Source organism: Nerophis lumbriciformis, linkage group LG07 (assembly GCF_033978685.3).
Source record: "Nerophis lumbriciformis linkage group LG07, RoL_Nlum_v2.1, whole genome shotgun sequence".
Classification (NCBI taxonomy): domain Eukaryota; kingdom Metazoa; phylum Chordata; class Actinopteri; order Syngnathiformes; family Syngnathidae; genus Nerophis; species Nerophis lumbriciformis.
The window spans coordinates 47,428,195-47,572,373 of NC_084554.2; the positions used below are offsets into that span (position 1 = coordinate 47,428,195).

Below are 144,179 nucleotides of genomic sequence, written 5' to 3' on the forward strand. Positions count from 1 at the left end.
AAATGATTGGAAACTCAAGACAGCCATGACATTATGTTCTCTTGTGATTTTCACACATACAGGAAAATATTGATGAACGTATAGTTAAGAAAATGTATTTTTTTCCAGCTGCCATCTTTGTACAGCAGACCCCAGGAGCACTGGCAGCGTGTGGAGCCAGAGCAGGAGGCGGCGGTGGCGGGCCCTTTGGAGCAGAGCGTGGCATCACTGAGGGAATGGGCACAGCCGTACGCAGACCAGTGTCAGGTGTGTTGCTTGGTGCTCATTTCAACATGAATTCAACATGACTATGAGTGACCATCCTTTCGTAATGTGTTGTTTTTGTAGCGAGCACGCCGCACCGCAACTGGCAAAGCTGAGGTTTGTGTCCATTGTGTTGCTTATCATTTTCAAGTATTGCTGGCTGGCTGGAAACATGTCCTTCTGCTGCTCACTCAGTGTCAACATCAGGCTTTTGTGGTTCACACTTGCTGCAAAGAAGGGATTGTTTCTTCTGTGTAGGAACTTCCTTGTGCTTTTTGTATGAAGAAAAAGAACAACCGCGAGAGGGACAAGCGGTAAAAATTGGATGGATATGTAAAATGTTATTGTATATGCACAAACCTCACTTGGTGCAGCCACGATTGGATCATTAGGTGTAAAGAAAAAACAAAGTGAAGTAGGGCTGCAAAGGTAAAATCCATTTATTCGATTAGAAAGAAGCTTCGATTTATATTCTGTTGCTTCGATGGGTTAATGAGTGCAACTAATAAAAGTTTATGAAATCCAGATCCCCACAAAAGAAGGTAAAACAAGTTAGTTGAATAGAGGTTTTAGAAGTGAATTAAAGGTGAAATACAGTAGGGGTAGATGGAAAGTTAAAAAAAAAAGGTCAAAGAAGGAACAAAAAAGCAATAGAAGTCTAAAGGTAAATAGAAGGTAAAGGTAGTAAATAAAAGGTGAAAGGACAATAGAAGGTAAAAGTTAAGTTAAAGTACCATTGATAGTCACACACACACACTAGGTGTGGTGAAATTACCCACAGCATTTGACCCATCCCCTTGTTCCGCCCCCTGGGAGGTGAGGGAAGAGTACCGTAAATAAAAGGTACCGTAAACTGTTCAATGAAGGTAAAAGTATATAAATAAAAGGTAAAATAAGGTAAACAAAAGGTAAAAGTACAATAGAAGGTCAAATAAAATGTAAAAAGTTCTGTAAAAGGTACAAGTATATCAATAAGAGGTACAATAAGGTAAATAAAAGGTCATATTGATTGATTGATTGATTGAAACTTTTATTAGAGATTGCACAGTACAGTACATATTCCGTACAATTGACCACTAAATGGTAACACTCCAATACGTTTTTCAACTTGTTTAAGTCAGGAACCACGTTAATCAATTCATGGTAATAGAAGGTAAAGGATAAATAAAAGGTTAATGGTCAATAGAAGGTAAACGTATGTAAATAAATGGTAAAAGAAAGAATTAAGAAGTTAAAATAAAAGGTAAAAGAAGGTAAATAAAAAAATAAGTTAAATAAAAGGTAAAGTTATATAAAGAAAGGAAACTAAAAGGAATATATAACATAAAATAAGGTATATAGAAGGTGCGATGAGTTAAATAGAAGGTATTTAAAGGTAAAAGATAAAGTAAAAGACAGTCAAAGATGGTAAATAAAAGGTTAAATAGAGGGTAAATAAAAGGTAAAAGAAGATATAGGTTAAAAGGCAAACTAAATATGAAAGGTAAAAGATGGGCAAAGAAGGTGAATAGAAGCTAAAATAAGTTTGAATAGAAGCTAAAACAAGTTTGAATACAAGGTAAATAAAAGATAAAATAAGTTAAATAGAAGGTCAATAAATGTAAAAGAAGGTAAATAAAAAGGTGAAAGAAGTTAAAAAATGAAGGTACACAAAAGTAAAACAAGGTAAAAGACAGTCAAACAAGGTAAATGGATGGTAAAAGAAGTGAAAAGGTAAAATATCAAACAAGGTCCAAGACAAGTCAAAGAAGGTAAATAAAAGGTCAAATACGTTTAATAGAGGGTAAATGAAAGATAAACAAAATATAGAAGGCAAAAGATGGGCAAAGAAGGTAAAAGACCAAACCAGATAGTAGACAGCCAAAGAAGGTCAATAAAATCTTAAAGAATGTAAATCAAAGGCAAAATAAGTTAAATAGAAGGTGAAAAGGGAATATAGAAGTTAAAGAAGGTAAATAGAAGATAAAAGACAGTCAAAGAAGGTAAATAGAAGATAAAAGACAGTCAAAGAAGGTAAATAAAATGGCAAATAAGTTTAAATAGAAGGTAAAAAGGAATATAGAAGTTGAAGAAGGTAAATAGAAGATAAGACAGTCAAAGAAGGTAAATAAAAGGTCAAATAAGTTTAAACAGAAGGTAATGAATGTCATGGCAGGTACAAACATATTTGTTTATTTGAACTATTTTCTCAAAAAATGCACATTGAGGCTATAAAGTATGTTTTATCCAATAATGGAACAAACTATTGGATAGATGACTAAAATCTGCAGCAATCAACTAAAGTCTCCATGTTGCTTTCTAAAGTGTCCTTCTTAATGTGGCACAACATGATTGTCCTTCTTAATGTGGCACAACATGATTGTCCTTCTTATTGTGGCACAACATGATTGTCCTTCTTATTGTGGCACAACATGATTGTCCTTCTTATTGTGGCACAACATGATTGTCCTTCTTAATGTGGCACAACATGATTGTCCTTCTTAATGTGGCACAACATGATTGTCCTTCTTAATGTGGCACAACATGATCCATCCATCCATCCATCTTCTTCCGCTTATCCGAGGTCGGGTCGCGGGGGCAGCAGCCTAAGCAGGGAAGCCCAGACTTCCCTCTCCCCAGCCACTTCGTCCAGCTCCTCCCGGTGGATCCCGAGGCGTTCCCAGGCCAGCCGGGAGACATAGTCTTCCCAACGTGTCCTGGGTCTTCCCCGTGGCCTCCTACCGGTCGGACGTACCCGAAACACCTCCCGAGGGAGGCGTTCGGGTGGCATCCTGACCAGATGCCCGAACCACCTCATCTGGCTCCTCTCGATATGGAGGAGCAGCGGCTTTACTTTGAGCTCCCCCCGGATGGCAGAGCTTCTCACCCTATCTCTAAGGGAGAGCCCCGCCACCCGGCGGAGGAAACTCATTTCGGCCGCTTGTACCCGTGATCTTGTCCTTTCGGTCATGACCCAAAGCTCATGACCATAGGTGAGGATGGGAACGTAGATCGACCGGTAAATCGAGAGCTTTGCCTTCTGGCTCAGCTCCTTCTTTACCACAACGGATCGATACAGCGTCCGCATTACTGAAGATGCCGCACCGATCCGCCTGTCGATCTCACGATCCACTCTTCCCTCACTCGTGAACAAGACTCCGAGGTACTTGAACTCCTCCACAACATGATTGTCCTTCTTAATGTGGCACAACATGATTGTCCTTCTTAATGTGGCACAACATGAATGTCCTTCTTAATGTGGCACAACATGAATGTCCTTCTTAATGTGGCACAACATGATTGTCCTTCTTAATGTGGCACAACATGATTGTCCTTCTTAATGTGGCACAACATGATTGTCCTTCTTAATGTGGCACAACATGATTGTCCTTCTTATTGTGGCACAACATGATTGTCCTTCTTAATGTGGCACAACAGGAAGTGTACAGAAGCGTGGAGCCCACCATCGACACCACCGTCACCACAGTCAGCGGTAAAACATTCCATCAAACCAAACCAAGGTGTTGTCTCGCTGTGAACATTTGCGTTGTTGATGTCAACCGTCTGGCGTCCTTCAGACGTGTATCACTTCCTCACTGCTCCTCCCCCGGACCTCTATCCCAGCATGGCGGCGGTGGGCTTCTCGGGCTTGCTGGGTCTCTACTTGGCCAAAGGTAACCCCCGAATAGTCGTCACAACAACATCATTCTTCTTCCCAATGGCAACGACACAATAAGATAAGCCTGTGTTTTGTCTGGAGGCCGCTCAGGTGACTGCTTGGCTTTGCACGTGTCTCCTCAGGGTCAAAGGTGAGGCGTGTGGCGTTTCCAGTGGGCCTCATGGCCGTGTGCGCCTCCATGTTCTACCCTCAGCAAGCGGCCTCCCTTTTCAAGGTGGGCACATCTGTCATAATGTGGAAGAATTGTCATCTGATCTGCAAAATTAGCTTAAAAAGTTAGCATGCTAACACGTAGCATCGGTCCAGTACCAACTTATGACTGAGGTGTACGGCTGGAAAATTAGCTTAAAAAGTTAGCATGCTAACATTTAGTGTGTGTCAAGTGCCAAGTTATGACTGAGGTGTACGACTGAAAAACTAGCTAAAAAAGTTAGAATGCTAACATTTAGCGTGGATCAAGTGCCAAGTTACTGGAAAATTAGCTTAAAAAATATAGCTTGCTAACATTTAGCGTGGGTCAAGTGCCAAGTTATGACTGAGGTGTACGACTGAAAAACTAGCTAAAAAAGTTAGCATGCTAACATTTAGCATGGATCAAGTACCAAGTTATATGATTGAGGTGTACGGCTGGAAAATTAGCTTTAAAAGTTAGCATGCTAACATTTAGCGTGGGTCAAGTGCCAAGTTATGACTGAGGTATACGACTGAAAAACTAGCTAAAAAAGTTAGAATGCTAACATTTAGCGTGGATCAAGTGCCAAGTTACTGGAAAATTAGCTTAAAAAAGTTAGCATGCTAACATTTAGCGTGGGTCAAGTGCCAAGTTATGACTGAGGTGTACGACTGGAAAATTAGCTTAAAAAGTTAGCATGCTAACATTTAGCGTGGGTCAAGTACCAACTTATGACTGAGGTGTACGACTGGAAAATTAGCTTAAAAAAGATAGCATACTAACATTTAGCGTGTGTCAAGTGCCAAGTTATGACTGAGGTGTATGACTGGAAAACTAGTTAAAAAAGTTAGCATGCTAACATTTAGCATCGGTCCAGTACCAACTTATAACTGAGGTGTACGACTGGAAAATTAGCTTAAAAAAGTTAGCATACTAACATTTAGCGTGGGTCAAGTGCCAAGTTATGACTGAGGTGTATGACTGGAAAACTAGTTTAAAAAGTTAGCATGCTAACATTTAGCATCGGTCCAGTACCAACTTATAACTGAGGTGTACGACTGGAAAGTTAGCTTAAAAAAGTTAGCATGCTAAAATTTAGCGTGGGTCAAGTGCCAAGTTATGACTGAGGTGTACAACTGAAAAACTAGCTAAAAAAGTTAGCATGCTAACATTTAGCGTGGGTCAAGTGCCAAGTTATGACTGAGGTGTACGACTGGAAAATTAGCTTAAAAAGTTATCATGCTAACATTTAGCGTGGGTCAACTACCAAGTTATGACTGAGGTGTACGACTGGAAAACTAGCTAAAAAAGTTAGCATGCTAACATTTAGCGTGGGTGAAGTGCCAAGTTATGACTGAGGTGTACGACTGGAAAATTAGCTTAAAAAGTTAGCATGCTATCATTTAGCGTGGGTCAACTACTAAGTTATGACTGAGGTGTACGACTGGAAAATTAGCTTAAAAAGTTAGCAGGCTAACATTTAGCGTGGGTCAAGTGCCAAGTTATGACTGAGGTGTACGACTGAAAAACTAGCTAAAAAAGTTAGCTTGCTAACATTTAGCATCGGTCCAGTACCAACTTATGACTGAGGTGTACGACTGAAAATCTAGCTAAAAAAGTTAGCATGCTAACATTTAGCATCGGTCCAGTACCAACTTATGACTGAGGTGTACGACTGGTAAATTAGCTTAAAAAGTTAGCATGCCATCATTTAGCATGGATCAGGTACCAAGTTATATGATTAAGGTGTACGGCTGAAAATTAGCTTAAAAAGTTAGCATTTAGCGTGGGTCAAGACAAGTACCAAGTTATATGACTCTGTGGTGTACGGCTGGAAAATTAGGTATCCAGGTATACACGTCAGCGTCAAATATTATGTTACTTGACACGTTATCATTAGCATGCTAGTTTTTTCCCCGCTACTTTTACATGTATACTTTAGACTTAGACAAACTTTAAGGGTAATTGTTCCACACAGTAGCTCAGTTTCAAAGGATGGAAAGGGTAAGGAATGAAAGGATAATGCAGGTATTAAGTAGACTAAAAATGTGCCATACATTTTGGTACTTGACTCATGTTACATTTAGCTTATGAGCATGTTAACATTAGAATGCTATATTTTTATTAAGCTAATAAATAGGTAGGTATTGTTGCGTCTGACCAGTCTTCCTCTCAGGGAATTAAAGTCACTGGTCAATCCCAAATTCTTTCAGATGACATGTATGTTGAGTAAGAAGGACCATCAAGACAGAATAGGAATATCATCAAGTTTTACTAAAGCTTTAGGAGACCACCCTTACAATGCGGTAATACCAGCATCCAGAAGCGGTCTGAAAGCCAAACGGGAAGAGACAACTTATTGAATACGAAAACAGCCCCCACCCTGCCCAGAAAGGAATACAGCCTCATTGTTCTAATACTGACAAGATAAAAAGGGAGTATGTCATACTACCACATTCCAACGTCTTCAGGGTAAAGCACAGAGTTTACTTGCGGACATAAGATACAAGCATAAAGAGTACACATGGGAAAATATAAGCTGCTTTAAACATGACTATGAATAAAGAAAGAACTCTTAAAAATATATGCATTATACACCTCATTGTCATATAATTTGGTATTTCACTAATGCTAACTGTAAGCATGCTAATCTTTTTAGCTCATATTTTTTGTTACTTAATGCTATCTGTTAGCATTTCAGTTCGGCTTTGGCTTTTCAGAATTCACATGAAAATTCTACCAAAAGTTATTTGAAAAACAACTTTATATTGTACTGGTTTTTAAGGTGGGCTTCACGGTGGCTGAGGGGTTAGTGCATCTGCCTCACAATGCGAAGGTCCTGAGTAGTCTTGGGTTCAATCCCGGGCTCGGGATCTTTCTGTGTGGAGTTTGCATGTCCTCCCCGTGACTGCGTGGGTTCCCTCCGGGTACTCCGGCTTCCTCCCACCTCCAAAGACATGCACCTGGGGATAAGTTGATTGGCAACACTAAATTGGCCCTAGTGTGTGGATGTTGTCTGTCTATCTGTGTTGGCCCTGCGATAAGGTGGCGACTTGTCCAGAGTGTACCCCGCCTTCCGCCCGATTGTAGCTGAGATAGGCTCCAGCGCCCCCCGCGACCCCAAAAGGGAATAAGCGGTAGAAAATGGATGGATGGATGGATGGTTTTTAAGGTGAAAGCTACCAAAATGGCCCCCACATCTTTTGATTTGTCAGTCTGGGGCCCTCAGTGGAAAGTCTGCTATAAATCTTTATATTCAAAGTGTGATGATAAATTAGTGTAAAAAAAAACATATTTTTTTATTCTTACTGGTTATGTATCTTATTATATAAAAAAGTTCAATAATCTGACAAGTATGGGTTTTGGTATGGACGATACCAAGCTCAGTGTGGTATCGCTCATCACTAGCAGACAACACAAACTGCTTTGAAGTCAATTTGAAAGTCATTGTGGTGTGTTGCTGCAGGTAAGCCGAGACTCCGCGTACTCCTGGGTTCAGCGGGGTCGCGTCGCCGTGGAGACGCTTTGGAAAGACCCGCCCTCCGGCAAAAAGAAGGTGAGCGCTCGTAGTTTACGGTTAGCGGTGTCTCGCATGCAAACTCACCCATGGCTTTTTGCGTGAAGCCCGACAAGACGGAGCGGCGGGAGAGCGGAAGCAGTTGAAGGCGGACAGGAAAAAAATCATCTTCATGCTGCGTGGAAGGAAAGGTCTGCAAGGTTTTTTTTGTGTATCTGAGCACCTATTTGGCTATGCTAAACACACACACACACACTCACTCATCACTTTACTGATGTTTCTCATTGGGCCACTCTTGAAAAAGTCAATCTTTGCTCACTTTGAATATTCTATTGTGTGGTTTGGATGTGAGTAACACATGAGCAAACACACACACACACACACACACACACACACAGCTTAATTCTTTCTTCTCACGCACATTCCCACACAGCCCTTCTAAATGGCTTCTATGTGTTAGAAGGATTTCTGCTCTCAAATGCTATGTTTTATTTAATAAAAGACCGCTCATTGTTCATTCGGTGAACATGCTCAAAACATTTGACTATTTGTTCCATAGTGGACACACTAACACAGGTCTTCAACTTCCCCTAAAATACAATTATTGTATTTTACTTTAAACTGGTCCTTAAGTTACCTTGTTGTTGTCGTGCAATACTAACTTTTTAATTTTCCTGAGGGAACTCTCCTGAAGGAATCAATAAAATACTATCTATCTATCATTATGTCTACATATACTTTTCAAATCATCTTGTAATCAGACAATATTTTTCGGTATATTAGGTGGAATTTTTACTTGACCACTGTGTTCTTATAGGCGTGGCGTGGTCAAAGCCTAAAATAAAAATCCGAATAGGAAATCATGCAAAAAAAATCATACATGGGAGAAACAGGAAAGACATTCAACACCAGGAAGAAAGAACATCAGAAAGAATGTGAAAAAGAGACAACTGGAAGGTTTACAAAAAGCCTAAAATAAAAATCTGAATAGGAAATATTACAATGATCAGATCGTAAAATAACCACATCATGGACTGAGACAACGGCAAAATAATCGGTACAGAAAGTAACAACTTCAAACGGAGTAAAGAGGCAATCGATCTAGGGAAGCGGCCCAAGGAAAACCATCAATCGGGATGAGGGAGTATTACCTGGGACTCCCTTCTCCAATATTTTTCGGTGTATTAAATGGAATTTTTACTTGACAACTGTGTTTTTATAGGTGTGGCGTGGTCATTTTACAAAATCCTGTGTAAATCATGCAACAAAAAAAAACCAAACATGGGAGAAACAGGGAGGACATTCAACACCAGGAACAAAGAACATCAGAAAGAATGTGAAAAAGACAACTAGAAGGTTTACAAAAAGCCTAAAAAAAAAAAACGTATATATATGTAAATGTATTCAGTAGTGATGGGTCCGGCAACACTGATGCATCGGCGCATGCGTCGAGCTCATAGAGCGAAACCCTGTGTCGGTGCGCGTACCGCTTTTAGAAAGTCACGTGACCGATCATGAGCTGTTTTGGTCACGTGACCGATACGCGAACTGTGTCGCACTGACGCCTCCTCTGTGCCCTGAGAGCGGGTCTTTTCTACAGCCGGAGAAATAATAACTAAGAAGAGAAAGGGTCTAAAATTGAATACGTTGGAAAAACTGTTTTTTTTTTTTTTTTATAAAAATGTGTAAAAATAAATAAATAATAATTTCCAGGTCCACAAGCATCCTCATTCACAACACGTTCTCTTAGATTTCCATGTTATGATACATGTTCACATTATTTATTGACTGTATCTAAAAAAGACAAAAAATATATTTTTATTTAAATGAAGTTATGAAATAATCCTAAATGAAATACAATGACTTGGTTTATTTTATTGTATATACTAGGTCAGTGGTTCTCAACCTTTTTTCAGCAATGTACACCCTGTGATTTTTTTTTTTAATTCAAGTACCCCCTAATCATAGCTAAGCATTTTTGGTTGAAAAAAAAAAAAAAGATAAAGAAGTAAAATACAGCACTATGTCATCAGTTTCTGATTTATTAAATTGTATAACAGTACAAAATATTGCTCATTTGTAGTGGTCTTTCTTGAACTATTTGGAAAAAAAGATATAAAAATAACTAAAAACTTGTTGAAAAATAAACAAGTGATTCAATTATAAATAAAGATTTCTACACATAGAAGTAATCATCAACTTAAAGTGCCCTCTTTGGGGATTGTATTAGAGATCCATCTGGATTCATGAACTTAACTCTAAACATTTCTTCAAAAAAAAAAAATCTTTAACATCAATATTTATGGAACATGTCCACAAAAAAATCTAGCTGTCAACACTGAATATTGCATTGTTACATTTCTTTTCACACTTCTTTTTGACAGACATTTTAGTGACAAACCTGAGCTTCACTGAGTTTATGAACCTACATTCATATTTTGTTGAAGTATTCAATAAATATATTTATAAAGGATTTTTGAATTGTTGCTATTTTTAGAATATTTTTAAAAAATCTCACGTACCCCTTGGCATACCTTCAAGTACCCCCAGGGGTTCACGTACCCCCATTTGAGAACCACTGTACTAGGTCATAAAATCAGTGTCAGATGAGTCGGTCCATAGGTTGCCTGTAGGGATTTTTAATGTCCAGCAGATGTCAGTATTTAGTGACACAGTATCAATACAGTTTTGCAATGTGTCGAAACGCTTCATGACGCCTCATCAACCCATCACTAGTATTCAGTTATAAACATTCATTCACTTTCTTCTTTCCTTCATGGATCTAAACTTTACCGCTGCTGGCAGGGTTTTCTATGTTTTTATTTAATAAGTTGTAGGTGTATTTATTTCAGTACAAAAGTGTAAAAAGTGTTTTGCTTCGGTCATGAAATGATAATGGTGTGCCAGGACATACATACATTTTGTATTTAACGCTTAAATCTCTGGAGTCTACATCAACTTCAGATCTATCCCTCATTTCAAATTTTTTTTTTAATGTTTTGTTTGTTTTCCGCCCTTTTTTGTCAAACAAAACTGTTTTAATGGCAAATACACAAAATATGCAAAATCTTCCACCAAAAATATTTTTCTAAATGGAATATTTGATGTGAAGTAATCGGAACCTTGAATAGGTCAATAATTCATAATAACATTGATTTTGATTCAATATTATGTTTTGAGCAATGACAGTTTGAAAGAAGTCAACATTGCAACTTTTTCTAAATTACATTTCACCTTTAAGCTTTTTTATTTCACTTTTGTTATATTTTTTGTTTATTTTAATAGTATTTTTAGAATGTGCCGTGGGCCTTTAAAACATTAGCTGTGGGCCGCAAATAGCCTCCGGGGCACACTTTTGACACCACTGCTATAGATAATAAAAAATTAAATCTGATAAATCTATGGATAAAAACAGAGCCTGGCAAAGCATGCGTGTTTATCATAACTCTCTCGCTCTCTGTCTCTGCCCCTCCCTCACGAATGCTGCTGCGTGCTCACACCTTCACAATTTGTTTTGTTTTTAACCCCTTCTTAACCCTGAACGTACATTGAAAATACACGCAATCCTAACTCAAAATGCCGGACATTTGAGGCATTTAAGAAACTCCGCCCGGACAGCCTCGCAAAAGCGGACATGTCCGGGGAAAAGAGGACATATAGTCAGTCTATCTTTGATGAGTATAAACAATATTAGTTTACATTTGTGATTACATGACTTGATTTGTCAGCCATCAGTTGAGTGGAATGTTCTATTGTGAAGTCTAGTAATAAATACAACAGCATGTTTGATGATGTATTTATTGTGGTATGAGCTCAGGTCAACATGTGACCATCAGAAAAACAAAGTAGTTTGCTGGCCTTTTTAAAAACAAATTCTAAGTGGAAACCTTAGTCTCCTTCCCGCATTTTCACTCCTCGGTGGGCGTGGCCATCTTGACCAGGCTGCTCTTGTCAAACCTGTACAGCCTCCAGCCTTCCTCCTGCGAGAGGTCCTCGGCGCCGCGCCGCTTGTAGTACTGGATGGAGAGCTCGTTGTTCTCGGCCACCACGAACATCATGCCCGTGCAGCGGGTCTTCACCGCCAGCTGCGGGACAAAGGGGGTTAGGAAAGTCCACACGGGTGACTTGGCATGATGTCACTACTTACGTCACTGAGCTGCCGGAGCATTTCTGAGCCAATGCCGAGTCCTGGAAAGTCCAGAAATATTAGACTGGACTTCTACGCACGTTCATTTGGGTCTTTAGCATGAAAGCTTTTTTTACAATAAATTTTTTGCGTTTGAATTTTGTGAACTGTTTTTTTTAACATTAAATTACATTAACTATTTAATTCAATAAAAATCTGTGAGAAACAGGTTTAAAAATTCAGTACTGAAATATTTGTTGCGTCAAAACTCTTAATCAGCCAATGAGGCATCAAATGTACAATTTACAGGAAGTGGTTCTTAAGTTTTGAAGCAACAAATATATCTGCACTGATTTTTTTACATTACATTTTTCTTACATTTAATTTTTTAAACAGGAATTTTTCTGCATGTATTTTTTTTAATACACTGAATGGTTGAATTTTTCGGCACCCATTTTTAGACTGATTTTTTTTACACTTAAATATTTTTCATACACTCAATTTTTCTTTATATTGAATTTTTTGCACAAATTTCTTTAATACACTGAATTGGGTTTTTTTTTTACATTGAATTGTTCAACAAGAATTTTTCTGCACCCTTTTTTTTATATACGCTGAATTTTTCAGACTTTTACGCTTAAATATATTTTTCATACACTGAATTTTTGCACACCCAATTTTTCTCACAATGTTTTTTTTTTTTTAAAACAAGAATTTTTCTGCACACGTTTTAATATACTGAATTGTTTTTTTACATTGAATTTTTCAACAGGAGGTTTTCTGCACCCATTTTTTTTTATATACGCTGAATTTTTCAGACTGATTTTTTACACTTAAATATATTTTTCATACACTGAATTTTTGCACACCCAATTTTTCTTGGTGTTTTTTTTTTTTTTTAAACAAATTTTTCTGCACACGTTTTAATATACTGAATTGTTTTTTTTACATTGAATTTCTCAACATTTTCCTGCACTGAATGTTTTTTTTACATTGAATTTTTCAACAGGAAATTTTCTGCACCCATTTTTTTTTATATACGGTACGCTGAATCTTTCAGACTGATTTTTTACACTTAAATATATTTTTCATACACTGAATTTTTGCACACCAAATTTTTCTTACAATGTTTGGTTGTTGTTTTTTTAAAACAGAAATTTTTCTGCATGTTTTAATATACTGAATTTTTTTTACATTGAATTTCTCAACATTTTCCTGCAATGAATGTTTTTCATACATTGAATTTTTCAAACAGATTTTTTTTACGCTTAAATTTATTTTTCATACACTGAATTAAAATGTTTGAGTTTTTTTTGTTGTTTTTTTTATAAACAGGAATTTTTCTGCACGCATTTTTTTAATACACTGATTTTTTTTTTTTTTTTACATTAAATTTCTCAACATTTTCCTGCACTGAAAGTTTTTTTTTAAACTTAGTATTTTTACATTTCATTTTTCAACACAGGATTTTTCTGCACCCATTTTTTTTTATACACTGAAATTTTCAGACTGATTTTTTTATGCTTAAATATTTTTCATAAATTGAATTTTTCTGCTCCCAATTATTTTTTACATTTCATTTTTCAACACTTAATTTTTCTGTTTTGAATTTTTTAACACTGATTTTTTTTTACATTTCATTTTTCACTGCTTACATTTTCTGTATCCAATTTTTATGTATTTTTTAATACACATAATTTCAAAATAAATTCTATTTTTAAACACATTTTTGCTCAAATTTTTATTCAATAAAATTGTCAGCATAATTTGACGTTGAAATTCAGTTCACAAAATTCAAACGCAAGTGTCATAACCTAAAAAGCTTTCAAAATAAAAGACAAAGATTTCTTACCTCTGTACTCATTCATCACATAGAACTCCTCCAAGTAGAGCTGCTTGCCCACCCAGGGGTCATAGGTGAAGTAGTACATGGCGAAGCCAACCACTTTAGAATCTGGGGGACAGACCACATTCTTTTAAAAAACTAAAATCAGACACCTTTGACGTCACACTGTTCAGCTTTTTGTTCGCTGCGCAGACAGGAAACAGTCTTCATGGGGTCAGGAGTTCCCACAGCTAGAGTCCATTCCACATTCCATCATGTGATGCATTCACTGACCTTGGCTGCCGCCCCCTCCCGGGATTTCAGCGATGATGCAGTGGTAGAATGGCGTTTCGCCGAATCCATCCTCAAGGAGCTCTGTAAGTAAACATCTCCCAAACTTGAGTAAACACACACCTTTTTTCCCCCCCCTAACACTTTCAGCTTACCTTCTTCGGTCAACGTCACCTGGTGCTCCATTTCCTCATATTTAGCCAGTTCCTAAAAGCAACACAAATGACACTTTTACACCCATTTGAATACATTTGTAACAGTAGATGCTTAAAGTGGGTCAGCCTTCACGCTGACCATATGGTGTTTACACAAGGGGAAGCTAAAGCGGAAGTGAGTCAGCGGGACCCGAACAAAGAAGGCAGGTCGTGACGTCACACTCGGACATCCTCGGGCTCGTTTTTTTTTTATTGATGTGTGGCTTTTTTACGTCACCACCCAGCTCGATTGTCGTCGATGTTCGGTGTGGGTTCAACAACAGGTCAATGCTAACCACGTTAGCTAAAGTTGACCCAATCCGAACACGATGTCCGAGCGGATATTAAGCAGAGTATTTTTTTATTATTATTATTATTACTGTGTACCTTCACCAGTCGTAATATATCAGGCACGTCCTTTGGCTCAGCCTTTCGTAATTTGTACTCCATTTTCTCCGTTTACTCTTTTTTCCTTTCGCGCGAAGTCCTCTGTATGTGAAGTGAAAGATTAGGAGTTTCTTCATTCGCTTTCGAGTGGCTTTTCCCCCGCAGTCAGCCTCTGGTCCGGTCGTGTTTGTCTCGACAAGGACATCCAGTTAGCGTCGCCCTTGGCCGGGTCGTTGCCGTCTGTTCACTGCCTCTTTGTTTACGTCCTCTTTATATAGCAGGCTGCTCCCGCTCTCTGATTGGTCGCCTGCTCGACGTCTCCGCTTTCGACGACGCCCCCTTTGATCGGTTTACCCAATTAGAGGCAAGTATGTGTCCACGTGACCATTATGTGTTTATTTTTTCATTTTTAATCCGCCACAACGCTTTTCTCAAATTACAAATACAGTATCTGGGCTATTCAGTATCACAAAATTAGACAGGTAGCAACAACGAAACAAAAATTAAAAAAATAGTATTTTCTACTAAGCTTTTTAATCGCCAGTCACTCTGCTTCCATCAATTCACACAAATGGAATTTTCCATTACTCAGGGAGCTGTTACAGTTTCCTTTCTGAATTTAAGCCATAATATCACCTTATATGGACACTCCATCAGACTGATGGGAATTTATCTCCCTTATCAGCTATTTATTCAAACGAGCCTCTGTCTACATAACCCATTTACTCACCTTTTATTCCACTCTTTTCTGTGTGGTTAGACTGAAGAAACCTATCTTGACAAAACCATATGTTATGATCGTTTGGCACAATAAGGCAACCTTTGTTGTCTCCTTTTTAGAAACAATACGTTTACTTGTGCACGGCATTATTTTTGACCGACGTAAGCTGCTTAAACAAAACACCTCAGTGTTTGAGACAAGCTATTTCTCAAGAAGGGGTCAATTTCATTCAGAATTTGAATGTTGACGTTTGGCGCCCCCTGCCGGGTTATATATGTACAACGTGGTGAAGTGGGGAAATAACTACAAATTCTTCATTTCATTTCATTTCTTTATTTATCTCCTTCATTGATGTGCATCTTTGATTGATAGACAATTAAACCGCAGAAACTAAGCACATATTTACACACCAATGCCTGAGAAGGAGCAGGATGAAGAAAAATCTTATATTTTCCTGCCCCCTTCAACATAATACGTAGTCTTATTTAATGGATATCATACAAACCAAACAAATATATCCAAATATAATGAAAACAAACAAAAAACACAACAAGTGCAAAACTTCATGAAGTACAAACCGAACAAAAAAAAAGTAATATACACCTCACGGGATGATACAAAACAAATACAAAACCAGACAAAAAAACAAGTAAAATAATCAATATACCGGTAAAGCAAAATGTAAACACTTATGATTGTCCATATGATCTTATTGTTCTGTCTTTATATATATTTTTTCAATTGGAATATATTTTTACAGTCTTTTATCTCATTGTAAAGAAAATTCCATAGTTCAACCCCCACCACTGATATACACATTTGTTTTAAAGTTGTCCTTGAATACTGATGTTTGAAATGACCTTTTCTTCTATGCTCTTCATTCTCAGAAGTGATGACAAACATTTTTTGTAAATTTGCTGGTAATGTTTTACTTTTAGCTTTAAACATAACACATAATGTCTGTAACTTTACTAGCTCCTGTAGTTTCAATAAACCGGAATTAATAAATATTATGTTAGTGTGTTGTAAGTAATCTACTTTATGAATAATCCTTATAGCTCTTTTCTGTAGTTGATACAATGCCTTTATGTTACTCTTATATGTGTTCCCCCACACTTCCACATAGTAGCTGATATATGGCAATATAAGTGCACAATACAATATACGCATTGCCCTGTAATGTTAACTCGTTAACCATGTTACAAAAAAGATCAATTAGACTGATACATAATGTTGGATACAGAGAACATACAAACCCTTTATTTATTGAGTCAAAAATATTAAAGTTCGATGATTTGGTAAAATTGCAAACAGCTAAAATGATGTACAAAGCAAACTATAACCTGTTACCAAAGAATGTACAACAATTATTCTCAACTAAAGAGGAGAAAATATAACCTTAGAGGAAAATCTAATTCAAAACATGTACGACACTTAGAACCTTTAGCATATCAGTATGTGGAATTAAATTATGGAATGGATTAAGTAATGAAGTTAAATAGGGATGTCCGATAATGGCTTTTTTTCCCCCCCGATATCCGATATTGTCCAACTCTTGATTACCGATACCGATATCAACCGATACCGATATATACAGTCGTGTAATTTACACATTGTTATGCCTTATTTGGACAACCAGGCAGGGCCGGCCCGTGGCATAGGCCGTATAGGCAAATGCTAAGGGCGCCGTCCATCAGGGGGCGCCACGCAAGTGCCACAAATGTTGGAGAGAAAAAAAAAAAAAGAGAAAAAAAGTTGGTACTATTATTTCTAAATACAAAAAATAATCCCACGTTAATTAAAATGCAAAGTAAAGCCTATTTAATAGAAATATTATTTGTTACAACCCCCCCCCCCGCACGGTGCGCCCCCTCCCTTCCCGTATCATGACTCTTTTTGGACGTCACCACATCAAAAAAATCAACACAAGATGTCAAAACGGCCAAAACTGTCAGGTGCCCAGGGAAGAAAAAAGTGAAAAGAAGAGGAGGAGAAACGAGAAAAGACAGGGGTAGCAAGTAGGTAACGTTAGCCTACATGAAATTATTTGTCTGTTACAGAATGTGATAGTAACCTGGCTTTTTAGCATTAAGCTAATGTTACATGAGTCGGCAATTGCTAATCAATAAATAGCTAGTTCTGTTTTAACGTCGGGTTAATATTGTGGAGGGGGCTAAATTGTTATGGAAAATAATAATGTAACGTTAGGTAATTACAGTACTCCCACCTACATTCCTCTGGGACATTTGTATTATATATTTTAAGCAGGTGTTTTTTGTTTACATTGTTATTGCCTTCTGGTTAGCTAATGTTTGCCCTGCAGGTAATAGTCACTTTTCCACCCCTTTATATATTAGGTATAGTTGTAAGTAAAAAAAAAAAAAAAGGTCAAAGACAAAGCTATTCGGTTTCTTGTGAGTATATACACTTCACTGCCGATGTGGGGGGGCGCCACCTAAAATCTTGCCTAGGGCGCCAGATTGGTTAGGGCCGGGCCTGCAACCAGGTATGGTGAAGATAAGGTCCTTTTTAAAAATAATAATAAAATAAAATAAGATAAATAAATTAAAAACATTTTCTTGAATAAAAAAGAAAGTAAAACAATATAAAAACAGTTACATTGAAACGAGTAATTAATGAAAATGAGTAAAATTAACTGTTAAAGGTTAGTACTATTAGTGGACCAGCAGCACGCACAATCATGTGTGCTTACGGACTGTATCCCTTGCAGACTGTATTGATATATATTGATATATAATGTAGGAACCAGAATATTAATAACAGAAAGAAACAACCCTTTTGTGTGAATGAGTGTAAATGGGGGAGGAAGGTTTTTTGGATTGGTACACTAATTGTAAGTGTATCTTGTGTTTTTTATGTTGATTTAAAAAAAAAAATTAAAATAAAAACCGATACCAATAAAAAAAACACTATACCGATAATTTCCGATATTACATTTTAAAGCATTTATCGACCTGCCGATATTATCAGACATGTCTAGTAAATAAGTTAAACATTGTACTGATATGATCCAGGTTGTTCAAATTAATAGTGCTTACTAAGTACAAAGAAGAAGAATTATGAGAAATACTTTCAACCTTATTGAAAATAAGATATTCTTCATCTCAGTATGTTAATAATGACTGACTTAATGAATTACATATTACAAAACGTTTGTATTACTCATTCACGGATGTCATTTTACTGTAAAAAAAAAAAAAGGTCAGTAAATGAATGTATATATTTGTAAACGCTCTTAAGTGGGAAAGGGGTCGGATTAAATAAGCTTTGCTCCTTCCTACTCCTTTTCGGACATGATGTAAAGAGAAATGATATGAAATTGTGTGATGTATTATGTTGTAAGTGTGTTCATGTTCGAAATAAACTAAAAGAAAGAAGTGCCTGTCAGTCTAAAATCAGGAATCGAGAATTCCGCGTTTTAACTCATACGTCATGAACTAGGAGGCGTGGCTATTCACCAACACGGAAGTGCCTGCCTCACTGTGGGCATCGCTGTGTCGGACTGAGGAGGACTTCTTCACTACTTTTGTTTGGACTCTATTTTTATTTAAACTCTTTAACGTCGTCGCCTTCTCCACGCAATGTTTACACCGAGGTTTGTCTCGTCACTTTTCCTGCTTTAACCGAAATTAATGATGGAAGCTAGCTTAGCGTTTAGCCTCTCGCGGGGTTGTTTTTGGCCCTGTGCCTCAAAGGGGTGGAAAGAATGAAACAGGGTGGAGGAGTGCACACACACACACACACACACACACACACACACACACACACACACACTGTCTGTAATGTGCATCACTCAGGAAAATCATTGGGTAGAACTCCAAAAAGTGTTTCATTATGATGTGTGTATATATATATATATATATATATATATATATATATATATATCTCCATCTTCTTCCGCTTATCCGAGGTTGGGTCGCGGGGGCAGCAGCCTAAGCAGGGAAGCCCAGACTTCCCTCTCCCCAGCCACTTCGTCCAGATCCTCCCGGGGGATCCCGAGGCGTTCCCAGGCCAGCCGGGAGATATAGTCTTCCCAACGTGTCCTGGGTCTTCCCCGTGGCCTCCTACCGGTCGGACGTGCCCTAAACACCTCCCTAGGGAGGCGTTCGGGTGGCATCCTGACCAGATGCCCGAACCACCTAATCTGGCTCCTCTCAATGTGGAGGAGCAGCAGCTTCACTTTGAGCTCACCCCGGATGACAGAGCTTCTCACCCTATCTCTAAGGGAGAGCCCCGCCACACGGCGGAGGAAACTCATTTTGGCCGCTTGTACCCGTGATCTTGTCCTTTCAGTCATAACCCAAAGCTCATGACCATAGGTGAGGATGGGAACATAGATCGACCAGTAAATTGAGAGCTTTGCCTTCCGGCTCAGCTCCTTCTTCACCACAACGGATCGATACAGCGTCCGCATTACTGAATACGCCGCACCAATCCGCCTATCGATCTCACGATCCACTCTTCCCTCACTCGTGAACAAGACTCTGAGGTACTTGAACTCCTCCACTTGGGGCACGGTCTATATATATATATACATATATATGTGTGTGTGTGTATGTATGTATATATGTATGTACATGCATATGTGTATATAGCGATGGGGTCGCTCGACAAGTTAAAGTTAAAGTAGGCATCCATGTGTCCTCTCCCATGTGTCCCCCCCCTCTCTCTCCACAAGGGAGAGGGGGGCAGAGGAGAAAAGAAAAGAAACGGCAGATCAACTGGTCTAAAAAGGGGGTCTATTTAAAGCAGGGGTGCTCACACTTTTTCTGCAGGTGAGCTACTTTTCAATTGATCAAGTCGTGGGGATCTACCTCATTCATATATATAATTTATATTTACTTATTTATGAAATATATGTTTTTGTTAATAAGTTAAAGGTGTTTAATGATAATGCAAGCATGTTTAACACATATAGTTCAGTGTTTCCCACAGGACAGGCATCTATTTGCGGTGGTGTGGCCGGCCGGGGGGGTTTGGGGGGGGCTGGGTGTTTGGGCGGCGATGACCAAGAAGAACGCGGAGTTGGAATATAATTACAACACTTTATGTACATTTTTATATACAGATTTGAACAATTAGTTATTCACTGAAATATATTAATTGTGGTTCTTACAAAAAATATATCTTATAAAATATAAAAGCTAAAATGTCTCTTAAAGCTCTGCCCCTTTAATTAGTGCATACTAAATAATTTAACTTTAGCCTACTACTACAACCATATTATTTACCAGCAACAAAGTGAAACTATACTCCAATATTTTACAAAAGTAACAAATAAACAGATAATACCTCCTGTGGTCCGGACTGTAGGCCTACCTCCTCTCCAAGTCGAGCCCTTTTCGGCCGTTGGAAATATTTTTCTATATTCGTCTGTGTGAAGGAGTGAACATCCAACATTAGAATTTATTACTAACAACAGAACCGCTCTATGTACAGTGCCGTCTAACCTTAAGCGGCAGCAGCTCAACACATGCAGGAGCCAGTGCTCATGGCTTATATCTTACTAAAATCCTTCCCGTTGACTATTTACAACACTACACAGTATTTATTATTATTATTATTATCTATAATTACATTTAAATGGCATTGCATACATGTAAAATTAAATGCTATTTCACATTATTTGACCAGTAGCAGTTACACTCATCTGAACAGGTCAGCCACCTGTTTAAAGCCTAATCACAGTTGACATCTTGAAATGAAGGGCCTTTAATGGCCAAAACATTAACCTGGACAGCTTTTTAAGAGCTGCTTGGCTCAGATTTTATTCTTTTCATTGCATTCACATGCTGCAGTGGACAGTGGACAATTTAGCTCCAGTATTAATGCAATATCTGAAGCACCGTCTCCACGTGTGTATATTGACAACAGGGTTATAACCTGGACACGTTAGCTCGTCGAATGAAAACACCTGACTGTTACTACGTGCGTCTGCCCTGCCCCCCGAGCAAACAGCGGCGATGTTAATAAAGCAGCGTCAGGCTGCTCACGTCGGTGAAACGCCAAGACGTCTTACCCTCGTATTTTCATCCGGTTGGTCCGTTCCTCCTTCTTCTTCTTCTTCTTCTTCTTCTTCTTCTTCTTCTTCTTCTTCTTCTTCTTCTTCTTCTTCTTCTTCTTCTTCTTCTTCTTCTTCTTCTTCTTCTTCTTCTTCTTCTTCTTCTTCTTCTTCTTCTTCTTCTTCTTCTTCTTCTTCTTCTTCTTCTTCTTCTTCTTCTTCTTCTTCTTCTTCTTCTTCTTCTTCTTCTTCTTCTTCTTCTTCTTCCTCTTCCTCTTCCTCTTCCTCTTCCTCTTCCTCTTCCTCTTCCTCTTCCTCTTCGTCTTCGTCTTCGTCTTCGTCTTCGTCTTCGTCTTCGTCTTCGTCTTCGTCTTCGTCTTCGTCTTCGTCTTCGTCTTCGTCTTCTTCTTCTTCTTCTTCTTCTTCTTGCGCACCAGGTGAATTAATTGCTATTGGCGAGTTACATCACAGACAGAGTCTCATTGCTTTTATGAGCGGTAGAGCGAATCAAAAGCCGAAAAATCCATTTGTGGCGGACGTAATTCTATCGTGGCGGGCCGCCACAAATAAATGAATGTGTGGGAAACCCTGTAGTTAATATTGTTAATAAATTAAAGGTGTTTAATGATAATACAAGAATCAGGGGTGCTCACACTTTTTCAGCATGCAAGCTACTTATAAAATGAACAAGTCAAAATGATGTACCTCCTACAAAAATGCAATACATATATTTATTTCTAAATATATTGAAGATTCTTTATATCGAAGATAATATTTCTGCCTTATTTTTAAAGTCTCGGAACAATGAGTCAGCTGCTTCAACGAATGCCTCCTTTACCATCTCTCCGTCTTGGAAGGACTTATTGTTATTAACGATGATGTGACTCACCCGGAATGATGCTTCGGTGGCGATTTTCGCTTTTGAAGTTTGTTGTGTGAAAAATGACTGCTGTCCGGACAACTGGGATTTCAGTTCCTTCACCTTTCTCTTTCTCAGCTCGCTTTTCAGCGGGAAGTCGGTGTCATATTTTTCATGAATAGTCCGAAAATGCCGCTCCACATTTCCCTTTTTTGGTATTGCGATGGCAGATTGGCAGATGAGGCAAACGCACTTCGAAAATGTCATCGTGAAAAAAAAGTCCTCCTCCCATTCCGTATGAAAGTGATAAGTTTTTGTCTTCTTACTTGGTCCAGCTCCCCCACTCATTTTTATACCCTTAAGAGAAAAAACCGAGGGCTGAAAATTGGCGGTAACTCGCTGACAAGCTTGTTAGCTTTGCTGCACTGAGCGCCGTTGTTTGCGCATGCGCAGTGACCTAAGTGTCAGAAAAACGAAGATGTCATCTGACTGGCTGCCCTGTTTATCAATCAAAAGACGGGATGGATGATAGGCTGGCGTCAATTTTTTTTATTTTTTTAATGTAATGCAAATTTTTATTTTTTATTTTTTATTTTTTTATGTAATGCGATCTACCAACACTACCTTTGCGATCGACTGGTAGATCGCGATCGACGTATTGAGCATCCCTGATTTAAAGGCTAGAGTATACAAATGAGTTTTAAGATGGGACTTAAATGCTTCTACTGAAGTAGCATCTCTAACTGTTACCGGGAGGGCATTCCATAGTACTGGAGCCCCAATAGAAAACGCTCTATAGCCCGCAGACTTTTTTGGGGCTCTGGGAATCACTAATAAGCCGGAGTTCTTTGAACGCAGATTTCTTGCCGGGACATATGGTACAATACAATCGGCAAGATAGGATGGAGCTAGACAGTGTAGTATTTTATACGTTTATAAACGTTTATCGGCCTCTTGACTACTAACAATCAGTGTCGGCCCTGAAAAAAACACATCAATCGATGTCTAGAATAAATGTTATCCTGTCCAAGCCTACGCGTACGAAACAGGAGCCACTAAAAGTCTTTGTCATGTCTCCAGGATGTTGTTGCTGCGGTCTCCGGCGTCCTTGACGACCAGACATCTGTGCATTGGTGCGAGGAAGGGAAAGGCGCCCGACATGGCGGAAGGTCAGACGGCCTTTTTTTTTGTTTTTTAACGCTCCTTCCAACAACATAAATATCCTGCATGGAGTCTTAGAATACATTATGTGATTGTCACACACACACACACACACACACACACACACACACACACACACACACACACACACACATACAAGGCTAAAGAGTCAGCTACTGCAAAATGGAAGATTTCTTTGTGTGTCTCCACAGGAAATCCACTCTTGCACGTGTCAAACGGTGTGTTGGTAATCCCACAGCAATCTAGAAGCACAGTAACGTCATGATAATTAGCGCTAATTGCACGTTAATTTTCTGCGGCATGTCTCCTGGATGGCTGGCGGATCTTTTTAGCTGCGGCTTCTTCTTTCAGGTCTTTTGTCCAAAACAGTCCCACTGCACCTGACCTGTTCGGGTGGTCATGCCTGATAACCTTTTGACTACCTTTCCATGCTCCCCCTTGTTCATTTTCTCTGTCGAGTCTCCATGTCCACGCCTCTCTGAGGAAACTATAGTAAGTTGTAAGTCCAAGTATTACCTTCAGAGATGCAAATTCTGCTGGTTTCCTTAGAGATGCGCTGACAGAGACCATATAAAACCTTTCTTTTCTGCTGTTCACACACACACACACACACACACACATAAAATAAGGAATTCTGGTGTGCCTTTCAGTGCGAAACAGACTGAGAGAAATCGTTGGCGCTTCCACCAACTGGAGGTATGGAACTATCATGAGATACAATGTCAATGTCATCTCAACTCCGATGTTTTCCTTTTGTGCAAATTAGCCTGTTTATGAGAAAATCTTGAGGTGTACAGCTCCACTAATGGACATTGGAGTGTTACTTTCAAAGGCAAAATTAAAGTATTGCTAGAAACATAATTTTATATGGGACTTTATTGTATTATATGTATAGTACATGTTCCAAAAAGAAAAAAAGCATAAAACACAGTATATTTAAATATACTAAATGTAAAAAAGGGAATAAATATTCAAAATAATCTAGTTTGGTTACGCCATCATGAGCGCAACACAAGGTTGTAAAAGTTTCAACTACAATTCTAAATAAGATGTCAAAAGCAAACTGAAATCAAATACACACAGCTTAAAGATTGATCAATACCTATTTATGATGATTTATCAAAATATAAAAGAAATATACCTGAACAGAACGCTCATGATGGTTACACCAAAAAGTAACGCTATGAATCGCGTTTTTCCAAGTTTTGGGGGCATTTTTATGCTATTTCCAAGCATCTCCTTTTTATTATCGTTGATTTTAAATGGTCAAACTAATGCATATTATATATGCATGCCCTACTGAACAAAAAAAAGTCATATTTATTTTGATTGTTACATTTTGAAGTACATTTGTGCAGGTGGGTGCGAATGTACCCATTACCAGAGCTGTACACTGAGGGAATAGTCTGCCCAGATCCTTTTATTCTAAGGCTGTCTAAAACAGGGGTGTCAAACTTGTTTTCATTGAGGGCCATACTGCAGTCATGGCTGCCATGAGAGGGCCGCTTGTAATAGTAAATAATTAATGAATTTGCCTATGAATTTAAATAGTTTACTTTTTTATTTACGTAAAGAGTAAAATAAATATGTGGATTTTACCACTGTTTTTTTTAGAGAAAAAAATTGTCAGCTTAGTTGCCAGACTTTTACTGTAAAATATATATATATATATATATATGTTTTTATTATTTTTACAACATATTACTGTGAATAGAAATACAGTACAGCTGTTTAATTTTATTTTTGCAACTCAGCTGCCAGTTTTTTAACATAATAAAATGTGGTACCATAAAATCATCAACAATGGATTTTACAGTAAAAAAAAACTTGACAGCTCAGTCGACAGAATTTTACTGTAAAAAAACAAACATTGGTGTTTTTTTTTTTTTTTCAACTTACAGCAATATGATTTAAAAAAATAAAACTCCCTAAATTTTACAGTGAAATCTATTGGTCATTTTTATAGTGTACAATTTGATGGATCATTTTCTTCGAAATCATAAGTTAAGCAGATATTTAACTATTTATTTGGATTTTGACCAAAAAAGTGGGATATATAATATTTGTTGCAATATTGGACACTATTTTTCCCCCTGTCAAACTACAAAAACCCTAATACCTTTAGTAAGAAAGTAAAGAAAGCAAACATAAGGTATTTTATTGACACATATTATTTCCAGGCTTTTGCGGGCCATGTTCACGCCACTCTGTTGGGAAACAAAGGCTTCACTACACATCTTGAAATAAAGCCAAGAGCTCAGTCAGCTACAGATTTGGGTGCTGTCAGTTTGATCCTTTATTTTTTTCCGCCAGTGAATAGGCTAAGCTAACATAATGGACTGACAACATGTGAGTGCAATGTTAGCATGTAGCGCATTTTGCTATGCTAATGTTGCTAACGTTTGTGTTGTCCTATCCCACACCTGAATGTTACTTTGTTATATGTGATATATGGCAGGGGTTCTTAACCTTTTTGACTTCGGGGCCTAACTTTTCCACTACTCAAATATTAACACTGAATTCGTAATCTTTAATCATATTAAATAATTACTGTATATTTAACCTATTTACAGTTTACAACCTTTTCAGATGATCTGAAACAATGTGTTTCATATCATTTGACAAGATTATTTATTTAACAAATAAACCTGAGGCTTAGGTCAGGCTGATTACAAAAATAAGTACACATTTACTGCATAAGAAATAACTGATGGAAAATGAATTTACATGCAATAATGCTGTGCTAAAGTAAATCAACTAAATTAATAATGAATACGTTTCTTAATTAAACTGTCATAAAATTTAGCTGCAAATGAAAACACAGAATCACCATTTTAGTTATAATTTTTTGCGCTAAAGAAACGTTTCTATGACTTCAGCTCCAGACCTCTTCTGTTTGATATTGTCATTACTGCCACAAGTGGTGGAAAAGTGTATTACAACTGAGTACCGCTTCGGCCCATGCAGACCAGCAATGGAATCACTGATATTTGGCACGTTGGAAAAGAGTTCCAGTGTCATGTAAAAAGTAGACGCAGCTCATTAGCATTAAAGCTACAGACACACAAATGAGTGTGTTCGTAAGTAAAGCATGAGGAAATGGCGCCGTCAGCTGGTGACCGCTCAGAAGCGCACTTAACGTATTTCGCCATATGTGCAGCGACCACCAGCAGGCCATGGCGGAGCGAGTCTCCCTCTCCTCCATGTTGGCCAAGTCCCAAAGCGAGCTTCCCGCCAAACGCATGAAGGACAGCCTCCTGGAAGTCCACCTGCCTCTGGGCTCCGAGCCGCAGCTCAGAGAGAAGTACCTGACCTTCCACAACAGCGTCAGGTACGGCCGGAAGCAGCCAGCAAGCCCTTTTTCATAAGTCCTAACATCTTCTCTCCCTCGTCTTCGCCAGGTTTGGACGCATCCTGGAGGATTTGGACAGTTTAGCAGGTAGCATTTTCTTACACAAACCAGGAGGGCTCCAGCTGGACGCTGACAAATGTTGTCGTCTTCTTCCTCCTCAGTGCTCATCTCCTACTCCCACACTTACAATCCAGCCCTGAAGAGGTCGCCGTTGTCTATTGTCACCGCCCTGGTGGACAAAATAGGTGAGAGTCCCTCCCACTCAAGTCTGCTTTACATCAGGAGTGCCCAAACTTTGTCCACTGAGGGCCACACACTGTAAAATCAAGGACGTGGGGGCTGTTTTAGTATTGGAAATTCTTTCAAAAGGCCCATCAAATGTACACTGCAAATTGTTAGCAAGATAAAACAAAATATATTTCTAGAAATGTCCCTAGTTTTACGAGCTATTTGCTTATTTTTAGTCTTTGACTTTACATCATAACCTTAATTTTAGCATGAATAACTATATTCTGTCTATCTTAGTTTAAAAATGTAAAAAACTGAGAAATTAACTACCGTATTTTCCGGACTATAAGGCGCACTTAAAGGGGAACATTATCACCAGACCTATGTAAGCGTCAATATATACCTTGATGTTGCAGAAAAAAGACCATATTTTTTTTTTACCGATTTCCGAACTCTAAATGGGTGAATTTTGGCGAATTAAACGCCTTTCTAATATTCGCTCTCGGAGCGATGACGTCACAACGTGGCGTCACATCGGGAAGCAATCCGCCATTTTCTCAAACACCGAGTCAAATCAGCTCTGTTATTTTCCGTTTTTTCGACTGTTTTCCGTACCTTGGAGACGTCATGCCTCGTCGGTGTGTTGTTGGAGGGTGTAACAACACGAACAGGTACGGATTCAAGTTGCACCAGTGGCCCAAAGATGCGAAAGTGGCAAGAAATTGGACGTTTGTTCCGCACACTTTACCGACGAAAGCTATGCTACGACAGAGATGGCAAGAATGTGTGGATATCCTGCGACACTCAAAGCAGATGCATTTCCAACGATAAAGTCAACGAAATCTGCCGCCAGACCCCCATTGAATCTGCCGGAGTGTGTGAGCAATTCAGGGACAAAGGACCTCGCTAGCACGGCAAGCAATGGCGGCAGTTTGTTCCCGCAGACGAGCGAGCTAAACCCCCTATCGACCCTAGCTTCCCTGGCCTGCTGACATCAACTCCAAAACTGGACAGATCAGCTTACAGGAAAAGAGAGCGGATGAGGGTATGTCTACAGAATATATTAATTGATGAAAATTGGGCTATCTGCACTCTCAAAGTGCATGTTGTTGCCAAATGTATTTCATATGCTGTAAACCTAGTTCATAGTTGTTAGTTTCCTTTAATGCCAAACAAACACATACCAATCGTTGGTTAGAAGGCGATCGCCGAATTCGTCCTCGCTTTCTCCCGTGTCGCTGGCTGTCGTGTTGTTTTCGTCGGTTTCGCTTGCATACGGTTCAAACCGATATGGCTCAATAGCTTCAATTTCGTTTTCGCTACCTGCCTCCACACTACAACCATCCGTTTCAATACATTCGTAATCTGTTGAATCGCTTAAGCCGCTGAAATCCGAGTCTGAATCCGAGCTAATGTCGCTATAGCTTGCTGTTCTTTCCGCCATATTTGTTTGTGTTGGCTTCACTATGTGACGTCACAGGAAAATGGATGGGTGGTTAAAATCAGGCACTTTGAAGCTTTTTTTAGGGATATTGCGTGATGGGTAAAATTTTGAAAAAAACTTCGAAAAATATAATAAGCCACTGGGAACTGATTTTTAATGGTTTTAACCATTCTGACATTGTTATAATGTTCCCCTTTAAAATCTTTTTTTTCCCTCAATACTCGACAGTGCGCCTTATAACCCGGTGCGCGTAATGGACGGATTAATTCTGGTTTTGCTTACCAACCTCGAAGCAATTTTATTTGGTACATGGTGTAATGATACGTGTGACCAGCAGATGGCAGTCAAACATAAGAGATATGTGTAGACTGCAATATGATGGCAATATGACTCAATTAAACAACACCAACATTTTGTATGTTCCATTGAAAATATAGAACATTACACACGGCACTTAAAAATCAATCAAAATGTTTTAAAGAAAAAAAAATATCAAAATGGCCCCTGCATACGCTCGTTATGTGGCCCTCAGTGAAAAAAGTATGGACACCCCAGGATTAAAGATTGTGGCCGCAGATGAGCAAGGTGTGGTTGCCATGGTAACAAATCCTTTTTTTTAAATCAATGTGTTCTTTGAAGACATGAGGCAGCAGAGCATCTATCCCGACTGCGACATCAAGTTCACCGGTCATGTGACGTGGGTGGGAAACACCTCCATCGAAGCCAAGATGCACGTGGCGCAGGTAGGCCCGCCTCCAAGTCGCCTTGATTGACAGGTTCAACTCTGATTGTAGAGTCTCCTTGGTGTCATTAGGAAGTGAACTTTCTGTGAAAGTAGTACGGTAAAACAAGTTTTGGGACACAGATCTGATTGGTAATTGGATGAGTTTGGTGTGGAAGAACGACAGCGCTAGCAAGTGGATTTGGGAAGTTCTCAATATCTTGTCAAAAGTCTTCCCAGTAGAGTGGAAGTAGCTGCTCACTTCCTGTGTCCCAATACTTTTGTTCATATACAGTTGAACCCGTATACTTTTACTTTTACTGTATACCAAACAAACATTACAAGGAAGTGAATCAATTGTCTCTTTATAAACAAGCCAAAACAACAACAACAAGCTAAACTGTGCCGTATGCGCTGCTCTGCCAACGAGCGCACACACACAGAAGTCCCTTTGGTGCCCTCACAAGCGATCAGAAATCACAAAAATCCTTATCTTTACCATATTGATACATTAATAAACATCTGAAAAAGTAAAATCTACTTAAGTGAAAGAAGGAGCTTAAGAGAAAGAAGCAAACAGAGGCGGAGAAGGAAGGAGGCGAGGGGCGTAGGGAGGCACCGCTGAACGAGAGTAAGCTCTTCACCTCCTCTGTCAAATAAGTCTGCTTTGGCACATTTTCCGGAAAAGTCTGGTTTAAACACAGTTAATACTTGCTGTGTTTACTCCTCGCAAATAGTCTCCTTCTTTTCACGCTGGTCTGTTGTCTTTTTGGGACTCATATTGAGTTGGCAAAAAAGAAAAACTGGACAAGAGGAGAAAAAACACAGAAAAGGCACACATGCTGAAGTGCTGAGAAATAACTTGGGGGGGCTCGGCCTCCTCAAAAATGCTGCGCCCTGCTTTTTGCCTGCAGGCGGGAAATGAAATGAATGACTGAGTGTTCGTACTAGGGCTGGGCGATACGGCCTTTTTTTAATATCTCGATATTTTTAGGCCATGTCACGATACACGATATATATCTCCATATTTTGCCTTAGCCTTGAATGAACACTTGATGCATTTAATCACAGCAGTATGATGATTCTATGTGTCTACATTAAAACATTCTTGTTCATACATCATTAATATATGCTCATTTTAAACTTTCATGCAGAGAGGGAAATCACAACTACAGTTTATTAAAGAGTTATTAAGCAGTGGCACAAACATTCATGTCATTTCTAAAACAGAAAGTGCAAGATTGTCAGAGACATTTTAAAACAAGCTATTAGTGCACTTTTGTGCATGATGTCACTAAGATGACAAATCAAAACAACACTAAATTAAAGTGCACTTTTTGTACAGAACGCCACTACAATAGTTTAAAACAAATAAAGTGCACTTTTGTGCATGATGTCACACAAGATATTTCAATAACTGTCAAATAAAAATGAGCTGCATAATAGGAAATCAAATAGTGCATGTCCTTCGCTATGTGGTAGGTTCCTGCGGACGTTATCTCCTTCTGTTGTTGACCTTTTTTTCATACGGTGTTGATGTGGAAATGGTTGCCTCTGCATTTTGTTGGTGTGGCACCGAACGGAGATGTTGACATGCAGAGTTTCAAACACTCTTCATTCTCTAGCGAGTGACTTTTCAAATGATGCTACATATTAGCAGTAATGCAACGCTTTTGCCCCACACTTGACAAATTACGGTTGTCTGTTCGACATATTCCCACTTGAAGCCAAACCACCGCCAGACGATGGACCCCTGCTGTTTTTCTTGGGAATTAATTCTTCCTTCATTTGTTACCAGATTCGCACCTTCTTTCTCTCGTATTACCACTCGCACCACAGCTAACGTTACCCATGCTGCTACCTCTCTGCTCCGCGAGGGCGTATACTAGAGATGCGCGGTTTGCGGACACAACCGCGGAGTCCGCGGATTATCCGCGGGTCGGGCGGTTGAAATAAAAAAAAAATTAGATTTTATCCGGGGGTCGGGTCGGGCGGTTGAAATTAAAAAAAATTTGATTTTAAATAGATTCAGGCGGATGGCAGTTAAACCAATTCGGAAATATATATACATAGTTAAATGTTGTTACCCACATACGAAAAACGAGCAGGCACCTGCAGCACGCCACAACAGAAGAAGAAAAAAAAAAAGAGATGGCAACGCCGGCAGCAAACGTGGTACGCGACAAACTAAAAAAGGGAATACTAAAGACCAGGGGAAAAAAAGGCCAGAAAAGTTCAGTGTGGACTCATTTTTATGAGGTTGTAAATCAGGATGATAGTAATGCTGGCTATGTGATTTGCAAGAGCTGCGACGCTGTTTATGTCTACGACAGTCACAAAACCGGGACATCTAACATGGTGCATCACATTTGTGCAAAACCCCGAACCTCCACAAACACCCTGAGCATGAGCAGTTTCGTCCGCCGTGATCCCAGAAGAGTGCCACAGGATGTTAAAACAAGGCTTACAGATGCATGTGTAAACGCAGCTGCCTGCAGCAGTTTGAGTGGCGCGAGCGCGCTTGGAGGTGCGCTCAGCGCGGCTCCCAGATGATTGCGCACTGGTGTGCGTCTGGGCCGTGACAGCGTGGCACGCATTGAATGTCTCTGCTGCATTGGATCAGTCTCCTTTCTTTAACAGGCAAAAGCTTTATAACCTCACTAATGCCTTGCATCGTCTATATTAGATATATAACAACGGGCGGATGGCGGTCGGGTGCGGTTTTGATTAAATGTTAGTTCAGGTGGATGGCGGATGGTTGACGACTTTTGTGATGCGGTTGCGGATTAAATAAATGCCTATCCGCGCATCTCTAGCGTATACGTATGTGACGTATGTAAGAAGGTGCGCTTGTTTTATGCCTCTGTGAGGAGAGACAACAAAGAGTGAGGAACGCCTGTAGTGTAATGCCTGCAGCTAAAAGCAACTGCGTGAGAACGTATACTGGAATATCACGATATAGTCATTTTCTACATCGCACAGAGACAAACCCGCGATATATCGAGTATACCGATATATCGCCCAGCCCTAGTTCATACACAGGCGTATTTGGCTAAATCGAAAAGTTTGTACAACAAAAAGTTTGCAAATAGAGGAGTTGGTAAATCGAGGTTCCACTGTAGTATAAATTCAAGTGGCGAAATTGACGTAGTGTTTTTTGTTTCTTCCAGTATCGAGACGGAGCTTATTCTCCAGTGTTGGATGCAACTTTTGTCATGGTGGCTCGAGACCCAGAGAACAAGAGGTTAGGTATATAATATGTGTTTAGGAGGACGGGAAGCCAAAAAGGCTGACTTTTGTGTACTTTCACTTCCTTCCAGAGCGGCCTTTGTCAATCCACTGAAACCGGAGGGTCCCGAAGAAGAGGAACTCTTCCAGCAGGGAGAAGGTAAGGGAGGACACGACTCGCCGAAGATAAAAGTCTCTGAGATTTCGTGGTGTGTTGCACAGCGAACAAGACCCGCCGCGTGGAGCTGAGCACCGCGTCCCTCCTGAAGGTGGCGCCGACGGCCGAGGAGAGGAAAATAGTCCACGGCCTTTTCCTCAACACCCTGGACACCAAGTAGGAACATGCTAGTAGGGTTGTACGGTATACTGGTATTAGCGATACTAATGAATCATATTCGGTACTATACAGCCTCTAAAAAGTACCGGCCCCCCCACCCGTCGTGTCATGCAGAACGCCCTCAGGAAGAGGTGCTTTAAGACATGGCTAGCTAGCTCGCGGCTAATGTCTGTCCGCAGTGTTGTAACTACTTCAATATCACTAATCCTTGTCTCCATGGAGTCAAATCAAATACGTTTTTTTAGAGGGCTGTGATAGGACATGTGGTAGCTATACATGCTTCATTTTTTAGAGGGCTGTCATAGCTATACATGTTTCACATCACACCGCAGCATGTCAGATACCATGATAATGGATAACTAAGCTCTTGTCTAAAGTTGACTAGGTCAAGACAAGATAGCATTATGTCCAATCATTAACCATTTAGGCAAACATCTTAACCTTCAACACACTGATCACATTTGAATGAAGACATACTTAATCAACAGCCATACAGGTCACACTAAGGGTGGCCGTATGAACAACGCCAACACTTTCATAAACATGTGCCATATAATGAAACCACACTAAACAACAATGACAAACACATTTTGGGAGAATATTTTTGCACCGTAACACAACATAAACACTACAGAACAAACTCCCAGAATTCCCTGCAGCATTCCAACTCTTCCAGGTCGCTACAATATAAACAAACGCCATTGGTGGATCTACACCTAACATCCACTGTGATGATACCAAGTACTGGAGCGTATCTGGTCGATACTACCGTATTTTCCGCACTATAAGGCGCACCGGATTATTAGCCGCACCTTCTATGAATTACATATTTCATAATTTTGTCCACCAATAAGCCGCCCCGGACTAAAAGCCGCGCCTACGCTGCGCTAAAGTGAATGTCAAAAAAACGCTGCGCTAAAGTGAATGTCAAAAAAACAGTCAGATAGTTCAGTCAAACTTTAATAATATATTGAAAACCAGCGTTCTAACAACTCTGTCCCAAAATGTACAAATGTGCAATCACAAACATAGTAAAATTCAAAATGGTGTAGAGCAATAGCAACATACCGGTAATGTTGCTCGAACGTTAATGTCACAACACACAACACACAAAATAAACATAGCGCTCACTTTCTGAAGTTATTCTTCATTCGTACCGGTAAATCCTTCGAATTCTTCGTCTTCGGTGTCCGAATTGAAAAGTTGCGCTAGCGTGGCTTCCAAAATGGCGGGCTCCGTCTCTTCGAAATCATCGGATTCAGTGTCGCTGTTGTTGTGCAGCAGTTCTGTGAATCCTGCCTTCCGGAAAGCTCGGACCACAGTTGTGACAGAAATATCTGCCCAGGCATTTACAATCCACTGGCAGATGTTGGCGTATGTTGTCCGGCGTTGTCTGCCCGTCTTAGTGAAGGTGTGTTCGCCTTCGGTCATCCATTTTTCCCACGCAGTTCGCAGTCGTGATTTGAATGCCCTGTTGACACCAATATCCAGCGGTTGGAGTTCTTTGGTTAATCCACCCGGAATGACGGCGAGTGTTGTATTTGTGTGCTTCACTTGTTTTTTGACACCATCTGTGATGTGGGCGCGCATAGAGTCATATATCAACATGGACGGAGCAGCGTGAAAAAAGCCACCCGGCCGCTTCGCGTAAACTTCCCTTAACCACTCGCTCATCTTTTCTTCATCCATCCATCCCTTCGAGTTAGCTTTTATGATGACGCCGGCTGGAAAGGTCTCTTTTGGCAAGGTCTTCCTTTTGAATATCACCATGAGTGGAAGTTAGCATGGCAAGCTAGAACCACAGTGAAGGATGACTTCTCATTCCCTGTGGAGCGAATATTCACCGTACGTGCTCCCGTTCCACAGTGCGGTTCAGTTGCTGTGAAATACGGTAGTAATCCGTGTGCGGATGGAGAGATTGCGTCTTTTTATGACCCGGATCGTTTAGTAGGAGCCATTTTGTGGTCTTTACAGATGTAAACAGGAAATGAAACGTACGGTGATATCCGCGCGTTTTTTCTTCTTCTTCCGGGGGCGGGTGAAGCGCTTCCTGTTCTATGGGGGCGGGTGAAGCGCTTCCTGTTCTATGGGGGCGGGTGCTTTCCTTGGCGGTTGCTTGCGTAGAAGAAGAAGCGCTTCCTGTTCTACCGGGAAAAAAGATGGCGGCTGTTTACCGAAGTTGCGAGACCGAAACTTTATGAAAATGAATCGTAATAAAGCGCACCGGGTTATTAGGCGCACTGTCAGCTTTTGAGAAAAATTGTGGTTTTTAGGTGCGCCTTATAGTGCGGAAAATACGGTACTATGATTACATCAATATTTTTTAGCATCACAAAATCTTCTTTCGTTTTTTTCTTTATATATATATATATATTATGTTTGTAAACTCAGGAAATATGTCCCTGGACACATGAGGATTTTGAATATGACCATTGTGTGATCCTGTAACTACTTGGTATCGGATCCATACCTAAATCTGTGGTATCATCCAAAACTAATGTAAAGTATCAAACAACAGAAGAATAAGTGATTTTAACAGAAGTGTAGATTGAGCATGTTGAAACAGAAAATAAGCAGATATTAACAGTAAATGAACAAGTAGATTAATCATTCATTTTCTACCACTTGTCCTTAATAATTTTGACAAAATAATAGAAGGATAAATGACACAATATGTTACTGCATATGTCAGCAGCTAAATTAGGAGCCTTTGTTTGTTTACTTACTAATAAAAGACAAGTTCTCTAGTGTGTTCACCATTTTATTTAAGAACTAAATTGCAATAAGAAACATATGTTTAATGTACCCTAAGATTTTTTGTTGAAATAAAGCCAATAATGAAATTTTTTGTGATCCCCTTTATTTAGAAAAGTACCGAAATATTTTGGTACCGGTACCAAAATATTGGCATCAAGACAACACTACATGCTAGTGTTGAAATCCACCTCTTGGATTATCCATTCACTTCCTGTGTTTCCTTTCAGGACGGTCAGCTTCCGCAGCCGAGTGTTGCCTCCCAGCTCCGTGTGGATGGAAGACGGCAAGCTGAAAGGCTTGGAGATTTGCCACCCTCAGGTAGGGATGATGTTTGATAAAAAATTATCGAGTTCGAGCCCATTATCGATTCTCTTATCGATTCCAGATAGGTTGTTGTATATGGAAAAAAACACACAATATTTGGTTTAACAAAAGCTCACTTTTATTTTACAAGAAAAAAATGAAATAAATAAATAAATATTGACTGTTGTTACCCCCCTAAAAAAATAAAATAAAAAAAATAAATATTGACTGTTGTTACCCAAAGTATATTATGTGGGATTTTTCAGAAAAACAAATATATACAGTAACACAAAAACAACCTGTCTCTGTGATCACTATAGGTGTATAAATAATAATATAGTGTTAAATAAAATCAGTCCCTTGGGCACAAAACTGAAAATAATACAGCTCTCCAAAAAGTGCACTTCTGCTGCTATTGGAACATCCTTCTGGGGTCCATCAGTGTGGCCTCCTCCAGCAATGACTGCACGTCCTTGTCCTGGAGGGAAAATGAGGGACAGATACAGCATAGAATTAGGGGGGAAACTAGCTGAATGTGACGCCAACAACCCTCACTCACACCAGCGTCTTCGTCCATTTACCTTCCGTCTGCTTCTGCTGTCCCAGGAGAGGAACATCTTCAACAGGATCTTTGGAGGCTTCCTCATGAGGAAGGCTTACGAGCTGGGCTGGGCAAACGCCTCCTCCTTTGGGTGAGAGTTGGACCGGACATAGGAAAACACTCCAAATATTTCTTTTTTAACAAGCGTCTGCCGTAGAGGGTGTCGACCCAGTCTGGTTGCCGTCGACGACATCCTCTTCCAGAAGCCTGTGGAGATCGGTTCCTTGCTGCTGCTGTCGTCACAGGTCAGGAAGTAGCAACCAGATATATAAACAATACCACCTTCTATATGCAAATATGATGAATTTATTCAACTTCTATATTTTATAAAGTTTGTTAAATCATCATATTGACAAAATATTGATCTGGAAATCCCTCATCGTGATCTTTAATTTAAGGCACGACTCCACCGATCGACCTGACACCTTGAACAATACATTTAAAAGTCAGAGATTTAAGGTATTAGCATGTTAAATAAATCTAAATTAATTTTAGATAAAGCTATTTAATTTGAAATAATATTTTTTAGAATTGATTCCAGTTCAGATAAATGTAAATTTAAAATAAGATACATATTTTAAAATGTATGTTAATCTATATACATGTAGATTAATTTCAAATAAAGCTAATTTATTTAAAATGTTTGAAAATGATTTCAGTCTGTAATGCAAAACAATTATTGAAGATAATTTCAAATAAAGCTATTTCAAAATAAATTTAAATGGATAGGCTCCAGCACCCCCCGCGACCCCGAAAGGGATAAGCGGTAGAAAATGGATGGATGGATGGATTTACAGATATATTCAAAACAGTTTTAAATAATTCTATTTTGAAATGATTGATATCCTCAGATGTTTAGCAGTCTAAGTAAACTGAAATTAACTAATTGTAGATAAAGCTATATATTAAATTTTTTTGTGTTTTAAAATGTATTTCAATCAAAATTATTTTGGAATAATTTTAAATAAAGCTCCCTTTAAATGATTAGTATTTTATTATAAATTTACATTTTAAGTTTGTTCAAAGCCAAACTAATTATTTAAATCTAAATACATTACAAAACATTTTAAATAAAGCTATTTTGTAATTGTTGGTATACTCAGATGTACAGTATTTCATTGTAAGTAATTTTAGATAAAGCTTTACATTAAAATGTGTTAAAATATATTTCAAATGATTTAGAATAGTTGTAAAGCTTAGAAATAATTAGTATTTTATAATGTATTTAAATCTAAATAAAGGGAATCTATTAAATCTATTTTGAATCATTAATATTTTGTGTAGTGTATTAGGTATTTAAATCAAAATACATTTGAACGCATTTTAAATAAATCTGTTATAAAATGATTAGTATTTTTTTGTAATGATAATGAATAAATATATTTAAAATGTATCTAAATAAAATGGTGTGGTAAGCTGCGGTGAGAGAAGAGTAACCGTGGCGACCACGTTCATCGTTTCAGGTGTGCTACACGGAGGGCAAGCACATCCAGGTCAGAGTTCACAGCGAGGTCTTCGACCCGCTCACACGGCAGCACAACACCACCAATGTCTTCCACTTCACCTTCGTGTCGGACCGCGACGTTCCTAGCATCATCCCTCAGACGTACGGAGGTAAGCCCTTACACACACACACACACACACACACACACACACACGCACACACACACACTTTCTTGTATTTGTTACCTTCTTCAGAATGCCTACCTCTTTAGGACCACCCTTTCTAGATATATAAAGATATGTGTTTACAACATTAATAATATATACAAACTATGCAAATACAAAAAAAGTTAGTTGGTTTTTTTTGTTGAATTTTTTGTTTGTAATTGGTTTTTAATTTTCATTGTTTACTTCAAGTTATTACAGTGTCTTTATATACATATTTATTTTATTTATTTTATTAATTTTGGCCAAAGGGGGCGCATTTCAATTTCTTACACACACTTGTTATTACATATGTTGGCCAGAGGGAGAGCACTTCAATTTCTTACACACACTTGTTATTACATATGTTGGCCAGAGGGGGAGCACTTCAAATGTTTACACACACTTGTTATTTCATATGTTGGCCAGAGGGGGAGCACTTCAATTTCTTACACACACTTATTACATATGTCGGCCAGAGGGGGAGCACTTCAATTTTTTACACATACTTGTTATTTCATATGTTAACCAGAGAGGGAGCACTTCTATTGTTTACACACACTTGTTATTTCATATGTTGACCAGAGGGGTAGCACCTTTAAAACAGACACACAGTCCATTTGAAAAATCCCTCCTTTTTGGGACCACCCTAATTTTGTTAGATTTCACCACCAGGGGGTGCAAATGAGACATTCTCTATTAGATGCAATGGTTTTCCTTATTGGGACCATGGTTTATGTTCTAACTTGTTCACACCTCCTCATATGGAAGGTACTTTTCCTTGTTGATGTCTCAAGAATGGTAGAAATACAAGAACACACACACCTGCATTGTTTGCGCCCCTCATCCTGATTGTGTGTTTGTTCCGCAGAGTCCATGTTGTACCTGGACGGGAAACGCCACTTCAACCAAACGGTGGAATAGTTACAGAGTACCTTACTCCATGCACACAAAAGTGTGGTGTTGTTTACTTTGGCTTCAGTGGGAACATGCTTTACATTTGCGTTACTGATTTCCTTTTCTCTTCATTGTTTGGACACACGTGGTCAGTCTGCCTCTACTTCCTCTAAATGACACCTGACTGACTGTATGCACTGCTTTTGATGTATATCATATATATATATATATATTTATATTCCTCTTTGACTTTATGTTACTTTCTTCACTCGGCCGCTTCTTTGGAGCAACATTGTTTGCCTGTAAGTTGTGTACCATGCAAATAAATTTGATTTTTATTCGTTACAGGTTTGGTTCTTTGCACACACACACACACCATGTTGTATAAAAGACATCACTTCAAAGTGTTCATTTTGTACGAACAATCAGGAATCTTGAGCTGCTCCGGAATGTGGAACATTCCTGTTTTCCCGCTTGTGTGTGCGTGACATCGCGTGCAACTCAAACCTGTACACCTGTTTGGTTTCAGCAGGCGGAGGCACAAACAACCTGGAAGTCAACAGTAAAAGACTAAACGAAGGGAGATTGCCGTTGTCTTCTTTAAGGTAGATATTAATATTTTTGTAATATTTTTAACTGGAAGTCAATACGCTTTCAGTCATTCAGGTAGATTATTGTTAAACTCTTAAAAAAAACAACTTCCTGATATAGTTTGTGAGAATTAAAACAGGAACTTCCGACCACGCGAATCGAGAAATGTGTTCAATTATTTGCCAGTAAAATATAAGAAATGTTAAGCGAGAGTGTCTGGTCAAGAAAGACCGAATAACTGCACAACTTCCGGCGATTTCACAATAAAACTATGAGACCGGGTTAAGGGATCTCGCGTCCGTTCTCTCCTCACTCTATGCTTTTATTTTGAAGGGACCAGAAGTCAACGTGAATCACCTCGGTGAGTGAGAGGCGGCGGCCGTCGCTTCATTCTCCCACGCGCGCACACACACGCACACCAGCAGCTGTTTGTCATCAGGAGGAGGTAAGACCGACGCTCCTTTTCCCATTTGTGGGTTTTTTTGTTTTTTTTTCAAACGTACGTGGTTGACTTCGGTGAAGTTTACATCCGCGTGTGCGCGGAATACGCCAACTAGTGTCCACGAGGCTGCGTACACTTGTGTTGTGTTTTTTTTTTTTTTTTTTTTTTTTTTTTAACAATGCGGATGTTATTGGTGGTCTCGCGCCATCGTCGCTGCGGTGGTCACGTGATCCCAACAAGGGCTAACCCGGTGACAGACGGAGCCAAACTGAGGCCCGCGGGCTTCTTTGTGTACGCTTCATTGAGTAGTGTTGTTACTGCACTTCCTCCTCTCCTCTTCTTCTGTGGTTTTGGCAGCAGTGTATTGAAGGTCCTTTTTATTTTCTCAAAATTCCTTTCAGCATGTTTGCTTTTTCCTACTCTGCGTGCCTTTTTAACTACAGATGTCCGATAATGGCTTTTTTGCCGATATCCGATATTCCGATATTGTCCAACTCTTAATTACCGATTCCGATATCAACCGATACCAATATATACAGTCTTGGAATTAACACATTATTATGCCTAATTTTATTGTGATGCCCCGGCATACTTGCCAACCTTGAGACCTCCAAATTCGGGAGATTTGGGGTGGGGGGTTCGAGGTGGGGGGGTTAAGGGGGGAGGAGTATATTTATAGCTAGAATTCACTGAAATTCAAGTATTTCTTATATATATATATGTGTATGTGTGTGTATATATATATATATATATATATATATATATATATAAATAAAATAGATACTTGACTGTCAGTGGATTCTAGCTATATATAGGTATTTTATATATATATATATATATATATATATATATATATATATATATATATATATACATATAAATAAAATAAATACTTGAATTTCAGTGTTCATTTATTTACACATATACACACACATAAGTAAAGTAAAGTACCAATGATTGTCACACACACACACTAAGTGTGGTGAAATTTGTCCTCTGCATTTGACCCATCACCCTTGATCACCCCCTGGGAGGTGAGGGGAGCAGTGGGCAGCAGCGGTGCCACGCCCGGGAATCATTTTTGGTGATTTAACCCCCAATTCCACCCCTTGATGCTTGAGTGCCAAGCAGGCAGGTAATGGGTCCCATTTTTTTTATAGTCTTTGGTATGACTCGGCCGGGGTTTGAACTCCCAACCTACCGATCTCAGCACTCCTCTACTCATTGTTGTATTTGAAAGTGCAATGCTTTGCAGCCAGAAGCACAGCCTCTGAAGGAGCATAGGTATGTAATATTCTGGGTTGGAGTCAATAACCAGGCGAGGTGACAAAGTTACGTCTCTTTACTTCATACTTCAGAACCGACTCCCACACTTGCCGTCAGTTTGCGCAATACAACGTAAACCGTTGGCCAACCAAAAAGTAATCACAGAACACTATACGAGTGTTCTGTGGTTACTTTTTAGTTGGCCAAGCGGACGTGACGACAGGCTGTCCTCACTCAGGTCCGCACGGACCTGGAGGGGACGTGCCTTAAGTCCGGTTGGAAATTCGGGAGAAATTCGGGAGAATGGTTGTCCCGGGAGATTTTTGGGAGAGGCACTGAAATTCGGGAGTCTCCCGGAAAATTCGGGAGGGTTGGCAAGTATGGCCCCGCTGGATGCATTCAACAATGTAACAAGGTTTTCCAAAATAAATCAACTCAAGTTATGGAAAAAAAATGCCAACATGGCACTGCCATATTTATTATTGAAGTCACAAAGTGCATTATTTTGTTTAACATGCCTCAAAACAGCAGCTTGGAATTTGGGAAATGCTCTCGCTGAGAGAACATGAGGAGGATGGGGGGGGCGGGGGGTGTATATTGTAGCGTCCTGGAAGATTTAGTGCTGCAAGGGGTTCTGGGTATTTGTTCTGTTGTGTTTATGTTGTGTTACGGTGCGGATGTTCTCCTGAAATGTGTTTGTCATTCTTGTTTAGTGTGGGTTCACAGTGTGGCGCATATTTGTAGCAGTGTTAAAGTTGTTTATACGGCCACCCTCAGTGTGACCTGTATGGCTGTTGGCCAAGTATGCCTTGCATTCACTTGTGTGTGTGAAAAAGCCGTAGATATTATGTGATTGGGCCGGTACGCAAAGGAAGTGCCTTTAAGGTTTATTGGCGCTCTGTACTTCTCCTTACGTCCGTGTACACAGCGGCGTTTTAAAAAGTCATACATTTTACTTTTTGAAACCGATAATTTCCGATATTACATTTTAAAGCATTTATCGGCCGATAATATCTGCAGTCCGATATTATCGGACGTCTCTAGTTATTTGGTATAAGAATTATATTGAAACGTTTTCAAAACACGGGTTAAAAACGCTCCTTCTGGTTGCTTGGAGTTTGCCCAAAACGCCTTTTAAGAAATGTATTCTTGTATAAGAAAAATATTCTGAATATTCGATTCTGAATTGATTTATAATTTCTAAAAATCGATTAAATATTTTAATATATATTAATTAATTGATTTATAAATAATAATTATATCATAATTAAAAAAAATTTACGTTTCTAAATGAAGGGGACCATAAAAAAATGGCATTATTGGCTTTATTTTAACGAAAAATGTTACGGTACATTAAACATGTTTCTTAATGAAAGTTTGTCCTTAAATAAAATAGTGAACATACTTGACAACTTGTCTTTTATTAGTAAGTAAGCAAACAAAGGCGCCTTATTAGTCTGCTAACGTATGCAGTAACATATTGTGTCATTTATACACCTATTATTTTGTCAAAATTATTAAGGACAAGAGGTAGAAAATGAGTGATTAATCTACTTGCTCATTTACTGTTAATATCTGCTTATTTTCTGTTTCAACATGTTCTATCTACACTTCTGTTAAAATGTAATAATCACTTATTCTTCTCTTGTTTGATACTTTACATTAGTTTTGGATGAAACCACTTATTTAGGTATTGATCCGATACCCAGTAGTTACAGGATCATACATTGGTCATATTCAAAGTCCTCATGTGTCCAGGGACATGTGTACTGAGTTTATAAACATAATATGAATAAAAAAATTTAAAAAAGATTTTGTGACGATAAAAAATATCGATGTAATCATAGTAGTATCGACTAGATACGCTCCTGTACTTGGTATCATTACAGTGGTGCAGATCCACCCATGGCATTTCTTTACATTCAGGCACGCTAGCGTTTGTTAGCGGTGAGCTATTGTATCCTCCTACGGTGTGTAGTGAAGCTTGTTTAGCTATTCCTCGTCCTGCAGTGATAATGATACTTGTAAGAGACTTACTTTATTTGTCGCCATGGAGGTGAGGATTAGTGATTTAGAAGTAGCTAAAACACTGCCAACTGCGGATGGATGTTAGCTGCTAGCTAGCTAGCCATGTCTTAAAGCACCTCTTCCTGAGGGCGTTTCAGTGTTATAACTTCACCTTTATCTTTAGTTTTTAAGCCAAAATGCGTCTGTTCTCCCTTTTCTGTCTACACACTGTGTCTGCTTGTAAGTACTCCGTGATTATGCGCTGCCGAACATGCTCCTCTAAACCCAGCAATTTCATGATGTGACGACGCGGTAGGCCTACTTTTCAGTATAGTACCATTTTTGATTCATTAGTACCGCGATACTATACCAGTACCGGTATACCGTACAACCCTAATATACATGTATTTTTTTTTAAATAAATTTTTGAAAATTATAAATCATACTACACTACTATGAAAATATATATCTATATTTATATATGTACATCAATTTTTTGTTTTGCTGTATGAGAAATGTCAAGTCAATCCAAATGATGGGATTAATAACAACGACACAATGTGGTCAGGAAAATAATAGCACATTTTTTTACCCTTTTGTGTGCAAGAGTTGTTGACATGTTTTATTCGATTGCGTGAAGTTATGTGTACTTATTGCTTCTACTGGGTTATTATTCCTATTTGGACACGTATCAGTTGGTGTATCAGAGATTACATCTTAGTATGAAGTTACTCAGTAAGCCAAAAAACAGATTTGTCGATGCCGACACATCAAACAGATGTCGGCCATATTTGCGGTTTACGTTTTTATATTATTGACACTTATTGAAGTGTCACTTTATCCTCAACGGGTTCCGCAGAATTGTGTGTTTTTGCGCTCATGTTGCAACATGTCACAACAACATGTCCGCACACCATGTTACGCCAGCACTGGCTGGCAGGAAGTGTGAGGAAATTGTGTGAGTGTGTGTGTGTTCTTGTAGTTCTACCCTTCTTGACACATCAAGAAGGAAAAGTAGCTTCCATATGAGGAGGTGTGAACAATTTATTACATGGTCCCAATATGGAAAACCATTGCATCTAATAGAGAATGTCTCATTTGCACCCCTGGTGGTGAAATCTATCAAAATTAGGGTGGTCCCAAAAAAGAGGGATTTTTCAAATTGAGTGTGTGTCGGTTTTAAAAGTGCTCCCTCTCTGGTCAACATATGAAATAACAAGTGTGTGTAAAAAATTGAAGTGCTCCCCCTTTGGCCAACATATGTAATAACAAGTGTGTGTAAGAAATTAATAGCCAAAATTAATACAAAATAAATAAATAAATATGTATATAGAGACGTACTGTAATAACTTCAAGTAAATCATGAAGATTAAAAATCAATTACAAACAAAACATTTTAATTAAAAAAAATTAACTAAAAGCAGTCTTTTTCTCACAATGTGTCGACTTTTTTCTTCTAAAATTGGGAACAATTTCTCATATTCTTTCTGTTTCTGTAATGTTGCAATATTTTCTCGTAAAATCATTACTTTTTTATGTAAAATTACATTTGAATGCAAAATGGCAAACATTTGTCATATAAAATTCTGGCTTTTATCACAATATTGCCTTTTTTTGTTGTTCTTGTAAAATAGTGAAATTTGTTGACTTGTCGTAATTTTGCCAAGTAAAATTTTGACTTGCTTTGAATACAATTACGACTTTAATTATAATACCGCCAAAATTCGACGTTTTTCTTGTGAAATTGTGACCTTTTTCTTGTGAAATTCCAACTCATTTTTTGACAACAAGCTTTTTTAATATTTGCATAGTATGTATATATTATTCATGTTGTAAATACAAATCTTTATATATCTAGAAAGGGTCCTAAAGAGTTAGGCATTTTTCAGAGTCTCAAGAAGGTGTGTGTGTGTGTGTGTGTGTGTGTGTGTGTGTGTGTGTGTGTGTGTGTGTGTGTGTGTGTGTGTGTGTGTGTGTGTGTGTGTGTGTGTGTGTGTGTGTGTGTGTGCGTGACACAAATACCTGCTCTTCCACTGTACCTTGTCCTTGTCAACGTTGACTCACTGGGTGCCGCTTTTGTCATGGGTCGGTACGACTTTATTTGTGTGTGTGTTAGAATAAAGTGGCGAGTGCATGGGAGTGCTTGATTGACTTTGTGGGTGTGTACGTGTGTGTGTGTGTGTGTGGCCGACACACACCCACTCAGGACAGGGCATGTTGGTGTTAGAGGTGCAGCCTTTAATCAATATCTCCTGCAGGCTGACAGGAAGATGAGTGCATCAGTGCTTGAATCAATAGTGGCAACCATTTGTAGCATCCGTCTTTTGAAAGAAACTTCCTTAAGAGGGTGAAACAAAGCCTCAGAAGGAGGGTGTCTAAAGTGCGGCAAAATAAACACGTTTTTGAATATGGGTTATACCAGGGGTGCTCACACTTTTTCTGCAGGCGAGCTACTTTTCAATTGATCAAGTCGTGGGGATCTACCTCATTCATATATATAATTTATATTTACTTATTTATGAAATATATGTTTTTGTTAACAAGTTAAAGGTGTTTAATGATAATGCAAGCATGTTTAACACATATAGTTAATATTGTTAATACATTAAATGTGTTTAATGATAATACAAGTATGTTTAATACATATAGTTAATATTGTTAACAAGTTAAAGGTGGTTAAAAATAATACAAGCATGTTTAACACAAATAGTTAATATTGTTAACAACTTAAAGGTGGTTAAAGATAAAACAAGCATGTTTAACACATATAGTTAATATTGTTAACAACTTAAAGGTGGTTAAAGATAATACAAGCATGTTTAACACATATAGTTAATATTGTTAACAAGTTAAAGGTGGTTAAAGATAATACAAGCATGTTTAACACATATAGATTCCTTTCTTTCATGAAGACAAGAATATAAGTTGGTGTATTACCTGATTGTGATGACTTGCATTGATTGGAATCAGACAGTGGTGATGATAACGTCCGCATTTTCGAATGGAGGAGAAAAAAAGTCCTCCTTTCTGTCCAATACCACATGAAAGTGGTTGGTTTTTGGCATCTTATTTGTCCAGCTTCCGTACTCCTTTGTATACACTTTACAAGAAATACATTGTCGGCAAACTCCGTAGCTTGCTAGCTTGTGCACGCCAGCTTTCGGAGACTCTTATTTTGGTAGCGCAGGCAGGATGAAGCAGAGCTTTTATTGTGCAACTGTGCAGTCGGTCTTTGGAGTTTTGACGACAGGTACGGCGCCAGAGTCTGTTGAAATAAAGTGTTTCTCGCCTTCCAGTCGGTAATTTTAATGAGCTGGCAGCAGCCAGCGTCATCTCAGAAGACCCTCGGGTGCCGTGAATGTCAATCAAGTGACGAAAGTGACGTCATAGTGAAGATTTATGATCGCTCATTTTTAGGACTATTTTTTTAATGCCTGGCTGGTGATCGACTGACACACCCTCCAAGATCGACCGGTAGATCGCGATCGACGTAATGAGCACCCCTGGGTTATACGGTACTTCGATACCGCTTTTCCACCTTCAAGGTACTCAGAGCGCTTTGACACTATTTCCACATTCACCCATTCACACACACATTCACACACTGATGGTGGGAGCTGCCATGCAAGGCCCTAACCCTAATCAGGAGCAAGGGTGAATCTTGCTCAAGGACACGACGGACGTGACAAGGTTGGTAGAAGGTGGGGATTGAACCAGGAACCCTCAGGTTGCTGGCACGGCCACTCTCCCAACCGCGCCACGCCGTCCCCATTATAGGGATTAAAAAAACAACAACCCACAAACAGTTAAAACAAAGGAAAAATGGAACCAGCTCAATTTCCCCCAAAAATGGCACCTGAAAACCAAAACGCCCGTTGACCTGTGCGTCTTTTACACGGGGTTTGATGAACATGTGTTCACATTTCTTGTGTAATAATGATATTAACAAGAATCTGTGCAGTTCCGATAGTAAGTGGGTGTGAATGCTGAATGCTGGAGTTGAACTGAAATGGTAACATTGACATGTTGCAATGCGACAAGTGACTACGCATGCCAAATTAGCCAGAACAATTAGCATGCTAACAGTAGGCATGTGTGACGTACCAAGTTTAATTAATGACTGTAAGGTAAGGGTGTAACGGTACACAAAAATTTCGGTTCGGCACGTACCTCGGTTTAGAGGTCACGCAGTTACAAACAGGTTGGGGACCACTGTACTAAGTAACATGACTCATGGGTAAACGTCAGCAAAATTAGCTCCAAAAAACGTTAGCATACTGACAGTTAGCATATGTCAAGTATCAAGTTATATGATTCTGCGGTAAACGGTTGCAAAATTATTTATAAATGCTTGATTTATATAGGCTAGTAAGGTAAAATTTTTGTACCTGACGACAAGTTTCTGCTTGTCAGGTACAAAAACTTTGCCTTACGAGCCTATATAAATCAACCATTTATAAATACACATCAGTAGGCTAATTGAACCTCTTCAACATAGGTTGCAAAATTAGCTAAAAATGTTTGAATGCTAACAGTTAGCATGTGTCATGTACTAAGTTATATGGCTCTGGGGTAAATGGTAGCTAAATTAGTTAAAAACGTTAGCATGTGTCACGCACCAAGTTATATGGCTGTGTGGTAAACGATTGCAATATTATTTAAAAAAAAAAGTTAGCATGCTAACAATTAGCATGTGTCACGTACTAAGATATATGACTCTGGGGTAAATGGTTGCAAAATTAGCTTAAAAAGTTAGCATGATAACAGTTAGCATATGTCAAGTATCAAGTTATATGACTCTGGGGGAAACGGTTGCAAAATTAGCTAAAAAAAAATTAGCAATTCTAACAGTTAGCATATGTCAAGTATGAAGTTATTTGACTCTGGGGGAAACGGTTGCAAAATTAGCTAAAAACATTAGCATGTGTCACATGCCAAGTAATATGACTGGGGACCACTGTACTAAGTAACATGACTCATGGGTAAACGTCAGCAAAATTAGCTCCAAAAACGTTAGCATACTGACAGTTAGCATATGTCAAGTATCAAGTTATATGATTCTGCGGTAAACGGTTGCAAAATTATTTATAAATGGTTGATTTATATAGGCTAGTAAGGTAAAGTTTTTGTACCTGACAAGTTTCTGCTTGTCAGGTACAAAAACTTTACCTTACTAGCCTATATAAATCAACCATTTATAAATACACATCAGTAGGCTAAATGAACCTCTTCAACATAGGTTGCAAAATTAGCTAAAAATGTTTGAATGCTAACAGTTAGCATGTGTCATGTACTAAGTTATATGGCTCTGGGGTAAACGGTAGCTAAATTAGTTAAAAACGTTAGCATGTGTCACGCACCAAGTTATATGGCTGTGTGGTAAACGATTGCAATATTATTTTAAAAAAAAGTTAGCATGCTAACAATTAGCATGTGTCACGTACTAAGATATATGACTCTGGGGTAAATGGTTGCAAAATTAGCTTAAAAAGTTAGCATGATAACAGTTAGCATATGTCAAGTATCAAGTTATATGACTCTGGGGGAAACGGTTGCAAAATTAGCTAAAAAATTTTTAGCAATTCTAACAGTTAGCATATGTCAAGTATCAAGTTATATGACTCTGGGGTAAACGGTAGCAAAATTAGCTAAAAACATTAGCATGTGTCACACGCCAAGTAATATGACTGGGGACCACTGTACTAAGTAACATGACTCATGGGTAAACGTCAGCAAAATTAGCTCCAAAAACGTTAGCATACTGACAGTTAGCATATGTCAAGTATCAAGTTATATGATTCTGCGGTAAACGGTTGCAAAATTATTTATAAATGGTTGATTTATATAGGCTAGTAAGGTAAAGTTTTTGTACCTAACAAGTTTCTGCTTGTCAGGTACAAAAACTTTACCTTACTAGCCTATATAAATCAACCATTTATAAATACACATCAGTAGGCTAAATGAACCTCTTCAACATAGGTTGCAAAATTAGCTAAAAATGTTTGAATGCTAACAGTTAGCATGTGTCATGTACTAAGTTATGTGGCTCTGGGGTAAACGGTAGCTAAATTAGTTAAAAACGTTAGCATGTGTCACGCACCAAGTTATATGGCTGTGTGGTAAACGATTGCAATATTATTTAAAAAAAAAGTTAGCATGCTAACAATTAGCATGTGTCACGTACTAAGATATATGACTCTGGGGTAAATGGTTGCAAAATTAGCTTAAAAAGTTAGCATGCTAACAGTTAGCATATGTCAAGTATCAAGTTATATGACTCTGGGGGAAACGGTTGCAGAATTAGCTAAAAAAATTTTAGCAATTCTAACAGTTAGCATATGTCAAGTATCAAGTTATTTGACTCTGGGGGAAACGGTTGCAAAATTAGCTAAAAACATTAGCATGTGTCACACGCCAAGTAATATGACTGGGGACCACTGTACTAAGTAACATGACTCATGGGTAAACGTCAGCAAAATTAGCTCCAAAAACGTTAGCATACTGACAGTTAGCATATGTCAAGTATCAAGTTATATGATTCTGCGGTAAACGGTTGCAAAATTATTTATAAATGGTTGATTTATATAGGCTAGTAAGGTAAAGTTTTTGTACCTGACAAGTTTCTGCTTGTCAGGTACAAAAACTTGACCTTACTAGCCTATATAAATCAACCATTTATAAATACACATCAGTAGGCTAAATGAACCTCTTCAACATAGGTTGCAAAATTAGCTAAAAATGTTTGAATGCTAACAGTTAGCATGTGTCATGTACTAAGTTATATGGCTCTGGGGTAAACGGTAGCTAAATTAGTTAAAAACGTTAGCATGTGTCACGCACCAAGTTATATGGCTGTGTGGTAAACGATTGCAATATTATTTAAAAAAAAAAAGTTAGCATGCTAACAATTAGCATGTGTCACATACTAAGATAAATGACTCTGAGGAAATGGTTGCAAAATTAGCTTAAAAAGTTAGCATGATAACAGTTAGCATATGTCAAGTATCAAGTTATATGATGGTGTGGTAAACGGTAGCAAAATGAGCTCAAAAACGTTAGCATGCTAACAGTTAGCATATGTCAAGTATCAAGTTATATGACTCTGGGGTAAACGGTAGCAAAATTAGCTAAAAACATTAGCATGTGTCACACGCTAAGTAATATGACTGTGTGGTAAACGGTAGCAAAATTAGCTAAAAAATGTTAGCATCCTGACAGTTCGCATATGTCAAGTATTAAGTTATTAAAGTGACTCTGGGGTAAACGGTTGCAAAATTTGCTAAAAACATTTGCATTCTAACAGTTAGCATGTGTCACATACTAAGTTAAATGACTCTCAGGTAGCAAAGTTAGCTAAAAAAATGTTAGCATCTTGACAGTTAGCATATGTCAAGTATCAAGTTGTATGACTCTGGGGTAAACAAAAGCAAAATTAGGTAAAACATGTCGGAATAATAATTAGAATACTATATGTGTGAATGCCTTTTGACATTCGCACATTAAAAAATAAGAAAAATTGATTATTCTACATTGTATTGTTTTTGATACATTTTGGTGCATGTATGGACCCCGGCACGCAGAGATGGCAGGCAGGTGCAGAATAGAAGCCCTCTAAAATGGAGAAATGCAGGTACCTCAAAAACAAATAAGTGCAGAAATGAAAAACCGGCGTATGAAGCGCAAAGCAAGCAAATGTACAACATTGTGGTACAAAGCAAAATAGTCCAGTCTCGAAAAAGCATTGTTTAACTTTCCTGTGTGCAGTACTCACTCGCTGGAGAAGGTTTGCACAGCCCTGCCTGAGAATGATACAAAATGGGGTAAAGCGTTTCCAAAAGAGGGATAAGATGTCTTGTTTGTGCGTAACGTTAACACAACGTGACAGTCTTCCTCAGGGCTTGTGAGCCAAAAAGGTCAGCGGTTCGATCCCAGTGCAGCAACACGACTTAGAAACGTAGCCACACAAACATAGCACAGAACCAAACATGATTTATGATTGGTTCCGTGAAAGAGCTCTTTACTCAAAACACTTGTATCTCAAATCAGCGTCACTTTAATTGGTGCCCCAAAACAGCAGCATTTGAACATGAAACAGGAGTTGTCAAAAGAAAAACAATATCATAGAATGTAGTACAACAAAGTACTGTAGCTTTAAGAAGTAATGTAATAATAATGTACAGTATTGACCTTGGGGAGTGGACCTTCCAGCTGCTTCTCCATATTTTCATGGATAAATGTCCAACGTTCAGCGGCTTGTATCGCAATTTTTTGCTTGTTACTCAAAGCATAACAATTAGCCGAGAGTTCAACCTGTGATGATTACGTGACCAACTATGGAGGTTAATTTGTGTATTTATTACCACGCATTTTACTGACACGGATCGAATAACATTTTTTGCGTTAGAATTTTTTAAATATCAAATTATGCTGGAAATTTCATTGAAAAAATAAATTGTTAGCAAAATGCGTGTTTTTAGCACTGAATTTTACAACAATTAATTTTAAAACACACATTCTGCCAGCACTTTTTTTTTTTTCAGTGAAATTGTCAGCATAATTTGATGTAAAAAAATTCAGTTCACAAACTTTTAACGCAAAAAAATTCAGTTATTGACACGAATTTATCGAATTTTTTGTGTTTGACTTTTTAAAATATCAAATTATGCTGGACATTTCATTTAAAAACAAATTGTTAGCAAAATGCGTGTGACACTGAATTTTTTAGCACTGAGTTTTACAACAATGAATTTTAAAACACACATTCTGCTAACGTGTTTATTTCAGTGAAATTGTCAGCAAAATTTGATGTTAAAAAAATTCCACTGGCAAAATTTTCACACAGAAAAATTCAGTCATTGACACGGAATTTATCGAATCAAATTTTTTGCGCTTTAATTTTTTTAATATCAAATTATGCTGGAAATTTCATCGAAAAAAAAAATTGTTAACAAAATGCGTGTGACACTGAATTTTTTAGCACTGAATTTTACAACAATTAATTTTATTACGCACATTCTGCCACCACGTTTTTTTTCAGTGTTGATGTAAAAAAATTCCGTTCACAAAATCTTTACGCAAAAAAATTCAGTTATTGACACGGAATTTATCGAATCGAATTTTTTGCGTTTGACATTTTTAAATATCAAATTATGCTGGTCATTTCATTGAAAAAAAAATTGTTAGCAAAGTGCGTGTGACGCTGAATTTTTTAGCACTGAAATTTACAACAATGAATTTTAAAACACACATTTTGCTAATACAGTTTTTTTCAGTGAAATTGTCAGCAAAATTTGATTTCCGTTCACAAAATTTTAACACCAAAAACTTCAGTTACATAAATTCAGTGTCAAAAAAATATTTCGTAATAAAGACAAATTAACCACGTATTTTTATACCACTGTATTTGACTCCGAGCAGAACTCAACTAGATGCGCAGGTTTTGGCGTAATACGAGTACATGTTTAATAATCTATTTTTTTGGTCCCAAATAACAAAATTAACAGAATAAAATACACATTTTCTTAAATAGAAAGCTTTTTTTCTCAATCAGACGTCTGTACTGCTTACATTCAGTGTGCAGCTTTATGAGCTCCCCGACTTTCATCACTTCGAAAACTACTTTGGCAAAAACAAAGGAGAAGTGAGACATTTCTGTTTTATTTATATGACTGGCAACATTTCAATGGTGCTTTATTTATGAAGCACATCTAAATCAAACAGTGTGGTCATTGATATTCTCATCATTCATCAGGAAATAGAACTGACTTGAACACTGATAAAAAAATACTTCTAATAAGATTTAGAATAGAGATGTCCGATAATGGCTTTTTTGCCGATATTCCGATATTGTCCAACTCTTAATTACCGATTCCGATATCAACCGATACCGATATATACAGTCGTGGAATTAACACATTATTATGCCTAATTTTGTTGTGATGCCCCGCTGGATGCATTAAACAATGTAACAAGGTTTTCCAAAATAAATCAACTCAAGTTATGGAAAAAAAATGCCAACATGGCACTGCCATATTTATTATTGAAGTCACAAAGTGCATTATTTTTTCTAACATGCCTCAAAACAGCAGCTTGGAATTTGGGACATGCTCTCCCTGAGAGAGCAGGAGGAGGTTGAGGTGGGAAGGGTTGGGGTGGCGGGGTTGAGGAGGTGGTAGCGGGGGATGTACATTGTAGCGTCCCAGAAGAGTTAGTGCTGCAAGGGGTTCTGAGTATTTGTTCTGTTGTGTTTATGTTGTGTTACGGTGCGGATGTTCTCCCGAAATGTGTTTGTCATTCTTGTTTGGTGTGGGTTCACAGTGTGGCGCATATTTGTAGCAGTGTTAAAGTTGTTTATACGGCCACCCTCATTGTGACCTGTATGGCTGTTGACCAAGTACGGTATATATTGCATTCACTTGTGTGTGTGAAAAGCCGTAGATAGTATGTAAGTTGACCGGCACGCAAAGGCAGTGCCTTTAAGGTTTACTGGCGCTCTGTACTTCTCCCTACATCCGTGTACACAGCGGCGTTTTAAAAAGTCATGAATTTTACTGTTTGAAACCGATACCAATAATTTTGAAACCGATACCGATAATTTCCGATATCACATTTTAAAGCATTTATTGGCCGATAGTATCGGCAGTCCGATATTATCGGACATCTCTATTTATTACTTAATCTAATATTGGAATACATATTATATTATCATACATTCCAACCCTAAAATACCAGTACTAAAATATCTGCTTGAGTCAGAATTATAAAGCCAATTGTGCCGGGTAAAAAATGTTTAAAACCTACTAGCTCAGTCGCAAGAATTTTACCCTGATAAAAAAAACAAAAAAAAACTGTGTTAATGTTTTTCTATTTACAATAATAAACTGTAAAAACAACAACCGTAGATTTTACAGTAAAAATATTGATACTCTTTTTCCATTTTCATTTATATTATGTAAAAAAAAAAAACATTGTAGATTTTACGGTAAAAATCTTGGCGACTGAGCTTTCAGGGGTTTTTTTACAGTGTACGTCAAAAAATATCTAATTAATAAATAATTGTGTAATAACATAATGAGGCACTTTATATTGATATTGTTACAAGTCATAACTGCCATGTGGCCTTGAATGAAAAAAAGTTTGACTCAGTCAGTGTAGTGTCAATATCACTTTTACTAACACGTTGTGTTTATGTTCAATAACTTGGATACACTTAGGGATGTAACAATATGAACATTTCATTTCACAGTTATTATTATCAGGGTATTGTTGAATGTGTTAAAAATGTAATCTTTTTACCAGGTTTTTTTAATTTTTATAACTAAAATAAATAAACACACCCTCAGAAGAAGCACTATTTTGCATGCTTTGTGTTTCTTATGCTTCAGTATTTCATCCTTTTTAATGGCTAAGTTTTTGTTTGAAATATTGCTTTGTACTGTAATACTTTAAGATTAATGTCAATGAAAACTGCAGAACATGTTAAATCTAGTAGTATTTTTTCTGGCGGGCGTTGTGGCTTCCTACTTTTCAGCGGTCCTTGAACGCATTGTAAAAACACCTCAGTCTCGAGTATAGCACGATCGCTCTGTTCTAGGACAGCTTGTAGGTTCAATGTGCATAATTGAATATTTGACTTCCTCAGATAGCAATGTAAGTTTAGAGTAGGGTATATTGTTTGTTAATGCGGAACGACGTTAATGTGTCTTTTTTTCATGTCGAAATTTAAGTTAGCAAGCTGGCACCAGTCGGTCTGTGAGTTCACCAAAGTGCAGTTATCAATGTCGTTTTTTTCCGACGCTAACCGTCGGGAGTTTTACCGCGGCTATAGTTGTTATCGTTTATCGTTACATCCTTAGATACGCAATTAGTGTTTTGTGGACAAGAAATCATTACTTTAATGACAACAAGAGAGCAGAGTTGGTGAAGGACACGACTAAAAAAAGTGAGCTAACATATACCGGCCGGATCGGATGGCCACATACTGTATGTAGCGTTTACATCGGACAAAAACCATCTCCAAACTTCTAAAAAAGTCCCATTTGGACTCTAAACTGCCGGAAGGTAGGTGGCAAAGGCGGTGTGACAGCCAAGACAAAGCAAATAATTCTCAAAAATGCCAGAAAAGTTGAAGTACAATGAGTTTGAAAGGTGAGCGAACAGCATCGATTGCTTTAGTCTGTGACAAACTCTTACCATTCCATGGAATCCATTTATATTTTACACACTTTTTAAAAAAATTCTCACCGCCATAAAGATACGGGATAAAGTGCATCCCCTGGTAGAGAATGTGTACTTCTGTCTCTGTATTCAGTTTTTGAAGGGACGGTTGGCAACCCTAACAGCGACTGAGGCACTCGATTGTGCGGAACGGTACTCAGGCAAACGTACTAGCTACGCCCAATGATAATCGAGATGGAATACGAAAACCGAGGCAACATTTTCATTAAAAATGGACTTGGCATTACAAAAACTACTGAATTAGCTTCATTCAACGACAAGCTACATGCCCCTCTTGTCATGTTTGTCTTTGCCTTCGGCAGCAAAAACAAATAACTCATGTGATTGTTTTACATATCAGTCCACAATATTAGTATAATCATCACCTTTGATATCATGAAAAACTGAAAAAAGTGTCTTAATTCTAGTAAGCTAGCTAGCCATAGCTGTACGCTTCCTGATTTTTTTAGCATGAATTTCGTTAAAAAGTCTGTTTGCCTGGAATTAACATCATTTTAGGACTCTGTGACAACATTTCCTTTAGTCTTGGGGTTGGCACAATAATTGTTGCCAATGCTAACCAAAGTAGAGAGCCTACTTGGGTTTAGCCCCAAAAAAAAATTAAAGAAAGTGTCTAATTCTAGTAAGCTAGCTAGCTATAGCTGTACTCTTCTTGATTTTTTTTAGCATGGATTTTGGTAAAAAGTGTGTTTACCTGGAATTAACTACATTTTAGGAATCAACGACAACATTTCCTTTAGTCTTGTGTTGGCACAATAATTATTGCCAATGCTAATCGAAAATGGATAGCCTACTTTGGGTTTAGGCCAAACAAACTATAGAAAGTGTGTAATTCTAGTAAGCTAGCTAGCCATAATTGTACTCTTCCTGATTTTATTTAGCATGAATTTTGTTAAAAAGTGTATTTTAGGAATCAACGATGACATTATTTCATTGAGTCTTGGGATTGGCACAATAATTGGTGCCAATGCTAACCGAAAGTGGAGGGCCGACTGGGGTTTAGCCCAAAAAAAACTAAAGAAAGTGTCTGAATTCTAGTAAGCTAGCTAGCCAAAGCTGTACTCTTCTTGATTTTTTTAGCATGAATTTCGTTAAAAAGTGTGTTTACCTGGAATTAACTACATTTTAGGAATCAACGACAACATTTCCTTTAGTCTTGTGTTGGCACAATAATTATTGCCAATGCTAATCGAAAATGGAGAGCCTACTTTGGGTTTAGCCCAAACAAACTAAAGAAAGTGTCTAATTCTAGTAAGCTAGCTAGCCATAACTGTACTCTTCCTGATTTTTTTTTTTAGCATTAATTAGTGTTAACAAGTGTGTTTACCTGGAATTAACTTCATTTTAGGAATCAACGACAACATTTCCTTTAGTCTTGGAGTGGGCACAATAATTATTGCCAATGCTAACCGAAAGTGAAGAGCCTACTTGGGTTTAGCCCAAAAAAACAAAAGAAAGTGTCTAATTCCCATCTATATTGACCCCGCTACTTAAAAACCAATTATTTAAACCTTCCCGTACTGACCCCGCATTTATGACTTGGCACGATCATGGTATCACCACTGTGAAAGACCTCTATGCAGACGGAGTGTTCTCATCCTTCACTGAACTCTCTTCCAAATACGATCTGCCGAACTCCCACCTTTTTCGTTTCTTTCAGGCGCGGGACTTCGTAAAGAAGCAGTTCCCACACTTTCCAAATCGTCCTCTGGAAACTCTTATAGATACATTGTTATCTTTGAGCCCTAATCATAAAAAATGTATCTCCGTGTTATATACCTCCTTAAGATCAGTTGCTCCAAACTCTATATCAGTGATAAGAGCCTCGTGGGAGAGCGATCTTAATACCAACATATCCGATCAACACTGGAACTCGGCCCTGAAACTGGTTCACTCCTCCTCAATATGTGCCCGTCATAGTCTCATCCAATGCAAAGTAATCCATAAAATTCACTACACTAATTCAAAACTATCCAAAATCTACCCCACTGTTAGCAATACCTGCAATAGATGCAAACAATCTCCGGCTGATCACGTCCATATGTTCTGGTCCTGCTCTAAACTACGGTATGTTCCTTTTGGGAGGACATTTTTGACACAATTGGAAAAGCATACGGTCAAAACTTTCCTCCCAACCCGTTATCAGCCATTTTTGGCGTATGCCCCGATAACATGTGCCCGGTACCACTAAAACGCGCTGTTGCTTTTACGACCTTGCTGGCCAGGCGATTGATCTTGTTTAATTGGAAGCTGGCTCGCCCCCCATCACACGGCCGTTGGATTAGAGAGGTTCTCTACAATCTAAAACTGGAAAAACTTAGGTTTTCGCTAAAGGGCTCAGTTCAAGCATTTGAAAGCTCATGGAGCCCTTTTTTGCTGTATGTCAACTCTCTTGACCTATGCCCAGACGCAGATGAGGAATAATCTCCCTTTTATTTATTAGTATTATTTTATTCTATTTTTTATTTTATTATATATTATTATTATTATTATTAATTTTTATTTTATTTTATTATTATATATATATATATTTTTTATTTTATATATATATATATATCTGTCTGTCTCTGGCCGCGTATGTGTGTGTGTGTGTGTGTGAGAGAATGTGTCTGTCTTTGTCGTCTTACTTGTTACACAATTGCGCCATTTGTCCCTCGTTAGTGGGACCTGAGTGGGGTGGGAGGGTGGGTGGGTGGTTTGGGTTTTAAGGGAAAGGGTGTGAATCATTTACTGCCTTTAAAATTGTACTGTTTTGACTTGTACTTTTTTCTGTCTGTTTGAAAATGCCAATAAAAAAAGTTGAAAAAAAAAAAAAAAGAAAGTGTCTAATTCTAGTAAGCTAGCTAGCCATAGCTGTACTCTACTTAAGTTTTTTTTGCATGAATTTCATTAAAAACATTTTGTTTACCTGGAAGTAACTACATTTTAAGAATCAATGACAACATTTCCTTTAGTCTTGGGGTTGGCACAAGAATTGTTGCCAATGCTAACCGAAAGTGGAGAGCCTACTTGGGTTTAGCCCAAAAAAACAAAAGAAAGTGTCTAATTCTAGTAAGCTAGCTAGCCATAGCTGTACTCTACTTAAGTTTTTTTGCATGAATTTCATTAAAAACATTTTGTTTACCTGGAAGTAACTACATTTTAAGAATCAATGACAACATTTCCTTTAGTCTTGGGGTTGGCACAAAGAATTGTTGCCAATGCTAACCGGAAGTGGAGAGCCTACTTGGGTTTAGCCCAAGAAAACTAAAGAAAGTGTCTAATTCTAGTAAGCTCGCTAGCCATAACTGTACTCTTCCTGATTTTTTTTTAGCATGAATTCTGTTAAAAAGTGTGTTTACCTGGAATTTTAGGAATCAACGACTAAATTTCCTTTAGTCTTGGGGTTCGCACAAGAATTGTTGCCAATGCTAACCGGAAGTGGAGAGCCTACTTGGGTTTAGCCCAAAAAAGCTAAAGAAAGTGTCTAATTTTAGTAAGCTAGCTAGCTATAGCTGTACTCTTCCTGAGTTTTTTTTAGCATGAATTTCGTTAAAAAGTGTGTTTACCTGGAATTAATTACATTTTAGGAATCAACGACAAAATTTCCTTCAGTCTTGGGGTTGGCACAAGAATTGTTGCCAATGCTAACCGAAAGTGGAGAGCCTACTTAGGTTTAGCCCCAAAAAACTAAAGAAAGTGTCTAATTTTAGTAAGCTAGCTTTACTCTTTCTGATTTTTTTTAGCATGAATTCCGTTAAAAATAGTTTTTACTTTGAATTAACTTCATTTTAGGAATCAACAACATTTAGTCTTAGGGTTGGCACAAAAATTGTTGCCAATGCTAACCGAAAAGTGGAGAGCCTACTTGGGTTTAGCCCAAAAAAGCTATCAGAGCAATTAGCGCACTGCTGCAAGAACAGAATGAAATGGATGTTGGTTGGAAGCTTCTGGTATTTTTCTTCCGAACACGTGAATGCTGATAGCAATTTTCAAACATATTGGGCGGGAAATTCCGGTCATTGTGTCGTGTTGCTCTGGGTGTTTGTCGCATTTCCAAAATAACACAATGCTTGTCCAAAGTGCATCGGTATTATAATGTACTTAACTACAATCCTGGCTTAGGAACACATGTTTGTATTCAAGTGAGTGAAACAACAACACCCGTCTCGCCTTAGAATGAAGATACAGACTTCAGTTAAATGGAAATAATGCTGTCTTTTTGGGGGGGGGGGGGCAGAGTCAGCTGAATTCCTGACATTCGTGGTCTTCGATGTCATAAGTTGGTGAAACATCGGCTGTCAGACTGGTTTGTGTGCTGAGATGTTTTCAGTGGTCAGATTAGCATCACCTGATGGAGGACAATATCTTCTCTCACTGCTGGAACAAGCAGCCGCTACTGTCACCTATCAGCCATCTTTGTCACCTTATGACACACAAACACAGTATGAAGTGAGAAAAAACTCAATCCGTGCATTATCCACTGTTAGAAGTAATAAAATGACATGTTTGGTACATTTCAATTTCATTAAAACCCCTTGTTTCTTATTGTACGCCGCCTGCTCCGCTCTAATTGGCCACCAGGTGTCAGTGTTGCTGTCTTCAGTGCTGCCAGCCAGAGTTTAAGCATAAGACTTCAGCTTCTTTTCTTAATTCTATCAGTCTAAACCAGAGGTGACAAAGTCGTTTTCACTGAGGGCCACATCGCAGTTATGTTTGGCCCCAGAGGGCCGCTTCTAACAGCGAATATTATTATTACACCATTTTTTTAATGCATTTTATTAGTAGATTTTTTTTAAACTAAAATGTCAAAAAAATATGGTAAATTGCAATCATTTCACCTCAATATTTAGTGTATATTACTGTAAATGGAAAATAGTACTGCTGTTTTTATGGTTAAAAAAAAAAGGCAGCTCAGTTGCCAGAATTTTACTGTAAAATCTATAACAGTTTTTTACAGTAAATAAAAAATAATAATTTTACAGTAAAATTTTGGCACCGGAGCTGCCAGTTTTTTTTTTGTGTGTGTTTTTTACTGCAAATCAACCACTGTAACTGCCAAAATAGCACCATAGTTTATTACAGTAAAAAAAAGTCCTTGTTTTTTTCATTTAGAGAAAAATGCTGTAAAAACCACAGTAAATTTCACAATTTTACCATGAAATCTATTGCTACTTTTACGTTGCACAATTTGATGGACAACTTGCTTTGAAATCATTATTACAAACCCCGTTTCCATATGAGTTGGGAAATTGTGTTAGATGTACAGGTAAAAGCCAGTAAATTAGAATATTTTGAAAAACTTGATTTATTTCAGGAATTGCATTCAAAAGGTGTAACTTGTACATTATATTTATTCATTGCACACAGACTGATGCATTCAAATGTTTATTTCATTTAATTTTGATGATTTGAAGTGGCAACAAATGAAAATCCAAAATTCCGTGTGTCACAAAATTAGAATATTACTTAAGGCTAATACAAAAAAGGGATTTTTAGAAATGTTGGCCAACTGAAAAGTATGAAAATGAAAAATATGAGCATGTACAATACTCAATACTTGGTTGGAGCTCCTTTTGCCTCAATTACTGCGTTAATGCGGCGTGGCATGGAGTCGATGAGTTTCTGGCACTGCTCAGGTGTTATGAGAGCCCAGGTTGCTCTGATAGTGGCCTTCAACTCTTCTGCGTTTTTGGGTCTGGCATTCTGCATCTTCCTTTTCACAATACCCCACAGATTTTCTATGGGGCTAAGGTCAGGGGAGTTGGCGGGCCAATTTAGAACAGAAATACCATGGTCCGTAAACCAGGCACGGGTAGATTTTGCGCTGTGTGCAGGCGCCAAGTCCTGTTGGAACTTGAAATCTCCATCTCCATAGAGCAGGTCAGCAGCAGGAAGCATGAAGTGCTCTAAAACTTGCTGGTAGACGGCTGCGTTGACCCTGGATCTCAGGAAACAGAGTGGACCGACACCAGCAGATGACATGGCACCCCAAACCATCACCCAACCATGCAAATTTTGCATTTCCTTTGGAAATCGAGGTCCCAGAGTCTGGAGGAAGACAGGAGAGGCACAGGATCCACGTTGCCTGAAGTCTAGTGTAAAGTTTCCACCATCAGTGATGGTTTGGGGTGCCATGTCATCTGCTGGTGTCGGTCCACTCTGTTTCCTGAGATCCAGGGTCAACGCAGCCGTCTACCAGCAAGTTTTAGAGCACTTCATGCTTCCTGCTGCTGACCTGCTCTATGGAGATGGAGATTTCAAGTTCCAACAGGACTTGGCGCCTGCACACAGCGCAAAATCTACCCGTGCCTGGTTTATGGACCATGGTATTTCTGTTCTAAATTGGCCCGCCAACTCCCCTGACCTTAGCCCCATAGAAAATCTGTGGGGTATTGTGAAAAGGAAGATGCAGAATGCCAGACCCAAAAACGCAGAAGAGTTGAAGGCCACTATCAGAGCAACCTGGGCTCTCATAACACCTGAGCAGTGCCAGAAACTCATCGACTCCATGCCACGCCGCATTAACGCAGTAATTGAGGCAAAAGGAGCTCCAACCAAGTATTGAGTATTGTACATGCTCATATTTTTCATTTTCATACTTTTCAGGTGGCCAACATTTCTAAAAATCCCTTTTTTGTATTAGCCTTAAGTAATATTCTAATTTTGTGACACACGGAATTTTGGATTTTCATTTGTTGCCACTTCAAATCATCAAAATTAAATGAAATAAACATTTGAATGCATCAGTCTGTGTGCAATGAATAAATATAATGTACAAGTTACACCTTTTGAATGCAATTACTGAAATAAATCAAGTTTTTCAAAATATTCTAATTTACTGGCTTTTACCTGTAAATATAAACGGAATACAATGATTTGCAAATCCTTTTCAACCCATATTCAATTGAATGCACTACGAAGACAACATATTTGATGGTTTTTTTTTGCAAATAATAATCAACTTAGAATTTCATGGCTGCAACACGTGCCAAAGTAGTTGGGAAAGGGCATGTTCACCACTATGTTACATGGCCTTTCCTTTTAACAACACTCCATAAACATTTGGGAACTGAGGAGACACATTTTTGAAGCTTCTCAGGTGGAATTATTTCCCATTCTTGCTTGATGTACAGTTTAAGTTGTTCAACAGTCCGGGGGTCTCCGTTGTGGTATTTTAGGCTTCATAATGCGCAAAACATTTTCAATGGGAGACAGGTCTGGACTACAGGCAGGCCAGTCTAGTACCCGCACTCTTTTACTATGAAGCCACATTGATGTAACACGTGGCTTGGCATTGTCTTGCTGAAATAAGCAGGGGCGTCCATGGTAACGTTGCTTGGATGGCAACATATGTTGCTCCAAAACCTGTATGTACCTTTCAGCATTAATGGTGCCTTCACAGATGTGTAAGTTACCCATGTCTTGGGCACTATTACACCCCCATACCATCACAGATGTTGGCTTTTACACTTTGCACCTATAACAATCCGGATGGTTCTTTTCCTCTTTGGTCCGGAGGACACGACGTTCACAGTTTCCAAAAACTATTTGAAATGTGGACTTATCAGACCACTTTTCCACATTGTATCAGTCCATCTTAGATGAGCTCAGGCCTAGCGAAGCCGACGGCGTTTCTGGGTGTTGTTGATAAACGGTTTTTGCCTTGCATAGGAGAGTTTTAACTTGCACTTACAGATGTAGCGACCAACTGTAGTTACTGACAGTGGGTTTCTGAAGTGTTCCTGAGCCCACGTGGTGATATCCTTTGCACACTGATGTCGCTTGTTGATGCAGTACAGCCTGAGGGATCGAAGGTCACGGGCTTAGCTGCTTACGTGCAGTGATTTCTCCAGATTCTCTGAACCTATTGATGATATTACGGACCGTAGATGGTGAAATCCCTAAATTCCTTGCAATAGCTGGTTGAGAAAGGTTTTTCTTAAATTGTTCAACAATTTTCTCACGCATTTGTTGACAAAGTGGTGACCCTCGCCCCATCCTTGTTTGTGAATGACTGAGCACTTCATGGAATCTACTTTTATACCCAATTTGCCTGTTCACCTGTGGGATGTTCCAAATAAGTGTTTGATGAGCATTCCTCAACTTTATCAGTATTTATTGCCACCTTTCCCAACTTCTTTGTCACGTGTTGCTGGCATCAAATTCTAAAGTTAATGATTATTAGCAAAAAAAAATGTTTATCAGTTTGAACATCAAATATGTTGTCTTTGTAGCATATTCAACTGAATATGGGTTGAAAATGATTTGCAAATCATTGTATTCCGTTTATATTTACATCTAACACAATTTCCCAACTCATATGGAAACAGGGTTTGTATATATACAGTATATATGTACAGTATATGTATATGTGTATACATATATATGTATGTGTATACATATATATGTATGTATACTATGTATATATATATATATATATATATATATATATATATATATATATATATATATATATATATATATATATATATATATATATATATATATGTGTATGTGTATGTGTATACATATATATGTATGTATACTGTGTGTATATATATATATATATATATATATATATATATATATATATATAAATACAACCCGGCCCCCGGCTACATTTTTTTCACCCAATGCGGCCCCCGAGTCAAAAAGTTTGGGGACCCCAGATTTAGACAATATTTAAGTTAATATAATTTGCGATTACATGGAATACATAAAAAAATGTTTTCCCAAAATAGAAAAAAAGAATACATTTAGTAAGAAAAGTTACAGTACTTTATTGATGCATATTATTTCCAGGCTTTCGAGGGTTAAATAAAATGAAGTGGCGGGCCACATCTGGCCCCCAGGCCTTAGGTTTGACACCTGTGGTCTAAACGGTCTAAGCCAGTACCTTAGCTATGGAAATATTATTGTAGCAAAATTACTGCCTTTACTAATATGTGCGTATTATGATTTGTATGTGGGTAAAAAAAAAAATCTGTCGATCCGTATTTCGCTATATGTCATTGAAGTACTGATAACTTATTTTAATACAAAATACTTCTGACAACTTACTGCTAAAACATCAAATTTTATTTACATAAAGTGATGGAAAATCCATTGACCTTGGCTTCAACGCCAACACAAGTGCGAGTGGATGCAAAACGTCAACTAGTGGTGAGAATAGGGAGAGGCGAGGTGAAGGGTTTTTATAAGTTCGGATCGCTGCACAGACAACTGTTGCACGGCAGAAGGATCGCAAAAAGTCATGTGTAAAAGACTTTACACAAATCTGAATATAGACACACATTTTTTTTTACAGACATTAAGGTTGTACGGTATACCGGTATTAGTATAGTACCGCGATACTAATGAATCATATTCGGTACTATACCGCCTCTGAAAAGTACCGGTCCGTCACCCCGCCCGTCGTCGTCATGTCATGTCATTGCTGGTTTACCAGCAATGACATGTTCGGTAGCACATAATCACAGAGTACCGGTACTTACACGCAGACACAGTGTGCATTTTGGCTTAAAAACTAACGATAAAGGTGAAGTTATGACACTGAAACGCAGTTGGCAGTGTTTTAGCTACTTCTAAATCACTAATCCTCACCTCAATGGCGACAAATAAAGTGAGTTTCTTACAAGTATTATTATCACTGCAGGACGAGGAATAGCTAAACATGCTTCACTACACACCGTAGTTCACCAGTGTCACAATGTAAACATTGGTGGATATCCACTGTAATGAGGAGTGTATCTAGTCCAGGGGTGCTCACACTTTTTCTGCAGGCGAGCTACTTTTCAATTGATCAAGTCGTGGGGATCTACCTCATTCATATATATAATTTATATTTACTTATTTATGAAATATATGTTTTTGTTAACAAGTTAAAGGTGTTTAATGATAATACAAGCATGTTTAACACATATAGTTAATATTGTTAAAAAATTAAAGGTGTTTAATGATAATACAAGTATGTTTAATAAATATAGTTAATATTGTTAACAAGTTAAAGGTGTTTAATGATAATACAAGCATGTTTAACACGTAGTTAATATTGTTAAAAAATTAAAGGTGTTTAATGATAATACAAGAATGTTTAATACATATAGTTAATATTGTTAACAAGTTAAAGGTGTTTAAAGATAATACAAGCATGTTTAACACATATAGTTAATATTGTTAATAAGTTAAAGGTGTTTAAAGATAATACAAGCATGTTTAACACATATAGATTCCTTTCTTTCATGAAGACGAGAATATAAGTTGGTGTATTACCTGATTGTGATGACTTGCATTGATAGGAATCAGACAGTGGTGCTGACAATGTCCGCATTTTCGAATGGAGGAGAAAAAAAGTCTCCTTTCTGTCCAATACCACATGAAAGTGGTTGGTTTTTGGCATCTTATTTGTCCAGCTTCCGTACTCCTTTGTATACACTTTACAAGAAATACATTGTCGGCAAACTCCGTAGCTTGCTAGCTTGTGCACGCCAGCTTTCTGAGACTCTTATTTTGTTAGCACAACTGTGCAACTGTGCAGTCGGTCTTTGGAGTTTTGACGACAGGTACGGCGCCAGAGTCTGTTGAAATAAAGTGTTTCTCGCCTTCCAGTCGGTAATTTTAATGAGCTGGCAGCAGCCAGCGTCATCTCAGAAGACCCTCGGGTGCCGTGAATGTCAATCAAGTGACGAAAGTGACGTCATAGTGAAGATTTATGATCGCTCTTTTTTAGGACTATTTTTTTAATGCCTGGCTGGTGATCGACTGACACACCCTCCGAGATCGACCCGTAGCTCGCGATCGACGTAATGAGCACCCCTGATCTAGTCGATACTACTATGATTACGTCAATATTTTTTGGCATCACAACATCTTCTTTAGTTTAAAAAGAAAATTATATTATGTTTATAAACTCAGGAAATATGTCCCTGGACACATGAGGACTTTGAATATGACCAATGTATGATCCTGTAACTACTGGGTATCGGATTGATACCTACATTTGTAGTATCATCCAAAACTAATGTAAAGCATCCAAACAACAGAAGAATAATTGATTATTACATTTTAACAGAAGTGTAGATAGAACAGGTTAAAAGAGAAAGTAAGCAGATATTAGTAAATCAGTGACGTGTGGTGAGGTTGATGGCTGGTGAGGCACTGACTTCATCACAGTCAGATTTACAAACATATGAACCCTAAAGAGTATCTTATTCACCATTTGATTGGCAGCAGTTAACGGGTTATGTTTAAAAGCTCATACCAGCATTCTTCCGTGCTTGGCACTCAGCATCAAGGCTTGGAATTGGGGGTTAAATCACCAATAATTATTCCCGGGCGCGGCGCCGCTGCTGCCCACTGCTCCCCTCACATCCCAGGGGGTGATCAAGGGGATGGGTCAAATGCAGAGGACAAATTTCACCACACCTAGTGTGTGTGTGACAATCATTGGTACTTTAACTTAAATTTAACTTTACACATACAAACTGTATCACACAAAAAAGCACATTTAATAAAAAAAACGTTATTATGGTCTTACCTTTACTTATAAGTGCGGGAACAGTGGTGTTCGTGTTGGAGGAGTTGTGAATGAATGAAATATGAAATCCGTGCTGCAGTCTGCAGGTGTACCTAATGTTGTGTCCCTGCAGTCGTTCACGGCTCCTCCGGCGCGAGCAATGTTGTTTTTGCACTTTTTGGCTTCTAGTTAAGGGACTTTTTTTGGGTGGATTCGGTCTTGCACGTGGAGGGTTTGGGTGTGGGCTTTGGTTGGTGTGGCGCTCCCGTCGGCGGGTGCAGTCTGCGGCGGAGGTGCAATAACCGGCACCAGGAGGCGGGGTTACGCGAGCCTCAGCCAGTGCGTCTTCGCAGCAGTTTTATGATTGCTCAGCACAAGAAATACTTTACACACATACAGTTGTTGACAAAATACACTGTACATTATATACCTCAGCTAACTAAACTATGGAAATGTATAATATAATTCATATAGCAATACGGTCTCACTGCACAGCAGACCAGCAGTTAGCCGAGTCCACAATCCATGTTGAGGCACAATTGAGTGACGTTCCTCAACTGGCTGCTGATCACCGCACCGTCTCTTCTCAGTATTTGAACGGCAAATGTGAAAATTCAGCGATTTTGAATAAAAATAATCTAAAACTGGTGAAGTTAAACGGAAAATAACTTCATAGTATAATCACTGGATGCATATAACATCCATCCATCCATTTTCTACCGCTTATTCCCTTCGGGGTCGCGGGGGGCGCTGGAGCCTATCTCAGCTACAATCGGGCGGAAGGCGGCGTACACCCTGGACAAGTCGCCACCTCATCGCAGGGCCAACACAGATAGACATATAACAATTTAATAAAATGTTTTTCTTTTTAAATTTTTTTCTTTCCATGATGGCAGGTGAGGCCCCGCCTCACCTGCCTCTAGTGACCGCACGTCACTGTAGTAAATAAACAAGTAGATTAATAATTAATTTACTACCACTTACCCAAAATAATTTTGACAAAATAACAGAATGATAAATGACACAATATGTTCCTGCATACGTCAGCATACTAAATTTGGAGCCTTTGTTTGCTTACCGGTACTTACTAATAAAAGACAAGTTGTCTAGTGTGTTCACTTTTTTTATTTAAGGACAAACTTGCAATAAGAAACATATGTTTAATGTACCCTAAGATTTTTTGTTAAAATAAAGCCAATAATGCAATTTTTTGTGGTCCCCTTAATTTAAAAAAGTATTGAAATAATGTTGGTACCGGTACCAAAATATTGGTATCGGGACAACACTAACAGACACACATTGAAATATCGACAGACTGATTTTTTTTACCCACAGACAAAACATAATACGGACCGACAAATTAAAACGGTACACGCGGCTCTGATGACAAATAAACACACAGATTGAGATACAGACACACACATTTTATATTATTACTTTAAACTGTTTCATATTTTAATTGTATCTCCTGTAAAGCGTCTTTGAGTGCTTTGAAAAGCGCTATACTAAATAAAATGTATCATTATTATTATTAGTACACAAACCCGTGAATTGGACTACAGACGCACAGACTGAGATACACGTTTGCAAGTAAATTTGCTGCAATAGTAATAGTAGTAATGTGATAATATAGCGTATTTAGTAGTATTTTCTGGTCACATTAGACTCGTTTGACTTTCTCACTGTAAGAACTACAAATTGTGCCTTTTTAACATGACTAAACATAGCCAGCAGGTTTTAAAAACAATGTTTTTCTTTATTTTTCTGCTCTGCTCCCATCTCAAGAAAACCCCCGATACAGATTCAAATATGCCTCAATTGTTTTAGTCCGTTTAAATCCTTCCTCAAATGCAGAGACGGAGGAACCAAAACAAAACCACTGGACAGGAAGTTCATTGTGAGACTGTTGTGTGTCTGTCTAGGACATTTTCAAATGGCCGAAATTTCCCAGAAACGCACTCGGAAATCATGTTGAAAGTCTTCCCAGAAGAGTGGCTGTTACAGCTGCGTTTTATTAACTTTTCAATTCCTCTAGGTCAGTGTTTTTCAACCTTTTTTGAGCCAAGGCACATTTTTTTGCGTTGAAAAAATGCGGAGGCACACCACCAGCAGAAATCACTAAAAAACTAAACTCAGTTGACCGTAAAAAGTTGTTGTCGCAATTGTTGGATATGACTTTAAACCATAACCAAGCATGCAGCACTATAGCTCTTGTCTCAAAGTAGGTGTACTGTCACCACCTGTCACATCACACCCTGACTTATTTGGAGTTTTTTGCTGTTTTCCTGTGTGAAGTGTTTCAGTTCTTATCTTGCGCTCCTATTTTGGTGTCTTTTTCTCTTTTTTCTGTATTTTCCTGTAGCAGCTTCATGTCTTCCTTTGAGTGATATTTCCCGCACCTAATTTGTTTTAGCAATCAAGAATGATTCAGTTGTTTTTATCCTTCTTTGTGGGGACATTGCTGATTGTCACGTCATGTTCGGATGTACATTGTGGACGCCGTCTTTGCTCCGCAGTAAGTCTTTGCTGTCGTCCAGCATTCTGTTTTTATTTACTTTGTAGCCAGTTCAGTTTTAGTTTTCTTCTGCATAGCCTTGCCTAAGCTTCAATGCCTTTTCTTAGGGGCACTCTCCTTTTTTTTTTGGTTTAAGTATTAGACACAATTTTACCTGCACCCTGCCTTCGCTGTTTCCGACATCTACAAAGCAATTAGCTACCGGCAGCCACCTACTGATATGGAAGAATATTACACGGTTACTCTGCCGAGCTCTAGACAACACCGACACTCAACAACAACACATAATTCGCAGACTATAATTACTGGTTTGCAAAAAATATTTTTAACCCAAATAGGTGAAATTAGATAATCTCCCACGGCACACCAGACTGTATCTCACGGCACAGTGGTTGAAAAACACTGCTCTAGGTGACACTGCATTTGTGGAAGTAGTTAACACGCTCAGGTGAAAGCACACATGGCCTATGTCAGGGCGGCTCGAAGCTTGTTTTTTTATTGGCCGGCAACATATTCTGAAGACAAAATAAAGAACACAACACAAAAATATTTTATAATGCTATTTTGGGAGAAATTGCGTGGGGATACTTTGATTGATTGATTGATTGAAACTTTTATTAGTAGATTGCACAGTACAGTACATATTCCGTACAATTGACCACTAAATGGTAACACCCGAATAAGTTTTTCAACTTGTTTAAGTCGGGGTCCACGTAAATCAATTCATGGTACAAATATATACTATCATCATAATACAGTCATCACACAAGTTAATCATCAGAGTATTTACATTGAATTATTTACATTGTTTACAATCCGGGGGTTGGGATGTAGAGGGCTTAGGTTTGGTTGATATCAGCACTTCAGTCATCAACAATTGCATCATCTGAGAAATGGGCATTGAAACAGTGTAGGTCTGACTTGGTAGGATATGTACAGCGAGCAGTGAACATAGTGAGTTCAAAAAGTATAAGAACTAAAATGTGAAAGCCGCTGAAATGCGCAAGCTGAACCTAAATGCTAACGTTCGCATGCTAACAATTAGAATGCGTCAAGTACTAGGTTGGATGACTATGACACAGAGCTTAAAAAAAAGTTAGCATGCTGTATGAATCATTTTAAGTGGACCCCGACTTAAACAAGTTGAAAAACTTATTCAGGTGTTACCATTTAGTGGTCAATTGTACGGAATATGTACTGCACTCAAACTTGCCAACCTTGAGACCTCCGATTTCGGGAGGTGGGGGGCGTGGTCGGGGGTGGGGCGGGGGCGTGGTTAAGAGGGGAGGAGTACATTTACAGCTAGAATTCACCAAGTCAAGTATTTCATATATATATATATATATATATATATATATATATATATATATATATATATATATATATATATATATATATAAGAAATACTTGACTTTCAGTGAATTCTAGCTATATATATATATATATATATATATATATATATATATATATATATATATATATATATATAAGAAATACTTGACTTTCAGTGAATTCTAGCTATATATATATATTTATTTTATTATATATATATATATATATATATATATATATATATATATATATATAAATAAGAGAAATACTTGAATTTCAGTGTTTATTTATTTACACACATACACACACATAACACTCATCTACTCATTGTTGAGTTAAGGGTTGAATTGTCCATCCTTGTTCTATTCTCTGTCACTATTTTTCTAACCATGCTGAACACCCTCTCTGATGATGCATTGCTGTGTGGCACGCACAAAAGTGCTTTCATCAAATGCACTAGAGCAGGGGTCGGCAACCCGCGGCTCTAGAGCCGCATGCGGCTCTTTAGCGCCGCCCTAGTGGCTCTCTGGAGCTTTTTCAAAAATGTATGAAAAATGGAAAAAGATGAGGGGGAAAAAAAATATTTTTTGTTTTAATATGGTGGCGTCACGGTGGAAGAGGGGTTAGTGCATCTGCCTCACAATACGAAGGTCCTGAGTAGTCTTGGGTTCAATCCCGGGCTCGAGATCTTTCTGTGTGGAGTTTGCATGTTCTCCCCGTGACTGCGTGGGTTCCCTCCGGGTACTCCAGCTTCCTCCCACTTCCAAAAACATGCACCTGGGGATAGGTTGATTGGCAACACTAAATTGGCCCTAGTGTGTGAATGTGAGTGTGAATGTTGTCTGTCTATCTGTGTTGGCCCTGCGATGAGGTGGCGACTTGTCCAGGGTGTACCCCGCCTTCCGCCCGATTGTAGCTGAGATAGGCTCCAGCGCCCCCCGCGACCCCGAAGGGAATAAGCGGTAGAAAATGGATGGATGGATGGATGGATTAATATGGTTTCTGTAGGAGGACAAACATGACACAAACCTCCCTAATTGTTATAAATCACACTGTTTATATTAAACATGCTTCACTGATTCGAGTATTTGGCGAGCGCCGTTTTGTCCTACTAATTTTGGCGGTCCTTGAACTCACCGTAGTTTGTTTACATGTATAACTTTCTCCGACTTTCTAGGACGTGTTTTATGCCACTTCTTTTTCTGTCTCATTTTGTCCACCAAACTTTTAACGTTGTGCATGAATGCACAAAGGTGAGTTTTGTTGATGTTATTGACTTGTGTGGAGTGCTAATCAGACATATTTGGTCACTGCATGACTGCAAGCTAATCGATGCTAACATGTTATTTAGGCTAGCTATATGTACATATTGCATCATTATGCCTCATTTGTAGGTATATTTGAGGTCATTTAGTTTCCTTTAAGTCATCTCAATTCAATGTATATCTCATGACACACTACCTGTATGTAATATGGCTTTTAATTTGTTTGCGGCTCCAGACAGATTTGTTTTTGTATTTTTGGTCCTATATGGCTCTTTCAACATTTTGGGTTGCCGACCCCTGCACTAGAGTCTGGAATCTTCCATCTCTCCCTAGCATGGCCCAAAACCGGTCAATCTTTGCTTCCTGAGGAAGATCTTCACTGCCAAGCACTTGGTAGTCCACTACTTCTTCCCGGAGGCTATCCAGGTCCAATCGCAGCTGCGGCTTGGAACTTACAAGCGTATTTCTTCATCTTACTCGTCGTCGGCGTCGCCATGGCTGTATCTTCCTCGTTCTTCTGCTTCGTCTCCTTATTGTGTGCGCAGTTGTGCACTGCACTCTCTAAAAGCCGTAGATGTTATTGTCACATATGCATGTACAGTAGATGGCAGTATTGTCCTGTTTAAGAGTGTCACAACATTGCTGTTGACGGCAGACGAACTGCTTTACGGTAGACGAAAACGTGACTGCTGTTGTTGTGTGTTGTTACCGCGCTGGGAGGACGTAAATGAAACTGCCTAACATTAAACCCACATAAGAAACCAAGAACTCGCCCTCCATCATTCTACAGTTATAACGTGATTGGGCAGGCACGCTGTTTATATTGTGGGAAAGCAGACGTGAAAACAGACTGTCGAAAACGTCACTCAGGTCCGCATGGAGCTGGAGGGGGCGTGGCCTCCAGCTCCGCCTGAATTTCGGGAGATTTTCGGGAGAAAACTTGTCCCGGGAGGTTTTCGGGAGAGGCGCTGAATTTTGGGAGTCTCCCAGATAATCCGGGAGGGTTGGCAAGTATGACTGCACTGTGCAATCTACTAATAAAAGTTTAAATCAATCAATCAAACCGTTAGCATGTGTCAAGTACCAGGTTATATGACCGAGGCGTTCGGCTGCAAAATTGTCTCAAAGGGTTCTCATGGTAATGTTAGCATGCTAGCATGCTAACGTCAGCATTTGGTAAGTAACAAGTTATATGACTCTGAGCTGTTTGGCTGCAAAATTGGCTAAAAAAGTTAGCATGGTAATGTTAGCATGCAAAGGTTAGCATGTGTTAAGTACCAAGTCCTGTGACTCTGAGGCATTTGGCTGCAAATTTTGCTAAAAAGTTAGCATGCTAATGTTAGTTATGATACTGACAGCGTGGGCTGGTTGTTTTGGTCTTGTCTAGTGGCCAATACTACTGTAGTATTAGTATTTGTACATCATTTAGCCATTTTTATGCCTGAAAAAACATAATTTAGGGCAGAATTACGTAGAATATGCTTTGTTACTGATAACACAAAGCTATGATACGGATGTTGTGTTCAGATAGTTTGGCATATATTGATAGACCAACATTGTATTGGATCTAGTATCTTTAAAGTACAAAATGTATCAATTTTTATTTATGTGGCCCTCGCTGGTAAAAGTTTGGACATCCCTGTCAATGTCAATACTGAGCCAGTGGGCGGAGTAGAGACGCAAGACAACAGTCTGGTTCTTCCAGTTTTGCTTCTGCACATGTTAAGTGTATGCGGGTGTGTTGCACACTGGAACCTGGCTTTGTAGTCTGTGTTTAGATAGAACAGGTGTCAGGTTTTCTGACACTTGTACATACTCATTAAAAAAAATTTCAACATCATGTGAAAGTTCATGACCTTTCACCTCAGTCACTGTTTAACATTGTTCCTGTGAGGTTAGGTAGATAAATTATTGATTCACAAAGCAAATGCCGTCTTTTTTGTAGTCTGTCTGACATCGTCTATATCAGGGGTGCTCACACTTTTTCTGCAGGCGAGCTACTTTTCAATTGATCAAGTCGTGGGGATCTACCTCATTCATATATATAATTTATGTTTACTTATTTATGAAACATATGTTTTTGTTAACAAGTTAAAGGTGTTTAATGATAATACAAGCATGTTTAACACATATAGTTAATATTGTTAATAAATTAAAGGTGTTTAATGAAAATACAAGTTTGTTTAATACATATAGTTAATATTGTTAACAAGTTAAAGGTGATTAATGATAATACAAGCATTTTTAACACATATAGTTAATATTGTTAAGTTAAAGGTGTTTAAAGATAATGCAAACATGTTTAACACATATAGTTAATATTGTTAACAAGTTAAAGATGTTTAGTTATAATGCAAGCATGTTTAACACATATAGTTAATATTGTTAATAAATTAAAGGTGTTTAATGATAATACAAGAATGTTTAACACAGTTAATATTGTTAACAAGTTAAAGGTGTTTAAAGATAATACAAGCATGTTTAACACTTTTAGTTAATATTGGTAATAAGTTAAAGGTGTTTAAAGATAATACAAGCATGTTTAACATATATAGTTAATATTGTTAATAAGTTAAAGGTGTTTAAAGATAATACAAGCATGTTTAACACATATAGTTAATATTGTTAATAAGTTAAAAGTGTTTAGAGATAATACAAGCATGTTTAACACATATAGATTCCTTTCTTTCATGAAGACAAGAATATAAGTTGGTGTTTTACCTGATTGTGATGACTTGCATTGATTGGAATCAGACAGTAGTGCTGATAAGGTCCGCATTTTCGAATGGAGGAGAAAAAAAGTCCTCCTTTCTGTCCAATACCACATGAAAGTGGTTGGTTTTTGGCATTTTATTTATCCAGCTTCCGTACTCCTTTGTATACACTTTACAAGAAATACATTGTCGGCAAACTCCGTAGCTTGCTAGCTTGTGCACGCCAGCTTTCTGAGACTCTTATTTTGGTAGCACAGGCAGGATGAAGTAGCGCTTTTATTGTGCAACTGTGCAGTCGGTCTTTGGAGTTTTGACGACAGGTACGGCGCCAGAGTCTGTTGAAATAAAGTGTTTCTCGCCTTCCAGTCGGTCATTTTAATGAGCTGGCAGCAGCCAGTGTCATCTCAGAAGACCCTCGGGTGCCGTGAATGTCAATCAAGTGACGAAAGTGACGTCATAGTGAAGATTTATGATCGCTCATTTTTAGGACTATTTTTTTAATGGCTGGCTGGTGATCGACTGACACAACCTCCGAGATCGACCGGTAGCTCGCGATCGACGTAATGAGCACCCCTGGTCTATATGAATGGCTTCATTGTTTGATGTTATAAATATGATATATAAGTGTCAACTAGCTTTACGAGCTATAAGTAGCTAACCCAACAGATAGACGCTAACTAGTAGGGGTGCACAAACAATCGATATAGATCTAAATCTCGATTCTTATTCATCCAAAGTCTAAATCAAATCATAATTATCCAAAAATAGATTAGAAAATGAAAATAAAAAGAATAAAAAAATTGTGTGTGTATATATATATATATATATATATATATATATATATATATATGTATATGTAATTTAAAAAAAATAAGAATCCATTATTAAAAATAATTTTTTAAGCCATCTCCATGCACCAGAAGGAGCTTTTGTAACCTCTTACCTGTTTTGAAAAAGTTTCATGATAATTATTATACCAAATAGTACATGGTGAGAATCTGTTGTTAGGGATGTCCGATAATGGCTTTTTGCCGATATCCGATATTCCGATATTGTCCAACTCTTTACCGATATCAACCGATACCGATATCAACCGATACTGATATATACAGTCGTGGAATTAACACATTATTATGCCTAATTTGGACAACCAGGTATGGTGAAGATAAGGGCCTTTTTTTAAATATTAATAAAATAAAATAAGATAAATTAATTAAAAACATTTTCTTGAATAAAAAAGAAAGTAAAACAATACAAAAACAGTTACATAGAAACTAGTAATTAATGAAAATGAGTCAAATTAACTGTTAAAGGTTAGTACTATTAGTGGACCAGCAGCACGCACAATCATGTGTGCTTACGGACTGTATCCCTTTTGTGTGAATGAGTGTAAATGAGGGAGGGAGGTTTTTTGGGTTGGTGCACTAATTTTAAGTGTATCTTGTGTTTTTTATGTTGATTTAATAAAAAAATAAAAAATAAAAATAAATAAATACCGATACCGATAATTTCCGATATTACATTCTAAAGCATTTATGGACATCTCTATCTGTTGTAATCGAGAATCGATTCTGAATCAATTAGTCACCCCAGGAATCGAAATTGGATCGAATGGTAAGGTGTCCAAAGATTCACACCCCTACTAACTAAAAAATTAAAGCTGTTTTCTGGAAAACTAGATAGATATCTTAACGAGTTTCACAAATTACCTAACCATGATAGATGGACAGTTAGATTGATAAGTATTTTTATTGTTGTTACTTTCTGTGTAAAGTCTATATGCGGTGGTCATTTTGTTTTGACTACTAGCCAAAAACTAACTAACCACACCAGCTCATTAAATAGACAGAGAATTATGTCTACCATAAAATTAGATCACTATTCAAACTAGATTCAGACATTTACTTCCTTTCTCAAGACTCTTTTTTTTTTGGTGGCCATTTTTGTTGTGAGCAATAGCTAATTAGATAACTAACTAACTAACTAACCGCACTAGCTAATTAGATAAAAAAGTATTTTCCCAATAAAACTCGGTAGCTATTTGAACTAGGTTTAGACATACAGTAACTAGCTAGGATAAATAAATAGATTAATTTAAAAAAAAAGTTTGTTTACTTCCTTTTTATCGCCTTTATGCGGCAGCCATTTTGTTGTGAATACTAGCAAATAGCTAACTAACCACACTTGGTAATTAGATAAATATGTTTAACTAAAAAAAAAGGATAGCTATTTGAACTAAGTTCACACATAAGCTAACTAGCTATGATAGATAAATAGATAGATAAAAACATTTATCTTTTTTAAGTTTCTTAAATTTCTCAAGTCTCTGTGGTGAGCACGAGCTAATTAGATAAATAAGTATTTTTACTATAAAACTAGATAGCTATTTGAACTAGGTTTGAACATAAAGTAACTAGCTATGATAGATAAATAGATTAAAAAAAAATTTAAAAGTTTGTTTTCTTCCTTTTTATAGCCTTTATGCGGCAGCCATTTTGTTGTGAATACTAGCAAATAGCTAACTAACCACACTTGGTAATTAGATAAATATTTGTAACTAAAAAAAAAATGGATAGCTATTTGAACTAGGTTCAGACATAAGCTAACTAGCTATGATTGATAAATAGATAGATAAAAACATTTAACTTTTTTAAGTTTCTTCATTTCTCAAGTCTCTGTGGTGACCACAAGCTAATTAGATAAATAAGTAATTTTACTATAAAACTATACAGCTATTTGAACTAGGTTCAGACATAAGGTAACTAGCTACGTTACATAAATAGAGGAATTTTTTTTTTTAAGTTAGTTTTTTTCCTTTTTATAGGCTTTATGCGGCAGCCATTTTGTTGTGAATACTAGCAAATAGCTAACTAACCACACTTGGTAATTAGATACATTTGTTTAACTAAAAAAATGGATAGCTATTTGAACTAGGTTCAGACATAAGCTAACTAGCTATGATAGATAAATAGATAGATAAAAATATTTATCTTTTTTAAGTTTGTTCATTTCTCAAGTCTCTGTGGTGACCACGAGCTAATTAGATAAATAAGTATTTTTACTATAAAACTACCGTATTTAAGTCAAAGTTTTTTTCATAGTTTGGCCGGGGGGTGCGACTTATACTCAGGAGCGACTTATGTGTGAAATTATTAACACATTACCGTAAAATATCAAATAATATTATTCATCTCATTCACGTAAGAGACTAGACGTATAAGATTTCATGGGATTTAGCGATTAGGAGTGACAGATTGTTTGGTTAACGTATAGTATGTTCTATATGTTATAGTTATTTGAATGACTCTTACCATAATATGTTACGTTAACATACCAGGCACGTTCTCAGTTGGTTATTTATATTTATACTCCAGTGCGACTTATTTATGTTTTTTTCCTTCTTTATTATGCATTTTCGCCCGGTGTGACTTATACTCCGGAGCGACTTATACTCCAAAAAATACGGTAGATAGCTATTTGAACTAGGTTCGGACATAAGGTAACTAGCTATTATAGATAAATAGATTTTTTAAAAGTTTTCTTCCTTTCTAAAGTCTTTTTGCGGTGGCCATTTTTGTTGTGGTTACGATATCGCTAAAGACCACACTAATGAGCTAGTGTCGGAGGCAGATATTTACATATATCCGAATTTAAGTGTTACTTCTTTAATTTCATAATCATATTACAAAACAGCTAGTGTTTTTCTTCCAATTGTGGTCTTTTGGTTGTCTGCAAATACTGTGTGCTAACCTTGAATATGGAATGTAAGAAAGAGAGATACTCCTTTTTCGTATCTATTCTTATGTCCAGGTGCGGAGGACAATGGGCATGTGTTTAGGCTGGAAAGACAAGACAACGAGGGTGGGAGGGAGAGAGACTTTATAGAAAAGAAGGTTTCCATTTTTTAGATTAGACCATCTTAGCTGCGCAATTGAATGTTCTATGCTGGACTGGCCTCATGATATTTACAAAGCTTTGCAAATATATTACAAAATACCTATTCTGGCTCTGGTGGTTCTTTTACTCAGCTTTAAGTGTCGTAAAGAGCTTGGGAGCGACGACCTGAAACTTGAATTCCCTGGGAGGAACAACTGGTCGAAACGCAACACTAGTTAAATAGCTATATATTTATTTGTGAAACACTTAAGGAAAATTAAGAGTCAAATTGACAGATTTAATTCGATTAACTTTTAAAAGTCAGTGTAGGATTGTTTTGGCATGGATCTGAACCGCCACACAGAGGAGCCATGGCTTCTGTGTTTTACGGTACCCTGCACAGTCCTGGCTGTATCCCAGTTATGCGTCCGTGTAAAATCTGCTATTGCGTCAGTTTTGCAGCATCTTTGTGTGAAAAGGTTCGTGTTATGAGACTGAAATGGCACCTAGGTGAGAAATACTCGGTTGCAGCCTTTCCACTTTTCCAGTTGGCAGCATCAATGCGTCTGCTTTGATAACACAGACAGGTAGCGTTGAGAAAAGAAGCCTCGCCTCCTCGTCGGTCATTGGCTGTCCGGCTCGCTCAGGCCAACGGCGCCTCCTCCTCGCTGCCAAGTGAAGTTTGTGTGCTGTGACGGTCTGCACCTCACTGACTGTCTGAGGCTGCCACAGTGTGTGTGTGTAGGCAGGCATGTTCTATAGAAGAGAGGACCCTGGGAATGTGGGGGTGCGTCCATGCTAAGGATGATGAGGATGGGCTTCCCTCAGCCATCGCAGGCTCAGGTCAGTGCATGTGCGTGTTATAAAGCGATGGCGGGCTTTCTGTCGCAGCCTCAGCTGTGTCGGCCCACTGTCTGGGTGGCGAGTGATGCAATTAGTGTGAGTGCTCCTCGGTCTTCTCGCGTCTTCAACGATAATTGGCGAAAGTTTGCCAAACATATTTAGGAAAGGGGTGGAGCTACCCTGCTGTCTCTTTAATATATGATGGTGTTACGGTTTGTACAGGGGAAGAAGACGGCACAGACAACAGGGACGTTGTTTAACTCTGTTTATTTATATATACCAGTGACGTGCGGTGAGGTTGATGGCTGGTGAGGCACTGATTTCATCACAGTCAGATTTACAAACATATGAACCCTAAAGAGTATCTTATTCACCATTTGATTGGCAGCAGTTAACGGGTTATGTTTAAAAGCTCATACCAGCATTCTTCCCTGCTTGGCACTCAGCATCAAGGGTTGGAATTGGGGGTTAAATCACCAAAAATTATTCCCGGGCACGGCGCCGCTGCTGCCCGCTGCTGCTCGCTGCTGCCCGCTGCTGCCCGCTGCTGCCCGCTGCTCCCCTCACCTCCCAGGGGGTGATCAAGGGGATGGGTCAAATGCAGAGGACAAATTTCACCACACCTAGTGTGTGTGTGACAATCATTGGTACTTTAACTAAACTTTAACTTTACACATACAAACTGTAGCACACAAAAAAGCACATTTAATTAAAAAAACGTTATTATGGTCTTACCTTTACTTATAAGTGCGGTAACAGTGGTGTTCGTGTTGGAGGAGATGTGAATGAATGAAATATGAAATCCATGCTGCAGTCTGCAGGTGTACCTAATGTTGTGTCCCTGCAGTCGTTCACGGCTCCTCCGGCGCGAGCATTGTTGTTTTTGCACTTTTTGGCTTCTTGTTAAGTGACTATTTTTGGGTGGATTCGGTCTTGCACGTGGAGGGTTTGGGTGTGGGCTTTGGTTGGTGTGGCGCTCCCGTCGGGGGGTGCATTCTGCGGCGGGGGTGCATTAACCGGCACCAGGAGGCGGGATTACTGCGAGCCTCACACAGTGCGTCTTCGCAGCAGTTTTATGATTGCTCAGCACAAGAAATACTTTACACACATACAGTTGTTGACAAAATACACTGTACATTATATACCTCAGCTAACTAAACTATGGAAATGTATAATATAATTCATATAGCAATACGGTCTCACTGCACAGCAGGCCAGCAGTTAGCCGAGTCCGCAATCCATGTTGAGGCACAACTGAGTGACGTGCCTCAACTGGCTGCTGATCACCGCACCGTCTCTTCTCAGTATTTGAACGGCAAATCTAAAACTGGTGAAGTTAAATGGAAAATAACTTTATAGTATAATCACTGAATACATATAACAATTGAATTAATTTTTTTTCTTTTTACATTTTCTTTCTTTCCATGATGGCAGGTGAGGCCCCGCCTCCAGTGACCGCACGTCACAGATTTATACAGTATATATAATATATATAAATAATACATGAAGTGTGTAAAATCCAAACTATGTGTGTGGTATGCGACTATGTGTGTGAATGAACTGTAGTGCGGTACCAGAAAGGCGGAAGTCCAAGAGGGGAAAGGCATGCTCGAAGGTCCAGAGAACAGGCAGGAAGTCGGGGCATCAAAAGTCCGTGTCCAGGCGGGAGGTCGAAATCCAAGAGGCAGCCAGGGAAGCAGAGGGAATACGGGGAGACGAGACACACAGCTCGTGACGCGCGAACGGAGGTCTGCTGCTTTATGGCGACAAGGAGGACACGAGACAAGTGAACACGGCGGTGGAGAAAACAGAGAGAGCATAGAGCTAGATACGAGTCGCTTACTGTACGGGAACAGGTTGTTACGTTCTGGCATAGGATCAAATCAAATCAAATCAACTTTATTTATAGAGCACATTTAAAATTTACCACAGGGGTAGCCAAAGTGCTGTACAATGAACAGGTTAAAAGATAAAACGAGTACCGAGCAAACACAACACAATACAAACAGAACACGATAAAAAATAAATAATTAAAATAGAATTAATAAAAACATAAAAACATAAAAACAGGATCACAGCAGGTGTATTATGGGGCGCCATTGCAGGATGGATATCACTCAGTGTTAAAAGCCATGGAATAAAAGTATGTTTTTAAGAGAGATTTAAAAACAGGAAGAGAGGAGGCTTGTCTAACACTCAGGGGTAGGTCGTTCCAGAGCTTGGGAGCAGCAACGGCAAAAGCTCTGTCACCTCTAAGCTTCAGCCTTGTGTCAGGGACCGTCAACAGCAGCTGATCGGCTGATCTTAAGGATCGGGTGGGGCAGTAAGGCTGAAGGAGGTCGGAGAGATAGGTTGGCGCGAGGTTGTTTAGACATTTAAAAACAAATAAAAGGAGTTTAAAATGTATTCGGTAACGCACAGGGAGCCAGTGAAGGGACGCTAAAATAGGGGTGATGTGCTCACGTCTGCGGGTCTGTGTTAGCAGACGAGCAGCAGAGTTCTGCACGAGCTGCAGGCGGGCGAGGGAGGCCTGGCTAATGCCAACATACAGGGCATTGCAGTAGTCAAGACGAGTCGAGATAAAAGCGTGGATTAATTTCTCAAGATCATGTCTTGATAGAAGCGGTTTCACTTTCGCTATTTGGCGTAATTGATAAAAGCTTTTTTGAACGACGCTGCTGATTTGTTTTTCGAATTTAAAATCTGAGTCAAACTTTACCCCCAGGTTTGTGACAGAGTCGCTGAGATACGGGGTCAGAGTGCCGAGGTCAACGTTGGGGGAGGGAGAGCGACTTGGACCGAACAACATAACTTCTGTTTTATCTTCATTTAGGCTCAGGAAGTTAGCTGAAAGCCAGACTTTGATGTCGTGCAGGCAGTCAATAAGACGTTGAACCGTGTTATTTTGTGCCATGGGAAAATAAATCTGGCAATCATCGGCATAAAAATGAAATGCAATACTGTACTTCCTAAAAATAGAACCAAGGGGGAGAAGGTAAAGTGCAAATAAAATTGGGGCAAGGATTGAGCCCTGGGGGACCCCATGTGGTAAAGGAGCTGTGGACGACATAAAACTGTCTACTTTTACACAAAAACTCCTGTCGGTTAGGTACGACCGGAACCAGTTGAGGGCGGCGCCCTTAATGCCCACACAGTTCTCAAGACGAGTGATTAAGGTGGCGTGGTCGACGGTGTCGAACGCAGCAGACAGATCTAAAAGCACCAGGACAACATATTTACCAGAATCAGTGGACAGGAGGACATCGTTAAAAACTTTTAGAAGCAGATTGCGCTGGCTTAAGAAGGCAGGTCTGCCCATCAGTGACAGGTGCGTTGATTGCTGATGATTGAATGCAGCTGCTTGCTGCAGCCGGAGTGACGCGCGACTGGCGCGCTCATGGAGGTGCGCCCAGCGCAGCGCACAAATCAAAGCGCACCCAGTGCGCTAGGAGCGTGACAGATGGTTTGCGTTCTTTCCCAATGTGAATTATCATCTCACCCGTGTCCACCATCCTCCCCCCGCTCGCTCCTGATCATCACAGTCGCTAATTCCGCTGGCCGTTTTAGCCTCTTTCCTCGATTAAAGTGAGCACACGGAGGGAAATGAAGCTGGTGTGGACGTGTGAATTTGGGGAGTAAAGTTTAAGCTAAACCTACTCAGTGGCCTAGTGGTTAGAGTGTCCGCCCTGAGATCGGTAGGTTATGAGTTCAAACCCCGGCCGAGTCATACCAAAGACTATAAAAATGGCACCCATTACCTCCCTGCTTGGCACTCAGCATCAAGGGTTGGAATTGGGGGTTAAATCACCAAAAATGATTCCCTGGGGCGGCACCGCTGCTGCCCACTGCTGTCCTCACCTCCCAGGGGGTGAACAAGGGGATGGGTCAAATGCAGAGGACACATTTCACCACACCTAGTGTGTGTGTGACAATCATTTGTACTTTAACTTAACTTTAACTTAAATCTGTGTTTTTTTTTTACCATTGTTGGGCCACAAGCCAAAAAATATGTGTTTCCCAGCTGTTGTCCGTATGGGCCGCAGTTGTACTTAGTTGTAATACACTTTTCCACCACCTGTGGCAGTAATGACAATATCTAACAAACAGAAGAAGTCTGGAGCTAAAGTCATAGAGAAGCGCAAAAAATAAGACCAAAGTGGTTAAGCTGTATTTTCATTCGCACTTTATTTTATTGACCGTTTAATGAAGAAACGTATATATTATCATTTTTTATTATTAATTCTGTTAAAATGTATGTATTTTAGCCCTTTGTAATTGTATGTAAATGTATTTTTCATCAGTTTTAATGAGTCTTTTGCAGCATATTTGATTTGTATTGATTTTTGTAATCAGCCTGACCGAAGCCTTGATAATAATCTTTGTGATTAAACGCATGCTTTCATATCATTTGACAAGGTTTATCCCAACTTTTTGACTTTGGGGCTACATGAGGTTGACGCATGTTACAGTTAGCATTCAAGAATCGAAAAACGTCTAAAAGAGAAGTACACAGAGAGGAACAAAGAGGTGAAGAGAAGCATAAAAGCAGAGAAAAAGGGAATGGATGGAGAACATCGCTAGTGAAGCTGAAGATGCTGCAAGAAAACAACATATGAAGACATTATACGGACTCACAAAAATACTGTGCAAGGAAAGGCCCAGACAGAGCGCAGCAGTGCTGGACAAAAATGGTAACCTCATCAGTGAAAGGGATGAAATAAAGTCGAGATGGACAAAACATTTTAAGGAGGTCTTGAATAGACAAGAACCAGCAAACCTAATCACTCAAGAGGACGAATGCGAATTCAACGACAGAATTGAAGATATCACAATAACTGGACCAACACCCGGGGAAGTCAAAGAGGGAATAAAAAGGCTACAGAACAAAAAAGCACCAGGGATCGACAACATCACAGCTGAATTGTTAAAAGCGGATATAGATTTCTCAACAAAAAGTACACCAACTGTTGGGAAAAATATGGAAACATGAGAAGATCCCAACAAACTGGAAGAAAGGGCTCATCATCAAACGAGCAAAGAAAGGGAATCTCAAAGAATGCAAGAACACGAGAGGCATCACACTACTCTCCGTAGTAGGAAAGATAGTTAGCATTTTAGCATGCTAACATTACCATGCTAGATTTGTTTAGCTAATTTGGCAGGTATACATATAATATGTTAATATATATAAAGTATGTTTGTGTGTATATACAGTATATGTATGTGTGTGTGTGTATATATTAAAGTTAAAGTACCAATGATTGTCACACACACACGAGGCGTGGAGAAATCACCCCCTGGGGGGTGAGGGGAGCAGCGAGCAGCAGTGGTGGCCGCGCCCGGGAATAATTTTTGGTGATTTAACCCCCAATTCCAACCCTTGATGCTGAGTGTCAAGCAGGGAGGTAATGGGTCCCATTGTTATAGTCTTTGGCCGGGGTTTGAACTCACAACCAAACGATTTCAGGGCGGACACTCTAACCACTAGGCCACTGAGTAGAATATATATACTTATGTGTGTGTATGTATGTATATGTATAAATATGTGAATATATGTACATATACACACACACACATATATATATATATATATATATATGTACTTATATGTGTGTGTATGTATGTATATATGTATGTGTATATGTATAAATATGTGCATTTATGTATATATGTGTGTGTATATGTACATATGTATACATACACACACACACACACACACACACACACACACATAGGTAATACGTGTTGTAACATGGTTCTAGCTATATGTATATATATATATATATATATATATATATATATATATATATATATATATACTGTGTGTATATATATATATATATATATATATATATATATATATATATATACTGTGTATATATATATATACTGTATATATATATACAGTATATATGTATGTGTGTGTGTATGTATGTATATATATATGTGTATGTGTATATATGTGTGTATATATATATATATATGCATATATATATATATATGTATATATATATATATATATATATATGTGTGTGTATATGTATGTGTGTATATATATATATATATATATATATATATATATATATATATATGTATATGTATTCCTTTTTATTTAATTTTTTTCTCTTGTCCCCACAATTCTATCCCTTTTTGCACCGGTCCGGCTGTACCAATCACTAAATATATCCAAACATTAAATTTAGTTAAATACAATTAAGGCATCAAATGAAGGCCGTAGTTTGGGGACCCCTGGTTTATCCTGTTAAACTGTAAGTAGGTTAGATCAAATTATTAAATAAAACTCATGAGTAAGTTTACTTATTCAGTGTGAATATTTGAGTGGGCCCCTGAAACCTGTGTAGTGGAAAAGTTGGGCCCTGAGGTCAAAACGGTTGAGAACTTGTATGCTGAATGATATCATTACCTGTCCCTCCAGGTGAGCCCCAGGCTCCAGACTGAGTGTTAGCCATGTTGGGTCAGGGCCAGTCCACCACCAGCACGCTGCAGCTGGTCGCTGAAGACATAAGCGGCATCATGGAGACGCTGGACGCCGGCGAGCTCGACACAAGCGACAGCAACTATCACACCACCGACGCTGCTGTACCAGGTTGGCTTTTTCTTTCTTTTCTTCTTTTCCTACTCCTTTTGAATGTCCACTTGACAACATGTTGACATGTTTGTCCGTCTATAGCGCAGAGTCTGCCTTTCATGGCCGTCTACAAAACGGTAGGCTTCAAGGAGAGCAAGGCCGCCGTCTTCCTGTCCTCGCCCATCACCGCCAAGATCCTGGAAGTGGAGCGCTTCACGTCAGCCCAGGACCGCTTCAACGTGAGCCAGCAGAGGAGCGTCAACAAGGTGAGACCACATTCACTCCAGGCCAGGGTTGTCCAAAGTGCGACCCCGAGCTAAATTATTAACAGCCTGTTAGCATTGTAATATTAGCATGCTCGCTTTTTTGCAAATTTTGCAGGAATACACCTCAGCATCAAATATTTTGTTACTTAACGAATGATACCTACTAGCATGCTAACGTTAGTATGCTAGGTTTTTTTAAGCTAATTTTGTAGGTATACACTGCAGTCATATTTTGGTACTTGATGCATGCTAGCATTTTACAGACATTTTTAGGCACACACCTCAGAGTAATATATTTTGATACTTGACGCACGTTATAGTTAGCATTTTAGCATGCTATCACTAGCATGCTAGATTTGTTTGGCAGATATATACCTCAGTCATATTTTGGTACTAGATGCAAGCTAGCGGGCTATCCTTTTAAACACATTTTTAGGCACACACCTCAGAGTAATATGTTTTGATACTTGACACATGTTATAGTTACCACCTTAGCATGCTAACATTAGTGTCAGGTTCAAACACTGATGACATCTATTAAACAGACAAGAAGCAAGGAATTAGACAGAATTCAATTTAGCTCATTGAGGAGAAACGTCTGGGCTGTACTCTTTGTACAGTCTTCCACCACGCTCTGACGAAAGATTGTACGCCTCCTCTTTTATTTGGACTTTCCCTGATTACATGGAAACAGCTGTTTCTAAAGGAAGGGGGTCGTAAACAGCCGTTGCCCTCGGTCACAAAACAGTTCAAAGAAAAGGTGCCTGCAGGTCAGGTCCTGCTTCCTCTCCGCTTTGTAGATCTCGGGTCAAGACAAAATCTTCCTGTGGATTACAATAGATCAAAGAAACCGACACCTTCATGTCGCTTCCCATCGTACACAGGGGAGTTTTACAAGCCTTTTGATTGGTAAGTACAAAGACAGCTTTTGTCTGCTCGCCGGGAACTTATGGCAACACGAAGTTTTGTGATAACTTAGATACAATTATTCTGACATTTAGAATGCTGGGTTTGTTTAGCTAATTTGGCAGGTATACACCGCCATATTTTGGTACTTTATGCATGCTAACAGGCTATCATTTTAAACTATTTTTTTAAGCACACACCTCAGAGTAATATACTTTGATACTTGACGCATCTTATAGTTAGCCTTTTACCATGCTAACAATAGCATGCTAGAAGTTTTTAGCTATTTTGGCAGGTGTACTCCTCAGTCATATTTTGGTACTTGATGCATGCCAGCAGGCTATCAATGTAAACACATTTTAGGCACACACTTCAGAGTAATATATTTTGATACTTAGCATTTCAACATACTAACGTTAGCATGTTAGATTTATTTTCGCTAATTCGGCAGGTATATATCATATATTGGTATTTCACTAATGCTAACTGTAAGCACGCTATTGTTGGCATGTTAGCATAGCACTGTTAGCATGCTAGCTTTTTTAGATAATTTTGCTCATATTTTTGTTAGTTGACGCCTTCTGGTCACCGTGCTAACTGTTAGCACAGGGGTAGGGAACCTATGGCTCTAGAGCCAGATGTGGCTCATTTGATGACTGCATCTGGCTCTCAGATTAAATTTAGCTGACATTGCTTAACACGATAAGAAATGAATAATTCCACTGGTAATCAGTGTTAAAAACATACTTGCCAACCCTCCCGAATTTTCCGGGAGACTCCCGAAATTCAGTGCCTCTCCCGAAAACCTCCCGGGACAAATATTCTCCCGAAAATCTCCCGATTTTCAGCCGGAACTGGAGGCCACGCCCCCTCCAGCTCCATGCGGACCTGAGTGAGGACAGCCTTTTTTCATGACGGGAGGACAACAGGGTGACAAGAACTAAATCATCCAGACTAGAGACAAATTGTATTATTATGTTTATCTTACCTAAAAACAAATATATTTGTTAATTAAAAAAAAAAAAAAAAAATACAAATCAATTTTTACTATATTTTGCTAAAAACATCAAAATTAATTGTATTTTTATTTGTATTTTTTCTGACTGCTTATTACATCTAGCCATAGAATTATACATTAAAATAAACATATTGGAAATAATTAATTTTAAATGATCATAATTCATTTAAAATGACCATATTTAATTATTAAAATAATTGCTTGTTTATCAACAACTTTAGCATTTTATTCATTACATTTTGAAGCTCTCAGAAGCCAAGTTATGTTATATTCCTTAAGATTTATTTATGCAAGTTTGAAGCATCAATTATCTAAACACAGTTTTGTTTGCATATTTACAGGATATATATATATATATATATAGATATATATATATATATATAGATATATATATATATATGTATGAAATACTTGACTTGGTGAATTCTAGCTGTCAATATACTCCTCCCCTCTTAACCACGCCCCCAACCACGCCCCGCCCCACCCCTGACCACGCCCCCCGCCCCCCACCTCCTGAAATCGGAGGTCTCAAGGTTGGCAAGTATGGTTAAAAATAACATTCAAAATATAAAACATTCCCATGCATTTTAATCCATGCACCTGTTCAAGAAGTCGCATTAACAGTAAGAAGTATTTTATTCATTATTAGTTAGCTTCAGAATAAAAATGTTATTAGAACGAATAACAGACGTGTTATACTCTAATGTAGGTCTTACTTAATAATGCACGCATTTAGTTGTTTTCAGTGTTAAAAAATATTATATGGCTCTACGGAAATACATTTTAAAATATTTGGCTCCCATGGCTCTCTCAGCCAAAAAGGTTCCCGACCCCTGTGTTAGCATATTAATAGGCTTTGGCTCTTCTGCTGTCACACGAAATTTCTACCAAAATTGCATTTTCTAGTTCTTTAAAAAACCTCTATATATATTGTACTGGTTTTAAAGGTGAAAACTACCAAAATGGCCACCGCATTCTTTGATTTGTCAGCCTGTGGCCCTCAGGGGGAAAGGTTTGGGCACCCATGCTCCAGGCTCGTCATTGGACCAGAACAATTACACCCTTGTCTTCATTAAGACGTTACGGACACTTGTCTAACTCCAGCCTGTGATGTTTCAGTCCATGCCGACCGTCTTTAAGATCGAGATGAAGCACGGCGAGTTCACCTGGTTGGTGAAGAAGAAGGAGAAGCACTTCCTGGATCTGCACCGAGACCTGAGGACCTACAAGGCCATGATGAGTCTTCCTCGGCTGACACGCGGGTCCGTGTCTGCCCGCCTCCAACCCCCCCGTGCTTCGGTCGTCTCTCACCGCTCACCTTTTTGTCTCCGCAGTCACACCATCAGGAGGCCGGCGAGGACCGAGGACGAGAGGGACATTCCCAGCCTGCCCAGAGGCAGAGGAGAGGAGCTGGCCAGAGAGGAGCAAGTGTCCAGCCGAAAGGTCTGTCCGTCATCTGGAGGTGTTTGTCCTTTGTCTCTGTGCTGCTTTGTTCATCTTCCTCTGCTGGTTTTGTTCCAGAAACAACTGGAAGATTACCTCAACAAGCTCCTGCAGATACCCATGTACCGACAGTACCACGGCTTGGTAAACACTGCATTGCAGAGCACATACTCTTCAGAAACAAATCAAACCCCAGGGTAGCAGTGCCCAAGCTAGCAATATTATATTTTTCATCAATAGTAGGCTGTCCAAAATCTAGCTAGTTCTACTGACTGACAAGCCGAGGTGGGTAGAGTAGCCAGAAATTGTACTCAAGAGTACTGTTACTTTAGAGATTTATTACTCAAGTAAAAGTAAGGAGTAGTCACCCATATATTTACTTGAGTAAAAGTAAAAAGTATGTTGTGAAAAAACTACTCAAGTACTGAGTAACTGATGAGTAACCTGTTCGTTTAATGATGACGGCAACAAATAATGCACAAAAACATAAAAATAGCAATGAGCAAATTCAGAGCCAGGAATCTATCTTAAGCAACTAAAACAATACTATATTGAATAATAATACATTAACATAAAAAAATTTAAGGCAAATTGAACCACAGTAACTTAAGAGCACCATAGGCTCAGTAGGCAGAGATTACAAAGGAAAATAACAAGTTAGCCTTTCTGCAAACCATAAACTGATAGGTGTGGGCTCCACCTGGGAACACACTGTGCACTTCTGATTGGTGTTTGTATGCATGCATGAGTGTGTGTGTGTGTGTGTGTGTGTGTGTCTATGAGGCTGCAGTGCATTAATAAATGTCCCCACACGATGTACATTTGCATACTTGCCAACCCTCCCGGATTGTCCGGGAGACTCCCGAAATTCAGCGCCTCTCCCGAAAACCTCCCGGGACAAATTATCTCCCGAAAATCTCCCGAACTTCAGGCGGACTCAGGTCCAATATAAACGGCGTGCCTGCCCAATCACGTTATAACTGTAGAATGATCGAGGGCGAGTTCTTGGTTTCTTATGTGGGTTTATTCTTAGGCAGTTTCATTAACGTCCTCCCAGCGCGGCAACAACACACAACAACAGCAGTCACGTTTTTCGTCTACCGTAAAGCAGTTTGTCTGCCGTAAACAGCAATGTTGTGATACTCTTAAACAGGACAATACTGCCATCTAGTGCATTTGATGAAAACACTTTTGTGCGTGCCACACAGCAATGCATCATCAGAGAGGGTGTTCAGCATGGTTAGAAAAATAGTGACACAGAATAGAACAAGGATGGACAATTCAACCCTTAACTCAACAAGTATATGTGTAAATAAATGAACACTGAAATTCAAGTATTTCTTTTATTTAAATATATATATATATATATATATATATATATATATATATATATATATATATATATATATATATATATATATATGAAATACTTGACTTGGTGAATTCTAGCTGTAAATATATTCCTCCCCTCTTAACCATGCCCCCCCCCCCCCCCCCCCCCCTCAAGGTTGGCAAGTATGCATTTGACAGTGATTAATAGCAGGGAAGCTAACATCAGCCTACGGTGACAGCCAAAATATCTACTAACGTTACTTACCGCGATGTGCTTCCTCAAATTTGACGTTGAGTTCATGTAAGCTTAAGCTTGTTGTTTGCCGCTGAAACTTTATGTGCAGTTAATCACGTGACCGCCTGGCTCTGTTTGATTGGTGAAACGGAGTCAAACGTCACCAGTGACTGCATTTGATTGGTGAAACGCAGGCATGTGATAGATCCTACTTTGAAGGTCTGTCTGACGAACCAAAACAAACAAAGCGTGCATTAACAGATCGATAAATATCAGTAGCGAGCTGAATGTAGATAAATGGAGCGGAGTAAAAGTAGCGTTTCTTCTCTATAAATATACTCAAGTAAAAGTATGTTGCATTAAAACTACTCTTAGAAGTACAATTTATCCCAAAAGTTACTCAAGTAGATGTAACGGAGTAAATGTAGCGCATTTCTACCCACCTCTGCTGACAATGGAGCAATTATGTGAAGATGTGTAGCGAAGCCCTCGATTAAGGATTTTCTAAGGCAGGGGTGTCCAAATGAATTTCCACTTAGGGCTACATACAGAAAACCTAAAGCAGGGGGTCCCCAATACGGCCCGCCAGCGTCCAAAATCCGGCCCGCGGGAAGTCTCAAGTTTTAGTTTTTATTTGTCCGACCGCTTCTATGTTAGCTACCTCTCTTTGTTTATAATGTCTATTTTCCGCTGGATCTACTCTCTGTTTTATGCTGCCCTTTTTTTTTTTTTGCTGTAGCTGTTACATATACTGTAATACTGTACATCAGGGGCCGCATGGAGGAAAATCTGTGCACACACGGGCCGGATTATTAATATCATTGCATTAAAACAAAAAAATAAAGACAACTTCAGATTGTTTTCTTTGTCTTACTTTGGCCAAAAATAGGACAAATATTACAATAAAAGTATAGAAAAAAATACCCGGCAGCAGTAAAGTTTAGATCAGTTGTGCCCACAATACGGCCCGCCAGCATCCAAAATCCGGCCCGCGGGAAGTCTCAAGTTTTTTTTTTTATTTGTCCTTTCTAATCTATTTTCTACCGCTTGTTACTGTCGTTGTCTCATAGCCGCTCAGGCTAATCATGTCGTGTAAAAATGCATTTTCCCATCGATAACGTGAAATCATTGCACTCGCGCCGAAGTGAGCGTGCAGCAAGTATGCACTCTTTTAGTCAATTAGTGCGCGAGGAATATATATATATATATATATATATATATATATATATATATATATATATATATATATATATATATATATATATATATATATATACACCTACAGCCTGGCCCCCGGCCAAATATTTTAAACCCAATGCGGCCCCCGAGTCAAAAAGTTTGGGGACCCCTGACCTAAAGTATGCGGCGGGTGGCCAGTTTGATATTTTACATTTTCAAAACCGATACAATACATTCGTTTTTTTCATCTTTAGGGCTCCTTTCAAGCTTCAACCCGGGGACACGAAAGGGTCTCTCAGAAAAAAGTTTAAAATAAGTTACATACGGTATATATTTTTTAAATTATTATTATTCAATGGTTCAGGTCTATTTGTTGATATAAAGTAAAAAAAAAAAAAGAAAAACATGTTATATGCCCAAATAAAACCATCTTTTTTAAGGCAAAAACACAAAATATGCAATATTTCCCTCTAAAAAATTGTAAGTGGCCTACTTGATGTGAAGTAATTGGAGCCTTAAAGGGGAACTGCACTTTTTTTGAAATTTTGCCTATCGTTCACAATCATTATGAAAGACACGACGACGGATGTAATTATTTATAATGCATTCTAAATATTAAATAAATGCGATTCAAAGTCCGCTTACAATGGAGCCGATGAGAGCCGTTCTATTCTGCCTATAAAACCCCTAAAAAAACATCCAAACTCCTCTATTGAGGTTTTATATACATGATGTAAGTATACATGTAATGTAGTAACATTTATAATTACATTTAATATTTGCGTATTAAGCATACCTGTATGCGGCACAAAACAGCAGTTTAAAAACAGCATCACGTTTGCTTTTTTTCTTCATCACTGATTATTACTCACTGCAGACTTCATGAGCACCAACAAACATAATAAAACATCACTTACTGTACAATGTCTGCTGTCATTAGGATGCTAACATGTTCATATATTCCCTTTTAGATGAAGAATATCTCATCATCCTCGCAAAGAAAAGGGGAGGGTGCGTGGGAACAAGCGCTTTTCACGTCGTTCTCGCCAGTTTTGGGTCCTAAATGGCTGCCAAAGTGTCCCAAATAGTTGGATTTTATCTTGAGCCATATATATGTTCAGGGGCGATGCATGATTTATGATGGAGAATAAACTTACAGGGAGCAAGGAAGCGAAGAAACGGCAGACCACTCCATGATGTAAACATAGGCACACAGGAAGTGATCACGTCGCCGCTATAAATAGTTTGTCTGCGTTAGCGCTTATAATAACATGATCAATGATTCAAGTCCCAAAATGTAAATGGAGTATTGTTGGCGGTTTTTGTATGGTTATGTATCGGATTTTATGGGCGGATTAGTGGAGCGCCCAATGGCTTTTATTTACTTTTTAGAATGCATTTTAAAAAAATCCATCCTTTGTCATGTCTTGAATAATGATTGTGAACCGTAGGCAACATTCCAATAAATATGTGCAGTTCTCCTTTAAATATATCAATAATTTGTAACACCATTGATTTGAATTCATTATTATTTTCTGAGCAATGACAGTTTTTAAAAAAATATCCCACTAAATTTCCTTGGGATCGAAAAGGGCGCCACACATATAAGTGACCAGTCGTACATTTTTGTATTGCTTTCAACACTTCACTCTCTCGATCAACTTCAGATCTATCTGTCGATTATATTGTTTGTTTGTTTTATGCCCTTTTTGTCAAAGAAACCTCAGTTTTTTATATGCAATATTTTTCCCCAAAAATATTTCAAAGGTGAATATTCGATGTAAAGCAATTGGAACCTTGAATCAGTCAATAAATCATAACAAGATTGATTTTGATTCATTATTATTTTTGAGCATGTCAGCTTAGTCTTATTACAGTCAACATTGTTTGCTCTTTTATTCCACTTTTTTCATGTTTTTGTAATTCGTTTTTTTGTTTTTTTTTATATAATATTTTCAGAAAGTGCCACGGGCCGTTAAAAAGTTAGCTGCGGGCCGCACTTTGGACGCCCCTGCCCTAGGGACACATAATACTCATACTTACAATAGCGCACAGCTTTTACTGAGTCATTCTTGCTTACGTTGCAATTCATTGAGCGTCTTTTTCGCCAGATGGAGTTCATTGACGTCAGCCAGATGTCATTCATCCACGATCTGGGCCCCAAAGGCTTGTAAGAAAACATCATTTATCATAAAGAACAGTTATTCTCAAACTGTGGCACGGGCTCCATCTAGTGGTACGCTAAAGAATCACTTAAGTAAAGTACAGTGTTTTTTTTCCCTATATTCAATCAGTGTTACTGTTCAAACTGTACAGTGGCAAAATATATTAACTATACTTGTTGAATAAAACCTCAGCTTTGTTTTTAATGACTACTTAGGCCTACTACGCTACTGTACTTTAATATTGGTCATTATGGTGGTACCTGGAGTTAGGGATGATGTTCGAAATCGGTTCTCCCGGTTGTTCGATAAGAAAAGAAACGATTCCATGGACTCAAATCCCTTTTTGAGAACCGGTTCCCGTTATCGAGGCTACTATAGTAAAGAAAAATAATTGGTTCTTTATTCGAATCCCTGGGAACGAATCCCTTCCCACGTACAGGAAATGCCTTGTGGGACCTGCAATGTTATGCCCATTTGATTGTAGACTCTTACTGACACCTTGTGGCGATATGAAAATACTACGCGTCAATAGTTTGGGCACTTCCGGGTTGAGATAATTGAGAAGTAGACAAGTTGTGTTAGCTCTTACAAACCTTGGAAAAGATAAGTCCATAAGTAAACTGTTTAACTTGTTTATGTAACTCAATATTAAGGTGGAAAGTGTTTAAGTTTGATACTAAGATGTTTATTGAAAAACGATTTTTGTGCACTGTTTCAATGGATGTTTTGAGGACTTAAAATGGCTGCCAGTCGTGTATTTCCACCATCGAAATAGTTTCAACACTCAGAAGTATTTGTTTGATGATCGTACTGTATATTTGTGTGAAGCTAATATTTACATATTATGTATTACATTTCAGTATGTTAATTGAATCACATAGTTTATACATTTGTCATTGTGTGTATTTCAGTTTAAAAAATAACAGTCCAGTGCAAGACAAAAGTAAAGATAGGAAAAGACAAAGCAAGATCAACAACAATAAAGGGCCTAAATGGATTAATCTGCTTTGGATTGTTTGTTAGCTGTCTGCCAAGCTATATAACCGCAACACGTATAGTGAGGGCAGAACAGGCAATATGCAATTATTGCCAGGCTTCGCTCTCATGTAAGGGGGGAAGAATTGTTGATTGATGACTGTGGTGTTCTTAGTGTCATAGTGTGTGTAGTTAGTATGTTCCAATAGCAGCAGAAGTGCACTTTTTAGAGAGCTGTATTATTTTCAGTGTTGTGCCCAAGGGACTGATTTTATTTAACACTATATTATTATTTATACACCTATAGTGATCATAGAGACAGGTTGTTTTTGTGTTACTGTATATATTTGTTTTTCTGAAAAATCCCACTTAATATACTTTGGGTAACAACAGTCAATATTTATTTATTTAATTAAATTTTTTAGGGGGGTAACAACAGTCAATATATTTTTCTTTTTTTTTTTTTTCTTATAAAATAAAAGTGAGCTTTTGTTAAACCAAATATTGTGTTTTTTTCCATATACAACAACCCATCTGGATTTGATAAGAGAATCGATAAGGAATCGGTTCGATAAGAGGATTCGATAATGGGCTCGAACTCGATAATTTCTTATCAAACATCATCCCTACCTGGAGAGAGGTGGCACCTGGTGGAAAAAGTTTGAGAACCACTATTCTTAAAGTGTAATAATCAGATGTGCCAATGATGCCAGTGTGAGGAATGACATATTGTTTCTTTAACGTGATCATGTGGTTCCCCTGTCTTTTTAGAGAAGGAATGGTGCTGAAGCGATCAGGCGGCCATCGAATCCCCGGCTTAAACTGCTGCGGTCAGGGCAAGATGTGTTACCGCTGGTCCAAACGGTCTGTCAGCACACACACAAAGTGGAGGATGTTTGTTCTCACGTTTATATGTCGTTTTATTTTTAGCTGGCTGGTGGTGAAAGACTCCTTCCTGTTGTACATGAAGACCGACTCGGGCGCCATCTCCTTCGTGATGCTCTTCGACAAGGAGTTTGGCATCAAGATGGACTCCAAGGACACGGAGACGCAACACGGCGTGCGCGTGGACAGCCTCTCCAGGTGGGCAACACTTTGACAACTTGACCAGGCGGGGGGGCGTCATTTTGATAATCGCTCTCTGCCAAAAACCCTGCAGGTCGCTGGTGCTGAAGTGCAGCAGCTACCGACACGCCCGCTGGTGGGGGCAGGCAATCGAGGACTTTGTGCGCAGCCACGGCAGCGCCTTCCTCACCGACCACCGCTTCGGCTCCTTCGCCAGGCAGGAGGAGAACATCCCCGCCAAATGGTAACCATGGCAACCAGCTGCCATTTACCTCAAGTGCCTTTTGGTTTTGTTCGAGCGCTGGTCTCTTTAAGCGTCGCCCACGCAAAAGTGCACAAATGGAATCCTTTAAAGTAAAAGCTTCTAAACAAGCCAAAGCTTCCATCTCACAAATTAAACGTCGCAGTCAATCCATCCTCGAGGTGGTGTTGGTGTGTGTGTGTGTGTGTGTGTGTGTGTGTGTGTGTGTGTGTGTGTGTGTGTGTGTGTGTGTGTGTGTGTGTGTGTGTGTGTGTGTGTTCTGGCAATGCTTACTTAATGGGGACATCACTCTGTTTACACAGTCACCTTTAGGGGACCTCTGACGGTATGGGGACAAAAAAACAGGTCCCCTAAAGGGAAACCTTTTTAAATGATAGTCAGATCCATTCTGAAGATGCCTAAGTGATTTTTAAAGGGGAACATTATCACAATTTCAGAATTGTTAAAACCATTAAAAATCAGTTCCCAGTGGCTTATTATATTTTTCGAAGTTTTTTTCAAACTTTTACCCATCACGCAATATCCCTAAAAAAAGCTTCAAAGTGCCTGATTTTAACCATGGTTATATACACCCGTCCATTTTCCTGTGACGTCACATAGTGATGCCAATACAAACAAACATGGCGGAAAGAACAGCAAGCTATAGCGACATTAGCTCGGATTCAAACTCGGATTTCAGCGGCTTAAGCAATTCAACAGATTACGCATGTATTGAAACGGATGGTTGTAGTGTGGAGGCAGGTAGCGAAAACAAAATTGAAGAAGAAACTGAAGCTATTGAGCCATATCGGTTTGAACCGTATGCAAGCGAAACCGACGAAAACGACACGACAGCCAGCGACACGGGAGAAAGCGAGGACGAATTCGGCGATCGCCTTCTAACCAACGATTGGTATGTGTTTGTTTGCCATTAAAGGAAACTAACAACTATGAACTAGGTTTACAGCATATGAAATACATTTGGCAACAACATGCACTTTGAGAGTGCAGACAGCCCAATTTTCATCAATTAATATATTCTGTAGACATACCCTCATCTGTGCTGTTTTCCCGAAAGCTGATCTGTCCAGTTTTGGAGTTGATGTCAGCAGGCCAGGGAAGCTAGGGTCGATAGGGGGTTTAGCTCGCTCGTCTGCGGGAACAAACTGCCGCCATTGCTTGCCGTGCTAGCGAGGACCTTTGTCCCTGAATTGCTCACACACTCCGGCAGATTCAATGGGGGTGTGGCGGCAGATTTCTTTGACTTTATCGTTGGAAATGCATCTGCTTTGAGTGTCGCAGGATATCCACACATTCTTGCCATCTCTGTCGTAGCATAGCTTTCGTCGGTAAAGTGTGCGGAACAAACGTCCAATTTCTTGCCACTTTCGCATCTTTGGGCCACTGGTGCAACTTGAATCCGTCCTTGTTCGTGTTGTTACACCCTCCGACAACACACCGACGAGGCATGATGTCTCCAAGGTACGGAAAACAGTCGAAAAAACGGAAAATAACAGAGCTGATTTGACTCGGTGTTTGAGAAAATGGCGGATTGCTTCCCGATGTGACGCCACGTTGTGATGTCATCGCTCCGAGAGCGAATATTAGAAAGGCGTTTAATTCGCCAAAATTCACCCATTTAGAGTTCGGAAATCGGTTAAAAAAATATATGGTCTTTTTTCTGCAACATCAAGGTATATATTGACGCTTACATAGGTCTGGTGATAATGTTCCCCTTTAAGCTTTGGCCCATAAAACATGTTTACTGGTTAGTTTGAGTGTGAGACAATTGCACAGCAGCCCTCTTTATCGGGCTGTAGCTGGTACTGCACTCGCTGCTCTGCTCACACTTCTTCCGTGTATAGTTAATCACTTCCACCTGTCCTATAAGAGGACAGCTGTAGTGATGTATTCTGAGGATCATGTCATATTTAATTTGAACTTCTTTTTTTTTTTTATGGTCCTCAGTAGTCATGTACAAATTTGTGTGAATTATGCAAAATGATTTAAATTTGGTCCCCATGAACCATATTAACTTTCTCTCCAGGGTCCCCAGTAAGAATGATCAGCACATTACTTCATCAATCCAGAGATTTAAAGATGTGTATGAGCTAACTGGCCAGTGGACATTTTACCTCATTTTTGTTATGCCTCCACAACCTGTAGAAAGGGTGGTCCCCACAAGTGATGATCAAAAACTTGGTCCCCATTCCAAATGATAACCAGTGTGTGTGTGTGAGTGTGTGTGTGTGTATGTGTGTGTGTGTGTGTGTGTGTGTGTGTGTGTGTGTGTGTGTGTGTGTGTGTGTGTGTGTGTGTTTTATTGGAGTAACGCGACACAAAGGTAGGGAAAATGAGCCTCTGTCCTTCATCACCTGTCCCCCTGCCGGGCAACACTATACGGTCTGTGAGACGCACGTGTGTGTGTGTGTGTGTGTGTGTGTGTCTGTCGTGTGTGTCACAACATGTGGCAGACTTGAAAAGTTGTGCATAGACTAAAAAGTTAAACATTGTGTGTGCAGGTACGTGAATGGGAGAACATACATGGAGGATGTGGCCAATGCTTTGGATGAGGCCAAGGAGGAAATCTTCATAACTGACTGGTGGTGAGTTCGTGTGTGTGTGTGTGTGTGTGTGTGTGTGTGTGTGTGTGTGTGTGTGTGTGTGTGTGTGTGTGTGTGTGTGTGTGTGTGTGTGTGTGTGTGTGTGTGTGTGTGTGTGTGTGTGTGTGTGCGTGTGTGTTCGCACTGAGTTCACTTGGTGGTCACTTCAAGTGCAACATTTCCATCTGAACGGATCACTTACCGTACTGTTCGACACACACGTATTGTCACATGAAAAAAATGTGGACTCCGCATGGTGTAAGTCAGAGGTGTCCAAACTGCACTACGCACGTCATCAAAAAATCTACATATTACATTTAAATATGTGGCAATTTGATAGGTGCTTATTATTTGCCATCATGGGGACAACGTGAGTGACTCAGGCTAGTGACCAGGAAGTATACCTTCTAGAGCAGTGGTCCCCAACCACCGGGCCATGGCCCGGTACCGGTCCGCAGACCGATTGGTACCGGGCCGCACAAGAAATTGAAAAAAAAAAAATATATATATATATATATATTTTTTATTTTTTTTTATTTTTTTTATTTTTTTTATTTTTTTTTTATTAAATCAACATAAAAAACACAATATATACATTATATATCAATATAGATCAATACAGTCTGCAGGTATACAGTCCGTAAGCACACATGATTGTATTTCTTTATGAAAAAATAAATAAAATAAAATAAAATCCTCCCCGGTCAGTGGGACTAATTTTCAAGCGTTGACCAGTCTGCAGCTACAAAAAGGTTGGGGACCACTGTTCTAGAGAGTGCATGCACATCATTTATTTATATAACCCAATCCAAACGACCTTCCCAAGTCATGACTCAAGAATCAAATTTAATCGAATTATCACCCAAAGAATGTGAACTAAATTTACATGTATGCTTGCATGTCTTATATCTTTATTACATGTATGATTGCATGTAGGGCTGCTGGAAAAAATGGATTCACATCCAAATTGCGTTTCTTATTAAGCGGGGGGTGTATATTGTCCGGAAGAGTTAGTGCTGCAAGGGGTTCTGGGTATTTGTTCTGTTGTGTTTATGTTGTGTTACGATGCGGATGTTCTCCCGAAATGTGTTTGTCATTCTTGTTTGGTGTGGGTTCACAGTGGGGCGCATATTTGTAACAGTGTTAAAGTTGTTTATACGGCCATCCTCAGTGTGACCTGTATGGCTGTTGACCAAGTATGTCTTGCATGCACTTGTGTGTGTGAAAAGCCATAGATATTATGTGATTGGGCCGCCATTGTGCCTTTAAGGTTTATTGGCGCTCTGTACTTCTCCCTACGTCCGTGTACCACTCCGTACAGTTGCGTTTTAAAAAGTCATACATTTTACTTTTTGAAACCGATACCGTTAATTTCCCATATTTCATTTTAAAGCATTTATCGGCCGATAATATCGGCAGCCCGATATTATCGGACATCTCTAATTCTGACCACAAACAATAGGGGGCGCCACTAATGTCATGTGATGGAGGGTGTATTTCTTCTCAGGTTGAGTCCAGAGATCTTCCTCAAGAGGCCCATCGTGGAGGGAAACCGCTGGCGTTTGGACCACTTGCTGAGGCGTAAAGCGGTGAGTGTCGAGTTCGTCCGGAGAGGGGCGTGTAAAAATAAAAGGGGTGGAGCTTTAGGTGAGGATCTTTTTTATGGTTTGCTAACAGCAACAAGGAGTGCGCATCTTTGTGATGCTCTACAAGGAAGTGGAGCTGGCTCTGGGCATCAACTCGGGCTACAGCAAGCGAACCCTCATCCACCTTCACCCCAACATCAAGGTATGTGCAAAGGGTGTTCGGCGTGAACGTCTCCAGCCTGACGCCGTCACGCCTCCCACAGGTGATGCGTCACCCCGCCCACGTGTCCTCCGCCGTCTACCTGTGGGCGCATCACGAGAAGATCATCGTCATCGACCAATCCGTGGCCTTTGTGGGCGGGATCGACCTGGCGTACGGCCGCTGGGACGACCGAGAGCACCGGCTGACGGACGTGGGGAGTGTGACCTTCTCGCACCAGGAGCAGGTGCGCAGCCACAACTAATCATTGATTGGCGTGTTCCACTCCAGGCCCGTAGGTGGCGATAAGGCCAACTGTGCCACAATAGCCATAGCATGGATCTGTTATTTTAATAACGATATTGAACATATTACATCCGTTGGTGCAAGGGCCGGCCCGTGGCATAAACACTTTATGCCAGGTGGCCCTAGTGTGTGAGTGTGAGTGTGAATGTTGTCTATCTGTGTTGGCCCTGTGATGAGGTGGCGACTTGTCCAGGGTTCCGCCTGAATGCAGCTGGGATAGGCTCCAGCACCCCCCGGCGACCCCGAAAGGGACAAGCGGTAGAAAATGGATGGATGGGTGGTTGTCCAAACTGTTTTCACTGGTGGGTCACGCCATTGTGATATTTTTAATTTTTAAAACTAATAGGGCTCCCCTCAATTTTGGTGAATGTTAAAGGTCCCTGGGACCCAAAAGGGTCCCAGGCATGAAAGTGTTAAAAACAAGTCAGACATAAAAATGTTGTTACTTTCAACGCTAAAATATTTTCAGCTCTATTTGTTAGTTTTATTCATTTGTTTATGTCATATGCCCTTTTTGTCTGTTTTTTATGGCAAACACACAAAATATGCAATATTTACCCCAACAAATATTCCAGGTGGAAGTAATTGGAGCCTTAAATAGGTAAATAATTCGTAACAACATTGCTTTTCATTCGTTAATATTTTGAGAGTTTAAAAAAAATGTATATCAATGTCCTGGTTGTTAAGTGTTAAAAAGTTAAAGTACCAATGATTGTCACACACACACTAGGTGTGGCGAAATTATTCTCTGCATTTGACCCATCACCCTTGATCACCCCCTGGGAGGTGAGGGGAGCAGTGAGCAACAGCGGTGGCCGCGCCCGGGAATCATTTTTGGTGATTTAACCCCCAATTCCAACCCTTGATGCTGAATGCCAAGCAGGGAGGTAATGGGTCCCATTTTTATAGTCTTTGGTATGACTTGGCCGGGGTTTGAACTCACAACCTACCGATCTCAGAATGGACACTCTAACCATTAGGCCACTGAAAAAAATCAGTGTTAAAAATAAGTCATATATTATTTTTACTTTCAACACTTAAATCGCTTGATCAACTTCAGATCTATCTTATAAGTTGTTATCATTTTTTGTGCAATACCAAATTTGCATGGCAGCTTAGTGATATTAGTATCAATATTGCAACATGTTCCCCTTACATTGCACCTGTTTGTTTTGCAATTATTTTTGTATTAGTATTTTTAGAATGTGCATTTTAAGATATGCTGCGGACCGCAAACGGCCCCCGGCTCGTACTGTGGACACCTCTGCTTTATGCGGTAGTTTCGGGCGTATTGAAGGAAGTTATGACTGTTATCATTTTCTGCCACAAGAGGGCGATATTGTCGCCACAACCGTCATGCAGTGGCGTCTCACCCAATGCCCCGACCTACCATCAAAAAGACGGAAGTTCTGACCGTTATAATTTCCCACCACAAGCAGGTGATACTGGTGTCGATGTCAACATGTCGTCATGATCACACCCAACCTGAAAGGTTGTGAGTTCAAACCCCGGCCGAGTCATACCGAAGACTATAAAAATGGGACCCATTACCTCCCAGCTTGGCACTCAGCATCAAGGGTTGGAATTGGGGGTTAAATCACCAAAAATGATTCCCGGGCGCGGCCACCGTTGCTGCCCACTGCTCCCCTCACCTCCCAGGGGGGTAACAAGGGGATGGGCCAAATGCAGAGGACACCACACCTAGTGTGTGTGTGACAATCATTGGTACTTTAACTTAAACATATCAGTTTTATAGTTGATGACAAGGACTTTTTACTGCCAGGCTCCGCCCACTACGAATGGCTACAAGCCAGTACTGACCAATATTATACTTCAGGGTGTCATCATCATTTGTACCAATTAGGCCCTAAATATTAATCATGAAATGCTGTTATTAAATAAATACTAATTAAAATATATATTTTACAAACAGAAAGTTACAGGAATGTACACATGACCCCATGCTTACATCTCATTGTGCAACATGTGAATGTTTTAATGGGAACTAAACGTGATATCTGAAAGGGGTACAACACTAGTACACAGCTCATGAAAAACAATATTATTTGTTATTGTCATAGTACAGGGGTCGGCAACCCGCGGCTCTAGAGCCGCATGCGGCTCTTTAGCGCCGCCCTAGTGGCTCTCTGGAGCTTTTTCAAAAATGTATGAAAAATGGAAAAAGATTAGGGGGAAAAAAAAAAATTGTTTTAATATGGTTTCTGTAGAAGGACAAACATGACACAAACCTCCCTAATTGTTATAAAGCACACTGTTTATATTAAACATGCTTCACTGATTCGAGTATTTGGCGAGCGACGTTTTGTCCTACTAATTTTGGCGGTCCATGAACTCACCGTAGTTTGTTTACATGTATAACTTTCTCCGACTTTCTAGGACGTGTTTTATGCCACTTCTTTTTCTGTCTCCTTTTGTCCACAAAACTTTTAAGGTTGTGCATGAAAGGTGAGTTTTGTTGAAGTTATTGACTTGTGTGGAGTGCTAATCAGACATATCTGGTCACTGCATGACTGCAAGCTAATCGATGCTAACATGCTATTTAGGCTAGCTATATGTACATATTGCATCATTATGCCTCATTTGTAGCTATTTTTCAGGTCATTTAGTTTCCTTTAAGTCCTCTTAATTCAATTTATATCTCATGACACACTATCTGTATGTAATATGGCTTTTAATTTTTTGCGGCTCCAGACAGATTTGTTTTTGTATTTTTGGTCCAATATGGCTCTTTCAACATTTTGGGTTGCCGACCCCTGTCATAGTAAGTGGGCCAAAACACTTATATTAGAAAACAATCTTATGGAAAGACTGCTGTCATTTGATTATAATAATAAGAAATGTAACTTGTTATTTAGTCAAGTTTGGGAAAGGTGTGCACGTCTCACGTCGCTCACATGTGCTCCACTGAATGCTCAAGGAGTTTTTGCGTTTGCTCACACAAATGAAAAATTGGAGAGAACATTGGTGATGACATTAATCTTCTGTTTTCTCCAAGGTTGAGGCATCCTCGACCAATATAGCCGCCCAAGCCAACGGCAGCGGCGGCTACGGGAACGCCGCATTCTCAGCGGAGGACTCGGTGGCGCAGCCGAGGATAAAGGGTCAGGGGAGGATGAGGAGGGCGAAGATGAGCATCAAGCGGCACCTGCAGAAACACGGCCTGACCCACTCCGACAGCGACGACGAGCTGGACGACGACGACCGTGAGTGGCGCCGGAGCTCGTCCGTGAACGCCCGCCGATGCGACGACGCTTACGGTGTTTTTTGCAGGAACTGAGGCGGAGCGGAACCTGCAGTCGGGCGTTGCCGATTTGTCTGGAAACACGCGCTTCTGGCACGGGAAAGATTACTGCAACTTTGTGTACAAGGACTGGATTGAACTGGACAAACCTTTCGATGGTAAACTTGACAACCACGCGTCCGTTTGCAGGTTGCAGCCCTCACGTCTTCCTCCTCCTAGATTTCATAGACCGGCACATGACTCCCAGGATGCCCTGGCACGACATCGCCTCGGTGGTTCACGGCAAAGCCGCCCGCGACGTGGCCAGGCACTTCATCCAGCGCTGGAACTTCACAAAGGTCAGAGGTCTCACGGCGGCCGCCCACCACCTGAGGGGGAAGAATGCAGCACGTTCATGTGTGTTTTCCCGCCAGATCGTGAAGCTCAAATATCGTTCCCTGGCCTTCCCGTATCTGCTGCCCAAGACGCACACCACCGCCGGAGAGCAGCGCTATCAAGTCCCCGGATGCACCACCACTAAAGTTCAGGTTGGTGTTCAAGCGACAACTCTACACTGCAAAAACTGAAATCTAAGTAAGATTAAGTATCTCAAATAAGGGTGATATTTGCTTATTTTCTGTCTGATAAGATCATTCTTCTCACTAAGCAGATTTTATGTTAGAGTGTTTTACTTGTTTTAAGGGTTTTGGTCCTAAATGATCTCAGTAAGATAATACAGCTTGTTGCTGAGATTTGATGACCTATATTGAGTAAAACATGCTTGAAACTAGAATATCAGCTGTTGCAAAGCTGTGTCATCAACACTCACAAGTATAAAACTACTTTTTTAAAGTAATCATTTCTTACTTCAAGCATGAAAAAAAAAATCATGATGCCAAGCGCATATCATTATGTCAAGATAATGGCACTAGCATTTACTTCATTTAAGAATATTTTTCAACATATTGAGCAAAAAGGTCTTTTTTCTACCAAGAAAAGTGCACTTGTTATTAGTGAGAATATACTTATTTTAAGGTATTTTTGGGTTCATTGAGGTTAGCTAATTTTACTTATTTTGGAAAGTCTTGACAAGCCGAATTTTCTTGTTCTATTGGCAGATAATTTTGCTTAGTTCAAATAAAATACCTCTCATTTTTGTATTTTTTTTTCTTGTTTTTGAACACTGACTTTTTGCAGTGTAGGAACTAGACTTACGTACTTTAACTTTAACTTTAAAGTTTCCTGTAAAAGTGTGTTCCACTTGTTTTACAAACCAGCCTGATGACGTATGACAGAGTGTAGCCATTAATCATGACTTCCTCATTTTTATTTCTACCAAAAAATCTGCCCGAATTGTTTTATTCAATTTTGTTTTTGTAGGTTAAGGTTTTTTATATATTGTGCTCCTGAGTTAATTTTACAAATTTTATTTTTCAGTGTCAAATGGCTCAATTCAGTCAAAAAATGTTTATAGTTTAAAAAGGATTCAATTTTATTTTGAATTTTAGGCAAATTGAAGCACTTTAATTTGTTTTCTTTTACAGACTAAAATACAGTGTTGATACAGTTATTCTTTGTTGTAATGTTGATGTATATTTTTTTCCTTTTTCTTTTTAAGTTATCTTCAACGTTAATATTGATACAATGTTATAAAGAGGTGTACTTGTATAAACCGAAAACAAAAAGGTCGCAAATGGAGGGGTTCGTAAATCAATATTGAATTTTTTTTTTACAAAGCAATGGAAACCTGGGACTTCAAACACACTTTCTCAAAAGTGCAGCAAATACTTGAACTATGTTGTGATCAGTGTTGGGTTGGTTACTGAAAACCAGTAACTAGTTACAGTTACTAGTTACTTTATTTCAAAAGTAACTCAGTTATTTACACCAAAAAGTAATGCGTTACTGTGAAAAGTAACTATTTAGTTACTTCTTTTATTTTTATTTTTTTAAGTCTCCCATTAATGCCCTGTTAGCCTTCATTTCAGTACTGTTATTGCACTGGAGAATAATACAATCTGTTGATCAACTTGACATGCATTTGCATCACTGAACTCTGCTAAGCAATGTGCTCTACATACAACACACAAAGACAAAGATATGTTTCAAAGGGCCAATTTATTTCAGGCCAGAACAAATTGACAAAACTATTTTAAATAGCTGCAAAATAACATACATAAGTAACAAACCGCATAATAACAACATGTCACAACATAGCTGTAAACCTGGCTTCACCCAAGGAAGGCACACATGACATGATTATATGTCATGTCACTATATACTGCACTATATAAACACACGTTTTTTTCTCTCAAGGAATTGTGAAATAAAATCATGTTTTCAGGAGATCAACACTGTACTGAAGCCCAGAACACTACACATTTCCCCAGTTTTATTAGAGAAAAGGAAATATTGGCCTGGCCCACTAGGATCCCTCTTTATGTTTGTGAACTTTATAGTCTATACATTTAGAGTGATGTGATAATGATCAAACACTCTAAAAGTCTAGAATGAAAGAGCAACAGTATATAAGAGAATTGACAGAGTGTGTGTACCTTCAGTGCTGAATGATGGGCAGAGGCAGAGTTTGGAGTGTCTTCTTCAGCTTGCTTTCCATGTTTATGTACTCACTGTCCACTGTGTCCAGGAACTTGGAAAATGTTTTTGTGCCATTTGCCGTTTGACGCCCGCTATCATGCTAATTAGCTGCCTGAAAGCGGGTGACTCCACTGTAGAAATAGCCTGCATGTCTTCTAGCACATACGCTGCAATGGCTCTATCAATGTTGTCCTGGCTAGCAGTCCCTCCGTTAAAATCCTTAGGTGGAGGTGAAGTGGCATCGGAGCCTGTGTCTCTCTTTAATAGCTTTGTCGAAGCATGTTGCTTTTGTAGCTGTTTCAGCAGATTTGAATTGCTGTTTTGGGCAGTAGATAGGATCTTTGATCCAAGACACAACTTACATTTAACTAAAATGTTATTTTCGTTGTGCTCGACAAAAGAAAAGTAGTGAGAATATCTCCATGTTAAGAAACTCTGCTTCGGCTCCGCCATGATGTCTTGTTAGTAAACAAGACAGACACGCCCCCTCCCTCCCCGCACCCACACCCAGACACACACAGAGCACACCTCTTCTCTTCTACCCGTTGTGACACAAGAAGATTCAGAAGGACACTGCAACTCTCCAATAAAACACACTCAGATCTTCTGTTTGTAGCTGATACTACATAAAAAATAACGTAAAATAACACAGTAAGGCATCATGTAGTAACGATAACTGAGTTACTGAATATAAAAAAATAACGCGTTAGACTACTAGTTACCGCCGAAAATAACGGCGTTACAGTAACGCGTTACTATAACGCCAACACTGGTTGTGATTAGGGATGGGCACCGAAGCCGGTACTTTTTTTGGCACCGACCGAACCCTGCTGTTCCTACCGGGCAACGATTCACGCAAAATCCAACGGTGCCTTGTTTTAGTATGGGTTGCGCGTGACGTCACTCCCGACAGTTGTTAGTGTCGTCGTATTCATTTAATCTGGAGCCAGAAGATGTTTAAAGAGGACATGATCCGTAAACCTTAAAATCAGAAGTATTTATTACCTATTGGATACAATTTGTCTGAGCGCTATCTGTCCCGAGTAGCATTCAACACGGCGACTTACACAGGGCGGTCCGGACGCGCCCTCCCCCTCACGCTCTTACAATATATATCACAATGTATGAATATGCAATGAGGTGGCTGCTTCCAGGCGTGGAATCTTCTTAGAATCCGACTTCATATCTGGTGTTGTCCTTCAGACCTCGGCAAAGAAGCCACGTCAACAGTAGCAAGAATGTGGACGATAAGAGTGAATGTGCTTGAACTTGGACCCAGTTCCAACTGGAACTTAGAGGATATGATTAGTTGCACGGCCTATTCTAAGCATATATATACTAAACATTTCTTAATCACTTCATCCTTCATTATCTTAATTATATCCCAACATAATACATCCCAACAATAGCATTCGTGTTTTAAATTAAAATGAGCGAAAAACAGTGATTGAAAACCGCACGTTGACAAACTTATGGACTGAGGGGTGCTATCTTAAATGCTAGCTTAAATGCTAAGATGAAAACATAACGTATTTCCCCATTAAGAAACGACTTACTTTAATCTAAACTTGTATAAACACAACTAAGATATTCAATTGTGCATACTGAACCTGATCCATCTGAGAAATACAGGACTGAGGGGGTTGTTACGGTGCGTTCAGTGACCGCTGACAGGAGTAGGACAACCAAAAAGTAAAACGCCCACCAGAAATAATAAATAATAATATATTTTATATTATTTCTATTTATTATTATATTAAAAGTGTTTTTAACAGTGTGCTTATTTATTTTTGTTACTTTTAAAAAATGTTGGCTTTCAGTGTGTTTATAAGTACTTTTGGACCACTTTTAACAATATTGCAATTATAATAATGGTACTAATTTTGGTTAAAAATAACTGTGATATAAAATGAGATAGGCTCCAGCACCCCCGCGACCCCAAAGGGAATAAGTGGTAGAAAATGGATGGGTGGATGGATGGATAAAATGTTCAATCCTGACATCCCTAACACCAGCCAAATTGCCTCCAGGTCAGGCAGGGGTGTCAACTTCATTTTAGCTCAGGGGCCACATGGAGGAAAATCTGTGCACGGACTATTAAAATCATGGCATTAAAACCAAAAAATAATGACAACTTAAGATTGTTTTCTTTGTCTTACTTTGGCAAAAAATAGAACAAACACATTCTGAAAATATTACAATAAAAATATAGAAAAAAAATACAGCCAGGGTTAAAGTTTAGATCCATGAAGGAAAGAAGAAAGTGAATGAATGTTTATAACTAAATGCATTTACATATGCATAAAAATGTGTTTTCCTTTGTGTTATTTTTTTAATGAATTAAGTAACATTTATGATATGAATGTGAGATATAACAGGATAATGCATACATTTATCATTTGTTTTCAAAAAAGTGGGACCCCAAAAATTTACAGTGGGACCCCATTTTTATGGCTTGATGGGGTCCCTGGGACCCCATTTTGAAAATTCCTAGCGCCAACACTGATGGAGTATTGGTGTGTGCAAAACAGCAGCAGGCGGCTGTGGCCTGCGGGCCGGTTCTAACACTAATCAAATATCATCCCGGGGGCCTTGATTTTGACACATAGGCTCTAGGTAATGTTGCAATTTTCAATGCCAACAAAGAAATTGACTCAGAAATGTAATAATAAAACAAGATGTAACAACTAAACAGAAGTTATCCTAATGTGTACATTTGTAAATGTTCCAATAAAAAATGCAATTTTGTTATTAAAAACTATTAATATTTATTAGCGCACAGATACAGTACAGGCCAAAAGTTTGGACACACCGTCTGATTCAATGCGTGTTCTTTATTTACATTGTAGATTGTCACATCACAACTATGAATGAACACATGTGGAGTTATGTACTTAACAAAAAAAGGTGAAATAACAGAAAACATGTTTTATATTCTAGTTTCTTCCAAATAGCCATCCTTTGCTCTGATTACTGCTTTGCACACTCTTGGCATTCTCTCCATGAGCTTCAAGGACGTAGTCACCTGAAATGGTTTTCACTTCACAGGTGTGCCTTATCAGGGTTGATTAGTGGAATGTCTTGCTTTATCAATGGGGTTGGGACTATCAGTTGTGTTGTGAATGAGAAGGTGTGTCCAAACTTTTGCCCTGTACTGTCTGTAAGTACGGACAATTGGTACCGTTGAGTACCGGTATCGATTCCAAAGCACCGGGAATTGGTACCGTATTGGTTCAAATGTGAAAGGTACTCATTCCCAGTTGTGATTGACATTCTTGTCTGGTCCGTCAGATCCTTCGCTCGGCGTCTGACTGGTCGGCCGGCATCAAGTACCACGAAGAGTCCATCCACAACGCCTACGTGTCCACCATCCAGAACAGCCAGCATTTCATCTACATAGAAGTGCGTGTTCCACACCCTCTTCACTTCAGCTGCTGTTTTTTTTCTCACCGTTTTTTTCCTTTCCTCCCAGAATCAGTTCTTCATCAGCTGCTCAGACAATAGACATGTTTTCAACATGATCGGCGACGCCATTGCCGAGCGCATCATCAAAGCGTACAGGTGACGTACCAGCAGTGTTGGGTTAGTTACTGAAAACCAGTAACTAGTTACAGTTACTAATTACTTTATTTCAACAGTAACTCAGTTACTAACTCAGTTACTTACACCAAAAAGTAATGCGTTACTGTGAAAAGTAACTATTTAGTTACTTATATATATGTATATATATATATATTTTTAAGGCCCCCTTTAATGCCCTTTTAGCCTTCATTTCAGTACTGTTATTGCACTGGAGAATAATACAATCTGTTGATCAACTTGACATGCATTTGCATCACTAAGCAATGTGGTCTACATACAACACACAAACACAAAGATATGTTTCAAAGGGCCAATTTGTTTCAGGCCAGAACAAATTGACAAAACTATTTTAAATAGCTGCAAAATAACATACATAAGTAACAAACAGCATAATAAAAACATAGCTGTAAACCAAGGAAGGCACACACTACATACACAAAGCCTAACCAGGCGTTCTTTTCTCTCAAGGAATTCTGAAATATAATCATGTCTGAAGCCCAGAACACTCTACACATTTCCCCAGTTTTAGTTTAGAGATAAGGAAAGATTGGCCGGACCCACTAGCATCCCTCTTTATGTTTGTGAACTTTATAGTCTATACATTTAGAGTGATGTGATAATCAAACACTCCAGAATGCTAGAATGAAAGAGCAACAGTATATAAGAGAATTGACAGAGTGTGTGTACCTTCAGTGCGCAGTGCCTCTTTAAAATCCAGCCGCTATTGCTTAGGAGGTGAAGTGTGTCTCTTAACTAGCTTCGTCGAAGCATGTTGCTTTTATAGCTGTTTCAGCAGATTTGAATTGCTAGGATAGGATCTTTGATCTAAGACACAACTTACATTTAACTAAAATGTTCTTTTCTTTGTGGTCGACAAAAGAAAAGTAGTGAGAATATCTCCATGTTAAGAAACTCGGCTTCGGGCTTTGCCATGTCTTGTTAGTAAACACAGACACGCCCTCTTCCACACACACAGCGCGCGGCGCGCCTCTTCCTTGTCGCCTCTTCTACAGCGCTCCAATAAAACACACTCAGATCTTCTCAGTTTCTAGCCGATACTACATAAAAAATAACGTAAAATAATGCAGTAACGCATCATGTAGTAACGGTAACTGAGTTACTGAATATAAAAAATTACGCGTTAGATTACTATTTACCGTTACTTTGTAACGCGTTAGTCCCAACACTGCGTACCAGCACGTTTTGTTTTTTGTCAACGTAGCAAGTACGTTCATTTGAAATAAATCGTCCTTTAGGGAGGGTAAAAAGTACCGCGTGTACGTGGTCACGCCTCTGCTGCCCGGCTTTGAAGGGGACATCACCACAGGAGGAGGCATCGCCCTCCAGGCCATCATGCACTTTAACTACAGGTGTGTTTGAAGGTGAAAGAATGCCGCCTACCATTAATAACTCAACGCCACACCTCAACGCTTGAACCAGTGTGCGTGTGAGATTCCTTCAGCGGCTGCCATGTATCTCTTGTGCAAACATGGCGCCCTCTCCAGCGCAAACACTGACGACAATGTGACTCTTGTGCAGGACCATGAACCGAGGCGACAACTCCATCATCTCCCAACTGAAGAAAGAGAGTAAGTCCCACCATGAGGACACAGGAAGTAGACAAAACGTTAAAGCGCAGATGGTGCACTGCAAAAAGTCAGTGTTAAAAAACAAGAATAAAAAATACAAAAATGAGGGGTATTTTATTTGAACTAAGCAAAATTATCTGCCAATAGAACAAGAACATTTGGCTTGTCAAGACTTTCCAAAACAAGTAAAATGAGCTAACCTCAATGAACCCAAAAATACCTTAAAATAAGTATATTCTCACTAATAACAACTGTACTACTATATGAGTACGTATTTTCTATTGTTTCATTGAAAATATAAAAAGCAAAGTCCATTTGGCTGTCATCTGTTTTAATATGAGACACAATTGTGTCAAAGTCATGAATTTTTTGTTCATGCTTGAAATAAAAAATGATTACTTTAAAAAAGTAGTTTTATACTTGTGAGTGTTGATGACACAGCTTTGCAACAGTTGATATTCTAGTTTCAAGCATGTTTTACTCAACATCAAATCTCAGCAACAAGCTGTAATATCTTACTGAGATCATTTAGGACCAAAACCCTTAAAACAAGTAAAACACTCTAACATAAAATCTGCTTAGTGAAAAGAATGATCTTATCAGACAGAAAATAAGCAAATATCACCCTTATTTGAGATATTTAATCTTACTTAGATTTCAGTTTTTGCAGTGTGTGACTGTGGGGCGGGGGGGCGTGTCTTCCAGTGGGAGACCAGTGGATCAACTACATCTCCATCGCCGGTCTGAGGACGCACTCGGAGCTGGAGGGGAAGCTGATCACCGAGCTCATCTACGTGCACAGCAAGATGCTCATCGCCGACGACAACACCGTCATCATTGGTAACGCCACATAACTTTATTTGAAATCTCCATTGCAAGCGCTACAGTGGGACCTCCATTTGGTTCTTGAACATTGTTTGGTAACCGGATAACTCGTATAGGAAACATCGTGGACATGAATAATTGGTTCTAGACTCGCATCGGCAATAGTCCATATTTTAGTCAAAGTAATGCGCACTTTGAAGACAATATCATGTACATATATGTATGTAGTGTATATTACATCAAACTAATATAACAAGAGGGTAATAGCTCAACAGTTGCTTTTTTTAAATCCAAACAACACAACAACAATGGCGAGCTAAACTGTCAACGCGCGCACGCACAGAGGTGTCATTGGTGCGCTCCAAAACGTTAACAACCATGTTAAATAATAAATGATAAATGGGTTGTACTTGTATAGCGCTTTTCTACCTTCAAGGTACTCAAAGCGCTTTGACACTACTTCCACATTTACCCGTTCACACACACATTCACACACTGATGGAGGGAGCTGCCATGCAAGGCGCTAACCAGCACCCATCAGGAGCAAGGGTGAAGTGTCTTGCTCAGGACACAACGGACGAGGTTGGTACTAGGTGGGGATTGAACCAGGGACCCTCGGGTCGCGCACGGCCACTCTTCCACTGCGCCACGCTGTCCCTGTTGCTGCAATGATAAACCCAGAAAGGAAAATCATTTTTACTTTATGTTTGTGAATATTTGTGGCATATTTTGAACACTCTAAGGGGTGTCCAAACTTTCTGAAAAGGAGGTCGCATTGGGCTAAAACATTTTAGCCGGGGGCCCGAAAGATAGGCTCCAGAACCCCCGTTACCCCGAAAGGGACAAGCGGTAGAAAATGGATGGATGAATGTGTGTGTGTGTGTGTGTGTGTGTATATATATACATACACATATATACTGTATATATATACATATACATACATACATATATATATATATATATATATATATATATACACATTATATATATATTATATATATATACATATATATATATATATATATATATACACATATATACTGTATATATATATACATATACATACATATATATATACACATATATACTGTGTATATATATACATACATATATATATATATATATATATACATATATATATATATATATATATATATACTCCTCTCTGAGCTGCCACCTTAACGTGGTAGAGGAGTTTGCGTGTCCCAATGATCCTAGGAGCTATGTTGTCCGGGGGCTTCTATGCCCCCTGGTAGGGTCTCCCAAGGCAAACTGGTCCTAGGTGAGGGATCAGACAAAGAGCAGCTCGAAGACCTCTATGAAGAACACGAACAAGGAACCCAGATTTCCCTCGCCCGGACGCGGGTCACCGGGGCCCTCCTCTGGAGCCAGGCCCGGAGGTGTGGCACGATGGCGAGCGCCTGGTGGCCGGGCCTGTCCCCATGGGGCCCGGCCGGGCACAGCCCGAAGAGGCAACGTGGGTCCCCCCTCCAATGGGCTCACCACCCATAGCAGGGGTCATAGAGGTCGGGTGCGATGTGAGCTGGGCGGAAGCCGAAGGCAGGGCACTTGGCGGTCCGATCCTCGGCTACAGAAGCTAGCTCTTGGGACGTGGAACGTCACCTCGCTGGGGGGGAAGGAGCCTGAGCTAGTGCGTGAGGTGGAGAAGTTCCGGCTAGATATAGTCGGACTCACTTCGACGCACAGCAAGGGCTCTGGAACCAGTTCTCTTGACAGGGGCTGGACTCTCTTCCACTCTGGCGTTGCCGGCAATGAGAGGCGACGGGCTGGGGTGGCAATTCTTGTTTCCCCTCGGCTCAAAGCCTGCACGTTGGAGTTCAACCCGGTGGACGAGAGGGTAGCCTCCCTCCGCCTTCGGGTGGGGGGACGGGTCCTGACTGTTGTTTGCGCTTACGCGCCCAACGGCAGTTCAGATTACCCACCCTTTTTGGATTCACTCGAGGGAGTACTGGAGAGTGCTCCCCCGGGTGATTCCCTCGTTCTACTGGGGGACTTCAACGCTCATGTTGGCAACGACAGTGAAACCTGGAGAGGCGTGATTGGGAAGAATGGCCGCCCGGATCTGAACCCGAGTGGTGTTTTGTTATTGGACTTTTGTGCTCGTCACGGATTGTCAATAACAAACACCATGTTCAAACATAAGGGTGTCCATATGTGCACTTGGCACCAGGACACCCTAGGCCGCAGTTCCATGATCGACTTTGTAGTTGTGTCATCGGATTTGCGGCCTCATATTTTGGACACTCGGGTGAAGAGAGGGGCGGAGCTTTCTACCGATCACCACCTGGTGGTGAGTTGGCTGCGATGGTGGGGGAGGATGCCGGACAGACCTGGCAGGCCCAAACGCATTGTGAGGGTTTGCTGGGAACGTCTAGCAGAGTCTCCTGTCAGAGAGAGTTTCAATTCCCACCTCCGGAAGAACTTTGAACATGTCACGAGGGAGGCGCTGGACATTGAGTCCGAGTGGACGATGTTCCGTACCTCTGTTGTCGGGGCGGCCGATTGGAGCTGTGGCCGCAGGGTAGTTGGTGCCTGTCGTGGCGGTAATCCTAGAACCCGTTGGTGGACACCGGCGGTGAGGGATGCCGTCAAGCTGAAGAAGGAGTCCTATCGGGTTCTTTTGGCTCATGGGACTCCTGACGCAGCAGACAGGTACCGACAGGCCAAGCGGTGTGCGGCTTCAGCGGTCGCGGAGGCAAAAACTCGGACATGGGAGGAGTTCGGTGAGGCCATGGAAAAAGACTTCCGGACGGCTTCGAAGCAATTCTGGACCACCATCCGCCGCCTCAGGAAGGGGAAGCAGTGCAGTGTCAACACCGTGTATGGTGGGGATGGTGCTCTGTTGACCTCGACTGCGGATGTTGTGGATCGGTGGAGAGAATACTTCGAAGACCTCCTCAATCCTACCAGCACGTCTTCCTATGAGGAAGCAGGGCCTGGGGAATCTGTGGTGGGCTCTCCTATTTCTGGGGCTGAGGTTGCCGAGGTAGTTAAAAAGCTCCTCGGTGGCAAGGCCCCGGGGGTGGATGAGATCCGCCCGGAGTTCCTTAAGGCTCTGGATGTTGTGGGGCTGTCTTGGTTGACAAGACTCTGCAACATCGCGTGGACATCGGGGGCGGTACCTCTGGATTGGCAGACCGGGGTGGTGGTTCCTCTCTTTAAGAAGGGGAACCGGAGGGTGTGTTCCAACTATCGTGGGATCACACTCCTCAGCCTTCCCGGTAAGGTCTATTCAGGTGTACTGGAGAGGAGGCTACGCCGGATAGTCGAACCTCGGATTCAGGAGGAACAGTGTGGTTTTCGTCCTGGTCGTGGAACTGTGGACCAGCTCTATACTCTCGGCAGGGTCCTTGAGGGTGCATGGGAGTTTGCCCAACCAGTCTACATGTGCTTTGTGGACTTGGAGAAGGCATTCGACCGTGTACCCCGGGAAGTCCTGTGGGGAGTGCTCAGAGAGTATGGGGTAACGGACTGTCTTATTGTGGCGGTTCGCTCCCTGTATAATCGGTGTCAGAGCTTGGTCCGCATTGCCGGCAGTAAGTCGGACACGTTTCCAGTGAGGGTTGGACTCCGCCAGGGCTGCCCTTTGTCACCGATTCTGTTCATAACCTTTATGGACAGAATTTCTAGGCGCAGTCAGGGCGTTGAGGGTATCTGGTTTGGTGGCTGCAGGATTAGGTCTCTGCTTTTTGCAGATGATGTGGTCCTGATGGCTTCATCTGGCCAAGATCTTCAGCTCTCACTGGATCGGTTCGCAGCTGAGTGTGAAGCGACTGGGATGAGAATCAGCACCTCCAAATCCGAGTCCATGGTTCTCGCCCGGAAAAGGGTGGAGTGCCATCTCCGGGTTGGGGAGGAGATCTTGCCCCAAGTGGAGGAGTTCAAGTACCTCGGAGTCTTGTTCACGAGTGAGGGAAGAGTGGATCGTGAGATCGACAGGCGGATCGGTGCGGCATCTTCAGTAATGCGGACGCTGTATCGATCCGTTGTGGTGAAGAAGGAGCTGAGCCAGAAGGCAAAGCTCTCGATTTACCGGTCGATCTACGTTCCCATCCTCACCTATGGTCATGAGCTTTGGGTCATGACCGAAAGGACAAGATCACGGGTACAAGCGGCCGAAATGAGTTTCCTCCGCCGGGTGGCGGGGCTCTCCCTTAGAGATAGGGTGAGAAGCTCTGCCATCCGGGGGGAGCTCAAAGTAAAGCCGCTGCTCCTCCATATCGAGAGGAGCCAGATGAGGTGGTTCGGGCATCTGGTCAGGATGCCACCCGAACGCCTCCCTCGGGAGGTGTTTCGGGCACGTCCGACTGGTAGGAGGCCACGGGGAAGACCCAGGACACGTTGGGAAGACTATGTCTCCCGGCTGGCCTGGGAACGCCTCGGGATCCACCGGGAGGAGCTGGACGAAGTGGCTGGGGAGAGGGAAGTCTGGGCTTCCCTGCTTAGGCTGCTGCCCCCGCGACCCGACCTCGGATAAGCGGAAGAAGATGGATGGATGGATGGATGGATATACATATATACTGTATATATATACATATACACATATATACTGTATATATATATATATATATATACACATATATACTGTATATATATATTACATACATATATATATATATATATATATATATATATACACACACATATATACTGTATATATATAAATATATATACATATATATATATATATATATATATGTATATATATAAACACACATATATATGTATATATATATATGTATATATATATATATATATATATATATATATATATATATATATATATATATATTAGGGTTGTTATATTTTCTTATGGAGACATTTTATCGAGGTTAATTTGTCTTTTTACAAAAGCTTTTTTTTACACTGAATTTATGTAATTGAACTTTTTGCATTTCAATTATGTGAACTTATTTTTGTTTTACATTAAATTATGCTGGGGCAGCACGTTGGAACAGGGGTTAGTGCATGTGCCTCACAATACGAAGGTCCTGGGTTCGATCCTGCGCTCGGGATCTTTCTGTGTGGAGTTTGCATGTTCTCCCCGTGACTGCGTGGGTTCCCTCCGGGTACTCCGGCTTCCTCCCACCTCCAAAGACATGCACCTGGGGATAAGTTGATTGGCAACACTAAATTGGCCCTAGTGTGTGAATGTGAGTGTGAATGTTGTCTGTCTATCTGTGTTGGCCCTGTGATGAGGCGGCGACTTGTCCAGGGTGTACCCCGCCTTCCGCCCATGTGCAGCTGAGATAGGCTACAGCACCCCCCGCGACTCCAAAAGGGACAAGCGGTAGAAAATGGATGGATGGATGGATTAAATTATGATGACAATTTTATACAATTTATATTTCATTTCATTTACCGGAAGTGGGTCTCTTTTTACACTGAATTTCAAAATACTGTATTTTAACTAACTGAATTTTTAAACACACACATTTTGATCACATTTTTATTAAAATGAATTGTCAGCATAATTGCCTTGTTTTAATGTGGGTTGCGCGTGACGTCATGTCCAGTTGCAGACTCAGCCAACTGCACATTGATAAACTCATGGGCTAGCTTAAATCCTAACATGCAAACATAACGTATTTCCCCATTAAGAAACGACTTACTTTAATCTAAACTCATATAAACACAACTAATATAATCAATTGTGCATATTGAACCTGATCCATCTGAGAAATATGAGACTGAGGGGGTTGTTACGGTGCGTTCGATGACCGCTGACAGGAGTAGGACAACCAAAAAGTAAAACGCCCACCTGAAATAATAAATAATAATATATTTTATATTATTATTATTTATATTTATATTAAGTATTTTTTAACAGTTTGCCTATTTATTTTAGTTACTTAAACATTTTTTGTGTTTGAATTTTGCAAACGTATTTGTTTTTACATGAAATTATGCTGACAATTTCATACAATTTTTATTTCATTTAATTTACCGGAAGTGGTCTGGTGTTTCGAAGCACAAACAAATATTTATGCTCTTTATTTTATTTTTTACACTGAATTTCAAAATACTGTATTTTAACAAACTTAATTTTTAAACACAAATATTGGTCACATATTTTTATTGAAATAAATTGTCAGCATAATTTCATGTAAAAAAAAAAAATAAAATACAGTTCACAAATTTTAATTCAGTGTCACATAAAAGCTTTTACTAACAAAGATACAAATAAACCTCCATAAAATTTGCTTCACTATACAAATTTTGGAATATGTGAACCCTGTTCAAGAACCAATGAAGTTTGTTGTACTGGTGTCGTGTCGCCACCTGCTGGCTGTCCCGTGTAACACTGCATTGGGCAGGCTCGGCCAACATCAACGACCGCAGCATGCTGGGAAAGCGGGACAGCGAGGTGGCCGTGATCGTGGAGGACTCGGAGACGGTGACCTCGGTGATGGACGGGCAGGAGTACCAAGCGGGACGCTTCGCTCTGCAGCTTCGCCTGGAGTGTTTCAGGTGGGACGACGCTCTCCGAGGGACAAATTCGAGACGCCTTCTTCTCACGGTCTGCTTTAATGTTCAGGATTATTCTGGGCGCGTACGCCGACACCACCATCGACGTGTCGGACCCCATCAGTGATCACTTCTACAAGGAGGTCTGGGTGACCACCTGCGCTCGTAACGCCACCATCTACCAGAAGGTGAGCGCCGAGAGATGACCACGACGGTCCCTTCCAGAAGTAAACCCGTTTCCTCCCGCAGGTTTTCCGATGTCTGCCGTCCAGCGACGTCCGGACCACCCTGGAGCTGGACGGCTTCCTGGCCAAGCAGGGCCTGGACACGGAGGACCCGGTCCAAGCTCGGGAAGAGCTGACCAAGATCCGCGGCTTCGTGGTGCAGTTCCCGCTGCAGTTCCTGTCCGAGCAGAACCTTCTCCCTCCCATCGGCACCAAAGAGCACATGATGCCCATGGAGGTGTGGACCTGAGCCCGTGTGAGACTCGCAGGACTTGCTTCTTCACAACTTCATCCATTACCGCGTCACGTCTGATAAAATAAAAGCGTCCCTCTGCCTCGTATGGCAAAAAAAAAAATTGGAAAAAAAACGGTTGTCATGGAGACGCAAGCAGCTTCTCAGCTGCATTGAGGATGTGGACGTTTTGAAGGCAGGATGGAACTTCACGACACTACAAGCCCCACTTCCGGCTTCTTGGCCACGCCCCCTTTGTACACACCTGCTCCTACATCAAGTCCCAAGTGCCAAATCCCAACAGAGAAACTTCAGTGCTCGTTGTGCGCATTCCGTCCGACAACCGGAAGTGACGTGATGTGTTTAGGTGTTGTCCGTGGATTTGTGATCTCCCCCAAAAAACCCGTGAAGGCAGCATGTGTCCTCTATGATCGTGGCCTGCATGTCTTCCGCTCTACCTCGCCGTGCTCCGACCTTCCTGGATTCCCCTTCCGACGTCCTCTTAAAAGTTGCCTTGAGACCGCAAGCTGACCAGGAAGCGAGTTCTCTGCACACCCCGCCCCCCCAAGTCGTACAGCACGTGTCGCCATTAAAATGCACTATTTGCACAGACCCGTCGTGTTGTCGTGGCGCCACACTGTGCATGTACTCCTGCAAATAAACTAATATTGAGGTGAATAAAGTGTGATGTCGTTATGGACGTTGGCGACCTCGCGTCCGTAACTCACACGAACGCGCATTAGCTTTGTGTGTGGTCAGCGAACGACAGCAATTCAGCGAAGTTTGTTTTAACGTTAACTATTATTGAATGTGTTTTCCCGGTCGATCGGTCCACGCATGCGCGAAGACTACGTCACTTCCGTCAAATTGTTTTACGGCCTGTCCTCCCAGTCATAGACATCCTATAAGTAAATGCAGCATTGACTGCTGTGACGTGAGAAATTCAGCCGCCATCTTGAAGTGGTGATGAGGAGCCTGCGAGAAAAAAAAAAGATGGTGTTCAGCGTTTTCCTGCTCAAATAAGCGGACTGTTGAAAATAGGAATCGGGGCGAGAGGAGCCAGATGAGGTGGTTTGGGCATCTGGTCAGGATGCCACCCGAACGCCTCCCTAGTGAGGTGTTTCGGGCACGTTCGACCGGTAGGAGGCCACGGGAAAGACCCAGGACACGTTGGGAAGACTATGTCTCCCAGCTGGCCTGGGAACGCCTCGGGATCCCCCGGGAGGAGCTGGACGAAGTGGCTGGTGAGAGGGAAGTCTGGGCTTCCCTGCTTAGGCTGCTGCCCCCGCAACCCCACCAAGATGGATGGATCGATGGATGGATTACTTTTCACAAGTAAGATTTAGCATTAACGTATTATTTTGTGAAAAGAATATTAGCACAGGGTTGAGAAGGAGCAAAGATCTTCAATAGTACTGAAATCGTAGCCGCTGGCAAACAAGAGTATGACCATAATAGAATTGCTTGTCAATTAAATTAATTACATTTTAAAATGTCATACTTGAATAACATAAAGTTGAAATAAATGATGAAGATAAACATTGTAAAAGCCAACGGGGATAAAAGTTAGGACCACAGTCCAGATTGTGTATGTTAGAAATGTGTGGGACTTTTATCCAAAATGACATACATAAAAAATACATATAAAACAATCACTGTAAACATGATCATTTAAGGGAAGAATGTAATACAAAATATCAATACGAAGTGTCAAGACAGAATAAACTGCTGCTGCAGCAACAGAGATACAGTCTATAAGATATATAGATATCTAATGTATTCATACATTGTTTATGTAGGATATACTCATGTATATATAACCTAATCATATTGTTTCTTCAATTTAAAAATAGCTGGCCGTTTTTTTTCCCCCTTCTCTGGGATTATATTCCCAGTTTTGATCTCGGACGTCTGGTCACTTATAGCATATAAGAATATTCTATTACTGTTAAGCAAACTATGAATAATAAAACATGTGTCCTTTATCATAGCTACACGTATGACAAAAAAATTGCGTGAAAATCTGTGGTATTCAGTGAGGTAAGATGAATTAAATGCGCTGACAGTTCATTGCTCCTGCCAAATGAATTGCACTGAGTGGAGCGGATCACCACTCCAATATGGCGGCCCCGCGTCTCGTCAGCGCCAGTAGGCAGTAGCGCTCGATGCTGCGTCTACTTATAACATGGCTATGGTCCTCCCACTTACCATGTTTTTTTTCTTTTGTAATCTTTATTTGAATAACAATATCCTATAAAATATGACAGACAAAAGAAAACAAACGTTATGTAATAATACAGTATTTATTTTGAAATCGTACAAAAACCTGAATGATGTGCTCAGCAGCCTTGAATGGCAAATAAATCAGTCTTTGTTTTGAAATGAAATGAGTTTATTTCGGTCATAAAATCAACCATTTTGTGTGATCAATTTAACAGCACAGATGATACATATTAACAATCATACACACACAAAAAGAAAAATAATGACCGAAAAAGGAATAGGCTGAAACCAAGGCTTATATTTGCCTATCCTATTCCTTCATTGAAAATTAGATTGCCTGGAACATCAACGTTCAAACAAATCAATGAGATGAAAGTAATCGTTGGTATATTTTATAATTTTCCATTATTTCACCTTTCAAGGCTTTCTTAAACCTTAACAAAGAACTACATGTCTTCGACTCATCACTGAGCTTCTTCCACCATTTAACTCCTAAAACTGAAATACATTTGTATTTTATATTCCTTCTTACTTGACATATTTCAAAAATCTATATCCCCCGTAAATTATAGTTTTCTCCTCTTAATTTAAATAACCTAAGAATGCAAGCTGGAAGGCTGTTGTTCTTTACTCAAAACACAATTTCCATTGTTTTTAAAAACACAATATCTGAAAATGTTAACACATTAGAACTTATGAATAATGGATTGGTACGTTCATAGTAGCATGCTTTGTTTATTATTCTAATTACCCTTTTTTGAAGTTTAATTATTGGGTCTATGTTTGTTTTATAAACATTTCCCCAAACGTCAACACAATATGTTAAATATGGAAAAATAAAAGAATAATATAACATATGCAGACATTTCTTATTCAGCATGTGTCTTACTTTATAAAGAATAGCAATGGATTTGGATATGTTTCCCTTTATATATTCAATCTGTGGTTTCCAACATAATTTATGATCAATTATTATTCCCAAAAACTTAGTTTCATATACTCTATCAATTTCCACTTGATTTAATTTAAATTTAGCTTCACAATTTGTCCTTGCACCACTAAACACCATAAATGTAGTTATTGTCATTTAACATACTTATTAATATCAAACCATTTTTTTAGCTGAAGCAACTCAACCTCTATTATCCTCAACACTTCCTTCAAGTCTTCTCCTGAACAATATACATTTGTATCATCTGCAAACATAATATATTTCCATTTATTATATACTGAACAAATATAATTTAAATAAAGTATGAATAAATTAGGTTAGGTCTCAATACCGAGCCTTGTGGAACCCCACAAGTTTCTCTTCTTGGCTGTGTGATTTAGTCTTTTTTCATTTCCACATATTGAGATCTATTAGACTTAGACTTAGACTTAGACAAACTTTAATGATCCACAAGGGAAATTGTTCAACACAGTAGCTCATTTACAATGATGGAAAGTGTAAGGATGGAAAGGACAATGCAGGTATAAATAGACTAAATATAGCGATATAAAATGTAACATATATACGAATATATACATAATATGTGTACAGTATAGTATATTTACACATATATTATATTATGTCTATAACATATATACAATATATAACAATTACCATGTACAATATTACAGTATATGTGACAGCAGCAGCATCAAATAGAGAGAAGATATTACTTAAATAACTACTAGTTATTTGCATTTACTACATCAATTCACAATAAAATTTAAAAGTCTAGTTTTTGTTACACCACAGATAAAGATTTAAGTTGCAATAAGTGGGTTGTTTGAGAGACAAAAAAAAATCAACATTTAAAAAAAGAAAGTATAGCGATGGTACAGTGGCGCCCCCGTGCGTCATTCATTGCAACGACAGAAAAGTAAAATTGACAAAAATGTGGTGATAATAATCCCAAACTTTTATAAATTTACCTCTTCTTCATGTTTATATTCTCGTTTCATTGTACTCTTAAGTAAGCTATTGTATACAAAAAAAATACAAAAAAACATTAACACAGAACATGACGTAGCAGAAGGAAAATATTGCATGACTGGGGAGTGACGTTGTCTCCGCGCATGCGTAGACCGATCGGGTCTTTCTGTACCGATCGAGTAGTGACAGCGCCAACACATGAACATGAGTCATATTTATTAAGTCATTTCTTCAACTTCCGTCGCATTTTTGAGGCCTTCAACATCCACAAAAACTCACAAAATTTGGCGAAAATGTTGACATTTTTTGGGGGGTACGGAATGCGAAATTTCAAAATTGACTCTCTAGCGCCCCCTTGAAAATGTGAAAAAAATCAGCCCCCGCCACCAGATTGACATATTGTCCAGAAAATCACTGGACGCACTTTAAAGTCTTAAGAATCCATGCTTGAAAACAAAAAGGAAGTCGGACATCTTGGTTATTGTCGGTCATTTTTAGACCAAAAACCGGTGTCAAGCAGCACTAAGTAACTTTTCTTTTTTTTTTTTCTTTTTTTTTTTTAATTGACATCCAGCATCAGACATTCCTATCCATTACATCATATTCACATAAATCATATATCTATTGTCTGTCCTAAATGTCAAAATATTTTTGTTTATATCCCACCCATACCACGCACCCCCCCCCCACCCCCTAACCCCCCAAAAAACAGAAAGGAACAAACAAAGAAAGTAATACCTACAAATACATCGATTAAAAAAAGACAAAGAGGAAAAAAAAGAAGAAATAATAATACATTAATAATAATAATAATCAGAAATAAAATAAAATATAAACAGATACATAAAAAAAAAATATATATATATTATATATATATATATTTATATACACACATACATATATATTAATACATATATGTATACATACATACATATACACATATAGGGAGTAATCCCTTTTTTGGAAACAACAATGGACATATATAAAATGGAGAAGATAACTGCCTTTATTAATTATAAATTGGAGAAATGTACTTCATACTGGGAAAATTGGGTCAACTATGTCACGCCCCATAAACCTGACTTTAGTTTTTCGAATTAGTGATTGTACTGCAAAAACAAAAACAAAAAAAAACTAAGTAACTTTTCAACCTTCATAAAATGTTTTCATAACTTTTGGCAGGATATATGGACTTACAAGAGAGAGAGAGAGAGAGAGAGAGAGAGAGAGTCAAAATAGCCTTGTACGTACAGTATATGGCTTTAAAAAGCCTAAGAGTGTAAGAATGTTACATCAAAATTCACATAACAGGATTGAGCTACTTTTCGACTTCTGGTTTTCTTTCCTTTTAAATGTGGTCTTGTTGTCCAATTGTTGTTATTCACCCTGCCCTTACTCCCAAACATGCCTACTTTTTAGCAAATGTTGCAGCCATACACTTTAGTCAAATAACTTGGTACTTGCCACACGAGGACAAAGCTCCGCCACTCCCAGTCTGTGGAACGCTCTCCCTGACCACCTGAGGGCACCACAGACTGTGGGTGCTTTTTAAAAAGGCTTAAAAAACCTTCTTTTTAAAAAAAAAAAAAAGCCTTTTTTTATATACAGTATATATATATATATATATATATATATATATATATATATATATATATATATATATATATGCGTGCTAGTTCTAGATTTTATTTTTATTATCTTTTTATTTTTTAATACACTGTAGCACTTTGAGGTTGTTTGCTCAATGTAAAGTGCTTTTTACAAATAAAATCTATTATTATTATTATTATTATTATGCTAACTGTTAGCAACTTAGCATGCTAACTTTTCGTTTAGCTAATATTGCAACCATACACCTCAGAGTCATATACATAGATACATCCTAGGTGTTAGCATGCTAACTTTAGCCTGTTAGCATTCCTTAAAACGGGACAGCATGCGCTATGCGTGTCCGCCAACTCCCGTAAACCCTGAAGGTGCAAGGAAGGCGAGGGCCCGTTCAAAGCTGCTCACAGATTGAATTATATTTATACTTTATATGTCCACTAATGCATTTTATTAGGGCTGCAACTAACGATTAATTTGATAATCGATTCATCTGTCGATTATTACTCCGATTAATCGATTAATAATCGGATAAAATAGACAAACTACATTTCTATCCTTTCCAGTATTTTATTGGGGGGAAAAACAGCATACTGGCACCATACTTATTTTGATTATTGTTTCTCAGCTGTTTGTACATGTTGCAGTTTATAAATAAAGGTTTATAAAAAAATAAAAAAATAAAAAAAAATGTCTCTGCGTATGCGCATAGCATAGATCCAACGAATCGATGACTAAATTAATCGCCAACTATTTTTATAATCGATTTTAATCGATTAGTTGTTGCAGCCCTACATTTTATTTTTACTCATTTGTGTATTTTTTTCTATGTTGTTAAAATGCTGCACATTTTTTAGGTGATGGAAAATTCAGACTAGCGATGTCATTGTCAAAACATTGAAATATGTCATTGCCTTATAGAATTTTTGCAATGAAAACACAACAAAAAATGTAATTATAGACAATATTACAGATAGATACGCTCGAGCACCCCCCGCGACCCCAAAAGGGACAAGGGGTAGAAAATGGATGGATGGATGGATTACAGAACAAATCCCACCAGTGGAGTAATATTTGTGTAAATTTAATTATTCTTATCTACATCTTATTGTGTAACTGATACTGGGGATTTTTTCCTTGATATAAAAAAAAACAGCTTTAAAATATCTATAATAACGATCCGGCTATCTTCCTAAAGCATAAATTCCATTTCTAGTGACAAGCCGGAACACCAGAAAAATTCCCTAGCAGTGTTAATCAATATAATTGTGAAAAAGACATTTTACACAAAAATATGTTGGTTAAACCACAATTGGTAACATAAGCTAGCGGATGGTGTTCTTGTTATATTTTGTGTGTTTTTTTTTATATATATTTTACTTTAAGTAAATTGCAAACAGCACGTTTAATGTGGAAGAGTTAAATACATGCCTACATTTTTAATCAGCTTGCAGTTCTCCTTCAAGCCGCTGAGTGGCAGTGTCGAGCCATGCTCTGATTGGGTCACGTGGGTTTGGACCGAGAGCTCCACCAACTTTAGGCCTCAGTCGGTTGTTTTCAAGCTTCATCTTTCACATTTGGTCAGAAAACGTGCATAATTATTGTTGTGAATTGTCTGAAGGATAACGCTAACTCTTCTTATGCCCCTTAGTGGCCGTGGAGGACACACTTGATGCTATGCTAACACGGCTAACTTCAAGCTAATCGCTAATGTTTCCGGTAGGTAACTATGTGGCTTTTTACGTCACTGCAACGTCACGCTATGATCGCTAAAGTGTCCAAACAGTCGTAGTCACTTAAAATAAGAATTAGAACTCTACTTTAAAAACGCTTTCTACCTCTTAACACAATGGTTCTTAACCTTGTTGGAGGTACTGAACCCCACCAGTTTCATATGCGCATTCACCGAACCTTTCTTTAGTGAAAAATAAAAAATAAAAATTTCAAATTCAAGACAGTTATATGTTTTTGGTAACACTTTAGTATGGGGAACATATTCTAAGTAACAAAGACTTAATTTAGAGTTTTTTGGACACTACGGGAACATATTCTAAGTAACAAAGACTTCATTTAGAGTTATTTGGTTAGGGTTAGGGTTAGAGCAGACCTGGGCAAATTAATGCACGGGGGCCACATACCGCCCGTTAAGCTTTTCAATCTGGCCCGCCGGACATTCCCCCAAAAATTTTTTAGATCTTTAAGATGTAAAGTGTAGCTGCCATTATGATGTGCAGTGATGTTTTCTAATGATAATCTTCAACTATAAAAAGTATTTCAGTGGTTGGAATCTGCGCTTATGGATGATATACTAGTTACTATGGTCATCTAATTAGTTACTATGGTCATCTAATTAGTTACTATGGTAATCTACAAACCCCGTTTCCATATGAGTTGGGAAATTGTGTTAGATGTAAATATAAACGGAATACAATGATTTGCAAATCATTTTCAACCCATATCCAGTTGAATATGCTACAAAGACAACATATTTGATGTTCAAACTGATAAACTTTTTTTTTTTTTGCAAATAATCATTAACTTTAGAATTTGATGCCAGCAACACGTGACAAAGAAGTTGGGAAAGGTGGCAATAAATACTGATAAAGTTGAGGAATACTCATCAAACACTTATTTGGAACACCCCACAGGTGTGCAGGCTAATTGGGAACAGGTGGGTGCCATGATAGGGTATAAAAACAGCTACCCAAAAAATGCTCAGTCTTTCACAAGAAAGGATGGGGCGAGGTACACCCCTTTGTCCACAACTGCATAGTCAAACAGTTTAAGAACAACGTTTCTCAAAGTGCAATTGCAAGAAATTTAGGGATTTCAACATGTATGGTCCATAATATCATCAAAAAGTTCAGAAAATCTGGAGAAATCACTCCACGTAAGCGGCATGGCCGGAAACCAACATTGAATGACCGTGACCTTCGATCCCTCAGACTGCACTGTATCAAAAACCAACATCAATCTCTAAAGGATATCACCACATGGGCTCAGGAACACTTCAGAAAACCACTGTCACTAAATACAGTTTGTCGCTACATCTGTAAGTGCAAGTTAAAGCTCTACTATGCAAAGCGAAAGCCATTTATCAACAACATCCAGAAACGCCACCGGCTTCTCTGGGCCCGAGATCATCTAAGATGGACTCATGCAAAGTGGAAAAGTGTTCTGTGGTCTGACGAGTCCACATTTCAAATTGTTTTTGGAAATATTCGACAATGTGTCATCCGGACCAAAGGGGAAGCGAACCATCCAGGCTGATATCGACGCAAAGTTCAAAAGCCAGCATCTGTGATGGTATTGGGGTGTATTAGTGCCCAAGGCATGGGTAACTTACACATCTGTGAAGGCACCATTAATGCTGAAAGGTACATACAGGTTTTGGAACAACATATGCTGCCATCTAAGCGCCGTCTTTTTCATGGACGCCCCTGCTTATTTCAGCAAGACAATGCCAAGCCACATTCAGCACGTGTTACAACAGCGTGGCTTCGTAAAAAAAGAGTGCGGGTACTTTCCTGGTCTGCCTGCAGTCCAGACCTGTCTCCCATCGAAAATGTGTGGCGCATTATGAAGCGTAAAATACGACAGCGGAGACCCCGGACTGTTGAACAACTTAAGCTGTACATCAAGCAAGAATGGGAAAGAATTCCACCTGAGAAGCTTAAAAAATGTGTCTCCTCAGTTCCCAAACGTTTACTGAGTGTTGTTAAAAGGAAAGGCCATGTAACACAGTGGTGAACATGCCCTTTCCCAACTACTTTGGCACGTGTTGCAGCCATGAAATTCTAAGTTAATTATTATTTGCAAAAAAAAAAAAAAGTTTATGAGTTTGAACATCTTGTCTTTGTAGTGCATTCAATTGAATGTGGGTTGAAAAGGATTTGCAAATCATTGTATTCTGTTTATATTTACATCTAACACAATTTCCCAACTCATATGGAAACGGGGTTTGTAATTAGTTACTATGGTCATCTAATTAGTTACTATGGTCACCTAATTAGTTACTATGGTAATCTACGTCACACACAGCAGCTCAGACGAGGCACCAAGCAGTGTGGGCGGGAAGCGTTTCCACAGACGTGGAAAGAGATTTTCACAACAAAGTTCTAAATCTTAGTGATATATCAGATTGTAGGTGGGTTTATTTTGTACCCTTCACGTTCATATTTCACTGTTTGTTGCATTTTTGTTGCGTTTTACTTGATTGTAAAATAAGTCGATCGAAAGGGGGTGTTACATTAATATTTTGTCAATATTCAGTGTTTTATCGTTCATAGAAAAATGTAAAATTCCCCCAGACACATTTTTTTCTCTAAATGTGGCCCCCGAGTCAAAATAAATACCCAGACCTGTGTTAGAGGGTTAGGGTTATAATAAGGCCATGCCGAATAAAGCATTAATAAGTACTTAATAATGACTAGTTACGAGCCAATATGTTACTAATTTGCATGTTAATAAGCAACTAATTAATGGTGATTATGTTCCCCATACTAAAGTGTTACCATGTTTTTTTACTGGTGCACAAAATGAACCGTGCATGAACATCACCTTGTTCAAAGAACAAAACCAACACAGTGCATAAACTCACAACAAATTACACACCTGCAAACCAGTCTGACTTCTGCTGTTGCCGTATCCGTAATACGCCGATAGGGAGAAGTTTTTATTTACACGATGAGTCGGGTGTGTTTTGACCTCCGCCTAACCCCTGAGCCCGACTCACTGAACCCCTAGGGTTCCATCGAACCCAGGTTAAGAACCACTGCTCTAACAACCGAAAAGCTGTGAAAACTATGATGCTGTGTTCCAAATTTGGATTATTTACATAACTTGTGTGAGCCTATGGCTTTACACTTTGTTACATATATATATTTCGCATTCTATTTGAGTTACTTTATTGAGTTTACAACACCCTGGCACTGTTTTGTACTATTTCTGTACTTGTTTTGTTTATTATTATTTTAGACAAAAAACAGTAATATTCACGGCTAACAACTGCCACCATCATGCTATGTTTGCTAACCAAGGGTCGTGACGTCACTGCTCATAGTGAACGTGTCACTGCCAGCGTCTCTGGTGACGTCACACACACACACACAGCTATGACGTCACCAACCTGGGCCGCTTCACCAGCGACTTTTTTGGTGAAAAATCTTTTTAGTTGACACTTTTTGGATTTTTCCTCAAGCGTGCTTCCGCCGGCGTGCCTCTGTGGGCGTGGCCACGGGGAAGCGCTGCCTGCCTCCTCGCTGGCCACGCCCCGTGCAAGCGCGCCCCTGCTGCGCCTCCGCACGCGAGCACTCGCGAGTGACGCCTCAGTCGAGTGCGCGCCGCCGCCGCGCGCTCTCGCCCTCCGCGTGCTTGCGTCCGCGCGCGACCCGGCCCCTCCGTGCAGGTGGAGGCATGTAGCAGCACCTGGATCTCCGTGCACGTCGCTGCTGCTTCTTCCTCACCCTTGACGTCGCCCGTCCGCCTTTCCCGCCGCGAAGCTCCCGGAGGCGGGGGAAAAGGGGATCTTTTTTCCCCCCCTCGGGTCGAGGAGCGTTCCTGGCCGCCGCTGCACGTCCGATGGTCGATGGTCGTTGAGGAAGCTTCCATCTTGAGTGCACCACCATGGCGAGCGACTCCCCCGCCAGGAGTCTGGACGAGATCGACCTGTCTGCTCTACGGGTACGGCTGCGTGCGTGTGCGCGTGAACACCTGTCCGTCCCGCCGGTGCGCGTCCTACGTGTGTACGTGCTGCATTTCGCGTGCACGCGTGCGTGTGTGTGTGTTTTTTTTTTACAATGGCCGCCACTAGGCTGCTGCAGATGTGTGGCTCCACGCGCACGTACGCGCGCACGTCCGAATTTAACGACGATTTCCGCCATTTCGTGATGTTGTGGTGGCGGCGGCATCGTCACCGTCGTCTCGCGGTGACATGATTAGAAGTCCGCGCACGCGCGCGCTTAGTGCACAGAAAGGAGACAGCTGAGGAATGTGTGGGCGTGCAATTGCGCGTGCATGCGCGTGTCTCCTCTCCCCCACCATTGTACCTGCAGAGTCAGGATCAAGTGTGGACTTGCAGGAGGGTGGGACTGCTGCGTGTTTGGAGCAGAGATGTCAGAGCTTCTTGTAGGCCTCAGATGTCTCCAGCAGCCATGAGAAATGAGGTCACACGGCGCTGAGGTGTCGCGTCCTCATTTTGGTCGCCCTGCTCACCTGAGCGCCTATGTAGCATCTTTTAGCTCACATGCTAGGACATGTTAGCACACATGCAACACTTCATCATCACATGGTCAATGACTTCTAGACAACTGGTTGCTAAGTCCCGCCCCCATCCCCCGCCAATCTTGTGGCCCGCCTTGTCATCCAAGGTGGTCCGCCGCGTCACTCAGTGTGATCTGTCGTGTCATCAAATATGGCCCGCCATGTCATTCAGTGTGGTCCAACAGTCGTGTAATGTGGTCCATCACGTCATCAAATATGGCCCGCTATGTCATCAATTTGGTCTGTCACATTAGTTAATGTGGCCCGCTATGTCATTGAGTGTGGTCCACCACGTCATTTAATGTGGTGCACTACGTCATTTAATGTTGCCCAATCCATCATTTAAAGTGGCCCGCTACCTCATTTAATGTCATTCAATTTGGTCTGCCACATCATTTAATGTGGTCCATCATGTCATTAAAATGGCCCACCATAGCTTTTATCGTGGCCCGCTATGTCATTCAATTTGATTTTTCACATCATTTAGCGTGGTCCACCACATCATTTAATGTGGTCCATCATGTCATCAAACATGGCCCGCTATGTCATCAATGTGGTCTGTCACATCATTTAACGTGGTCCGCTACGTCATATAATGTGGCCTGTAACGTCATTTAACGAGATCCGCCATGTCATTCAATTTGGTCTGCCACATCATTCAATATGGACCGCTATGTCATTCAATGTGGTCCACCACATCATTTAACGTGGTACACTACGTCATTTAATGTTGCCCAATCCATCATTTAAAATGGCCCGCTACCTCATTTAATGTCATTCAATTTGGTCTGCCACATCATTTAATGTGGTCCATCACGTCATTAAATATGGCCCACCATATCTTTTATTGTGGCCCGCTATGTCATTCAATTTGATTTTTCACATCATTTAGCGTGTTCCACCATGTCATCAAACATGGCCCGCCAAGTCTTTCAATGTCATCAATTTGGTCTGTCACATCATTTAATGTGGTCCGCCACGTCATATAAGTGGCCTGTAACGTCATTTAACGAGGTCCGCCATATCATTCAATTTGGTCCATCACGTCATTCAATATGGCCCACCATATCATTCATAATGTTGCCCAATCCATTATTTAAAGTGGCTGGCTACGTCATTTAATGTCATTCAATTTGGTCTGCCACATCATTTAATGTGATCCATCATGTATTTTATTGTGGCCCGCTTTGTTATTCAATTTGATTTTTCACATCATTTAATGTGGTCCATCATGTCATCAAACATGGCCCGCCACATCTGTCAATGTGGCCCGCTATGTCATCAATGTGGTCTGTCACATCATTAAATGTGGTCCGCTACGTCATATAATGTGGCCTGTAACGTCATTTAACGAGATCCGCCATGTCATTCAATTTGGTCTGCCACGTCATTCAAAATGGACCGCTATGTCATTCAGTGTGGTCCACCACATCATATAATGTGGCCTACAACGTCATTTAACGAGTTCCGCCATGTTATTCAATTTGGTCTGCCATTCAGTGTGGTCCACAACATCATTTAATGTGGTACACTACGTCATTTAACGTTGCCCAATCCATCATTTAAAGTGGCCGGCTATGTCATTTAATGTCATTCAATTTGGTCTGTCACATCATTTGGCGTGGTGGTCCATCACGTCATTTAGTAAAGTGGTCCGCCACATCAATAAATAGGGCCCTGCCATATCATTCAATGTGGTCTGCCACATCTTTTATTGTGGTCCACCATGTCATTTAAATTGGTCTGTCACATCATTCAGCGTGGTCTGTCACGTCATTTAGTAAAGTGGTCCGCCACATCATTTAATGTGGTCCATCCCGTCATTCAATGTGGCCCGCCATGTCATTCAGTGTGGTCCACCACATCATTTAACGTGGTACACTACGTCATTTAATGTTGCCCAATCCATCATTTAAAGTGGCCCGGTAAGTCATTTAATGTCATTCAATTTGGTCTACCACATCATTTAATGTGGTCCATCACGTCATTAAAATGGCCCACCATGTCTTTTATTGTGGCCCGTTATGTCATTTAATTTGGTCTGTCACATCATTTAGTAAAGTGGTCTGCCAAGTCATTCAATGTGGCCCGCCATGTCATTGAGTGTGGTCCACCACATCATTTAACGTGGTACACTACATCATTAAATGTTGCCCAATTCATCATTTAATGTCATTCAATTTGGTCTGCCACATCATTTAATGTGGTCCATCACGTCATTAAACATAGCCCACGATATCTTTTATTGTGGCCCGCTATGTCATTTAATTTGGTCTGTCACGTCATTTAGTGTGGTCCGCCACGTCATTTAGTAAAGTGATCCGCCACGTCAATAATTACGGCCCTGCCATATCATTCAATGTGGTCTGCCAGGAATCGTATCGCAATTCGGATGTGAATCGATTTTTTTGTGCACCCCTAGTGGACATAAGGGTGTGAATCTTTGGGCACGTAACAATTTCATCAGATTCCAATTCCTGGTGTGATAATTCGATTCAAAATCGATTCTCGATTCAAACCAATTCTCGCAATAGATGAATTTATATTAGTTAAAATGAAACTTTTTCAAAACAGGTTACATGTTAGACAAGCTCCTTCTGGTTGAATGGAGATGGCCTGAAAACGTCTTCTTGAAAATTGATTTCTGTTGAAAAAATAATTTTTCTCTCTCTCTCTGTGTATATGTATATGTATATATACATAGACATACATATATGTATGTCTATATATGCTGTGTATATAGAATATATATATATATATATATATATATATATATATATATACATACTGTGTATGTATGTGTGTGTGTGTATATTAGACTTAGACTTCCTTTTTATTGTCATTCAAATTTGAACTTTACAGCACGGATAAGAACGAAATTTCATTACATAAGCTCATGGTAGTGCAGGATAAAAAAGCAATAAGGTGCCTATATATATAAATAAATAAATAAATATATATAAATAATATATAAATATATATATAAAATAAATAAATAGATTACTGTACAGATAAATATATTGTACTTTTTCACATGCGTCCACATTTATGGATGTATGTTATATTGTCTTTTTTATTCCAGCGAGTTAATCCATTTTGGGGGGAGTTGAGGGGATAATTTAATTATGATGCGTTCAAGAGTCTTACAGCCTGAGGGAAGAAACTGTTACAGAACCTGGAGGTTCTGCTTCGGAGGCTGCAGAACCACTTTCTAGAGTCCAGCAGTGAAAACAGTCCTTGGTGGGGGTGGGAGGAGTCTTTGCAGATTTTCTGAGCCCTGGTCAGGCAGCGGCTTTTTGCGATCTCCTGGATAGGAGGAAGAGGAGTCCTGATGATCTTTTCCGCCGTCCTCACCACTCTCTGGAGAGACTTCCAGTCTGAGGCATTGCAGGCTCCAGTCCAGACTGTGTGTGTGTGTGTGTGTGTGTGTGTGTGTGTGTGTGTGTGTGTGTGTGTGTGTGTGTGTGTGTGTGTGTGTGTGTGTGTGTGTGTGTGTGTGTGTGTGTGTGTGTGTGTGTGTGTGTGTGTGTGTGTGTGTATATATATATATGTATGTCTATATATAGATATATATGGATATATGTATGTGTATATGTACTGTATATATATATACTGTGTATATATATATATGTCTATATATACTGTGTATATATGTATGTCTATATATACTGTATATAGATGTGTATATATACTGTGTATATATATGTGTATGTCTATATGTAGATATATATGTATATATACTGTATATATATATGTGTATATATGTATGCCTATATATACTGTATATAGAGATACATATACTGTATATATGTGCGTGTACATTTGTATATTTATGTCTATATATATGTCTATGTATATGTATATATATGTTTTGGATGGATGGATGGATGTTTTTTTAATCGATTTCTGAAAATTATGAATCGATCAGAATCGAGATGAATAAGAATGAGGATTTAGATGTTAATCGACCTTTTAGTGTACCCGTTATTGGGGGGATCGATTTGAATCAAGAATCGTGTTGAATCGAGAATCGATTCTGAATCAAATTGTCACCCCAGAAATTGGAATCGGACTGAATCGTTAGGTGCCCAAAGATTCACACCGCTAGCAAACATAGCGACATTGTTCCAGGTTCGATCCCAGCTTCCGCTTATAGTCACGTCCGCTGTGTCCTTGGGCAAGACACTTCACCCTTGCTCCTGATGGGTCATGGTTAGCAGCTCCCGCCATCAGTGTGTGAATGTGGAAATAGTGTCAAAGCGCTTTGAGTAGCTTGGAGGTAGAAAAGTGCTATACAAGTATAACCCATCTACCATTTGGATTTGCTGGTCCAAATTGTTTCTTGAAGGGCTGCACTTCCTGCTTGCTAACTCCTTCTTCCTCTCATGCCTCACAGGACCCGGCTGGCATCTTTGAGCTGGTTGAACTGGTTGGGAATGGCACCTACGGCCAAGTGTACAAGGTAAGGCTTCGGATCGTCACAGACCGTTCTTTCCTCATGTGTTGTGTATTCTCTTTAAGCTCATTCAACTGTAAACACTTCCAGGTGTGGATCTAGCTTTAGCATCAACGCTAACTAACACAGTTGCTATGTCCCAGTTGGCGCCCTCCCTTCAGTGCACTTTAATGTGCACACTCTGTGATTGCTGAGTATACAAAGTTTGACAGTGTCCCAAATCAATTACTGTTCAGAAATGAGGATGGTAATATGTACCTGCTTCTAAGTGGAAGTGCAAAAGTGCGTGCAGCCTTTTGAGTGCATCGGTGCGTTCACTCTGAAAAGTGCACTGTCAGTACCCACTTACCACCCTGGGCTATGGAGCGCAAAAGGAGGGACTAACCTTATTAATGGGATCATATTCATCATATCGATCAGTCAGAATCGGGTTCCCTCTGTCAACAGGTTTCCCGCAAGGTCCCGTTTTGGGGCCTTTGCTATTTTCCCTGTATATAAACAACCTCTCTTCAGTTTGTCCCACTGTTTTAATCTTCATGCAGAGGATACCGTTATTTATACACAGTTTAAAAACACAACTCATGTGGCTGATTAACATACACAAGTCTATGGCTCGTGTTTCAGAATGACTTTTAACCAATCTTGCTTAAAAGTTATAAGTACACCTCTGCATAACATTGTATCGTTATTAGAGATGTCCGATAATGGCTTTTTTGCTGATATTCCGATATTGTCCAAATCTTAATTACCGATTCCGATATCAACCGATATATACAGTCGTGGAATTAACACATTATTATGCCTAATTTTGTTGTGATGCCTCGCTGGATGCATTAAACAATGTAACAAGGTTTTCCAAAATAAATCAACTCCAGTTATGGTAAAAAATGCCAACATGGCACTGCCATATTTATTATTGAAGTCACAAAGTGCATTCTTTTTTTTAACATGCCTCAAAACAGCAGCTTGGAATTTGGGACATGCTCTCCCTGAGAGAGCATGAGGAGGTTGAGGTGGGTGGGGGGGGGGGGGGGGTAGAGGGTAGCTGGGGTGTATATTGTAGCGTCCCGGAAGAGTTAGTGCTGCAAGGGGTTCTGGATATTTGTTCTGTTGTGTTTATGTTGTGTTACGGTGCGGATGTGTTTGACATTCTTGTTTGGTGTGGGTTCACAGCGTGGCGCATATTTGTAACAGTGTTAAAGTTGTTTATACAGCCACCCTCAGTGTGACCTGTATGGCTGTTGACCAAGTATGCGATGCATTCACTTGTGTGTGTGAAAAGCTGCAGATATTATGTGATTGGGCCGGCATGCAAAGGCAGTGCCTTTAAGCGTTATGGCGCTCTGTACTTCTCCCTACGTCCGTGTAGCGGCGTTTTAAAAAGTCATACATTTTACTTTTTGAAACCGATACCGATAATTTCCGATATTATATTTTAAAGCATTTATCGGCCGATAATATCGGACTGCCGATATTATCGGACATCTCTAATCGTTATCAACATTAAAGAAAATAAATAAGAGAGACATTTACATCAACTTGCAATAACGTTATTAACATTGTTTTTAGTGTGAAACAGAAAAAGTGCATCAATTTTCCTGAAGTAAAAAAAAAAAATCCCTATTTCTCTATAAACATTTTTTGACCAAAAATAAGGAAGTCAGAATTAATGCTACACTGAGCACGTTTTGTAGGTGGACCCGTCTAACTCAACTGTTCTAACCCACCGGTGCTGACAATTGTTCCGATAGCTGCGATACCTTTGTACTATAAAATCTGTACTACGGTTTAGTTCAGGAGTGCCCAAACGTTTTGCCCTCGAGAGCCAAAGTGAAACTGTGCCAATTGGCCGCGGGCCAAAGACAGCGATTTTAAGTAGGAGTTGTGCCGACGCAACTTTTTCTTCTCCAATATGTTACCGATATCGGAGCCTTGAGTACTGGCCGATATCGAAATTGATCCGATGTGATATCAGGAGGAATTATTTTGTAGTGTGGAATGTAAGAAAAGGTTTGATCAGATAAAGTTTGTAAAACAGAACAATGGTCAACATGAAAAACACTAACTTATTTATTATTTATCACCTGGAATGGACTTATGCTGTTTTTAAGTTGAAGTGAAGTGGTAGTTTATTAAGTTAAGCTCCTGACGCAGTCTGTTGAATAATGTTGACACGCTTGTTACTGAATACATTGCCTTTGAGACTTTGTATTATGCAACTATAGTTATTTGATACTTGCTTATATTGACAAAAGTGCTGTTTTAGACTTCAAAATTGTTCAATGAAGGACACTTATTACATATTTTTTGCTTGCGTGCTACTTTGTGCTTAGCTGTTGTGTAGCGGCTCGCTCCTGGTAGCCGACAGTAAAGCCTACAATGTTTACTTTTTGTAAATGAGTTGACTAAAATCGAAGAAAAGACTAACCTTGTGTGCTTATTGGAGGACGTTAGGATTTTTAACGGACTGCTTGTATCGGAGCACTTCTATCAGATATTTTACATGCATGCTGTTATTTATTTTATTATTTTCTTCGGTCAATGGTCCACAAAATAAACAAACAGTTTTACATATACAAACAGCTGTACATTCATAAATTTAAAATGTTGCAGACCGAAAGGGTTTAGGCTGAAGTTAAACACTTATTGCGCCTAACCCTATAAACAAAGTCAAATACAAGATGAGCTTCCAAAAAATATGAAATTTCCTTTTCACAACATATTATAAATACACATTGTACACAACATAAATACTGTTCAATTATATACACAGTAAAGGCATGTGAAATATCATTGTACACATGTTAAACCTCTGCACTAATTATATACTATATTCAAACAATTATACTTCCATTATTATTTATATCCCACATTTAGTTTTTAATTAACATTGATCACAGTATTAACTACTGTGTTGATTCAAGAGTGATATATTTTTCCAAGACATTGGTCTTAAAGTGTTTTTTAAATGTGTGAATGGAACTGGAACATTTTAAGGAATCATCCAAGCTGTTCCACAGTTGAACCCCCCGTGACAGAAACAATCATCTGATACTTGTTTTTTTGCTGATCACATGCTGATATCCCTTATCACATGTGTCAAACTCAAGGCCAGGGGGCCAGATGTGGCCTGCCACTTCATTTTATTTGGCCCCCGAAAGCCTGGGAATATTATGTATCAATAAAGTACTGTAACTTTTCTTACTAAATGTATTATTTCTTTCTATTTTGGGAGAAAACATATATATGTACTCCATGTGATCGCAAATTATGTTAACTTAAATATTGTCTAATTATGCAAAAATATCTTATCAAACATTCAAACCATGTTTTAAATAGAAATAAATACTAATAATAATGATTTCAAAGCAAGTTATCCATCAAATTGTGCAATGTAAAAGTAGCAATAGATTTCATGGTAAAATTGTGAAATTGACTTTGGTTTTTACAGCATTTTTCTCTCAATGAAAAAAAACTCTACTTTTTTACTGTAATAAACTGTGGTGCCGTTTTGGCATTTACAGTAATACACTGACAAATCTACAGTTGTTGAAAAACCAACTGACAGCTCAGGTGCCAAAATGTTATTGTAAAATTGCATTTTTTTTATTTACAGTAAAAAAACAAGTGTCAATTTTACAGTAAAATTCTGGCAATTGAGCTGCCTTTTTTACCATAAAAACAGCAGTACTGTTTTTTATTTTACAGTAATATACACTACATTTTGAGGTGAAATTATTGCAATTTACCATATTTTCTTGACATTTTGGTTTAAAAAAAATCTACCTATAAATTGCATTAAAAAATTGTGTGATAATAGTATTCACTGTTAGATGCGGCCCTCTGGGGCCAAACATAACTGCCATATGGCCCTCAGTGAAAACGACTTTGACACCTCCGTCCTATATCAATGTTTGATCAGGACACCCCTTATTTTAAATTTGAAACACAAATAACCAAAATGTAAATAATAAATTTTCCACCCTTTGGCCAAAGCCAAACAAAACGACTCAGCGGGCCAAATTTGGCCCACGGGCCCCACTTTGGGCTCCCCTGGTTTAGTTTATATGTACAAACAACTGGAGTTTTATAGTGAAATATATTTTACTGCTCTTTAAATCAAATTGATTGTTTCACTGTATATTTTTAGGTAGACAATTTTATTTTAAAAATAGCCTTTTGGCTAAATCTGGTACATTTACTGCAATGTTGGTTATTATTATAATGTACCTGTTAAATATACCAATGAATACATAAACATGACATAATGGCGGCTGAAGAGTAGTAAACAAAACATTCAAAATCCACATGCTCAGAAACTATATTGGAGTGTGTTGGCGGAAGAGCATGTGGAAACAAAGATATTCCAGGGAGTAGACGGAGGTAAAGCGTGTTCAGGTGTCAGGCGTGATGTTGTGGACACGTGACAATTACGCCGGCGTGTAGAATGTGAGGCCTGTCGGGACCTGAGCAGTGTTGTTGTGCTGGAGGCTGCAGCAGCTGAAAAAGAAGAAGTCATGTGACGTCCACTCCGTCCCTGTGTGAGGATAGCGATTGTGTGGCAGTGTTGCAGGAAGTGAGATAAGCCCACAAAGATCGGATCGCTTCCTTTTGCCTTTTATCTTGCCACACTTTTATTGCTTGGCGCTGGCGGGGGCAGGTCGTGCCGCTCGGCCCCGCAATCTCAACCTGCATTTGACTCGTCTGGACAAAACAAGTGTTTATATACAGCATGTTGTGCTTATAGATGCAATTAGTTGATGCTGTGACGTAGATATAGAGCAGACCTGGGCAAAATACGACCCGCAGGCCACATGGGGCCCATTAAGATTTTCAATCCGGCCCGCCAGACGTTCTAAATAATTTTTTTAGACCTTTAACATCAAAATTGTAGCCGCCTTTATGATGTGCAGGGCTGTTTTTTAATGACCGTAAGTCTTGAACTATAGAAAGTATTTCAATGGTCGAATTCTGCGCTTTTGAGTGTTATAGGAGTTATTACGGTAATCTACGTCACAGCAAATCAGACCAGGAACAAATCAGAGTGGACGGGGTTTGTTTTCAGAGCAGCAAGCCCTCAAACGCATGTGTCAGAACAGATGCGGAAACACATTTTTACAACAAATTTCTGCATAAAAGTGATGATATATCATATTGTAGGTGTTTATTACCCTTTGCATTCATATTTTGCTGTTTGCTACATTTTTGTTGTGTTTTGCTTGACTATGGAGGAGCTGATCTGAGAAGTAAAAGAGGAGCGACTTTCATATGTTGTTAATATTCAGTGTTTTATTGTTCATAGTTAATATTGTAAATCCCACTTTCTTTATTTTCATGTACATTTTGGGTGTCCTATTCAGTAAAAAACTGTAAAATTCCATTCCATTTTTTTAAGTGGTCTGTCATAACTTTTTTAGAATTCTATCGGACATTGTGACTTTTGGTATTAGTGTTCCTGAAAAAAAGGGACCCAAACACATACTGTACAGCAGATTTTTACAGCTAAATGTTTATATATTATTGATACACACATACACATTGGCCCCCCAGGGACATTTTTTTTCTCTAAATGTGGCCCCCGAGTCAAAATATTATATATAATATAGTCTAGATAAGGATCACTATTCCTTAATGATTTATGTTACTGATATAGGGATCTTAAGTGGCAAAATATCAGATATGGAACTGACACGTGCATAAAGGAGCGCCACCGTTAATTCAATGTCACTAGGCAATACCTATAAAACACCACTAGGTGACAGTATAACTCAGGCCACTTCAAAGGATAAGTTGTCGGTTTGTGAATCTGGGCACCACATGATTCGATTCAGAATCGATTCTTGATTCAAAATCCATACTTTTTAAAAACATGGGGTGCTAGTTCTATGATTAACTACATAAAATAGATAAACAGCTGTTATAAATGTCTATATTACTTCAAAGAAAACTGGTTTTGTTTAATAAAATTCTACCCAAACATTGAATAAAGTCAAATATAAATAAGGCGACAAGAGAAGTAGTCAACATTTCTTTTTTCTAAAATTAATGTGAACAGCAGATATGATCATCTGCATAACAGGTGTCAAACTCGTTTTCACTGAGGGCCACAACGCAGTAATGGCCGCCTTCATAGGGCCACTTTTTTATGAATTAAAAATAAGCATGCGGTCAATAACTTGTGATTAATCATTAAAAAAAAAACTATCATTGGACAGCATTGCTATAAACATGTACCAGTAATCCCCTCATATTATTACATTATTGACTATGCACCTGATTTTTAGATTTTTGCTTGTAGAAATTAATGGCTAAATCATATATAAAGGTGACAAGTAAATATTCAACTGTTTATTTTTATCTTTACTAACATATTTTTGTAATACACTATATAATAATGTAATATTTGGCATGATTAGATAACATTTAAAGATACACATTTTTTTCTGTCAAAATTGAAATAATTATTTTAATTTACCGGTAGTAAAAAAAATGAAGTATTTTATTAACACACACTTTTCCAAGGCTTTTTAGCGGGCCTCATACAATGATGTGGCGGGCCAGATCTGGCCCCCGGGCCTTGAGTTTGACACCTGTGATCTACATCACCTATATGATTTGGCTGGACAGTTTAAAAAAAAAAAAAAAAATATTTTTTTGATTTATTTAATCGAGTGAATAAGAATTGTGATTCATTTGGAAATTGGTTTATTTGACACGCCTAATAAGTTGTTTTTAGTGGGCTTTTTTGTTCATTTCATCGTTATTCCGTGTTTCCATTCTTTACACTATGAGATGAACATTAAAATGTATAGTTTAAAGCAGTTTGATCCTGGAACAGACTACAATTGTCCCTCGTTCATCCTGGTTATTTGTTTTCTGAACATGACCGGGATTAACGAACTGAGAAGTAGGAATCATTATAAATCATATGTTTTCATAACGAAACTAGACCAATCTAAGTCTATGAGCAGGAACTGATGAAGCCTACTCAGTTGAACGTCTTCTAAGACCAACCAAACAGTCCAGTTGTGATCGATTGAATGCCCTGAGATGACAATGACCTGATGAATGAAAACGTCCATAGACATCCTTCATAACTAAATAGTACAACATGTGTACTACCTTCTAAATATGCTTCCCTCTAGACATGACATTACATCTTTCAGTCACCTTTACACGCCTTCCATCTAATATCACGTGACGTGGAGGGCAAGAATCCCTTCAGGCTTCTGTTTATTTATATGCATCAATGCAGATTTGGGCATATTTTCAATAAGTATACAAGCTTTCCATGAAAAAAATATTAAATATTTATATGCTCTTATGCAAAAATATTTTCTAAAGATTTAAACCATTCATTATCCCTGAAGTCGACTGTTCAAGTTACTGCTCAACCTCACTTTAAAGTAGAAAATATTCATGTCTTTGCATCTGAAGGAGTCCACCAGTGATGGACAATGTTGGACTTATTCGTGCATCGGTAAGAAACGCATTTGATTGACATCGAGTATTGTGACCGTGATGCTAA

At 39.3% G+C, this 144,179-nt stretch overlaps 5 protein-coding genes across 8 annotated transcripts in view; 4 read left to right on the forward strand and 1 right to left on the reverse strand.

The window, feature by feature from the left end:
* apoob (apolipoprotein O, b) overlaps positions 1-9,840 on the forward strand; it is a 13,898-nt gene extending 4,058 nt beyond the window's left edge. Inside the window, exons 3-9 of one of the 2 annotated variants that reach the window (XM_061964999.2) lie at positions 109-246; positions 328-360; positions 3,661-3,715; positions 3,801-3,896; positions 4,024-4,115; positions 7,540-7,629; positions 7,698-9,835. In XM_061964999.2, the coding sequence (XP_061820983.1) occupies positions 109-246; positions 328-360; positions 3,661-3,715; positions 3,801-3,896; positions 4,024-4,115; positions 7,540-7,629; positions 7,698-7,736 (543 nt within the window). In that variant the 3' untranslated portion in view covers positions 7,737-9,835. Of the gene's footprint in view, positions 1-108; positions 247-327; positions 361-3,660; positions 3,716-3,800; positions 3,897-4,023; positions 4,116-7,539; positions 7,630-7,697 lie in introns of both variants that reach the window. The other variant, XM_072913535.1, reaches the window with a different exon arrangement.
* Positions 9,841-11,374: 1,534 nt separating this feature from the next.
* On the reverse strand, positions 11,375-14,676 carry LOC133609423 (diamine acetyltransferase 1-like). The gene is made up of 6 exons (XM_061964998.2): positions 14,414-14,676; positions 13,988-14,039; positions 13,836-13,916; positions 13,569-13,670; positions 11,738-11,778; positions 11,375-11,675 (listed from the first exon to the last, which is right to left on the reverse strand). Exons 1-6 carry the CDS (start codon positions 14,474-14,476, stop codon positions 11,499-11,501), a joined length of 516 nt encoding a protein of 171 aa, XP_061820982.1. The 5' UTR covers positions 14,477-14,676; the 3' UTR covers positions 11,375-11,498.
* A 3,909-nt stretch (positions 14,677-18,585) lies between these two features.
* On the forward strand, positions 18,586-39,055 carry acot9.1 (acyl-CoA thioesterase 9, tandem duplicate 1). 2 transcript variants are annotated; one of them, XM_061964996.1, is made up of 16 exons: positions 18,586-18,750; positions 23,096-23,184; positions 23,389-23,415; positions 23,848-23,893; positions 26,358-26,528; positions 26,599-26,636; positions 26,711-26,794; positions 28,861-28,964; positions 32,113-32,186; positions 32,263-32,330; positions 32,393-32,504; positions 35,492-35,582; positions 36,174-36,259; positions 36,326-36,413; positions 37,632-37,782; positions 38,687-39,055. In XM_061964996.1, the coding sequence occupies exons 1-16, from the start codon at positions 18,737-18,739 to the stop codon at positions 38,737-38,739; spliced, it is 1,296 nt and encodes a 431-aa protein (XP_061820980.1). In that variant the 5' UTR covers positions 18,586-18,736; the 3' UTR covers positions 38,740-39,055. The 2 variants fall into 2 exon arrangements, with proteins under 2 accessions (XP_061820980.1, XP_061820981.1); XM_061964997.1 differs by lacking the exon at positions 23,389-23,415.
* Positions 39,056-39,226: 171 nt separating this feature from the next.
* Positions 39,227-120,867, forward strand: pld1b (phospholipase D1b). The gene is made up of 27 exons (XM_061964995.1): positions 39,227-39,317; positions 39,637-39,748; positions 85,734-85,904; positions 85,989-86,152; positions 89,196-89,338; positions 89,411-89,519; positions 89,598-89,663; positions 94,377-94,435; positions 96,177-96,269; positions 96,336-96,488; positions 96,565-96,714; positions 99,234-99,317; positions 100,822-100,903; positions 100,992-101,102; positions 101,164-101,346; positions 104,422-104,629; positions 104,697-104,825; positions 104,887-105,005; positions 105,081-105,194; positions 110,536-110,646; positions 110,717-110,805; positions 112,083-112,196; positions 112,366-112,415; positions 113,121-113,255; positions 119,579-119,732; positions 119,800-119,917; positions 119,979-120,867. Exons 3-27 carry the CDS (start codon positions 85,766-85,768, stop codon positions 120,201-120,203), a joined length of 3,102 nt encoding a protein of 1,033 aa, XP_061820979.1. The 5' UTR covers positions 39,227-39,317; positions 39,637-39,748; positions 85,734-85,765; the 3' UTR covers positions 120,204-120,867.
* A 10,654-nt stretch (positions 120,868-131,521) lies between these two features.
* tnikb (TRAF2 and NCK interacting kinase b) overlaps positions 131,522-144,179 on the forward strand; it is a 74,247-nt gene continuing 61,589 nt past the window's right edge. For both annotated transcript variants that reach the window (XM_061964994.1, XM_061964993.1), the window contains exons 1-2: positions 131,522-131,616; positions 136,592-136,657. In XM_061964994.1, coding sequence (XP_061820978.1) covers positions 131,560-131,616; positions 136,592-136,657 — 123 coding nt within the window. In that variant the 5' untranslated portion in view covers positions 131,522-131,559. The remainder of the gene's footprint in view (positions 131,617-136,591; positions 136,658-144,179) is intronic.

Coding starts and splice junctions, on each gene's coding strand:
- LOC133609423 (XM_061964998.2), bottom strand. CDS start 14,476: ATGGAGTACAAATTACGAAAGGCTGAGCCAAAGGACGTGCCTGATATA. Junction 13,917..13,987: donor GGTGACGTTGACCGAAGAAG/GTAAGCTGAAAG, acceptor GTTTACTTACAG/AGCTCCTTGAGGATGGATTC. Junction 11,676..11,737: donor TGCTCCGGCAGCTCAGTGAC/GTAAGTAGTGAC, acceptor TTTGTCCCGCAG/CTGGCGGTGAAGACCCGCTG.
- acot9.1 (XM_061964996.1), top strand. Junction 23,416..23,847: donor ACTCTTGCACGTGTCAAACG/GTGTGTTGGTAA, acceptor TGTGCCTTTCAG/TGCGAAACAGACTGAGAGAA. Junction 28,965..32,112: donor CCAAGATGCACGTGGCGCAG/GTAGGCCCGCCT, acceptor TGTTTCTTCCAG/TATCGAGACGGAGCTTATTC.
- pld1b (XM_061964995.1), top strand. CDS start 85,766: ATGTTGGGTCAGGGCCAGTCCACCACCAGCACGCTGCAGCTGGTCGCT. Junction 112,197..112,365: donor ATCATGCACTTTAACTACAG/GTGTGTTTGAAG, acceptor ACTCTTGTGCAG/GACCATGAACCGAGGCGACA. Junction 119,918..119,978: donor ACGCCACCATCTACCAGAAG/GTGAGCGCCGAG, acceptor TTCCTCCCGCAG/GTTTTCCGATGTCTGCCGTC.